We start from the raw sequence: 144,179 nt of genomic DNA, 5'->3' as shown, positions 1-144,179 counted from the left end.
TTTCTGTTGAGTCTCAGGGGGAAACTTTGATTTTGCAGGATGTGGCCTCACAGGAGTCAGGTCAGGCTGAAGGGGCCTCTCAGGTTACTGTTCTCCCATCTATGCCTAAGGTGGTTAGGCCTTCTGCTACTATTTCTAAGGCTTCTTCTAAGGGCAGGTCTGTTTTGCCTTCCTCTGGTGTCACTCCAGGTACTTCAGGGTCTGTGCCTAAAAAGCACATGCTTAAAATGGCAGAAGATTTGATTACTTTAATTAGAGGTTCTATGCCCCCTCCTGATTAGAGGCCCAGGGTGAAGCCAGAGTTGGAAAGTTTGGATCAGGCCTCAGATGACTCAGAGTCTTCTGCTGAAGATATTCAAGATTTTCCCCCTTATTCGGATTCTGATGCAGAGGATTCCACTCCTTCTGCTTCTCCTCCAGAGGATTTTTCTTTTTCAGAAACTCTGCATTCCATGAGGGAGCATTTTAAGTGGAAAGGACAGGATTTCTCTGATTCACGGAAGAGGCTTAGGGAATTCTTGTTTTTACCACAGCATAGACCCTTGGCTATACCTCCTGTTTTGGATGTTGTTCAAGATGTTTTCTCGGAGGCTTCCCTTAATCCAGATTCTTTGCCTCCTCGCCAGTTAAACCGACAGGTATTACAGGGTGCCTGAGGCTCATAAATATCTGTATAAGAGTCCTAGGGCGGACCCGAAACTATTAGTCAGGGGCCTAAGGGTGTTAGAGCCTCTGTTGTTAAGAATCCGGTTCCTCTAGATAAGGAAGCTAGAGCTTTGGATAGATGGGGTAAGAAGGTGTATACCTCTTCTACTTTAGCAATGAGGGCTTTAAATTGCCAGTTTCATATGTTGAAGTATCAGAATTTCCTCCTTTCTCAGCTAAAATCTAAAGTGGATGCTTTGGCAGAGGGCATTGAGTGTAAAGAATTGCAGGATTTAGTACATGTATCTGAACAGGTGGGTAAGCATTCTTTGCAGTGTGGTTTTGATGCTGTACAGGCCTCTTCTAGGGTGGCTGCCACTGGTTCAGTTCTTCGTAGGCACGCCTGGCTTAAGGATCAGAATTTGTCCGAGCATGTTAAAACTAGAATTCTGGATGCCCCTTTACAGTCTGAAGTTTTGTTTGGTCCCCCTGTGGAGTTGGTTTTGAAGAAAATGGAAGACAAGGCTAAGTCTATGCAGACTGTTAAAGATTTTTTACAGGTGCAACCTCCAAAGTTTAGTAGAAATTGGCCTACTAAGGGGTGGACGTACCCTTCTTCTGATTCTCAGTCTAGGGGTAGATCTAGACGTGGCAGGGGCAGAGCTCATAGTACATTCAGGCCTAGAACTTGGAGTTCGCCTGCACAACCTGCAGGGGCCAGTCCTTTCGTAAACAGGCCCAATGACCTGCATTTTCAGCTGCCAGATTCTTCTTGCCTGGCAGCTCCTTTGGGAGGAAAGTTAGCACTTTTCAAGCAAAACTGGCTTTTAGTCACCCAGGACAAATGGGTGTTGGACATTATAAACCGAGGCTACAAGTTCTATTTCCATACATTGCCTCCTTTCAAAGGCATGCCAGACGTTCCTCCTCGGCAAAGGATAGAGGCTCACAAGCAGATTTCTATACTTCTTCAAATAGGAGCTATACAGCCAGTTCCTCTGTCAGAAGTGGGCCTAGGATTTTACTCTCGCCTGTTTCTAGTACCAAAGAAAGGAAACACGTGGAGACCAATTTTGGATTTATCTATCCTCAACACTTATCTGGACATTCCAAAGTTCAAAATGCTGACGTTACAACAGCTTTTACCTCTGCTGGGAAAAGATCACTGAATGGTAACTCTGGATCTCAAAGAGGCTTATCTTCATGTTCCTATCAAGCCCAGTTGCAGGAGGTACCTACGTTTTCGGGCTGGAAATTTACATTATCAGTTCTCTGCATTGCCCTTTGGCTTATCTACTGCACCTAGAGTGTTCACAAAGGTTCTGGCTCCAGTGATAGCCTTTTTCAGGTTAAGAGGAATACAGATTTATCCTTATTTGGACGATTGCCTGATTATTGCACAAGACAAGGACGAACTTCTTCATCATCTACAGTATGTGATGTGGTAGTGTTAAGATGCCTAGGGTATTCTGTGAACGAAACAAAGTCCAGTCTAGTACCCTCTCAGGACATGTGCTTTCTGGGTGTGAGACTGAATACAGCTTCCCAGATGGCTTTTTTGACCCCGGACAAACAAAGAAGCCTTTCTCTTTATTTCCATCAAATGTCTCTACAGTCCAGGCTGACTGCAAGGACAGTCCTTCAAGCCTTGGGGTTCATGGCATCTTGTATTCTGGTGCTTCCCAATGCCAAACTGCATATGAGGAAGCTTCAATGGTATCTCAAAAATGTATGGACACAACACTGCCAGGATCTAGACACTGTCATTCAGATAATACCTTGCATTCAGAAGGAATTTTTGTGGTGGGCTCAGGAATGTCACCTAAACAAGGGACTCTCTGTGACCCGACCAGAGGCGAGTCAGATTCTAACGACAGATGCCTCAGACAAGGCTTGGGGAGCACACCTCAATGGAAAATGGGTGCAAGACACGTGGCCTGTCAGACTTCAACATTTGCATATCAACTTGAAGGAGATGTTAGCAGTCCAATTTGCATTGATGGCTTTCAAGGATTTACTTCTCCCAGGGCAGGTGCTGATTCAAACAGACAACACTACTGTCATGTGGTACATCAACAAGCAAGGGGGAACCCATTCGTACCCTCTTTGCAGGCAAGCGATGATTTTGTGGGAGACTGCTCTCAGTTTACACCTCAATCTTCAGGCAAGGTTTCTACCAGGAGCACAGAACTCCTTAGCAGATGTGTTGAGCAGACAAATAGTGGATCCTCACGAGTGGAAACTGGATCCTCATGTATTTCAAAAGTTGACAGTGTTATGGGGGACTCCAGACATAGATCTGTTCGCTTCTCCACTAAATTACCAGTTGCCAAAGTTTTGCACAAAAATGTTTCATCCCACAGCTTGGAAGGTGGATGCTCTATCATTCAGTTGGAGCAATCTTCATGTCTATGCCTTTCCACCTCTGCCTCTCATTCCCAAGGTACTCTTGAAGGCCAGACAAGACAGGCCATCCATGATTCTGATAGCGCCGGATTGGCCTCGACAGCACTGGTACCCACTACTGAGGAGTTTAGTACAGGAGCCTCCATGGCCTCTGCCTTTGATTCCGCATCTTTTGTCTCAGGAGGACAATCACTTCCTCAATGTCAAGATTCAGTCTCTGCATCTAACAGCCTGGCATATTCTGCTTTAGACCCTGGAGGGTCTCAGCTTCCACAACAAGTTTTGAATGTTATTTTGGAGGCCAGAAGGCCTAGTACAAGGAAAGTTTATGCTGATAAATGGAGGAGATTTTTATTTGGAGCAAAGCGAAGGACTTTGATGTTTCCAAGCCTGATTTAAGTATTTCTCTTCAATATCTTACTGAGCTATTGGACAAGGGTTTGTCTTTCTCCTCGATAAAGGTTCATGCTGCAGCCATTTCTGCTCACTATGACTGTGACCCTCCTTTATTTTCTCATCCTTTGTTTAAGCAGTTTCTTAGAGGGGCAAAGAACATAAGACCCCCACGTGAGCTCCTACTCCTGCTTGGGATCTCAATTTTGTGTTGGAAAAACTTACTCTACAACCTTTTGAGCCTGCAGCTACTGCCGAGTTAAAGTATTTATCATGGAAGACTGCTTTTTTGTTGGCCATTACCTCTGCAAGAAGGGTTTCTGAATTACAGGCCCTTATGGCAGTGGAACCTTTCCTGATTTTTCATAAGGATAGGGTATCTTTGCGTACTAATCCTTCCTTTATGCCTAAAGTGGTTTCTAGTGTGGCCTTGAACCAAACTATTCATTTGCCTACTTTTTATGCAAACCCCCAAAATAAAGGGAGAAGATTTTGCATACTTTGGATATTCACAGGCAGTTGCGTTATTATTTGAGCAGAACCAAAGGGTTCAGGCAGTCTCAGCAGTTGTTTGTTTCTTTTGCTTTGGGTTCTCAGGGAAAACCTGTGTCAAAACAAACTATTTCTAAATGGATTGGTTTTGTATTTCTTTCTGCTATTCCCATCATGGTAAGGAGATTCCGGCTGGAATCAGACCTCATTCCACTAGAGCTACTGCCACTTCTACTGCCTTTCTAAGGGGTAGCTACAAAGATATTTTGGAAGCAGCCACTTGGAGTTCAGTACATACTTTTTCTAAACATTACCACCTTCCTCTTTATTCTAAGTCTAGGGCTGGATTTGCCACTGCAATATTACAGGGCATTTTAACAGCCCCTAATGCTTTATGATTTTGCCATCCTCCCTTTACCTCTGCTTTGGGATTCTACCCATATGTAAGGACTGCAGCAATGTGAGATGAAGAACATAGTACAGTTTTGTACCTACCATAAATGTAGATGTTCGAAGATCCACATTGCTGCAGTCCAATTTACCCTCCCTCCTTCCCCTCTGTAGTTTGGCATGGTTATATGGTTTGGGTGATGGTTGTTATTGGGCATGTTTTTGGGAGGTATCCTGTTTTTGGGCTGTGGCCTTTCTTTTTAGGGCCTTCTGACATCTGGGGCAAGAAAAGACTGAGGATATGACGTCGGTCATGCGCTTTTATACCCTGACGCTCTGATGTCAGATCTGAGCGCCATGACCGACGTCAGCCTAATACTTTGGTATTCGGGCCGACCGAGGACAGCGGACTACCCATATGTAAGGACTGCAGCAATGTGGATCTTCGAACATCTACATTTATGGTAGGTACAAAACTGTACTTTTTCACTGCCACCAGAACCCCTTGACAGCTATTTTAAGGCCCTTAACAAAGGGTGTCCAATCTTACTGCGTAATATTAATACAGATGGTAATCTGACCCAAGAGCAAGGCTGTTAGGAGTGGCATACACAGTGGCACCAAATAAATATACAAGTATTTTCAAAATTTATCACTACCAGAGATCATCCACAATGAAAGGCTTAAATATATTTAATAAAAATGAACAAGACAATTCTAAATATATATTCACAGTAACATCAGAGTTTAAAACCACAGGGAATATTGAAAACAACATTGCAGGACAGTATCAAATAAAGAAAGAAAAATATCTAAACTAAGCTTCACTATATTCTGGACTGAAACTAAGAGAGTTATACTATTCACTAGAAACTAACTTAATATAGAGCAAGGCAGAAGATGTGGTGAATGGTTCTTCTGTTGTTGTCATTTCCAAGACAAGAGTACTGAATGCTCTGTCTCACTAAGAGACTTCTCAAAATAATATTGGAAAAAGACGAGTAATTATTTTCAACTGTTTTCTGCACTTCTGTTTTACTGTATATCTATGTAATCTGTGCAACTGTCTCCTTTTTGTTGTCTGTTAGAGCTGAATATCTGTTACTGTTTGTGACCTTTGGAGCTTGTAGTGAATCAAGTCTTTTGTCTAGAGAGGCCTAGCTATTTTCTTTGTGGCAGAAAGAATTAGTCTGGTTTGATCTAGCTAGAAGCATTCCTGCAGCAATGTTATTTTGATTGGGTAATTGGGCTGGTTTCTGTTTCTCCGCCTTTAATAGCCAATGTTTTAAACACTTGTACTTTGTTCAAGCTGTTCAAAGCTGCAATGAGATAGGCCTTCTGCCATTTGCTCTGCTGCGATATTGGAAAAAGATAAGTGCTTATTTTCAATTGTTTTCTACACTCCTGTTTTACTGTATATCTGTGCAACTGTTTTTTGTCCCACCCACTCACCCAGCTGCTGTGGTGGTCTTAAATCTTGGTGGCTTTCAGTTGCCTGCCTCTAGTATAAAGTTGATATTGGACACTCCCCCGTCACATTACATCAGCTCATTCTACTGTTTATAGTGAGAACTTAGTAAAGGCCCACCACTTTAGCTTCTGAACCTTGAATTTTCTTATTATTTTCTGTCTCTTCATTTTCTACTAAAAAAAAACTGTACCTCCTTCTACTGCATTTATGTTTGCTGTATTTATTACTGCTCATCGGTAGCCTCACTAAATTGATTACAGTATTATACTGAATTGCTACTTTATTTGTGCTGTTACTGTTGATTGTGAGCTACTGTTTCAAAGCAATCCACTGATTAACTATATCTCATTACTATGTACTGCAAATTCATTACTGTTTAACTGCATTTTGTTGCTGTTTAACTGTATTTTTTCATACTGTGAGTTCTATTCTTTATTCTTCATTGTGAGTTTTTTTCTTACTGACTTCTTAACCTTAAAATTGAGTAGCATAGTCTAGATACAGGTCTGTTGCATCCAGAGCTTCAGCTGCACAGTTTGGTTTTCAACCCTTTTTGAGGTATTCCAGCTACAAGTTTTCCCTTAGTAGCACTTATACTATTATCTAGTAGTAGTACTACTCTTAGACCTACATTTTTCCTGCCGGTCTGGTCAATATGGGCATCCTGAGACAGTGTAGCAACTGCCTCATGTATACGGACAACCCTCTGCTACTACCGCCTAGGAACACAATTTGTGAGAGATGCAATTACATCAAGCACCTAGTGTCATTACTCTCTCCCCCACAAGCCAGTATATCTGGCACTGAGAAGGTTAGCAACACAAACACCACACCTCAAGCACCACCCACAGCAACACATCACACCCCACATATGCGGAGGTCCTCAACAAAAGCATACCCAAACAAGAGAAACCTCCGAGGCATAAACGCGTGCAAACTCCACTGCCCACCACACCACAGTCCACACACAGTCTGCACACCTGTGTCTCACTGCCACTAAGGCCTTAACATGAACCCAACATATTAGTCATAGGAGACTCCATTGTGAGAGTCACAGATGTGCCCCTCACCAGACTGAATAAGGAGAAAGTCATGGTTAGTTGTTTGGTGCCAGAATCCACCATATCACCAATGCACTCAAGTCTCTCACCTGGTACTGTTAAGACTGTGTCACAGTCCATGTTGGAGTGAATGCCTTGAGACGTACCTCTCTGGATTATGTGAAGAGAGACATGATCGAGCTCACTGAGTATGTGTCCCAGGCAGGTTTGTTCCTAGCCTTCAGCAGCAATCTACCGTCACCCAGAATGATGCCTCAATGCAAACAGAAAATGATTGACTTTAACAATTGGCTAGTTTCTGGTGTCATTCCAAGGGGATCCAGTACCTGACAGCCTTAGATGACATGATTGACGAGCCTCGATGCTTTGTCAAAGATGGCCTGCATCTGTCTCCCTTGTGCTTCAGGCTCTTGGCAAAATCTTTTGCCTCCCCTATAGTGCCTTTTTTAGGCAATGCCATGAGTTCAAAACTGCCAACATGAAAATTTCATCAAAACGTAAAATCTGAAGTGGTTTACTTCATTTGATCTTCAACCTGTGGGTACCGGATCCGTATCGGATCCGAGCCTGCTACTTCACAACCATCTGCTCCAAGCTCCTCCCCTTACTCATAATACACCACCACTACCTCCCAACCCTCAGATCTCGTTTGCCGCGGCATTTTTTTCTCCATGATTAGTGTTTTTTGTCTGTGTGCTTGATAGTATAGGTTTCCTCTTTTCCTCCCCTTAGCTGGTGCGTCGAGTTTAGGGTTTGTTTCTTAGTTTTTAGGTAGTTTGTGGTAGTTTGTCTTCCCCTCACCACCTCAGCCTTCTGTGTGCTTGTCTGAGTATGTGGTGAGTGGAGTGTGTTTCGTAAAGTTTGTTCTTGTTGTTTAGTGAGATATGTTGAATCTCCCTAAACAAGTTTTCAGGAGATGCACTGAGTGTGGCCACAAATTGTCACCTACTGACGGCCACATTCTTTGCGTGCTTTGTTGGGTGCAGCCCATTTAGCCACCGATTGCTCTATTTGCGCAGGTTTTAACCCATGCGGCCTTAAGGATCAGCGGGCTATATTAGTTATGAAGGGCCTGCTCCCTTCCATGGAGGCGGCCGCCTCCTCTTCTGCTTTTCCTTCTCCTTCCTCCCAGGCTGGGGCTCATCCTCCTGCCTCTAGGTCTGTGGAAGTGGAGCATAGAAAAGGCAGAGAGAAGGAGAGAGAGCACAGACCAGAGAAGAGAAAAAGGTCCTCGGACCTTTTGGCTCCGACTGGACCTCCTACCAAAAGTCAGCCTAGGCACTGTGACTTCCCTTGGCTCCAATCTCCTAGATTTTCTCCGGAGCTGGAGGAGCTCCAACCACCCTCTAGAGCCTCAGTTCCTCGACTTGCGAGGTCGGAGTCCATGGCTTTGTCGTGGTCCACCCGCAGTCTCAATGAAGACATGGATAAAATAATGCGGAGATTTATTTGCACACAAATTCAGATGGGAGTCTTGCCATCCCCCTCTCCCTTTGGAGGGGGGAGCTCACCTTCTTCTTTATACCTATATCTCCTAAGATCCATCCCCCGGTTTCACAGTACATAGATCCGAGAATGCCCCTAGTCAAGGGGGTCAGCGCCGACGGTGCCTGTCTCCTTGATGCCGGCAGCTGCCTGGAGCATGTCGGATCTGACTAGTTCAGATCCGAGTGGCTCTTGGAGCTGGAGCCTGGGTGTCAGATCTGAGGGGATGGACCTTTTTCCATCGGCTCTGACCTTGTTGGGTCACGCCCCCCCCCCCCTCGGAGTGTCATCTACTTCGGGCCCGGCTCCGATTCTTGCTTCGGATCTGGGGAGAGCAGTTCCCTTAATGGTGTCCCAGGAAGTGGAACATAGAAAAGGCAGACAGAAAGAGAGAGAGCACAGACCAGAGAAGAGAAAAAGGTCCCCGGACCTTTTGGCTCCGACTGGACCTCCTACCAAAAGTCAGCCTAGGCACTGTGACTTCCCTTGGCTCCAATCTCCTAGATTTTCTCCGGAGCCAGAGGAGCTCCAACCACCCTCTAGAGCCTCAGTTCCTCAACTTGCGAGGTCGGAGTCCATGGCTTTGTCGTGGTCCACCCACAGTCTCTCTGAAGACATGGATAAAATGATGCGGAGATTTATTTGCACACAAATTCAGATGGGAGTCTTGCCATCCCCCTCTCCCTTTGGAGGGGGGAGCTCACCTTCTTCTTTATACCTATATCTCCTTCTCCGATCCATCCCCCGGTTTCAGAGTACATAGATCCGAGAATGCCCCTAGTCAGGGGGTCAGCGCCAACGGTGCCTGTCTCCTTGATGCTGGCAGCTGCCTGGAGCATGTCGGATCTGACTAGTTCAGATCCGAGTGGCTCTTGGAGCTGGAGCCTGGGTGTCAGATCTGAGGGGATGGACCTTTTTCCATCGGCTCTGACCTTGTTGGGTCACGCCCCGCCCCCCCCCCCTCGGAGCGTCATCTACTTCGGGCCCGGCTCCGATTCTTGCTTTGGATCTGGGGAGAGCAGTTCCCTTAATGGTGTCCCAGGAAGCTCACTCTCCGTCTGTGTTAGACATTGTGGAAAGGGTTCTCTCCAGTGGATCAAGGCCCCTGACTATATCTTCGGACTCCACCCCGACTCCTTCTGCTTTGTGTGTGAATCCCATCATTTTACCACAGGGACAGCCCATGCTCGAGGAGCCCCAGGCAGTTCCCTCTGAGGAACAAGTGGTTTGCGAGTTCCCTCCGGAAAGCCCCACTGGAGAGGTTCCTTGCAAGCATAAGTGCAAGAGGAGGCAGTTGGACTCCTCCCCAGAGTCCATCACTGAGGACACAGATTTGGATGATGGGGAAGGTTCCCCAGATCACCTCCCGAGGATGTCTCCTTCAGAGACATCATGGAAATCTTGTGCCAGCGGGGAGATTGGTCTGCCCCAAAACCTTCCTCAGACAAATTCATGTTCCTGGAGGCTTTCAGAACAGGCCTGTCTACTTCCTGGGTGTCCCCCTCCCATGAATCTTTTACTGAACTTGGTCACTACGTGGGCTTGGAAGGAGCCAGACACTGTTGAACCAATTCCTAAATGCCCGGATAAAATATTGAGCCCCCTACAGAAAGACCGGCTTGGAATAAAAGGTCCCCTGTAGATGCTATAGTGGTAGCAGCCACCACCAAAAAGGAACTAGCCCAGGAGAGTTCCTCGGTCCATCCTCCTAACCATGAGTCTAGGATGATAGACTGCCTAGGGAAACAAGTTTGTGTCAGCAGCCTTTTCTATCAGGGAGCTGAACTATCTAGCCCACGTTACTAGACTACAGGGCAACCTGGTTAAGGAACTGGCTGAGTCTTCCCCATGTCGAAGGAGGACAGGGCTACATTCTTCTCAAAGATAGCTGCGTTGATGGCGGTTTCAAACATGTCTATATGACTCTTCTCACATGCAACTGAAAGAGCGGCTAGGGCGGCTGTGTCCGGCGTGTCCATGAGGCGTAATGCCTGGCTCAGATTATGTCAGTTCATGGAACCCTTCAAGGCGTCTTTGCGAATGCCCTGTATGACTGCTCTTTCCTCTTTGGTAAGACCATCTGAGACACATTGGTCCAGAGTGAGAAAGATGGGAAGACACTGACTGCCATTGGAATCTGCTTCTTGAACCCTCAAAGATCCTTTTCCCGGATTCAGTGAGAGCAAAAGATGATGTGGTTCTGGAAGTCTCAGTATTCCCGGGACACTCAGGGCTCTTCTTTTCTAGAGGCAGAGGAGGACAGGATAGACGCTGGCCCAGAGGCAGAGGGGGTCCGAGGAATTTTGGGTCTCTAGAACCGTTCTTGGACAGGCCCTGCTCTGGAGTCAGTCAGGGGTTGCCTGTTGTTGCACCTGGCAGCATGGGAGTCCATGTCATCAAACCGTTGGGTGCTTCAGATAATTTCCAGATGCTATTCAATCCCGTTTGTGTTTCCTCCTACACCTTACAAATGTCTCCCAGACGTACCACCCACGCAAAGGGAGGCAGCAGCGCTAGATGTTTCCAAGCTGCTAGAGAAACGAGCCATCGAACCCATCCACCCAGATCAGTCCGGATCGGGTATCTACTCCAGGTTCTTTTTGATGCCAAAAAAGACAGGAGACTTGAGGCCCATTCTGGGCCTATTTACTCTGAACCTGCCAGTTGCCAGAGAGAAGTTCCGGATGGTCACTTTACAGTCCATCATGTACCTGCAAGAGAGCGACTGGATGTGCTCATTCAACCTCCAGGACACTTACTATCACATAAAGATGCACAGAAGCTCCAGGAGGTTTCTCTGCTTCTGGCTAGGAGTCAGTCATCAGTTTTGAGCCCTACCCTTTGGGCTCACCACAGCCCCTAGGGTGTTCACCAAAGTGATGGCAGTAGTAGTGGCTCACCTGAGACTTCAGGGGATTCAGGTCTACACTTACCTGAATGATTGGCTCCTTACTGCTCCAACCAAGCGTCTACTTTGTCGGACCAGAGATTATTTCCTAAAGCTTGCACACTATCTAGGGATTACAATCAACACAGCCAAATCTCTTCTGAATTCTGTCCTGGTGTTAGAATACATAGGGGGGGATGGATAGACACGCTACAGACAAATGATTTCCTGACCTCAAAGAGAGCTTGAAACTTAAGGATGCATGTCACCTTTATTTACCGATCTCACCTTCCATCAGCAGAGTCTATCTTAAGGGCCCTAGGTTCTGCGGCAGTGACGATAACACTCCTACCCATGTGCTCGATTACATATGCAAGTACTATAGTGGATTCTAGCGGTGCAATGGTCCTTGTTGGATCTTCCGTTGTTGCACCCAATACACCTCAGCCGAATTGGCAGGTCATCCCTTCTTTGGTGGATGCAGTCTTTGGAAATCTTGGAGGGACGGCCTTTTGTTCCAGCTCCTGCCCAAGCCACAGTGACCACGGACGCCTCACAACTAAGTGGGGGGGGGGGGCATTGTTTGGGAAGGACAGTCCAAGGCATGTGGTCCCCGATCAAGACCAGTTTGCATATAAACATTCTGGAGGTGAGTGCATTCCTTTTATCGTTGTAGGCCCTTCATGTCTTTCTACCTCTGGGAACCATTGCAATCCAATTAGACAACACATCAGTGGTCTGGTATATCAGCAAACAGGGAGGGACCAGATCTTACCCCCCCCCCCCTCATGAGGCCATGAGAGTTTGGGAATGGGTGATCTCCACTGGTCATTTTCTGGTAGCAACGCATATTCTGGGATGGTCCAACATTCTAGCAGACAAACTAAGCCGGACTATTCTGATGCCTTATGAGTGGTCTCTGAAGCCTTCAGTAGCGGAGCAGATCTTTCTAGAGTGAGGTCGCCTTGCTCGACCTCTTCACATCTCCTTCCAATGCGAAGTGCAGCAAGTTCTTCCCTCTGAACCCACCGCTGGGGGAGCCTCCCAGAGACGCTCTAGTCCATGCTTGGCCTCCCAGTCTTCTTTATGCTTATCCTCCTGTGCCCCTTATTCCAAAGTTTATACAGAAAGCTTGTCGACTGGGGAGCAACGTGTTCCTCATTGCCCCGTTTTGGCCTTGCTAGGTATGGTTTCCCTTCCTTTGCTCACATCTTCTAGCTCTGCCTTGGATCTAGGATCCCATTCAGGATCTCATTCCGCACCCCTCGAGGCTCCTTCATTCGAATCTGGACATTCTGAGGCTCACAACTTGGCTGCTCCATTCCCTTAATTGCTAGAACTCCTGGTTTGTCTTCATCGTTCAGATCTAGACTGGTGGCAACTGATAAGTCGCACCAGGAAGATTTATCGCAGAAAATGGAAGCATTTTTCCTTTTGGGCTTCTCAAAGGAGTTTAGATCTGTTCACGGCTCCTGATCGGCTATTCTTGATTTTTTGGCAAATATTTTTCAACAAGGGGCTAACTCGTCTACGGCCAGGGTTCAACTAGCCGCCATTTCTCATTTTCACGTGGGTGAGATTTCTGCTTCTTTAGCCTCTTCCAGATTGTGCAAAGCTTTTATTAAAGGTACCTTTCTCTTACGTCCTCCAGTGAAAGATCCCATTCCCCCATGGGACCTTCCTATGGTACTTCAAGCGTTGGTTGCTCCTCCATTTGAACTGCAGCAATCACAAATCTTAAGTTTTTGGCTTGTAAGACAGCATTTCTGGTGGCAATCACCTCTGCTAGGAGGGTTTCAGAGCTGCAAGCATGGTCTGTCAAGGTTCCATGCATGATTTTGAACAAGGACAGGGTTTCTCTTCGCACCAATCCTTCTTTTCTACCAAAAGTAGCAGTGGTGGTGAATAATCAAATTATCAATGTACCTGTTTTCTTTCCAAATTTTACAAACAAAATGAAGTACAAGTTGCATTTTTTGGATGTTCATAGACAGTTATGGTTCTATTTACACAGGACCAAAACTTTTGGTAAATCTGACCAGTTTTTTGTGTCCTTTTCTAAACCTTTTTTGGGTAAACCTATCTCTAAGGTTACCATTGCTAGGTGGATCTCCCTATGTATCCTTCAGATCTACAAGGATAAAGGTTTGTCTTTTCTGGGTCAGGTTAAAGCTCCCTGGACTAGGTCCATGGCTACTCCTGTGGCCTTTTGGTCAAGAGTATCATTAGACGACATTTGTTCTGCGGCTACTTGGTCCTCATCTCATACCTTTATTTCTCACTATAAATTGGATTTGATTTCTCAAAGGAGAGCATCCTCTGGTTCCACTGTGCTCCGAAATATCCTTCCATGAGGGCCACCCATGTATTTAGTAGTTAGGGACTGTGTCCCACAGGTTTGAAGATCAAAGAAGTAAGCTACTTCAGATAAAGAAGTCATGTACTCACCATAATGTTCCATCGGAGTAGTTCTACTTCATTTGTCTTCAACCATCCCGCCCTCCTTCCCCCCGGCCTTACCAAATGGACAGCTTTTTAGCTGGTTTTAGGTGTGTAAGGTGTTTTTTTTTTTTTTAGGGGGGGGGGGATCGGTTTGTTCAGTGTAAGGTGCAGCAAACTCGATCTGAGGTTTGGAAGATAGTGGTGGTGTATTATAGGTAAGGGGAGATGCTTGGAGCAGATGCTTGTGAAGTTGCCGGCTCAGATCCGATACAGATCCGGTACCCACAGGTTGAAGACAAATGAAGTAGAACTACTCAGATGGAACGTTATGGTGACTACATAACTTCTTAGGTCATGCTGCTAAATGCTAGGAGTCTAAACATGAAACCACAATCATTGCAACCATTCTAAAAGCTGACATTTGTGCAGTCACAGAAATCTGGTTCAAAGTTGCAGAGAGCACCCCAGCCATACCAGGTTACTGATCCTGTCAATCATTCAGACCCCAAACCGTGGGCAGCAAAAACAAAAGGAGGTGGAGTTCCAATATATATGTAAAAGACGTACACACCTGTAGGCTGGACAAACAGTATGATGCACAGGAAATACACCAGATGCAGTTAATTGAAAAGACCCCTATTCAAATCATAGCTAGCTACAGGCCTCCAACTCTGACTCAAGTTGCCCACTCCACCTATCTGAACCTCTTCGAATCTATCAAGATTCCACCCTTTACCCTGATCCTGGGTGACTTTAACTATCCAACCATAGACTGGAAGAAATACTCATGCCAAAACACAAATACACAGAGATTCCTTGATTTTGTCAATGCAAATGCCTTGGACCAGTTGGTTGACACCCCACAAGAGGTGAAAATATCTTGGACTTAGTATTAACCAACATGAGTAACCACTGCAGCATCCCTACAGTGTCATCATCCTTGGTAAGATCCAACCACAAAGCAGTCACTTTTGAAGTCACTATCTACCCCGAACCCCCCACCTCCACACACACACACACACACACCTAGGGTAAAAAAAAATCAACTTCTTCAAAGCTGATTACAGCCTCTTGAGGGAACATATAAACAGCTTCACAGCCCCCTCCCCCTCCACAGGAACTGGCACATATGTCCAAACCTACACCAAAGTACTATATGAGCATTTATATTGCTGAATGGAATCAGGAATACCAAACAGGACAAAATCCTCCTCCTCAAGGAAGAGTGTAAACCTGTTTGGTGGACAATTACAATAAATAAACTCTATAATAAAAGGAAAAAATGTTGTCCAGGACCAAGAATGAGCAGGTGTCTAATTGGAAGCAGTCTCTCCTTAGCCTGAACAAGCAAATAAGAGCACTAGTAGATGTAGCCAGTTTGGACTCTGCTTTGGAGGATTTCACTAAAGACCATCATAAGGCTTTCTTCACATATGTCCGTAGTCTCAAGGGAAGCACCCAGATTAGCTCAGAACTGGTGGTCAAGGCCACCACATGCACAAACCCCGTAGAAAAAGCCAACCTGCGGGCAGACAGGTTCAGTGAAAACTTCACTCTTATGTCTCTCCCATCAGTAAAACAGGACATCCCCCAGTACCTGCCCCCTTCTCCTTATCTCTAGGGAGCAAGTCATCACTGCTCTCTCAAAGTCAAAAAATACAGCCTCCATGGGACCAGATAACATCCCAGGCTGCATCCTACATGAAGTCAGGCAGGAACTTGTAGCGCCATTACACACCCTATTCAACCAAAGCCTGAGTACCGACTTCATCCCAGACGAGCCCGGAAATTATAGACCCATCAGCCTAACTAGCCTGATCTGCAAGACCATGGAGTGGATTATCATGGACCTCATTAACAAGGACATTGGCAACCTCCAGACACTTGATCCCACACAGTTTGGTTTTGTCAAGGGGAGGTCATGCGTGCTAAATTTGGTCGACTTCTTTGAGATAGTTGCTAAGGGCATAGAAGAGGGGAAGATGGTGAACACTGCCTACCTTGACTTGGCCAAGGCCTTCAATACTGTTCACCACTCTGGTATAATAGATAAACTCTCTCAACTAGGCATCAATCTGTATAGCAAACTATCTCAATGATGGAACGCACCTAACCAAAATAGGGTAAGTCACCTCTAGGAGTAGACCCGTAACAAGCGGTGTACCCCAGGGATTAGTCTTGGGGCCTCTGCTGTTTGGGATATACTTCAGAGAGGTGCAGGCCAAATCTAGTGGGCTATGGCTGACCAAGTTTGCAGATGACTGCAAGCTGGGTGCTGTCATCAATTCCCCTAGTGATGTGGACATCCTCCAAGAGGGTATCACCCAAACAAATGACTGGTGCCAGAAACATGGCCTCAAACTGAATGCCACAAAATGCATCATCATCCCTTTTGGGGAGAATGCCATCCCCACTAATTATCACATTGATAATAATGCACTAAGCACGCAATCGGTCGTGAGGGACTTGGGCACCCAAGTTGATAGCAAACTAACTTTTGACCACCATATTGCCTCTGTTGTATGGAAAGCTTTCTACATGGCCCCTTTCGGCATGTACTCACAAAGCACATGCAGCAGCTGGAAAGACCTCAGAGGTTCCTCACTTGGAGAATCCAGGGCCTCGAACATCTACCCTACACAGATGGGCTAAAAGCCCTGTCCCTCTACTCAGTCTCCATCAGACTCCTCAGAGGTGACCTCTGTCTGGCATACAAACCAATCTCATACCCTGCCCTGATGGGACTGCTGCATATCTGCAAGTCAAGCTCCACTCAAGTATCCCACAAGTACAACCTCAACCTCAAGCGCAACAAGGGCCAGGATGGTTACAACCCAAGAAGAGGAGAAGAGAGCTACAATATGGAACAGGGAGCTCGGCCAAAAACGTGGAATTACCACCAGAGGACATACAACTATCAGCCCAAATGGAGGTAAATTTGCCAGTTGATTCATTGCTACAAGTAAGTGTTTATTCTATTAACGAATCCCTTATGGGCTGTGTTAATGACGAACATTTGCCCTCAGATAAAATTGGTGTAAGTGAAGAAGGTGATGGTAAGTGTGGGCGCATGGCTACAGCAATGGACACTGTCAATAATCAAGATATGTGTATATGTGACAACAATGATGGTATTTTGGACAATGAAAATGTGGATGGACAAGTATCTGGACATTTATTCAAGTTTTGCCAACTGAACGACAGATGTATTGTAAGTGATTGTTTCAGTTTTGATAAATTCATGGATGGTTTGCATGAAATAGGTGATTTAAAAATTTTAAGTAATCCTGTGGTTATTCTTGATACCCACGGTCATTATAAAGTGTACAATTATTCTAAAAAAGAGCTAAATATGGAAAATGCTAATTTACTATCTAAAGGGTTTACATTTGTACCAGGAAGGGGAGAGACATTGCCTGAAATGTTGATAGATCTCAAAATGTGTACCCGGAAAATGAACATTAAGATGTGGTTTGCTGAAGCTGATAAAAGGCATGAACGCAATGTGTTAGCCAAGCCTAGTAAATTTAATCCGCCTGCTAACCACCTGATATCCATTTTTGAGAGAGCATGTGAATTAGACATTAAGGAGCATTTTAGAATGAAAATTAATGACAATTTTAATAACATGACTGTGGAAGAGAATAGATTATTATTTGAATTGGCTAATGACAAAGGGATACAAATTATGAAACCCGACAAAGGTAATGGAGCTGTGGTCATGGATAAAAATGACTATACTGATGCCATGTTGAGTATGTTAACAGAGGATGCATATGAAGAAAGCAATATTAATGAAATACACATTGCATATTCAAATTGGACCTGTTAACAGATGACCTATTATTTCAGGGGCAAATAAATGAAGCTGAACACAGTTATTTAAGAAATAATAACCTTATGGTTAGTAACATCTTTGGCATACCAAAATTGCATAAGGGGTTAGACAACATTAAGTTTAGTCCCATAGTGGATGGCAAGCGGAGTAAAACATGTTTTATAAGTAAATATCTTGATTACCATCTGCAAAATGAGCTGGCAATGTTTGCATACATCACCAAGGATTCATGGAATTTCTTGGATAAATTGAATAATATAATTGTTACAGAGGATACTCTCCTGCTTACGGTGGATGTATGCAGTTTATTTTCTGTTATTCCTCATGAGGTAGGGCTAATTTGGTTGCAGTGTCAGCTGATAAAAACTGGCCTATATGACCAAGACCAGATTAATGTGTTTGTGACTTTGATGGAATCAGTATTGCGTAATAATTTTTTGTACTTTGAAGGACATTTTTACAAGCAGGTTACAGGAGTGGCTATGGGGGCTGCATGTGCCCCCATTTATGCCAATTATATTATGTCCTTCTGGGAGCAAGAGTATATGTTCCCCAGCAAATTTAAAAGCTATATAAAACAATACAAGTGCTTCCTGAACGATATTTTTATTGTCTGGGAGGGCAACATGCAACAGCTTGAGGCATTCCTGGACTTTATTAATAATACTGTAGAATTTTTTTAATTTCACTTATGAATATAGTATTGAAAAGTTAAGTTATTTGGATGTAAATTTGGAGATGGGCAAAAAGCGGAAGTGTCTGAAATATGGAATTTATAGAAAGGCTACTTTTTCAAACTCCTATTTAGATTTCAGTAGTTGGCACCCTCACCATCAAAAAAAAAATCCATTGTTAAGGGTCAGATGGTGAGGGCTGCAAAAATGGTAAATGACTATCAGGAGTTTATTAACGAACTGGAATTTATGATGGGGATGTTTATAAGAAGGGGATACCCTGAGGCTTTATGTACAGCTATTAAGGATGAAATCATTCACAAGCAGGAAGTTGGTGTATATAAGGCCATTTTGGCTGGTACATCAGTGAGAGTAGCCAATGGGATTTCAGAAGCCAAAACAAGTTTAAATTGTCAAGATGGAAGGAATGATGGGCTATATTTTGTCATTACTTTTAACCAGGATGCTGAATGGTTTATACATACAATTCAGAAAAATTGGGGTCTGTTAAGATTGGACAAAAATGTAGATGAAAGGATGGGGGCAGCTCCCAGAATTGTTTTCAGGAGAGAGAGATCATTCAAGAACATTCTAGAGAATGCGCCCTATAGTAATACTGTTAACACCAGCCGACAATTGGGAAATTTCAAATGTGGAAGGTGTAGTACATGTAAGCACATAATGGAAACAGGGCATTGTATCAGGGTTCAAGGTTGCCCCATATTTATTTAGGAACATTTTAATGTTTACAGTCGGAATGTGATATATTTAGCCAAGTGTGTTGTATGCCCTGCATTTTATTTAGGGAAAACCTGTAGATGCCTTAGAGAGAGATTGAATGAGCATTTGCTGGACATTAGGCATGTTGGAACTACTAATGCCCTAGCCAGGCATATTGGGTAATGCCCTGGACATGGATTTAGATTTTGTGTCATTTGGCAGATTAATCAAGACATCCAGGGAAGGACATTAGATGTGTATTTAGACATCTATAAATTAAAATGGCAATTAAGGTTAGATGCCTTGAATTTTCCTGGTATAAACGATAGTGTTAGCATTGCTCCCATATTAAAATTAAAGCATATTTTGGGTATAAAATAGCATACAAAATTAGTTAAGTTTTTGATATAATGAAATGTTTTTAATTGTTTTAATATGCAATGTAATTTTTATTTATTTAATTTGGAATTGTTTTTACATAGTATTTTTTTATTAGTGTTTGTTTTATTCATTGATTTTAATCATAATGGAATAATTGAATAATGGGTGGGCGTATATAAGGGAATGTTGAGTAGGTCATCCTTCTGAAGAAGTCTTAAAGGTTGGGATGAAACCTAGGTCAACGCGCGAAATTGTCATTAAAGATTGGAATGCAATTCTGTAGTTGATGTTTTTCATCTTATGTCAACCTCAACCTAATCTGTGACCTCAATAGGACTTGTTGGTGGGACAGATTTGTGTCCCAAAGACTCCCACTTTTGTGGAATAGGCCCTCTCTCTCTCCACGTAAAACAGAGTACCTTATTAAACCTTTTTAAGCACAACCTGGATAACTGGATGGGGAATAGAAAATGTACCCCCTGGGATTCCATTGTGTCCCTGCTTGACAGTGGCATAGGGTGCTGACTTGTTGGAACATGGGTTAAATTCTTGGCTAGGCTTGTAAGGACCTCAGGGTCAATAGACTAGTAACTTCGTATGATATCTAAAATATTACTGCTGGGGTAGCTTGCAGAATGACATAATTTCTGGTCATCTGACTTCTAGTTCCCAGAAAAAAATATATATCTGAAGCAGTCAGTAAAAATACATATACAAGGGCTTTTGCTCAGATCTTGGCAGGTGCTGGAAGTTCTAAAACAATTGCATTCTTCCATGCTTTCAGAGGTGGTAATTAGTTCACCCCAAAGACAATGCAGAAAGCTTACTAGTACAGACTGTGTGTCTCTAATTGCCTTGAAACCTGTCACTTTATGCTTTAATTTCAGAAATTTTCTAAAGTTTGCTGGACTGAAGTTAACCCTCCAGTTTCCTCTGTTAAACATATATATTTAAACAGTTACAATAGTGCATGTACATTTCTGTTCTGTGCAGTAGGCATACTGTGGTTACATTTCAAACACAAGCATTTTACAAATACCTTTTCAACAACACACATCTGTACCAAGCAGTTTGATATATGCATGACATGCAGTTGTAATACATTTGTAACGCCAGCATTTTGTATGAATTAGTTTGATACTCACAAATAACATATAATAATCCATAAAGTTATTTATTGTCACTTGTTACCAGGAAAGTCCACTGGGCCCAACGACCCATTTTCAGTGGAGGCTCGGGGAGAAAAGCTCCATACAATCACAGAAATGTTTACATAACATCAGCTTAGCTTTGAAAGTCAGGAAAGTTTTTACATAATACAAATTAAAGTAGATATACAAGACAAATGCATATTATAGAGGTATACAATACAAGAAAATAAAAACCCAGTGTATTCAATTTTTAGTAATTCTTGTTTGTATATGTTTAATCAATTCCGTTTATTATGCCACAGAAATAAAGAAAGCAAGAGAGTTTGGATACGAAAACGCAGTGTAAATTGCAACTATATTAAGTTAGTAAAAGTATTTGAAGTGTATAGTGGCCAAAAAGATTTAAGGTGGTTTAATCACATGACTACAAGAACAGACAAGGTTATTAAGATAGTGTTCTTTTAGTGCAAATTTAAATGTTTTGAAAGAGTCTAGTTGAGTAATAGAGGGAGCGCATTCCAAACTTTGGGAATGGCATGGGAATAGAGACATTGTCCAGTTCTTTTGTTGGGTTTAGTTATGGTTAAAAGTTGTTTGATAGAGGATCTAAGATGCCGAGTAGGGGTGTGCGTTTGTAATATAGTTTGAAGGGGTGGGCAGTAGTTTGGATTATTTAGTAGTTTGTGGGTGAGAGTAAGTGAGAGTATTGTAGGTAATGAGGGAACTGAAACCAGTTTATAGATTTAATGGCCAGGCAATGATGTGTGCGAGTTGGCATGTTGGAGACAAACTTGGCTTTTATATAGTAGCACAACTGCAGTTTGTTCAGGAGAGATTTGTGTACGTTAGTGAAAATGGGGCAACCATAGAGGAGGGAGGGTAGAAATAGACTATTAGCTTGTTTCAAAATTCCACCTAGCTGTGCTTTCAGTACTTCCTTTTGTGACTGATGCCATGTATATACTGCCTGTAAATAACTTTGTTCTGCTCCTTTGTTACAAAAGTGGCTGCTCTATGTAAGCCCCTGGCTAAATGGAGCAAGATCCTGCCGTACATCCTTGAACTGACTCCTCCATGGTTTCCTCAGTCTAGTACAGGGCCCATAGACCTTATTTTTTATACATCCTTGAACGCTGTCTGTAAGAATATTCCTCTGCCACACTGGGGCTTAAAATCCTCAGCTGTTAGTCACAGCTGTAGTTTGTCACTTTAATGAACTAAGCACTGGAAAAACATTCCTCTCTGTTAGAATATGCTTAATAATATTGTAATGAAGACTGTACTGTGTCCCAACTGGGCTGTGTTCCCTGTGCTAATGTTTTGGCTGAATGCAGACTTGTACATGTGCCTGCACAGAATCTGGTCTGTCTGAGGATGTGAGGAGTTTAGGCAGTCTAGTCTTGATGCTGCTTTTTAGGATAGGTCATCTTTAACAACCTTCACTTGGCCTGATAACTAGCCTTTTTGAAAACGAAGCAGGCTGTCTTTTTTGGAGGTCATCTTTAAACCCACCCACAGCCACACTACTATAACTTCCTTGACTAGCCCACCCCATTTAAAAAAGAAACCTCCTCATAAATTGAAGAATGTGCTAACAGTCACATGACCTTGCCTGACAGGTTCCCATGAGGTTAACTCTGTCAGCCCACAGTGATAGCCCTGACTACTATCTAGACCTGCAGATCTCTTGACTGTCTCCGCTTAGAGAGCCATCTTGACATTAATCGGTTATGTAGCAAAAGTCACACAAGATCACATATTAAGAGGACTCTTCACTTCTCTTTCAGAAAAGCAAGCTGCCATTTCAAAGATCTTGGGAGATGCCCAAATTCTGTTCTTCAAGGGGGCCATAGAGAGTGTACCATCTTTATAATAATGGCAGGGCTTTTCTTCTACCAGCGAGGCTGGTAGCATGGATCCATATTTCTGCTTCAAAAGGAGAGTGTATGGCTTCTGTCCAGCAACTTTGCAGTATCACTGAGCACATCATATGCATAAGATATGTGGCAGTCACCCTCTAGTAGGTTGTGTCGCTGCTGCAGGGTGCCTGAATGATATTGCTGGAAATGGGGTATGCACAAGAGGTCCCTTTTATTTGCTATGAATGGGCATCACTTTCAGCACAGAATGCTTCTCTTTAGGCATTCCTCTACACTCTGTATTTTTTATGTTAGTTTTACTGTGGTGGCTGAAGCCTTTCTAGGACGTGGAGCCTCTTCTGTTGGAATACTTTGCCTACGTCCTCTTACCTTCTGTGCCCCACCCTGGTGTTTTTTCAAGGAGAGGTTCTCATGGCTGAGGTTGCTGGTTATGTCCATGGAATTCCATCTACAAGGATTGCCTTCAATGCTGTGAATCTGGATACTCCATGTTCGTCATTTCTGCTGCAGAGGTCCTGGAAGGTATGCACTTTGAAGTCTAGCTGAGGGTCCAAAACCAGCCCACCATGCAACTTTTGGATTTGACTGTCATGATCTTCATTGTGCTGTTTGCATGAGCACTTTCTGTTTTCAGAGTTATGCTTAACAGAGTGCTGGTGTCTGTCCTCAGTCACTGGGTGTTGGAGTGGTGAGCAGTCATCTACCATTCCTGAAGCTGAGCCCTTTGCAGATCCTAGTGGTGGATGCTTCAATGGAGGGGTGGGGAGCACACCTTGGCTCCTTCATGATTTAAGGGAAGTGGCACCCCCAGGAAAGGGGCTGTATATCAGCTAATTGATGGAATTACTTTTAATCCTGCCTGTGCAGGCCTTCAAGGGTAAGTTTATTATTTTTGCTCAGTTTAGTCTGGCAACCAACTGCTTACACCATCTGTGGAGAGATGATGTGCATCCTGCATTTATTTTAGTAGATGTCCTTCTATTCAGTGTTGCAGTATTCTTTACATACAGCGGGTATAAAGTGTGTACACACCCCTGTTAAAATGCAAGGATTTTGTGATATAAAAAATGAGATCACAATAAGTCATTTCAAAACTTTTCCCACCTCTAATGTGACCTATAACCTGTACAATTCAATTGAAAAACAAACAAAAATCTGGTAGGGGAAAAAATATAAAAAAAAATGTTCAAAAGCCTGGTTGCATAAGTATGCACACCCTTAAACTAATACTTTGTTGAAGCATCTTTTGCTTTAATTACACCATTCAGTCTTCTTGGGTACACACCTGCCTTCAAGTAAAGAGACTGATTAACCCCAAATAAGGTTCAGCTATCCTAGTAGGATTTTCCTGGCATTTACTCAGTTGCCTGCTACAGCAAAAGCCATGGTTCGCAGAGAGCTTTCAAAGCATCAAAGGGATCTCGTTGAAAGGTATCAGGAGAAGGATACAAAAAAATTTCCACAGCATTGGATATACCATGGAACACAGTGAAGACAGTCATCAAAAAGTGGAGACAATATGGGACAACACTAACGTTGCAAAGAACTGGATGTCCCTCCAAAATTGATGAAAAGACAAGACAAAAAACTGGTCAGGGACGCTGCCAAGAGACCTACAGCAACACTGAAGGAGCTGCAGGAATTTCTGAGAAGTACTGGTTGTGTACTACATGTGCCAACAATGTCCCCTATTCTCCATATGTCTGGATGGGTCTACCTGAAAAGAACAAAAGCTGAAAATGCCGACGAGAAGACCAATAACGTAAATGATCGACAGTCCAGAATCCCGATGCTGAAAACACCATGCAAAACGAGTGCCACTGTGTAAGTATGCGATAGTGACGAACTTTAGGGTTAGAGTGCGGGTAACGTAAGTGTGCATTACTGATGGACTTTAGGGTTAGAGTGCTGCGGGTAAGGTAAGTGTGCGATAGTGATGGACTTTAGGGTGCGGGTAAGGTAAGTGTACGATAGTGACAGACCTTAGGGTTTGGGTTAAGGTTAGTGCATAGATAATTGTGTATGTATGGTTTAGCGTAGGTTTGTAAGTGTTTTGGTGTGCTTGTGTTGTGTGTGTTTTTCGGAAACTGATTTGTTTTGTTGACTGTCGGATTGTGGTTTGTCGGGCATGTGAACTTTCGTGTTTTTCAGCTATCGGTGTTGTGGTGTCGGTGCCTTTTGTTTTGTTAATGTCATCCAGGAAGGGCAAGTGTAGGTGTGGATGTCAAATTCCATATAAAGATAGTCTCAAGCTGTGCTTGATTTGTTTAAGGCCTAACCACGACTTATTGCACAGTTGTCTGTCGACCTTGAATCTTTAGTTTAAAGCCAAATACTCAAATGTCTGGCTAGGGACTCTATGGAAGTTTTGCAAGTGCTTCTGAGCCATCTGTAAAGAGGAAGGCCAGCAAAGCTAGGCCCAAATCCTCTTTAGCTGTGCCTACTTCCTCCAAAGTACCCCTTGAGGTTGACTAAAACCTGGTGGTGTGACTGGAGGTAGTGTCCACTCCCTCGGCAGGTACCGAGATGGAAGCAGGCAAGAGCATGGATCCTAGCACGTCTGAGGCTATGCAGACATCTAGTTCAAATGACTTAGGATAAAAACTAAACATAAAAACTATGACTAAAGGATAGGCATGTAAAAAGGAAACAAAAAACTAGGCATGTCCCTGTTCCGTCGGATTGGGATTTTTTCTTTTGCAGGGTCTGATTAAGGCTCTGTTGGCTTTGAGGCCTCCAGCTTCGGCTTCTGCTATATCTGGCCCAGCCTTCCCATCCTCTCCAGTGCTGCTGTTGGGTTTTCAAGGCCTCTCTTCAGGGCAGCCTGGAGAACTCCAAATTCATGACACTGACTCTGAGAAGTCTTCCTGAGATGAAGACTCCTTAGCATACTCCACCCAGATTTCCTTCTCTGCTGGAATATGCTTACCCCATAGGAAGAGTCTAATGGGAGGAACTCTCCCATAGAAAAGCTTTCCTTTGGGAAACTATTAATAAGATGAAGGAATTCTTTTAAGTGGGGTTCTTCTCAAATTTCAGAAGAACAGAAAAGATATATTATGAGCTACTTCAGTTGGAGACCCATGCTCCTTCAGCAGTTCTTCCAGTCCTGACAGTCTTCCTAGATGCTTTTAAAACAGCTTCTAAGGCCCCTGATTCCCAAGCCCCTGCCCCAAGAAGGCTTGATTGCTTCTATAAGGTCTCTGAGGATTGCAACTTTCTTTTTAAATGCCCCCTCTACTAAACTGCTTCCTTCTGATAAGGAAAGTAAAATTTTGGAAAGGTTGGGTAAGAAGATTTATACTACTACCTTGGCTATCTGGGCAGTTAATTATCAAACACACACATCTAGCTCTGGCTTTGCTAAATCAGGCCACCCAAGCTGTTTTCCCATTACCTGACTCAGAGGCTAAGTCACAGGTTCTTTCTCTCTTATCGGCCTCCTACCAGGTAGCTAGACACTCTGTTAAGTGTAGTTATGATGCAGTGTTGGCCTCTTCCACAGCAGCAGCTTCTGTTCTCAGAAGACATTCCTGGTTGTGTCTCCAGGCACTTCCTGATGACATTAAAGCAAAATTGCTTGATGTTCCACTGGATAATGCCTCCCTCTTTGACAGAACAGCCGCCAAATTATTTAAATCACTGCAGGAAAAAGGTAAGGATCTCCGGGATTTGAAACACTTGCTTGTTTCACCAGTTCCAAAATTTCATAGTAACTTTCCTGCTAAGACTGGTCTTGTCAGGAAACCTGCTCGCTCCTCCACTTCTGCTCCTTTTGGATCCAGGCCATGTAAGTCTTCCAGGAGACAACCACAGGCTATGGCTGGTGTTTCTGCTGCTGTTGTTGCCCCTCCTCAGCAGCCCTTTCAACCCAAAGTCCTCCGTGATGTTCTGCATCCTCTTCCAAGTCAATACACCCCCTTGTCCCTTCACCTCTCACTTTCCCTTTCAGCTTGGATGGAAGTCACTCAAGACTCCTGCTTAATTTCATTTATCCAAAATGGATATTTTATATCTTGGAAGACTCTCCCTCCTGTTCAGGGAATTTGCCAACCTCTCTCCACTCAACTACATCTGTTTCCCTTGATACTAGATCACCTTTCCAACCAAGGAACCATTCGGTCTGTCGCTCCAGACCAACAGGGAAGGGGATTCTATTCCAGGATGTTTCTAATTCCAAGGAAAGATGGCCCTTGGAGGCCTATTTTAGATCCTTCCCTATTAAACACTTTACTGGTGGTGCCTTCTTTCAGAATGCTATCCCTGCCTGCTCTCCTTCCTCTGGTCCCTCCTCAAGCTTTCTTAGCTTCTCTGGATCTCAAGGATGCATGCCTGTATATGCCTATTCATCCTCATTTCAGGGAGTTTTTACATTTCTCGGTGAGTTCTTTGCAGTTTCAGTTTACTGCATTGCCCTTTGGTCTTTATACTGCTCCAAAGGTGTTCACAAAGTGCCTGACCCTAGCTATTGCCTGTCTATGGTTGAAAGGACTTACATTTACCCATAGTTAAACAACCTGTTGTCTCTGGCCAGCAGCCCAGAGCAGTTAACCCAACATCTGAACCTAGCAATTCCCTTTCTGCAGGCCCTGGATTTCACAATAAATTTCAAAAAGTCGAGCCTTACACCAAGTCAGGATCTTATATTCCTGGGGTGCAGATTCCACACAGATTTGATGGTCTTTCTTCCTGTGGAGAAAACAACTCATTTCAAGACATTCATGGAGGCCCTTCTTGCCTCTTTCTTCTATCTCAGCTAGGGAGTTTCTGAGATTGCTGGGGTTCATGGCCTTAACTATTCCCATGCTGCCTTTTGCAAAGCTGCATATGAGAAAGTTCCACTGGTTTCTAAAGACAGTTTGGTCCCAGCATGCCCATCCCTTAGATGTCATGATTCCCTTTCTTCCCTGTCTGAAAACAAAGTTAGGTTGGTGGATACAGCAGCTCTGTCAAAACCCTAGCGTACCTCTTCAGGTACCTCAACCAGTTCAGCAGCTCTTCACAGATACCTCAGACTTGGTTTGGGGAGCAACCTTTGCTTCCAGGAAGGTTCAGGGCCTTTAGCCACCTTCTTAAAGGAGGGAACATAACATCAGGGAAATGAGGGCTCTAGTTCTAGTCTTACAGATTTTTCACCCTCTATACTTGCCGGGACCCCTCAGGATCATAACAGACAATACCACTGTCCTTTGGTACATAAACAAGCAGGGGGACACAAAATCTGGCCACCTGGCCATCAAGACTTTGGAATTGGCTACTCTATACAAAATGACTCTGCATGCTGTGTACCTTCCTTTGGCTCAGAACTCTGTGGCAGGCGCCTTAAGCAGATCCATGACACAATCTCACAAGTGAATGCTTCACAGAGATGTGTTCCTGGGTCTAGTTCACCGCTGGGGTACATCAGAACTGGACCTTTTTGCCTCCTCGCTTTTGTACCAGGGTCCCTCACCCTCGAGTGTGGAAGCTAAACGCTCTTTCATTCTCATGGAAGGGGATGTTTCTCTATGCATTCCCCCCTTTCCCTTAATTCAGAAAGTCTTGTTGAAAATTCTACATTAGAAACCAAAAATCTTGCTAGTGACCCCCTTTTGGCCAAGACAGTACTGGTTCCCTCTTCTGCAGTTAGCCAAGGGCCAGCACTACACATTACCTCACCAGATGGACTTGCTCACTCAGGACAAGGGATTATTGATTCACCCCCAATTGTCAACTCTACAGCTGACCTTGTGGGTGATCAACTTTTGATCCCTTTCAGGCACCTATTTTCTAAGGATGTGCTAAGGGTTTTGCAGGAAGCCAGAAAACCCACTACTAAAAAATCTTACATTTCCAAATGGAGAAGATTTTCCATTTGGTGCCAAAAAAGGAGAGAGAATCCCTTTGCTGCAGTCATTCCATTAGTAATTTCTTACCTGAGTGAGTTGCTCAACAGGGGTCTTTCATATTCCTCAAAGTCCACTGTTCAGCCTTGTTTGCCTCTGATTTCCCCTTAGCTTCCAGGTTAGAAGTTAAGTTTTTTCTTAAAGGTGTCCTACATCTAAGACTGTCCAGGAAACCATTTCCTCCTCCCTGGGATCTTAACTATGTGTTGGAAAAACTTAGTCCCCCTTTGAACCAGCAGCTTTTGCCTCCCTAAAATTTTGTACATGGAAAACTGTGCTTCTTGTAGCCTTAACCTCTGCTAGGATGGTTTCTGGAATTGTGCCCCCTTTTCTGGTCTTCCATAGAAACAGAGTATCCTTCTAAACTAACCCACCCTTAATGCCAAAAGTGGTGAATGAGTTGTCTCTTAATCAGTCCATCCAGTTGCCTACCTTATTCCCTTTGCCTCAATCCACCAGTGAGAGTATTTTACATACCTTGGATGTGCATGGTCAACTCAGATTTTACCTTGACAAGACTAAGTCCATCAGGAGGTCTGACCAACTTTTTGTCTCCCTTTATACTATGGCTCTGGGTTTGCCTGTGCACAAACAAACTATTTTCCACATGGATCTCTAAGGCTATTATGTTTTGCTATGAATTCCATGGAAAGTTCTTGTCATCTGTTAAGGCCCACTCTACTAGATCAGTTGCATCCTCAGAGGCCTTCCTTAAAGATCTAGATGCTCACTCCATCTTGGAAGGTGCCACCTGGTCTTCTATTCACACCTTCACAAATCATTACAAATTGGACACTGTTTCTAGATCCAGGGCAGGATTTGCTAGGGCAATTCTGCATGGATTCTTGGAAACTAACTCCTCTTATTTTTTCCCCTACTCTATCCTTCTCCCTGGGTTCCCTTTCAGCTTTTGCACTCTCCCATATGTAAAGAATACTGCAACATTGAATAGAAGGACATAGAATAGTTGTGTAAAGTCTTACCATAACTATAGATGTCCTTCTTATCTGTGTTGCAGTATTCTATCCCTCCTGCCTTCCCTCCCTACAACTTGCTCTTTGCTAGGATGATCTCCTTAGGCTTTTTTTGGATTCCCTTCCTCATGGGGCTTTCTTATTCTGAAGATTGGACTTCCCTTTTATGGCTGACCACATCTGTGCCTTCATGCAATGTCCCACATACAGGCAGTGGCTCTAAGCTTTTGTATACTGGCCAGACGTTGGGTTGTTGGGTGGTGCACAATCCCATATGTAAAGAATACTGCAACATAGAAGAGAAGGACATATATGGGTATGGTAAGATTTTACACAACTATTCTTTCTTGCTCTGGGTGATTAGAATGTGCTTTTTGCATTGGATCAGTGGATTTGTGAGCTTTGTCTAGTATGAATCTTCTAGAAATGGGGCATTCTGGGGAAATAAATTTCTTGTGTGGAAGTTCTGCCTTCTGCAATAGGTCAATGATGAGCTCAGTGTTGATGCCTCCTGAGTTCCATCACCATAAAGTCTATTGTATGTCTTCCCAGGGGGTAGGGGTTGGCATACTAGTCAATTTGTTTACCTCATACACAGAAAGTACAGGGTTTGATTCCTACCTTTGACGGAAATTGGCTAGGCTTAAAATGTCCCAGAAGGACAGACAGCACAGGACTTGCCTATGAACCTATGTAAATGTCCAATCTCCTTACCTTTGAAGCCAGATTTGCTATTGCTGTAAATGTTCTTATCCCAAGACTTGAGTATGCCCTTCCAATCATTGCACGCTGCTTCTGTCAAAACACCAGATTACCTCAATCATCTGAAAATAAAATACTAAGGTTTATTAATTTAGCTGGGTTCAGGCAGCACTTGCTGCATTACCACTGAATTAAGCAACTGGCTCCCCATCTCATCTAGGGTATCCCTTTTCCTGAATGCACTCACTTTAACAATTAATCACAAAAGGCAATGACCTCCCCCCTTTTAATAATTTCAAAATAAAATGTAAATACTCCCTTAGGAATACTGATGGACTTCAGTTTCATAAACGCTCTTTCGCTGCCTCCTTCTATAAAAGAAAATTCTCTAAAATTGCCCCTGATATTTGGAACTACATTCCTGACACCATAAAGAATTTTGAGCAACTGACATCACTCAAGAAGTCTCAAAAATTCTTTCTTCCCTGTTAACAAATGCAGATGCATCTAGGACAATTCTAACCACTTTAATCCTCATAATTACTTTAGCATCATGTCAATCCATTCTATTCAGTTTCTTAGTAACCCTGTTCATGATTTCCAGTTGCTGATCACTTTTTTTCTTTTGGTCCTGCTGTGTTGTATTGTCCTTCCAATAACCAAATCTGAACAGCAACTTAAATGTATGTGCTTACTCTTCCTTTCTGTGAGTGTCATTCAGTCCTATGTCACTCTTCCACAATGTATCCTACATCTCCTTATGTTCACTAGCATTATTTTTTATGCTTTATTCTTATGAATTTTTACTTTTTGTTGAGTTTGTATTCTGTAAATATCTTTATACGTCTTATTTGTTTTTGCTTTGACTCGTATGCATAATTTGGTTGCATACTTTACTATGTATGGTACACCCTCTTTTTCTAATGTCCTTGCCCTCATGTCACAGGGCATGGCTGAAGAGGGTTGATGGACCCATTTCCCTGATTAACAAATATTAAATAAGTAGCAGAGAATGAACTATCTGAAGAGCTTTCCATCCAGACTGGAGTCCATCAAGGGGATGTGGTCTCTCCACTGCTGTTCAACATAGTGGTGGATGCCATCATGAGGAGAGTACTTGAGGGCAGGAGCGGAGTACAGTATGACGAAGCCCATTCTGTGATTGACCTGATGTTCACCGATGACCATGCCATTTTTACCTTCAGTGATGCTGAGGCCACAGATATCCTCTACGACATTGCCCATGCTGCCCAATCATATGACCTGTGGATAAATGTGGACAAGACATAGGTGATGACAACCAATGGGTCACAAGCCACCGTCCTTCTCGGGGAAGTTCGGATTGAACAAATGCAAGAATTCAAATATCTGGGTTCGCTGGTCCAGGAGAAGAAGGTGGCATGAACAGCTGAAGTCCATAGTGGGATTATACAAGCCACTGCAGCATTTGTGTCTCTCAGGTGGTGTCTGTTCAAGGGGGCAAATACATCTATCACCACCAAGATTTGCCTTCTCCAGACACTGATTTGGCCAATTCTCCTTTATGGATCGGAAACGTGGATCCTCCTCAAGCCAGACCTAAACAAGCTTGAGGTTTTTCAAATGCGATGCCTGTGCTAAATATTGGAAATCTTGTTTTGTGCCTGCATTAGAAACAAGAGCATCCAGACCGGATGTGATCAGCAGCCAGCCATGAATGAACAGATGCAGAACAGGAGGATGTTCATCGTGTTACACTGCTGCAGTCATTACACTTGGGTTATCCTGCCATCTGGCGGTCCCGCAGTCGGCCAGAGTTCCAAAGTCTTGGTCCAGCGTCGGTTGCTGTCGCGTCTTCCCTGACGTCAGTGCGCCAGGGGTATATAAGATGCATCCGACGCCATTTTCTGCAATCTTTCTTGCCGCGCGGTGCCTGAAGCAGAAGCAGTAAGCAAGTGCCAGTCGGCCGACTCCTGAGATTTTCGAAGTTGAATTTCAGATCTGAAGTCTTCAATAAAGCTAAGTACCCCATTGGGGAAACTTTTTTCTTGCCTCAGACCAATGTCAGAAAAAGTTAATAATTGTATTTCTTGTGGGAAGCAAATACCTCATAAGGACTTCCACTCTTACTGTATCCCATGCTAGGCCCTGATCACGATGTCGCTAGTTGTCGGTTTTGTGCTAGATTTGACAAACGCACTATAAAATTATACCATGCCGTCGGATCAACCAACGACCTCAATACCAAAAAAACACAAAGACAAGGATAAAGACAGGCATCCGAGGTCCAAAACCGACGATGAAACCTCTTCTAGGCCAGTCGCCGGTTCTCAGTGAGGCGCTTTCACAGCCCCTGATACCCGCTACCTCAGAGCCACAGGCCGCTTCCGACTCCCAAGTGGAGGCAACTAGGCCTCTGAAAACTCAAGGTATTGGGCCTACAGAAACTAATCCCTCAGATGGGTCTGGAGCCGCTGAGCAGGCATCGGCTTCTGCGGGTGTTTTCAGACCTTCACAACTTACCATTAAAACAACAGCCAAGACAAAGATACCATTAAAGACAAAGAAACAAGTACAGCATTCTCCTGAACAGTCCTCCATGCCTAAGAAACAGATGCTTAAAATGGCCGAAGACCTCATTACTCTAATCAGGGGTTCCCATCCCCCTCCTGAGAAAAGGCCTAGGCAGGATACAGACTATGATTCCTCTGATCAGGTTTCCATTTCCTCTGATTCCTCTTCAGACCAGGGATACTCCCCCCCCCCCCCCAATGAGGACTCTGATGCTGAAGAATCTATCCCTTCAGCCTCTCCTCCTGAGGATTATTCTTTTGGGGAAACTTTACATACCATGAGGGAGCATTTCCATTGGGAAAGCCAGGATTACTCAGAATCCAAGAAAAGGCTCCGGGATTTCCTTTTATTGCCTCAGCACAGGCCGCTGGCTATTCTGCCTGTGCTAGACATTGTGGATGATGTGTTCTCTGAATCCAGCTTATCTCCTGATTCTTTGCCCCCTGCTCCAGCCAAACCAGACAGGTACTATAGAGTCCCTGACTCTCACAAGTTTCTTTACAAAAATCCTTCTGCTGATCCAGAAACTATTTCCTAGGGTCCAAAAGGAGTCAAGGCTTCCATTGCAAAAAAATCCAGTACCCCCTGATAGAGATTCCAGTGCTTTGGATAGATGGGGGAAGAAAGTATACACTTCTGCAACCTTAGCGGTAAGAGCTTTAAATTGCCAGTTTCACATGCTTAAGTACCAACAATATTTAATGGCTCAGTTAAAACAGAAAACGCTTGCAAGCTCAGAAGCTCCTGATTGTAAAGAAATGCAGACTTTATTGCATGCAGTTGTACAGGTGGGAAAACATACTCTGCAATGTGGTTTTGATTCTTTAGAGGCCTCTTGTAGAGCCGCAGTTACAGGTTCTGTGATTCAAAGACATGCTTGGTTAAAAGAACAGAGTTTACCTGATCATGTTAAGGCAAAATTATTGGATGCTGCTTTACAGCATGATACCTTGTTTGGTGTTAAGGCAGAAGAGGTGTTGAAGAAAATGGAGGATAAAGCTAAAAATATGCAAACAGTCAAGGATTTCTTACAGGTACAGCCACCTGGGTTTAGCAGAAATTGGCCAACAAAGAATTGGTCCTTTCCAGTGTCAGACAGGCCACAGAGAGGCAGATACAGACGCCCAAGAGGCAGATCTCAACCCCAAGGCTCAAACAGGCAACGACAGTGGGGCACCTCAACCCCAAAAGGAGGTGAGGACAAATCTCAACCTTACAGGAAACAGTCACAATGACTTTCCCCTTCGTACGCCAAGCACGTCCCTTTTGGAAGCCTCCTTAGGGGGGAAACTAGCACTTTTTTCCCAAAACTGGCAAGCAATCACCCAAGACAAATGGGTTCTGAATATTGTGTCTCCAGGTTACAGGTTCCACTTTCATACTTTACCAAGGCTAAAAGGAATGCCAGACCTGCTACAAAATCAATGGGCAGAAGCACACAAACAAATTTCATCCCTCATGAACATGAGAGCTATTCAAAAAGTACCACAACAGGAACAAGGACAAGGATTTTACTCAAGACTCTTCCTGGTCCCCAGAAAGGACAAGGCCTGGAGGCCCATACTAGACCTTTCAATTCTGAATACTTACCTGGATATTCCAAAATTCAAAATGTTGACACTACAGCAGCTTCTACCCATGCTGGGCAAGAAGGCTTGGCTTGTTACGCTGGACCTCAAAGAGGCATACCTGCATGTCCCTATCAGACAAAATTGCAGAAGATACCTCAGATTCAAAGCTGGTAAAATGCACTACCAATTCTCTGCACTGCCCTTTGGCTTATCTACTGCGCCCAGGTTCTTCACAAAGTGCCTGGCACCAGTAATTGCATTTTGCAGACAAAAAGGAATTCAAATATATCCATACCTGGATGACTGACTCATTCAAGCAGAGACAAAGGACATTCTTCTACAGCATCTGGCGTTTGTAAAAAGATTGCTAATTTATCTAGAGTACACAGTAAATGAAAGGAAGTCAAAACTAGTGCCCTCGCAACAGATTATATTCCTGGGTGCCAGCTTAAATACAACGGCCCAGATGGCTTACCTCACGCCAGACAAACAAGTTCAACTAACTCAATATTTTCAATTACTGGCAAAAAAGTCCCATCTCCCTGCAAGAAAAATTTTGCAGGCCCTGGGATTCATGGCATCCTGCATGCTACTAATACCATATGCCAGACTGCATATGAGGAAATTACAATGGTACCTAAAAAGTGTTTGGACTCAACACTCTCACAGTTTAGAAGCAGTAATACCAATGATACCCTGCCTACAACAGGAATTTCGATGGTGGGCACAGGCATGTCACCTAAACAAGGGTCAGCCTTTTACCCAACCAACAGCCAGGCAAACTCTAATAACAGATTCTTCGGATTACGCCTGGGGAGCACACATGGCAGGAAAATGCATTCAGGGCAAGTGGACCACAGACCAGATGCATCTTCACATCAATCAAAAAGAGATGTTGGCTGTTCAAAATGCCCTAACAGCTTTCAATGACCTTCTGCATCCAGGACAATTACTACTAAAGACAGACAACACCACAGTAATGTGGTACATAAACAAGCAAGGGGCACTCATTCTTATCCCCTATGCAGGCAAGCCATGACCTTGTGGAACACAGCTCTAACGTATCAAGTTCATCTGCAAGCACAATTCCTGCCAGGAAAGAAAAATACCCTGGCAGATGATCTAAGCAGAAATATCATGGACCTTCACTAGTGGAAGTTGAATCCACAAATCTTCAGCATGGTAACGCAAAAATGGGGGTGCCCAGACATAGATCTTTTTGCCTCCCCACTGAATTGCCAACTACAAATATTCTGCACAAGGACTTATCACAAACAAGCATGGAAAGTGGATGCTCTCCTGTTCAGCTGGAAAGCCCTAAAAGTTTATGCCTTCCCGCCACTGCCTCTCCTTTCAAAGGTACTCCTAAAAGCCAGACAAGAAAAACCACAGATGATACTGATTGCTCCAGACCGGCCATGCCAGCACTGGTACCCTATCTTAAGGAACTTGGCTCAAGGACCACCATGGATTTTGCCTCAAATTCCAAACCTTCTGACTCAAAACAATCAGATCCTGCACGGACAGCTCAAAACCCTAAACCTAGCTACATGGCAGATAAATTAGCCAAACAGGCAACACCTCTCTCTAAAGCTGTTATGGATGTAATTTTGGAGGCCAGGAGGCCTAGCACCAGGAAAGCTTACTCAGAAAAATGGAAGAGATTCTGCGCCTGGAACCAGGCTCAAAACCTTGACCCTCTTGTTCCAAACATTCCTCAGATTTTACAATACTTAACTGAGATGCTGGACAGAGGCCTATCCTTCTCATCAATTAAGATCCACCCCTCTGCCATTTTGGCACATTACAACACGGATCCTCCTTTATTCTCTCATCCCTTGCTAAAGCAGTACCTCAGAGGAGCAAAAAACATAAGACTACCCCGGAGAGCGCCAACACCGACTTGGGACCTCAATTTCGTTTTCGTAAAACTGACCCTGCCACCTTTTGAGCCAGCCAGTACAGCCAATCTAAAATTTTTATCATGGAAAACAGCTCTGCTCCTGGCAGTAACTTCAGCACGAAGAGTCTCAGAGCTACAGGCTTTAATGGCAGTGGAACCTTTTATCATTTTTCATCAGGACAGGGTTTCTTTAAGGACAAACCCTACCTTTATGCCAAAGGTGATATCTAGTGTGGCTCTCAACCAAACCATCCATTTGCCAACTTTTTATCCAAACCCCCAGAATAAAGGGGAGAAACTTCTGCATTCTTTGGACATACACAGGCAGCTATGCTTCTATTTGGACAAAACAAAAGCTTTCAGGAAAACTGAGCAACTGTTTGTAGCATATGCTGCAGGATCACAGGGCAAGGCTATCTCAAAGCAGACTATATCCAAATGGATAGGACACTGTATTTGTTACTGCTACACACAGCATGGAAAATCAGTCCCAAATACCATTAGGCCACATTCCACCAGGGCAACAGCCACTTCAACAGCCTTTCTCAGAGGGGTACCTACCAAGGAAATTTTGGAGGCTGCAACTTGGAGTTCAGTGCACACCTTTACCAGGCATTACCATCTGCCTCTTTACTCTAAATCCAGAGCAGGATTTGCCACTGCAGTTCTGCAGGGCCTCATAGCCAATCCTAACTCTTTATAGACCAGCCACCCTAACCTTAGCCTTGGGATTCTACCCAAGTGTAATGACTGCAGCAGTGTAACACGATGAACATAGTACAGTTTTGTACCTGCCATAAATGTAGATGTTCGAGTGTTCACACTGCTGCAGTCCAGGTTATCCTCCCTCCATCCCCTCTGAACTAGCTGGACTTATCTATACCTTTCTATCCTATACAACCTTTGTGGTGTATTTGCTTGTAAATGAAGGTATTGTTTTTATTTTTATATGTATATTTTTTATTAGCAATATGTATTGCCTACCTATTGGGGGCACCTGACATCTGGGGCAAGAAAAACTGAAGAAAATGGTGTGGGATGCATCTTGTATACCCCTGGTGCACTGACGTCAGGGAAGAAGCAACAGCAACTGACACCGGACCAAGACTTTGGAACTCTGTCCGACTGTGGGACCGCCTGACGCAGGATAACCCAAGTGTAATGACTGCAGCAGTGTGAACACTCGAACATCTACATAGGTACAAAACTGTACTTTGTGTTGGTTTGGACTCGTGTAGGATACTAGGATGCAGACTCACCCCTTGCCATACAGACTATTATGGAGAGAGTGCCGCATGAGCTGGAGAGTTCACAAATCTTCACCAAAGAAGACGTGGGCTGAACAGGTTGAAGAGGACCAGCGAAGCTAGCAACTCAACCTGCAGGAGGCCAGGAACATTGCTATGAACTGGATAACATGGAAGCGTGTCATAAAGGATGTCCAGAATCCAGCGGCACCCACAGCAGCATACTGACTACTGGGTTGATTACCTCTGCTTGCCCGCCAGCTAGGAACAAAAGAAAAAAAGAAATAGCACAGACATCTTGGAAATGAGTGGGGTATGATGAACTTGAGCTGGCTTGCTCATTCTGTAGAAGAGGGAGGCTGCTAGGCCCTCAACACTGACAATTCCTAGTGGAAGCTGTGTATTGCCTGCTAATTGTTGCACTGGGGAAAGAGTTTCCCACTGAAGAAAAGAATAAGTGATGTGTTAGGAGGATGTACATCAACTCCCTGAGCAGGCAGCTCTGGTAAGTCTAGTGCCAGCTTACTGATAAATTGCTCACTGAGACCAGTCTGTTGACTTGCTCTCTACCACCTGACTTCTGTTGCTTGTGAAACAGATGGCAGGTAAAAATGGACCATAGGGCACTTTCCTAGCCTGAGGATGTTCAATTCTCACCTCAAATAAAAAACAGTCCAGTTGGAAGTCACAGGGTGGAGCCATTGGGCAGGGCCACCTCTAAGGTGAGGTGGAGGTATTAAAGTACCTCTGGAGGCAATACTGACCACCATCATTTAAATACACAATGAAAAAGTCTCCTTCTTCAGTATTAATGACAGAACAGTAACTTGGAATAACTTTAGTACCTTGGTATTAATGCAGGTCCAATATTTGAATCCTAAAAGAGGAGGAGCTCTTTTTCTGTCTTGTGTTAGGATTTGTCCTCTCACTTCATACAGTCTGATCAGGAGGTTTTCACATCACAAGCATTTACATTTCCCTGAGATATAACTTTTAATGTAAAATCAGTAATATGGAAGACTGTTGCTCCAGTGGCGTAGAAGAATAAAGCTTTGACTATTGCCCAGGCAACCCAGGTTTGATTAGCAGCTCAGGTGACTGACGGACTGACAGGGGGGGATGGGTGAATCAGGGTTTTGTTATATTACTATAGAAGGTTAGTATTTTATTTATACTCCGAGTCAAGACAAGAAATCTCTAAAGATGGCAGGGACTTTAGATCCACTTCTACAAGTATGCCGGAAGATGCTGAGGGTGAATATATACCTCACAGGGGTAGGATTGTTAGCTTTGACAGGCCTGTTGGCTGGAAAGGACATTTGCAGGAAACATTCCAGATGCAAGGAATACTGCAACAGTGATCTCTTTAAACATCTTCCATCATGATAAGTTACCTACACAACTGTACTTTTTTTATGCTGCAGAATGTCTGTCAGTTGCTACCCATGCCATGACAGTTAGTGTTTTTGGCTTACTCTTGAATGATGCTGCTGAACTTGTTCACCAATAAAATTTCCAGTTGTTAAATCTGTTTTGTTTTGCATTTTTAAATGTTTGCTTTGTATTGTATTCATTATTTTGCTTCTAGTGTATACATAATACAGCTTTTAAAAAATACACCATGTGTGAACCTAAGAATCCTTAAGACAAGCACTTGTTATATGTTCTCTATTTGGAGAAGAGAAGACACCTTTTTAAAATTTGTGAAACCTTAGAACTGTAAGGGGTAGGATATTTATTGAGCCCCCTGTCAGTAAAAAATAAATAATTAAAACAGGATTCTTCCAGTGCTTCCTCTTACTAGTGTCTGCGAGCTACCTGTAATGAAAAAGAAAAATGGGAAAACTTGAGGCACACCAAAATGTTTAAGTGCTTTTGCTCCTTTAATGATCAGGACTTCATCAGAAAACCACCAATAAGCATAAAACCTGTTTCGATAGTCACCTTATAAATGTGATGTCTTTGAATTGACCAATAAAAAGTAAACCACTTAATTAGAAATACATTATTTAATACCTGTAATTGTTGAAACTTCTTCCCTTAGAATACCCCCAGACAGTGCACTGTCTTCAGTTATATATGCTAATGTCTAGGCCACAGTGTGCTGGATTATTTGTGTATTTCTACAGTCATATGTAACTGGAGGCAAACTGTAAGAAAATGGTGAAGGACTGAAATGTTTCTTGCTTCTTTTTCCTCTGTCACCAGATTGAGTAGAAGAGCTGCCTAGTTTTTAGGGGTTTTGTCCAGCTCCCCTCACCAGCCACTCTTTCTATACTATTCTTGATAAAGCCAGACACTACCCCACAGGCACTGATGTCGACATAATCAGAGACATCTCATCTACCATATGTGGTCTCAGCTTTGAGACCTCAACCACTTGGTTATATGCTGTTTACATTTGCAATTCCATTGATGTAAATGTATTTGGCACCAATGCTTCCAGCATCACTGGCCTCTATAACTCATGGGTCTTGGGGTCAGGATCAGGCTGCTGGCTCACTCTGAGTACGAACTTTTCAGCATTATTGTCAGTCTCATCTGGTTTGACTTTTGAGGTCTTGGCCTCAAGGCTTTTTAATACTGGGCTTGATCTGTGGGCCTATAGACCTGAGATATGGAATTTAGTCACTGAAGTCATGATCAGCATTAGCCTCTATGACCTTTGGACTTGGGAACTCAAGATTGATGTCTTTAGCACTAAGTGCTGCTTATGACATCATTGTAGACTATATTGAAATTGCCACCTTCAGTTACAGTGCCAGTGTTAGTACTGGCCTTGACTGGAGAGACTTTCCTACCTACTACTTCAGCTGCTCAGCCTCAACAGAAGGATGTAGGACTCAAAATGCTCTTCTGGGATCAACCAGAGGTCAGCTAGATACACTTGGTTAGTCCGGTTGCTTGCTTGCTTCTTGGTCTTTTTCTATTAGAGTTAGGTAAGAAGCACAGGTACAAAAGGAAGCACCTAGACTCCACCACCCATGATGCAGACAATGGAGATGAGTTGATTACCAACCATCACCCAAATGATTCCATGTTCAGGGAGATCCTGGAAAGGATGAGATGCGGGGATGGCCCACAGACCTCAGGACAGCTTTGCTGAGAATCCTGACGGAGTCATTCCAAGTCCCACTGTTTTGATTTCTCCAAATACCACCCTGTCAAGAGAACACGGCAAAGAAAAGCAGTGCTGATCTTCATCATCAAAAAAGGCTACACAGGAGGTCCCTCCAGTCTAAAAAGGATCTGGTTATTCTTCCATTTTTCCCCCCGTTTTTAGAATACAAGTGACCTCGGGATAATTTTATATTTACGCAGCCTCAATGAATTCATTCTCAAAGAAACTTTCTGAAAGGTCGTGTTGTTCATCCTTCCTTGTCTGTCTGGAGTTTAGATGTCCTCATCGGACCTACAAAAATACCTTTCTTCACATAAAGGTAGCCAGAGTCCATGAGGTTTCCAAATTTCTGGGTGCAAACAGTCATTTTTATATGTAGGCTTCCATTTGGTTTCACCACAGCCTGCAAGATGTTGCTCAAATGTATGCTCATAGTCACAGTAAAGTAGAGGTTGGAAGGAAAGACTGACGTTTAGCTGCACTGACTTTAGACAGAATAGTTGCAACTTGGAGGTCTCTTCTATATCTCCCAGTATTTTAAGAATAACAGCAGACATTACCTCATCCCAGAATTGTACCCCCACAGACACTGACATTTACCAGATGTACTGTAGATTCTCTGTCCTGCAGAATATGTCTTCCTTTTAACAGGATTCCTCCCCTGCAGTCTGCAATACCTCAATCACTTCATTTGCAACCATTGACAGCATTGGTTTTCCTCAGAGTACTCTCAATGCAGCAGAAAATAAATTGTTATGGTTCCTTATGCCAGATTTAATTTGTGGGTCCCTCACTGGAGTCTGACAGAACAGTGGTCTCCGTTATTAGATCCCAAGTGTCACTGGATAATGATTTCTAATGCATGCCATGTCCATTTCTGTTGATGGCACCACACTTTCAAATCTTTCTCAGGATAGCCCCTTTTAACTACCCATAACTGTACTGGCTGCCACCCTTGAAGCCTGTGCTGGCAGGGTAGAGCAGCTCAAGATGCATTATCACTGCCTCACTTCGTATTACAGTTCGTATTTGTATTATACTAATTTACCTTTAATTTCTCTATAAACTGGTTAAACTTTCTCTAAATATTAAATCATTGTCATATAATTTACATCTGTTCTTATACAATGTTTTCATATTATGTCTAATCTGGTATAATTATTTAAACTGTGTTTTTTTTTTTGTATTATTTTTAAAAACTGTAAAATTATTATTCTTAAAATGTTTTTGAGCTTTTCTCCCTGGGTCTCCAATGAAAATGGGCTTCTACTCAGTCGGACTTTCCTGGTTATCACGTCACTAAATAAATCACATGCAGAAACAGTCTGAACATCTGTGTTCTGGGGCTGAGGACAGTTCTTCCTCAATCTTTGTCCAGGGTGCAATTGTCATCCATGTTGGTAGAATGGCAGCCAGTTACATTAATGACCAGGCTGCTTTTATATTGACATAATCAGCCATTACTTACTGATGTCATACAAGTGGCCTCACAGCCTGTCAGTACTGAAGAACATCTTTCTTCTCTGAGAAAAGCCTTTCTCTGACCTGTTTGCATTACTGACCAGTGACAAATGCAGCAGCCTTCTTCCTTGTTGTTTTTCTGGGGGCACTTCCTAGAGTTGCTTTCTTCCAGAAGGGACCCTGGGACTTATGTACGCTTTGTTACTATTTTTCTTTATTCCAAAGCAAAGTACATACAAAAAGCCAGGCAGAACAAGTCTAGTGTCATTCTCAAGGCCCCATTCTAGCCTCAGTAAGTGTGGTTTCCTTTAGCTTTGACCTCAACTTCTGGGGAATTTCTTTATCTGAGGTCCTTCAGAACCCTGCTGACTCACCTGTCTGACAAGCCTCAGCTAGCCTTCACCCTGCTGACTCAACAGTTTGACGAGCCTCAGCCAGCCTTCACTCTCTTTTTTTATTTAACTGCTTGGTTTCTTCAGTCCAGTGATGGCCAGTGGCCTTTTTTTTATACCCACCTAAGGTGGTACAAATCCTTATTTCTGCCCTGAGACTGAATATTAGGAAAATATACAAATTTACATTTTCATTTGGGCTACTTCCAAAAGATTAGAACCCTTTAGGGCTCCTGTAGCTGCCATTTTACATTACTGTTTTCATATCTTTGTTATGAGAACGTGGTAGATGGTCTTCTGTCGCTTTGCATTTTGCTGCCATATCTAACTTCGCCAAAGCCGCATTAATTCGTATTTAGGAGGTTACTAGGCTAATGATCATTGAGCCCTTACAAGCCTAGCCAAGAGTTTATCCTCAAAAAAGAAACCTTAGTCAGCACCTGCCGCCCCTGTCAATTCGAGACACAGGTGGAACCCTTGGGACAAATTTGAGGTTTCCCATCCACTCATCAAGGTTTCACTTGAAGCGGGTCAAAGTACACCTGCACCCCATTTAGAACCCAGGACCATCGCACCTGTGGACAGTGGATTGACCCATCAATTCTTTCATTGAAGGTTTGCAAGGTACTGAGGTACATTCTACACTGGATTTCCTTTTAATGATCCTGCCCCTTGTCAAGATTTGTACTTCATGCTTGAGAAGTCAGCTTTTGTATCAACTTCTGAAGCTGATTTGAAGTGTTAGACAAATTTCCATGTCATAAAACTTGTGTCAAAACTTCTTTTACAAGATTATAGACAATCTTTAGTTTTTACCTGAGGTAGCCACGGAAACGAGTCATAATACACCAATCTGCCAGCATTTTATTAGCTATTCTAATAGGTAGTGTACTGCATGGATGTCCACAGACAGCTGGGATTTTGTGTAGAACATATCAACAAAAAAATTGGAATCCAAATTTTCTAACATCACTTTGAGTAGGTGACTTTCTGACTGCACTTTGTTTTTCTATGAAATTATATAATAAAATGTTTTCTTTTATTCATACATCATGGGCTAAAGCAGTTGCTACTTCTCAGGCCTTCACTGAGTACTTTTGCAAGACAGTGTAAGTTGGATATAATTTCTAGATCTCAGTCATCCTGCAGAGTTAGTCATCAGAGTTATGTTCCAGTTTTGACCACCCAGCAGTATCAACTTGGGATCCTTTATTACTGTTTGACAACCTTATCCTAGATGAGGTTATTTCTTTACCGTAACAGTAGATCTGTGATATCACAGCTTCCTCATCAGCATACCTGCCCTTCTTTTTCATGCCACATGGCAAACAAGGTTTGGGTCGGTTTGCCTGTTTTTGTAGTGCTTTGCTTAGAGCTGCTCGGGTCACCGTGGTGCAGTGGTTAGCATTGTTGCCTCACAGCAAGAGGTTCTTAGGTTCGCTTCTCGACTGGAGTGCCTTCTGTGTGGAGTCTACATGTTCTCCCTGTGGTAGAGTGAGCTTTAAAGACATGCAGGTAGGTGCATGAGAGTGTGTGTCGTCTGTGAAGGTTGGGCACCCGGCTGGCAACTTGACACCGTAAAAACTCCACTGCCAATCAATAGTGGACCAGTGATCCGCTGTAGCGACCCGTAATCGGGCAAGTCAAAAGACATTGCTTTTTGCTTTAGAGCTACTCACTTGAGGTGTGAAGAAGAAGCTAACTGATGGACCATTATAGGTGATTTTTGACACCGAACCCATAGCCTTTTTTTTTGTTTTGTTTTGTATTTTTGTTCTGGTTGATGAGGATGGACCTGCACATATCTTTCATTTGCACACTTTACATTATGATAGATTTGTTAGAGGCAAGTCCATCCTGACTTAAACAACTTGCAAGATCATCTGCAGAAACAGACACACATGGTGCATGTTGGGAAAGTAAGAGGGTTCTAAGCACCTTGTGTAAGTTTTATGTGCCAACTAGGTCTGTTATGGTGATGGTTTGTAACTAATTGCTTTGTAACAATTTAAAGTGACAAATTTTGTATGCTTGCTGGATGTAGCTCACACACCCTCTGGAACTTGTGCAGTAATGCGTATCAATTGATGCCACAGTTATAGGTGTTCATCTTGTATTTGTGAACTATCACAGTTACCATGAAGAATGTAAATGTATTTAAAACAGAAATACTGTTTTTACTTTCAACAGAGTACATTTATTTTTAAAAGATAAAATGGGTATATCAATGTGTAGGGATGGGCAACATTTTAACATTAATTAGTGCATATGCTACAATAGGGCAGAACTTCCATCCCTTGAAGTATGTTTTTAAGTAATTACAGCCACACAACAGGAAAGTTATGAATGTAAAGCATTGAGGTCCAAGTTATTTGAAGGCTTATTTTCCTATAAAAGTTATTTTTGAGGAGAAAAGACTGGAACAGCTAACTTCCATCACTGAATGGGTACACTGCATTCTGTTTTGAGGTTTTTGAGCATAATCTTTTTAAAGCAGTGTTTTGTTTGCACTGCCTCATTGAGATCTATTTTATTGATCAGTAGTCTGTCCCTTATGAAATACATAGCAATACTTTCTTGGGTAATGTTTGTTAGCAGCTTTCCACCGCCAATGGAAAGTCTATCATTGCTTCAGAATCTAAACAGTTGCTACAATGTACTGTTACAACAGCCCTCCCTGAAGATGGTATAGGCTTGAAAGGCTCTTACTGTAACAGTAAAGCTGTCCTCCCCATTTATTTTGAAATTCTAAGAAATTATTGGTGGTGTAGGGCAACTGCCTTTTTTGGTGTTAGGATTTTATTTTGCATAAAATATTTTTGAGCATGTTGTGACTGGCTGAGTTAGCTGCAATCTAAAGGATAAAGGAACAAATGAATACTGGATATATTTTGTAGCACTAGGTATATGCTCTTGTATATGCAAGGGATAACACATGCACTATAGTGCACTAGCATAGCTGTCTGCCTGATGCAAGCACGCGTCTTTGAAGAATGCAGGTGTGAATAAAGAAAGAGAATGTGGTGTTTAAGGGAGTGTGGTACCACCTACTTTAGTACCTAATCAAGTATGAGACATGAATAGGTTCTTTGCAGGGAATGTGCAACTAGTTGGTAAGAACATAACTTCTTTTCTTCCTCTGTTGTATTACCTCTTGAAAATTGTGATTGGTTTGATACATTTATTGATGATCCAAGAAGTAACTAAGAGCTCACTGCAATCAAAATATTAATAAATAGTATTATGCTGTTTCATTAAAGTTGCTCAATGTATTGAAGCATGGATGATTGGATGAAACTTTTCCTAACTTTTTGCAGACTCACAGTTCTCTGAATCCACAATTTCTCACAATATTGTGAGCAATATGGGCCTGGTGGGTCAGAAAGTTACCTTTGAGTATTATTTCCACTGCTTGAGCCATTGATGACCTCTGAATTAAATGTAGTGACAAATAGGATCAAGAGGGGGCAGATCCCATATGTAAAAAGCATGAAAAGGTAAAGGGCAGTGGTTCAGAGGGATTTGGGTCTGTAGGCTTGGAAAGCTGCATTATGAAGCCTTTGATTTTAGCATCTGAGTATATCCATATTTAACAAAAGTCTTTAGACAACAAAACAAGGACTTGTGTTAGAAGACAAAAGTTGTTCTCAGGAATTTTAATGGTAAGGTGTAAGGGATTTTTTTTGCTTGCTGGGCTTCCACAAGCCAGGACATTGATTAGCTGAGTTACCAGGAATAGGGAGTACTAGTGACTCCTCCAAACGTGCATCTGTCCACTAAAAACTGTGTCTTGCTGCTTGGTCATGCCGCCTGATTTGTAGCATATTCCATTTTCAACACTGAGCATGTGCTCAGTAATTTGCATTTGGAAATGGCAGTTATGCTCTAGGTCTTGTATTAATTACTCTTGCAGATAAGCAGTGTGGATTCCCAGCAGTGACATAATATGTATGACAAAAGTAGCAGCCACATGCAGAAGTGTCCAAACCTGAACAGTTTCATCATCTTTTCAGAGACTTTGTATGGTATTAGTTTTTCTTTCCTCCAAATGGGCAACAGACAACTGAGCAGCCTACAGTCAAACTTCCTAAAATCTCTATTTACATAGTAAGAAAGTCAAAGAATGATAAAAATCTGTATATTTGAATAAGGTAGGTCTGTCAGTGGTGTTTACTCTCACATTATGTTTTAGTAACTATTTTACATTTGTGTCTTTCGGCTTTTCCCGGTTAGGGGTCGCCACAGCGGAACTCTGGTCCGCTAATGATTGGCAGTTGATTTTTATGTACCGGCTCGCCAGGCCTGATGCACAACCTTCAACGAAGGTACACCCATTCACGCACGTCTCCACGCAGAAGACGCTCTAGCTGAGAATCAAACCGGACAGCATCTTACTGTGAGGAGACAACGCTACCGCAGCTAACTATTTTACATACCTGTACATAAACACCCCCAGCATATGACATGTCACGCAATTTTCAGATATAATTCTTTCAGCTGGCAATACGAAACAAAGCTTCCTTGTTTTTTTATTTTATTTTTCCATCTTCTCCTCCCTTCTTACTTTGCAGATTTGCACAGGCTTTCTATGTAGATGAATGACTTGAACTCCTAGGCTTAATTTAAGCAAACTACTTTTGCATTTTGTAACCAGAAGGAGGGGAATTTCCTTAAAGTTGTAGGGCTCTTCCAAAAAAAAGCAGACACACACAAAAGAAGAAATGTAGGCCAGTGGTTTTGAAATGCTGGCCAACATGCCAGATGAGACTCTAGAACAAACAGAATCAACCCAAATACATTTGTAAAATTGCTATTGCAGTCCAGACCACCACACTATAACTGTGTCTTGTCACTTTAAAAGTGAATACCGAACTTTATTACATGAGTATGTATACTTAGTAAATTAAAAAGAAAAGATAAGCAGTAGTTCAGTAATCTCCTCTTGTTCTGCAATCATAATTTGCCTTACTTTGAATTTGCTGGGAGGTTGCATTGTCAAGAAGTGCCTACAAAAACAAAAGCGATTCTTGTAAGATTCCCCCCTTGTTCTGGTATAGGCATTTGTATTTTCTCAGTTCTGCTTGATAAGTATATTATAATGGGCACACATATCTGTGATCTGTTCGGGTTCCTATTAGAAGAATGAACGATTAAAATAGCGAACGCTCTTCTGTTGAACTGAAAATAACAAAGGCTGACAATGTCGAAGGCACGGAACAGTGATCTTTTTTCCAAGGGGAAAAAAAAAATCGCTAAGACGTTCTCGGGACTTTGCTGTGCTGTGATCTCGGAGTTGGTACATTTAAGTTGGGGGGGGGGGTGAAGCCCCCCACTTTATTTCGTTTTTACATTTTATTTTTATTTATTTTTTTTTTTGGATCAGTGAACTTTTTCCCTCCAGCATTGTCAGCTTTCGTGTTTTTCTAGTTCAACAGAAGAGCGTATGCTATTTTAAGCATTCGCTCTTCTGATATAGACCCATCTGTTCCTCATAAAATTTGTGGTGTGGAATCCAGTCACTGAATTATAACACACATGAGTTTGACTGCATTTCCTTTGGAAAAATGCATGTTAAGAAATAAATCAAGAATCTGCCAAACCAAACATTCACTGTCTTGAATGTTAATAGGTATTTACTAGGTTATTGATCTGTGAACGAATAACTAAGTGGTGAGACAAACAAGGATATGCTGGTGCATTTACATGTTTACATCCTACCTAGGATATAGTAGTTGGCCAGTTTCCAAGTGATTACACCACTGACAGCATGAGCAGTAGTGGAAGAAAATTGTATTCTGTGCTCCAAGCCCTACAGAGTTTCCTGTTGCTGAAGAGTGCCCCTTTTGTGTTTTTTTTGGTAAATGATGGTTGTCTAGCATTTGCCATAGCTGGGAAGAAACTTTAACTTTTGAATTTTCATGGCTGAAACACTACTGTTTGAGAAGAACTTTATTTTAGCTAAGTTTTACTGTTTTTGGAACTGTCTGGAGATGTTTGTCAGTTAAAGCAGTGTGTTCTGTTCTACTATTTTGACAGTAAACTTCAGTTTTATTCAGATGTAATGGATTTTTAGGCATAGAAACAGTGTTTTTTGTGCTTGTCACTGTGTTATTTTTGTGCAAAAACTGCTTTTGGATAGTTGCCTGATTTACAGACTGTTGTTAGCATTGCTAGTAATGTTCCAGGCTTCTTTCTCAGCTTAAGTATGGAAGGGCTTACCGGTTCCTCTGATGTCTATCATGCCCACTGCTGCATGGGATAGGCTATATGGGTAGTGTCTTGCCAAGATGCAACAACCAGCCAGCTGCCAGAAGCCCTGGCTCTCCTCCACACTTCCACTCTGACAGCTGATTTACTTTATTGCTGCTTCATGAAAAAGCAGGTTTGAGGCTTCAAAAGCAGCAGCAGTGCTTCAGCTCCTTTCTAGCAGATAAATCCCCTTTCAGGGACCCTTCCATACAGAAATTTTAATTATTATATTTGTAAAGCTATATTAGATAAAAGGTGGTATTGTTGTTTTAGTGGTACTGTCCCTTTAAGAAATCCTGTATATCTTAAATACTGGAGGATCTGATGCTATCCATGTCATTATTCATCATGGATGGGTCTTGGATCCGACATCGGATCCGAGTCAGCAACTGATGGACATATCCAGAGCTCAAGCTCCCCCCCTTCCCATAATCCCCTGCTAACCTGTAACCCTCAGATCTCATTTGCCACTGAAAGCATAGGACGTGATCCAGGCTCGCACTTCCTCGTGTGCTAAATAAGTAGCTTTTTTCCTTCCTGCTTTTCGGAGTGAGTGAAAGTGTTTCTTTTCTCATGTCTTAGTTTCTGCTCTCCTCCCATAGCTAATGTGTTTCTGTAGGGCATCCTTTTCTCTCCCTTTAGCTTCGGGTCTATTCTTCCTTCCCTTTTTCCCCTTTGGTTTAAAAAAATAAATCCTTCTCTCGCTTTTTTTTGTTTGTATGTGTTTTGAGATGTCTGAAAAACCTTCGGGCTTTAAAAGGTGCTCATGTGGTCGGGAAATGCCTCATTCCAATTTCAATGAGGAGTGTGTGTACTGTCTATTTGAGCCACACCTGGAGGTTGAATACTACATTTGTGCCACATTCAACCCTAGGGCTCTCATGGAATGTAGGAAAAAGCTCTTGATGAAGGGGCTGGCCAAAGGTGGTCCACTGGCATTGGACTCTCTTTCTAATGTTGCTAAGGACCCTAGGACAACTTTCAAGGGGTCTCCTTCAGCTTCAAAAAAAGCCAAGGCTCTTGGATTTCAGATTCCTGGATCTGAGCCCAGACTCCTTGGCTTCGGATCTGGGCTCTTCCGCTCTGACAGCCTCAGATCAATCTCTCAGCTCAGAGGTCTTCAAATCCTACTTGGCGCAAACCTTCTCTAGGTCCGATCTGTTTGTCGGGTCTGGTACTCCAGCTGAAGCATCAGATCTTACTAGGGCTTTGGATCCAATTGTTCTGTCAAATCCAGTAGTCATTGAAAGTTCCCCCTCCAGGTCCAAGAGTTTGGATCCGATACATCGGAATCAGTCCCCCTCCCAGGATCATAGAGCTTTGGGAGGTTCTCCAGCAAAGTTAGGGTATTCCATGTCTTCCAGAAATTTGCTACATGGATAGGATGATGAGTTTCCTCAAGGCCCAAATTGAGTTGGGCTTGTTGCCATTCCCAGTGGGACTTCACTCTTCTCTTCTGAAACAATGGGGTTTGGAACACCAGGACTAGAGTATTCCCTGTGAGAGGCCAACGGTATCCAGCATCCCGTCCTTCTTGACACCGTTAGGGTTCCTGGCGGGCTCTGTTCTGCTGCCCTCAGAACATGCTGCACCTCGGCCCTCCGAGGTCGGTGCTGGTTCCCTGGGGGTGGTGTCGGGCCCAGAAATTTCAGACCGTTCCCTTCCCTTGGGAGTTTCGATGCTGGACAGCTCGGGGGTGATATTTTCTGGGGGCTGTGTTGGGGTTCTCCACCCTTTCTGGGTGGCTGCAGCTGTGGGAGAGGAGAAGAGGAGCCTCATCCAGTCTGTTGACCTTCCGGGTGGCAGAGAGGACCTTCTTCAGCTTGTCAGTCACCTCTCCTTTGTCTCTAGGTCCATCCCAGCCCCCTCCCCTCTCGGTTTTGGGCAGTGAGGCTTTATTATCCTTCCAGGGTCAGCCCTTTTGTGAGCACCTTCATATGGGCACTACCCCCCTCTGGGTCCTGGTTTCTTCTGAGTCCTCCCAAGAGCCCACCATGGAGGATCCCCCTTGGAAGAGAACATGCAAGAAGAGGCATGTAGACTCCCCTAGAGAGTCCCTCACCAAGGATATGGATTTCGAGGAGGGAAAAGGGTCCCTCAGGCTTCCATCTAAGGAAGTGTCCTTTGGGGACATCCTCAAAATTCTCAAGCAAAGAGGCAGTTGGTCTTCCCCCACCCCATCTTCAGAGGAATCTGTGTTCCTGAAGGCCTTTGGGATGGGCCCATCTTCTACCTAGGTGTCCCCACCCGCCAACGAGCTTGTGGATCTCATCAGTGGCAGGGCTTGGAAGAAGCCAGACACAGTTGGATCAGTACCCAAAAAGGCAGGCAAATTCTTCAGTCCCCTCAAAGATGAGGATTTTTGGAGTAAGGGTGTGTCCATTGATGCCAATGTGGTGGCTGCTGCTAAGAAGAAGGAGCTAGCAGAGCAGAGCTCCTCAGTCCATCCCCCGAATAGAGAGTCTCTGGCGAATGACCGTTTTGGAAAGTGCATGTTTGCCTCAGCTACATTCGGACTGAGAGAGAAAACTAAGGGTAATGCTGCTCAATGCCAGAAGTCTAAATCTCAAAATGCACGCACTCGAGGCCCTTCTCAGTATGGAGAACATCGATGTCTGTGCTGTGACAGAAACCTGGTTCAAGGCTCCTGAGAGCACCCCAGCGCTATCAGGTTTTACCTCATATCATGCGTTCCGGCCCCAAAATCCGGACAATACCAAGAAAGGAGGGGGGGTATCCATATTCATCAAGGACACCCACACCTCAAGACTGGTGGCAACGCACGATGCATCGGAGACCATCCAGGTGCAATTAACCATAGGCAAGACTGCTCTGCAAATTGTAGCATGTTACAGGCCACCCTCACAAACTCAGGAAACTCACATGGCCTTCCTGAAAACACTAGAGGGATAAATGTATCACCAAACACCATCATACTAGGTGACTTCAATTACCCTAATATAGACTGGGAACACTACTCAAGCCCAAACACCCTAGCCCAAAAGTTCCTGGAATTCATAAACTCAAATGCCATGGAACAACTAGTCACCATCCCCACAAGAGGAGATAACATACTTGATCTCATCATCACGAACATGGGAGCACAATGTTCAACACCGGAAGTATACCCCTCACTGGTGAGATCAGATCACAAACTAATCTCGCTGGAGGTCCTCATCCCACCCCACCTGAAATAAAAAGACCACAGTAAAGAACTTCTCAAAAGCCGACTTCACACTTCTAAAGACTAGTGTGGTCTCCTTTCAGGCCCCGAGCCGGCGGAAAACAATACTCAAGCCGCTGAATCACTTACAAACGCCTTCTACCAGCACCTGCAGGACTGCATGGATAAGGCAATCCCAAGCAAAACAAAGACTCTTTGTACCAAAGGCAAGCGTCCAGTCTGGTGGACCCCAGCCATAAACAAACTCTACAACAAAAGGAGGAAGCTACTACAAGATAGAGCAAAATCCTTAAAAGGTAAGACACCCTTGATCACTATAAGTAAAAACTAAGAGCTCTCATAAAATCATCCAAAGCAAATTTCGAGAGAAAAATAGCTAAAGACTCAAAAGACAATCATAAGGCCTTCTTTAGCTATGTTAGAAACCTAGGAGGAAACTCCCAGATATGCTCAGAACTAGTTCAAAATGATGTGAAGATTACTGATCCTACAGACATTGCCAACATACTGGCTGACAGGTTCAGTGCAAACTTCTCCCCCCCCCAAAAGGAGAGATATCTATACGAAATGAGTGCAGCGCCCCAAACGTCTCCAGCGCCCAAGTGAGAACTGGTCTCTCGAAAGCAAAAAAACACAGCATCCATGGGACCCGATGGTGTCCCCGGCTGTGTGCTCCACGAACTCAATGAGGAATTAAACCCACAGCTAGGACAGCTGTTTAATCAAAGTCTTACCTCTGGATACGTGCCCAGGGAGTGGCGCACTGCAACTGTGGTCCCACTTCACAAAGGCGGTGCCTCCACAGACCCTGGAAATTACCGCCCATTAGCTTGACAAGCCTTATCTGCAAAGCCATGGAGAGGATCATAATGGACCTCATAAATAAAGACATAGGAATTTGCAGACTTTGGATCCAACCCAGTTTGGCTTTGTCAAAGGCAGATCATGCCTTTTAAACTTGGTTGACTTTTTCAAAACAGTCACCAAAGCCATTGATGAGGGAAAGGCAGTCCATACAGCCTACCTCGATCTGGCTAAGGCCTTCGATACAATACCCCACTCGGGTATCATTGAAAAACTCATCAGCTTAAATGTTAACCCATACATCACAAGATGGGTTGCAAACTGGCTGAGTGACAGAACCCACAGGGTCAGAGTTGCTGGCGCCATGTCAGACTCAAAGCCTGTCACAAGTGGTGTCCCACAGGGCTCAGTCCTGGGCCCACTCTTGTTTGGCATCTACTTTTCCAAGTACAAGCAAACACAGGAGGGTTATGGCTGACAAAGTTTGCAGATGACTGCAAACTGGGCCATAGTAGAAAACACATCTGACACAGATATCCTTCAGAAGGGTCTCACAGAAACGGATAACTGGTGCCAGAGCCACGGCCTAAAGTTAAATGCCAAAAATGCATAGTCATACCCTTCGGGAAAAACAAGGTTACCCCTAGCTACCAAATAGGTGGCAATCCACTGAGCACAGAAGAAGTTATCAGGGACCTGGGGACCCAGGTTGATAGTAGTCTGTCATTCGACACCCATGTAGCTAAAGTAGTTAGGAAGTCCTTCTACATTGCCCACCTTATCATGAAGGGATTCTCATCTAGATCAAGGGAGGTCATAGTCTCCCTTTACTCATCACTCATCAGACCAATGATTGAGTACAATGCCCCATTCGGAATGTATCTGACCCGACACTTGCAGCAGCTGGAGAGGCCACAAAGTTCCTCACCAAAAGGATAAAGGGTCTCAAAATCTGTCCTATGCTGCCCGACTGAAAGAACTCCAGCTCTATTCAGTCGCCACCGCTTGCTCAGAGGTGACCTTTGCCTAACATACAAGGCCATGTCAAACCCAGATTTGATGAATATGCTTCACCTCAAAAATCTAGATCCATCAGAGCCACAAGGGCGGAGACTTAAACCTCGACACGGCTATTAATAGGACGTGCTGGAGGGATAGATTCATCACCCAAAGACTCCCTATGCTGTGGAACAAAATCCCGGTACATGTGAGGCAGAGCACCTCGCTGGCCTTGTTCAAGAGAAATCTTGACCAATGGATGGGAGATCGCAGATATACCCCAGGAATTACCTCAGTGTCACTGCTCGACAGAGGCACAGCAAAATAATGGGTATAGTTCCCCATACTAAAGGGGTGGCGTAAGCCACAAAACAATGGGCTAGGCTTATAAATGCCCTCGGGCAGATAGCCTAGTATGAACCTATGAACTACATGGCACATTTTACCCAGCTTCAGAGGGATTTGGTATCAGAACTCACCACTTCCCTTATAGAGTTGCTGCCTCCAGAGTGTCTTAAGCTGGTCTCTCCTAAGTTGTCCTCTCTGACTTCCCTGGCTAATACTTTGATGAGGTTTATCTCCAACACGTCAGAAAACCTCTCGTGTGGCTGGCTCAAGAATTGCCATTAGACAGCATGACTGGCTTTGCCTTTGCAGGTTTGCGGAACCCTTCAAGGCATCCTTTACCTATGCTACCTTTTAAGGTTCGACCAGTTCAGACTCTCCGTCAAAGAAAAATTGACCATGGTGAGCAGGAGGGTAAGACTCTGTCCACATTGGGAATCAGGTATTCTATTCCCCAACTATCTTTTTTAAAGACTCAGAAAGGTAGTAAGAAACTTTGGTTCTGCAGGACCACAGTCCTCCTTCCAGGATGCACCCCAAGAATCCTGTTCCACAAGCTGGGGCAAGGGATTCAATGGTAGATGACCCAGAGGCAGAGGGGGTCTGCAGAATCAGGGTTCCCAAGAACCCTTCTCGGAGAAGCCCTTTTAGCGCTCCTGAAACATTGCCTGACTGTCTTACCCTGGAGGCAGTCAGATGACGATTCTCCCTTCACCCACTAGCCTGGACAAATATCTCTTCAGATGAGTGGGTATTCATATTATTTCCAGGGGTTACTTCATTCCCTTGTTTCAGTCCCCTGGTTTCAAAATCTCTCCTGGGCATTCCTTCTTGCCAAAGGGAGTTGGCCCATCTGGAGGTTCAAGACCTTCTTCTAAAAGGAGCCATCCCAGAGGTCCCAACAGGACAACGAGGGTCCAGAACTTACTCTCACCTCTTTTTGGTGCCAAAAAAGACCGGGAACCTGCATCCAATTTTGGACCTCAGAGAACTGAATCGGTCAGTCCAGAAGTCTAAGTTCCAGATGATCATTGTTCAGTCCATTCTGCCTCTCTTGCACAAGAACGATTGGATGTGCTCAGTGGATCTCAAGGATGCATACTATCATATCAAGAGCGACATACGCTTCAGGAGACACCTGTGCTTTCGATTAGGGGGCAATCACTACCAGTTCAGAGCCCTGCCCTTTGGACTCACAACAGCCCCGTAGGTGTTTGTCAAATGTATGGCAGTGGTGGCAGCTCATCTCAGGCTGCAAGTCTTCCAAGTCTTTCTGTACCTGGATGATTGGCTCCTCACAGCCCCCAAGAGACATCAACTGTCAGTGGCCACCAGTTATACCCTTATCCTCTTTTGGGATCTTGACATCATGGTCAATCTGCCCAGAATGTAGAGTTTATTGGTGTTCAACTGGACACAGTGTCAGAGACTGTAGCACTACCAGCACACAGAGTTCAACTTATCCGGGATTAGGTCTCTTGCCTGCTGGTTCTAGATCGTCCAGCAGCCCACCTAATTCTACAAGCGTTAGGTTCGACGGCAGCCACAATCCAGTTAGTGCCAGTCGCTAGGTATCACATGCAGGTCCTGCATTGGACCTTGGCTGTTCAGTTGTCTGCTCAAGTTCATCCCATGTCCGTGCCCGTCAGGATGACTTGTGCAGAAATCACCTTGATTGGTGGCTTCAAGTCTCAAGATCTAACTCTCGGCAGACCCTTTTGTCTTCCCCAAGGCCATGTTGACCATGGACGCCTCCCTGTTGGGGTGGGGGGGACATTTTCGCGGAAGGACAGTTCAAGGTACTTGGTCCCCCCACAGAGACCAAATTGCACATAAACGTCCTGGAGAGGAGACCTGTCCTAATGTTGCAAGCCATTCAGGAGTGTCTCCCTCTCAGGACTATAGCAATTCAAACGGACAACATGGTGGTTGTCTGGTACATCAACAAGCAAGGGGGAACACTGCCTTATCCTCTGTGCAGAGAGGCCATGAGAGTGTGGCAATGGGTGATGTCCTCCAGGCACTTCTTACAGCTCACATTCCTGGCAGTTCCAACGTGCTGGCTGACAAAATCAGCAGGTCTGTCTTGAGTCCTCGCTAATGGTCCCTGAATCCTTCAGTGGCACATCAGATAGTCGACTGTTGAGGGTCAACCTTGCTGTGATCTCTCTGCCTCCCCTGTCAGCCACAAATGCAGCAACTACTTTGCCCTGATCCTCCCAGAGAGTCACCTAAGGATGCTCTAGTTCATGATTGGCTGTCGGGACCCCTCTGTGCTTAACCCCCTTACTCCCCTAATTCCCAAGTTTATGCAGAAGGCCCACTGCCTGAAGACCCCTCTCATCCTCATTGTCCCCTTTTGGCCCCATCAGGTGTGGTTCTCCCTTCCTTGGTCTCAATTGAAATATCCTCCCTGGATATTGGATCCCATTCCGGATCTTATTTCTCACCCCTGGGGACTTCCCCACCTAACCTCCAGACTCTTCATCTAACTGCTTGATTCCTCCAATTCCAGTGATTTTTGCCACAGTCCAGGCTCCCCTCTCCAGTAAGAAATATTATCTTGGCATCTCAGAAGCCATTTACTAAGAAGGTGTATTACAGTAAATGGAAAAGATTTTTTATTTGGGCCAGACAACGTAATTTGGATCCCTTTTCAGCCGAGATTCCTGATATTTTGCTGTTCTTGGCTTCTCTCTTTCTTTCAGGAAGGTGCTAGTTCCTCCACAATTAAACTCCAGTTGACAGCCATCTCTAATTTCCATTTGAATGAGGGTCCCACCTTTTCTTCTAAACTATGCCAAACCTTTCTCAAAGAGGTCTTTTTTCTTAGACCTGCTAGCAAATATCCTTCCCCACCATGGGATTTAACTCTGGTGTTGCAGTCTTTGACACAAAAACCCTTTGAACCGACTGCATCTTGTGATCTTAAGTTTCTGTCTTGGCAGACGGCCTTCTTGGTGGCTATTGCTTCTGCCAAGAGAGTTTCCGAGTTGCTGGCTCTCGGCATTAAGACCCCTTTTATGGACTTCCACAAGGATAGGGTATCCCTCACGATAAATCGTTCTTTCATTCTGAAGGCGGCTTCAGAAGCTAACCTCAGCCAATCTATCCAGCTACGTTTTCTTCCCTAATTATGCTAATAAGGGGGAATATACCTTAGATTGCTTAGACGTCCATAGGCAGATACATTTTTATCTTAAGAGGACTAAGGAATTTCGGAAGTCGAACCAGCTTTTCATGACCTTTTCTCAGGCCAGAAAAGGCCTGGCAGTTTCTAAGGTAACTATTTCCAAATGGATTTGTAGCTGTATTTCCTACATTTATGATAGCAGGCACTTGGAGCTATCCAGACCAGTTAAGGCCCACTCTACTAGGTCAGTGGCTGTCTTTGGCCTTCTTGGCTAAACTTCCTTTGGATGAGATTTGTGCTGCTGCTACTTGGTCTAGTCCCCACACCTTCATTTCACAATATAAGTTGGATTCAATGTCTAGGAGCAGGGCTTCCTTTGGTTCCTCTGTGCTCCAGCATATCCTTCCATGAAGCCACCCAGGGCTCATAGTAGCTGGGGACTCTGACCCATCCGTGATAAATAATGACATGGATAGCATCAGATAAAGAGTTATGTACTTACCATAACTTGGAATCTGTGTTATCCGGTGTCATTATTCATGACATTCCCGCCCTCCTTCCCCCTTCCTTCTGGGAACCTGGGAGAACTGGAAGTATGTTTCCTTTTGAAGATAGTCTCCTGGTGAGGCGGTGCTGCTTTTTCTTTATCCAGCAAGCTTGATCTGAAGGTTACAGGTCAGTAGGGGATTATGGAAGGGGAGGAGCTTGAGCTCTGAATCTGTCCATCAGTTGCCAGCTTGGATCCGAGATCGGATCCAAGACCCATCCATGATGGATGACACTGTGCAGCACAGATTCCAAGTGATGGTAAGTACATAACTCTTTTTTTTTCTTGTCATGGACTGCTATTTGTTGCCTTGGCGAATTTTACGGGCTTATTATTTTTTGTGCGTGGAAGTGTTTTACATGTGCAAAGAGAACTATAGGTAATGTAGTGCTTTGTGTTTCATGCTGTGATAACTTGTCTGACATTTTTCTCTCAGAATAAATTTACTTTGAAGAGGTTTCTGACAGGAATGTGCTGCTTATGCATTACAGTCTTTTGGAGACTGTGTGTGCAACTGTTACATGTCCTGCTTATACCAGATATTTGGCAGCTAGCCTTCAGAATGACTCGTTTCAGCAATTCTAACAGAATCTGAAATGTCCTCCATGGTCACAGTATGGATATTTATCTGCTCCTGCTGGTCTGATTTTCATAGTTCTTAGAAAGAAAAAATAACTTGCCAAAGAGCCCTTGCAAATTCTGCAAGTTCAATCTTCACCTCAGTCAATGGTGGCTGACTCTAGGGTGCCCAGCAGTCATTCTTCAAACAACACATTTACCAGTCTGGCTTCCTCTGATGTAATCCTTTCAGCCACCATGAACTGGGGGTCAAGCCACATCCTCTTCAGATGTTCCCGTGTCTGAAGTGGACATGGGAGAACCATCTTTGTGTCCAGAGGAAGAGACCTCTTGATGGGATAGAAATTTCTTCTCCAATTTGGTCATCAGGGAAACCTATAAAAAAAATCCAAAAGGTTAAACATAGTTCATCACAAGATGTAGTGTCTATAAGGAAAGATGATTTTCTTAACTTAGCCAAGAAATTGTTAGACAGTCATTCCTGGTACTCAGAATACAGTACCTGTAAATCTGGTCAGAAGGAATATTTCTATGGAAGGTATGTCAAATGATTGACAAGAACAGAGCTTCATCTCCTGCAGATTCTTAAGCTGAAATCTCAGATGCAGAGGAAATGAGGCCCTCACAACATCCTTTAAAGGAAATTTCCTTTTCTCAGATTATAACCGGTTGAATGAGGTGTTTTTATGGGGGGGGGGGGATGTTTCCCCTGAATTGATGGAGGTATTATGAAATGTTAGAAGTGGATATGCCTCATTCTCTGCCTATTTCCCGTATAGTGCCATTCTTGGAGAAAATGTATGTAGTACTGCCTGTAACATTGATTCACAGCCTTCAATCCCACAAAAAGGCAGATAGACTTCAAAGTTTCTCAAACAAGCATCTGTTTTCTCATTGTAAGTCTGACTTTGCAGCCTTTTCCACATTTTTACCAACAGGGAACAGCCTCCTGGTGTCCTCTCACCCTTTCCTGTGGACAAGGAAGGGAAGTTTTTGAACAGATTTGGTAAGAAAATTTTACTTCTATTTTTCAAATAGAATTCTTAACTTTCAGACCCATATGTGGAGGTTTGTACTTTTTTTGTGGAGAGTTTGCGAGACCTAGCTGACACACTTCCCCTGAAGGTAGTACATGTCTTGGTTCAATTGTTTCCAACATTTCTCATGTTATCTACACATGCCTTAAGGAGTGTGTATGATTGTGTAAGAACTGTGCCCACAAACAATTTGATGAGCAAGTAAAATTAATTCAGGGAGTCTCCAAGATTTTTTTTCAGCCCCCCCCCCTTTACAAATCTCCTAAATCCTCTTTTATATATAAGAAACAAACAATCCCTGCATCCCACCAAGGAAATAACAGATGGCAGGAGGGGAACAATAAGAAACAAGGATCCTTTCCTAAAAAGGGATAGTCTACTACTACTACAGAATGACTATACCAGCATTTGTTTCCCCACCCCCTCCCTTCCAGCCCCATCTCTCAAAATCTGCCCCAGCAACTGGCTGTGTGCATTCTCCTTTGGCAACAGATTTTGACAGACTCATGAATGTTGAAGGTTGTTCAGGAAGAATACAGTTATCACTGGACACAAACATCTCCATTCAGGAGAGTTCTTCCCTACCCTCCAAATCAAACCCAATTCACCCTAGGAGTCATTGAACAAGTGCCATTAAATCAAGGGGGCAATGACTTGTATTCCAAAATGATTCTTGTACCAAAGAAAGAATCTTGAAGACTAGTTCTAGATCTTTCCTTCCTAAATCAATATGTGAAAGTTCCAAAATTCAAGATGATGACCTTTCAGAGTCTGTTACTGCTCATTTCCCAGGAAAACGTATAGTAATATTGGACCTAAAAGATGCATACCATCACATTCCCATAGCCAAAGGCTTCAAGAAATTTCTCAACAGTTTCTTTGGGTCACACTGTCATTTCTTTGCATCACCATGGGTTATCTACTGTTACAGTTGTGTTGACAAAGTTTCAGTCATAGATCATTGCAGATTAAGTAGCATTCACATATTTCCTTATTTTGCTGACTTACTCATCTTTGCAGAGTCTTTTCCCAGGTGTCGAGTCATTACTGTGGGTTTCATCTCTTTAGACCAGTCTAGTGCTCTAGATAAATATGCAGGAATCCTCTTTGACCCTGTCACACAGGACTGTCTTTCTAGGATGTCTTATAGGCACCTTGCAGCAAAATACTTTTTTGACACAGAAGAAGTTGAATTTTTATCTGGAAATTTTCCTGAGCTGTTCAACTCAGTCTGAGTATCTCTAGATTCTGGAGATCATGGCCTCTGTGATTCCTCTTGTCAGGTTGCATATGAGAAATATTCAGTGGTTTCTGGAAAAAAAACACATGGACCCAACATTTGCATCCTCTGGAATTTCGGATTCCAATCTTCTTGAGCTTTGTAAAAAGAGAGCTGTACTGGTGGAGACTACAGTTGCAAGCAAATCCAGGTCTCTCCTCTACTCCCAATCCAATTTGTAACATTAGATGCTTCAGATTTCACTTAGGGGCCAATTTAAATGGGGTAGACATGCAGTGCCTGTGGTAGTCCTCGGAGAGACCAAAGCACATAAATGTCAAAGATTTCTGTGTTCCATGCCTTAAAAATATCATCATGCATGGTCCCAGGACTACTTCAGGTGATTAGATAACACCACAGTGATTTACATCAACAAACAAGGGGTACAATGTCAGGTCATACTGGCTATGATCACTTGAGAGTTAGTTCTTCAGCACTTTCTAACCCTCCAAGCATCTTACATTATGTCAGAGCAAAACTTGGCACCAGTCAAGCTAAGCAGGAGCATGGCAGGCCCTCACATATGGAAATTGAAGAGGGGGTCTTCCAGGAGTTGCTCCATGTTTTGGGTACAACTCAAGTAGATCTGTTTTCTTCCTTTCAAAGCAAACAACTCAACAGATTCTGCTCCAGGAACCATTGCAAACAGGCCTGGAAACAGATGCTTTTTCATTCCCATGGATGAGAATGTTCTTTATGCGTTTCCACCCTTTCTACTAATATCCAGGGTAATTCTGAAGATTCAGAAGGACTCTCCAAAAATAATTGTGGTGACCTCCTTTTGGCTGAAGCAACATTCGTTCACCCTGCATATGGAATTGGCCAAGGACATTTACTACAGGCTTCTTCACAATCTGAATCAATCCACACAAGGCATCGGGAAAATCTTGTATGGGCAATTGGAAACTATTTCCTAGTTGTTGCCAAGCCAGTAATCAGGGCCCTATCACTGATTATGTCCTACTGATGAGTAAGTATTTGTGCGCGTTACTAGCCTCTAGCCTTTCATTCTCCTCTATCAAGGTCTTGCAGCCATTTCACCATGTCTGCCCATGGACCCTTCATTTTCTTAATGTTGTGTAAACTTCTTAATGTTTTTGGTAAAGCAGTTTCTGAAAGGAGTATTACACCTGAGACCGCCTTGCAAATAAGTTGCTCCTTCTTAGGATTGTAATTTTGTACTTGAAACATTAACCACATCTCCATTTGAACCTGCACATCAAACAGACTTATGGTTCATTACATGGAAACCTATTATTGACATCTGAAAGAAGAGTATCTGAGTTGCTCAAATGGTGGGCGAGTCCTACCTGGTGTTCCATAGGGATAGGGTGCCATTATGAATAAAGCTTTCATTCATGCCCAAGCTGGTTTCAGAGTTTACAGTGAATCAAGTCTTCAGTCTTCCATTGTTTTATCCAGACTCTCAGAACCAGGGAGAAAGGATTCTGCATACTCAAAATGCATAGACATCTAATGGGCTATATCAACACAACCATGTATTTTCAAAAAGCTAATCAGCTGTGTATTTCTTATCTTGAGAGAAAGAAAGGGCAGTGTGTGTCAAAACAGGCTTTTGCCTTTTGATATGCCCACCATGCTAAACCAGTTCCAGGCAGTAATAATACTATTTCTACCACAGCCTTGTCCTCTTTGCTGGCAAATTGGAAAAGGTGACTGTAGAAGTATTCTGGAAGCAGCAACATTGGGATTTGTACATACCTGTACAAGGCATTACAAAATGGATTATTTTTATAGGTCTGGGACTGGCCTTGCTAGGACTACTCTCCAGGGGCTTCTGGATCCATATCCTTTCTCCCCTCAGGTTGGCTAGGCTTTGATAATCAACCCATATAAACTAAAGACTACTGCAGCAGTGGGAATGATGAACATAGTACAGTTGTACAAGTTGAACTTACCCATAACAGTAAATGTTTGAATTTCTGACTGCTGCAGTAGCCACTCCAACTCTCCTTCCCCTTTTATTGTGCATAGTTATTGTTGGGAAACATATTTGGTATTTTTTCCTTATTTTTGTAGTTTAACATGAGTATTCTACATTCTAACTTTTGGGTAAGAAAGTCCTGAAGATTTTCCATTCTGACCACTAGTTTTTCCTCCTCTGGGATGACCAATCAGTAAAAATGAAAGTGTGAGAGTAAGTCAGAGGTTTTGGAATCTGGCCAGTTGTTGTCTTGGGCAAGATGCAACCCATATAGCCTAAAGGCTTCTAAAGCAGTGAGGAATTTGACCATCTACTGATATGGGGAAGTTATATAACTGTAAATGTGCTTACATTCACTGCTGCAGTATGGCTACAATTTGGCTTTTAGAAAACAACAAAGTCTAATGACTTCTCATCTTCTCTTTGTCAATGATTTAAAACTGTATAGCTCATCAGATGAGGAACTGAAAGCACAGCTGCAGGTTGTCAAAATGTTTTCAGATGATATTGGAATGTCATTTGGTCTTGATAAATGTGCAAAAGCAACCTTTAAAAAAGGAAAACTGCAGCACCAGGAAAACATTAGTTTGGGACAGGAATATGAGCAAGAGAGAGTGTATAAATACTTGGGGAATTGATGAAGGATCAGCAATAAAACATGAACAAATGTGAATAAAGCTCAGTAAGGAATACTTTAGAAGACTTAAATTAATCCTGAAAACAGCATTGACATCTAGGAACAAGATCCAAGCCATAAATCAGTTTGCTCTTCCTGTCCTAACTTGTAGTTTTGGAATGATTGACTGGCCCCAAAAAGTGTTGGATAAATTGGATATTAAAACAAGAAGGATGCTTCCTGCTCACCAAATGATTTATAAAAATCAGTGTATACCAAGATTATATATTTCCCGTTCTGAAGGAGGGATGGGCTTCCTACAAATTGATTACATGTATAGATGTGCAGTCGTGGGACTCCACACATATCTACTGACCTCACAAGATCCAAATGTAGTGAAAGTTTTGAAACATGAGAAAAATAAATATAAGATGACATCTCTGCTTAATTTAGCAGAAGCATATCGACGTCAAGCAGGAATGGAAATCAAATCAGAAGTAGATAAAAACAGGCAGCAATTGAATGTGCTATAAAACAAAAGAAAGAATATAAGGTGAAGGACCAGATGAGAAGGCAAGAAATGTGGAAAAAACTAAAATATAGTTGCAGTTATAGAAAACTTCTGGAAAAGCCTCATGTTGATCAAGAACGAATGCAGGAATGGTTAAGGAGAGGTGAGTTCACATCAAGAAATGAAAGGTTAATATTGACAGCCCACGATAGTGGGCTACGTACATGCTGGTTTCAAAAGTCCATTGAAGATGTGGGAGAAACAGACATATATATAGGTTTTGTAAAACCGAATTGGAAACATTCACACACCTTGTTGCATACTGAAAGGCATAATAATGTGGTGAGACTGTTACACTTGAGATTGTGAAAATATTATGGTATTGAAGTGGCTGAAAAACACTGGAAACATGAGCCATAAACAGTCATAGAATATGATCAATTTTATATCACATGGGATCACCCAATACCAACACTTCAAAAGATAGATGCTATAAAACTGGATATAGTGATCCAAGAAAAGAAGACAAAAGTAGCATTGATCATTGAAATCGTCACACCTAGAGACTACAGTGTCTTGCATACAGAGAGACACAAAGTCATAAAATACCTTAATCTGCAGGCAGAAATGAGAGCCATGTGGAAGAAGGATACCCAGACAGTTCCAATAATAGTAGGAGCAACTGGTCTTATAAAAAAGAATTTACAATCGTATTTAGATATGTTACCAATTCATGTAACATCGTATGAATTGCAGGAGGAGTCATTACTGGGCACATTGCGGGTGCTGCGAAGAGAACTTTTGGCTAACATCAAAGAGTGAAACAGTACTAATTTAATGAACTTTAATCATACTTTGACCTAGGAATGGGGTCCATTCCCATCATGGAATGACATAGAAACCCAAAAGACTTGGAGAAAATAAACAAATGCAGTATTCGTAACAGAAGAATTCCCCGCTGTGGAAGCCCGAATGTCCAGCCAGTCTACCAAAGGCTAATTGTCACCCAAATGCTGTAGGTCATAAAGGTGATGTTCAGGCCTACATTAATTAGAACTTCTTTGCCGTCACTCTGAATGTATCTTTTTACGTTTTTCTATCAGTTGAACGTATTCTCATTCCTCAGTGGCTGGTTACACTTGTTTGCTGACTTCTATTGCAGTTGCAGATAACTGCCCATTGTGGATTTTATTTTTTTCTTACTTTTTTTGCTCCCTGGGTTTAATGTCATCCAGGAAGGGTAAGCGCCACTATGGGAGACAGATTCTCTATAAAGACCACCACGATAAGTGTCTTTTTTGTCTAGGAGATTTTCATGACTGTACGTCTTGCTTTATTTGTCATTCATTCTGAAAACCCTTCACAGTAGACTTTCTTCCCTTTCCTTGTACCTTGAGAACTAGCATCTTAAGCTTCTCATTAAAGATACAGTGGAAGGAATCTCCCAACCTGAGGGTCAGCCATTAAGGAAGAAGGTGAAAAGGTATGACCAGAATCTTCTACTTTCCAGCCTCTGCCAGGTGTTTCTTCTGATGTTGTTACAAACACGGAAGCTTGCCCAGCTGTGTTGTCTGATTTCTGTGCCACGACTGTGTCAGACGCCGGTAAGGGTCAGGCTGGCAACATGTCTGAAGAGAAGTTGCAGGCATCCATTTCAGGCATTCAGGGGGAATCGCGGCTGATTTTTATTGAGGGGCTTAGGGGGAGTTCCTCAGTTTTTGGGTGGGGAAGAATTTCCTGCGATGGTTCTTGACTGCTGTCATGGGTCTGAGCCTTTTCAGCTTTCTGGAGGGGATGTTCTTTAAAGAAGAAACAAAAAAACTAAACATGTTTTGTCTGCTCCTAGAAATCCACAAAGTGAGTAGCAGGTCTTCATTCAGGGGCTAGTTGGTGTTTTAATGTCCTTAAAGCCTTCTCAAAGGGTTTAAGTTTGTGCTTCTCCTTGGTCCTCTACTTCCCTTAAAAGGCTTGGATAACAGGATTCTTCTGAACATGTCAGATTTGGATAATGAATCTCTGACTTGTTCTATGCAAATTCCTTCCCCTTTACACTGTGGAATAGAGGAGGGGGAGAAATCGATTAGTCCAGATATTCCTTTTTAGGAAATTTCCTTTGGGGACATGCTCTCTAGGATGATGGATTTTTTTAAGTGGGATTGTGCTGAGGTCTCTGACATCCCTAAGAGGTACTATGAGTTGCTCCAGTTGGACTCCCTAAACCTGCGGTTATTCCTCCTGTTTTGGCTGCTTTCATGGATGCTTTTTTCCAATGCCTATCATGGACTTGATTCTCAGCTCCCTAGAAGCCTGACTGATTTTATAGGGTGCCTGAGCATTGTTCTTTCCTACACAAGTCCTGCTGCTGATCCCTTTGTCATGTCTGTAGCCTCTGATAAGTGATCTCATTAGCTTCCTTTGCCCAAGTTATTGCCTTCTGACAAGGATAGCAGAACTGTGGAAAGGTTGGATAAGAAGGTTTACACTTCTGCTGCCTTAGGTTTTAGGGCTATTAATTATCAGACCCATATGTCTAGGCGTGTGTTTGGCTCTTCTTTGGCCTATCAACTTATTTCTGATTTTCCAGACTCCAAGGGTAAAGCTTCTGTTCTTTTCTTGCTTGGGACTTTCTCTCAAATCCATTTGTTATTCTATTAAATGTAGTTATGATGCAGCAGATGCCTCTTCTCTGGCTGCTGTTTTTGGTTCAGTGATGAGAAGGCATTCTTGGCTTAGGCTTTAACCTCAACCTGATGATATTAAAGGTAAGTTGATGGATGCTGTTCTGAATTCTAAACTTTTGTATGGGGAACCTGTTGCTAAAGGTAGGAACAGTGGTAAACTGGCTCTTCCTGCTAAGGCTTCTCAGATTTCAGGGACTCTGAAGCTTTCCTTTCTGGACAAACCAAGAGCTGTATGACTGTCTCTTCCCAGCCACATTCCTTTTTCTCTTTGCTTTTCTCTTTCATATCACTTGGGATTCTTGGGTTCTGTTGATTATTCATCAGGGATACTTCATGGTGTGGCAGTCCCATCCACCTTTTATGGGCATTCCTCAGCCCCCTTGGGAACAACTTCCCTTTGTTCTTCAAAATCTCTTGATTCAGGGTACTGTTCAAGAGGTGCCTGCATCCCAAATAGGGAAAGGATTCTAATCCACACTGTTTCTAGTGCCCAGAAAAAAGGGCACTTGGAGACCTATTCTAGGCCTCTCTCATCTAAAGCACTTTTCTAAAAGTGCCTCATTTCAAATGTTGTCCCTTCAGATTCTGTTTTCTGTATTTCTCACTCAGGCCTATATGGGGTGTCTGGATCTCAAGGATGGTTATCTCCATGTTCCAATCCATCCTCTTTTTCAGGAAGTTTTTGCATTTCTGTATTACTTCCTGTCAGTTTGTTCTCTGCTTTTCCCTTTGGCCTTTCTACTGCCCCATGGGTGTTCACCAAATGCCATGCTCCTGTGATTGCTTTTTGCAGGCCTTGAGGGATCCAAATTTTTCCTACCTGTTGATTCAGGCATCTTCTCCAGAGACCCTTTTGTAAAATCTTCATTTTGCCATTTACCTTCTTCATAGCCTGGGGTTCACTCTAAATTTCAAAATGTCTTTTCTGACTCCTTCTCATGATCATGTTTTTCTGGGTTGCAGGATTCAGATGGTGCCAATGCTTGCATCCCTGCTCCCACCAAAGGCCTCAACTCTCATTTCTTTCTTTCTTTCAGACTCTTCTTTCTCTGGCTTCCATTACTGCCAGGAAGTTTCTAAGAGCTCTGGTTTTCATGGCATCCACCATTCCGATGCTCCATCTGGCCAAACTTCACATGAGAAAGTTTGTGGTTTCTAAAGTCAGTGTGGCTCCAACATGTACATCCTCTAGACTTTGTAGTTCCTCCTCTTCCTTGTCTTAGACAGGAACTTCACTGGTGGATTCAGCAGTTGTCTCTGAATCCAGGGATCCCTTTTCATCCCTGTCTTCCCTGTCAGGAATTGTTCACAGACCTTTCAGATAGGGAATGGAGAAGCGACATTTGGCTCCCTAAATGTACAGGGGGTGTGTGGTGGTCTTTTCAGCAGAAGGAGCAGATCAATGTCAGAGATGAGAGGACTTCTGCTGGCTCCTCGGGCCTTTTATCCTTTTTTTTTTTTTTTGTCCAGGGCCTCTCAAGGCGTTCACAGACAGTAACACACTGATGTGATATATGAACAAATAGAGAGGCATGAGATCTTATCTTTGCCGATTGGTATTTCTGGTATGGGATCTTGCTGTCAAGTATCAAGTGACTCTTCAGGCAGTTTATATCTCTTCTGGTCAGGACATTGTGGTAGACACTCTGAGGTCCTTAATTCAGTCCCACGAATGGATGCTTCACAGGGATGTTTCTGGGTATTAGCCACCAGTGCGGTACTTCTCAATTGGATCTTTTTGCCTCCCCTCTGAACAGACAACTTCCTCTGCTTTGTGCCAGAGTCCCAGGTCCTCTGGTGTGGAAGGTGGACGCCCTCTCATTTTCTTGGAAGGGGATGTTTCTTTATACACTACCTCCCCTTCCTATCATTCTGAAAGTCCTGTTCAAGATTCAACAGGATGCTCCTAAAATCTTGGTGACTTCCGTTTAGCAGTGACAGCACTGCTTCCCCCTACTTCTGCAGCTAGCCAGGGGCAATCATCACAAGTTACCTCACAGGGTGGATCTAATCACACAAGACAAAGGGATCTTTCATCCATCCCCACGTTTCAACTGACACTGTGGGTGACAGGATTTTGATTCCTCACAGACAGCTTTTTTTCTGAGGACGTGCTGCAAGTCCTGCAGGAGGCCAGGAAATCTACTACTAGGAAATCCTAGAAGAGGTTTTCTATTTGGTGTCTATCTTGTAACCTGGACCCATTTACTGCCGATGTTCCTTTGGGTTCTGTCTTATTTGTGTGCATTGCTCAATGCTGGTAGGCCTATTCTTCTATCAAGGCCTACTTATCAGCTATCTCTGCTTGTCTACCTTTTTCTCCTCCTTCAGCTTCTAGATTTGAGGTTAAACAATTTCTTAAAGGAACCCTTAATATTAGACCATTCAGGAAGCCTGTTCCTCCTCCCTGAGATCTTAATTTTGTTTTGAAGAAGTTGACCCAGGCTCCTTTTGAGCCTGCTGCTTCAGTTTCCTTGTTACATTGTTCTGGAAGACTGTTCTTTTGTTAGCTCTTACCTCTGCCAGATGGGTGTCTCAGTTGCAAGCCCTTATGACTTGTCCTCCTTTTTTGGTCTTTCATGAGGACAGGGTGTCCTTGCGCCCTAGCCCTTCTTTTTTATGCCTAAGGTGGTTAATGAGCTATCACTTAATCAGTGTATTAATCTGCCTACTTTTTTCCCCTGTCTGCAGTCTGACAGTGAGGGTGCTGCATACTTTGGACATGCATAGGCAACTCAGGATTTATTTGGATAAGACTAAGGCTATTAGAAAATCTAATCTTTTTTTTCTTTTCATTCTAGATCTTTGGTATGTGCTGTGTCCAAGCAAACTACTAGTACTTGGATTTCTAAGGCAATTTCCTTTTTTTTACACTTTGCATGGTAACAGCCTTCCTTCTTCAGTTAAGGCTCATTCTACTAGAGCTGTGGCTTCTTTGAGTGCTTTTTACAAGGGCTTAGATACTAATTCTGTTCTTGAGGCAGCTACCTGGACTTCTGTGCATACCTTTACCAAGCACTATAAGTTGGATGGTATTTCTAGAGCTAGGGTAGGTTTTACTAGTGCTGTTCATCATGGCTTTTTAGGGGGCTCTTCTGTGCCTTCCCCCTCCCAAGCTTCCTCTTGAGCTTTGGCACTCTCCCATCTGTTAAGAATACTGCAGCAGTGAATGTGAGGACATAGTACAGTTGTGTAAAATCTTACCATATAGTTTGATGTCCTTCCCTTTACTGCTGCAGTATTCGCTCCCTCCCTCCATCCCCCTAGTGTTTTTCTTTCCTGGATGTACAGGTTACCTCTTGGGTTTCTTAGACTGTGTACCTACTGGGGCAATCAGTTCTGTTTGATAGGCCTGAACGTCACCTTTATGCCCTATGCTACTCAGAGCATTTGGGTGACATTCAGCATACCTTTTAAAAGCAATACGGTAGTCTTTGGTAGACTGGCCAGATGTTCAATCTTTCACAGTAAGGAATCCATCTGTTAAGAATATGGTAGCAGTAAAGGCAAGGACATCTACCACTATGGTAAGATTTTGCACAACTGTACTTTTCCTTCTTCCTCCAGACAAAAGATAAAGAAAATCATTTAACAGCCTTTGCCTCAGTTTCAGATGGTGGAATCTCCAGTGGCCATTCTGGTTCCTCAGACCACTCATCCTGATGTTCTTCGTGTTTCACTGTTGTAGTTATCAGCTGTGGGTTACCCCTGCTGTGGTAGCCCTTGGCCGGCCCCGGATACCAAAGTCAGTGTTTTTCTGTGTCGACTGCTGTTGCTTGCTGTCTGACGTCAGGTCGTCAGTGCTATAAAGGAAGGCAGCCGACCCCATTATATCAGTCTTTCTTGCCATGGAGCCCATAGCAGAAACAGTTTGCAAGTGTGCCATTCGATCACTACCAGAGTTTGAATTACAGCTGAAAATGTCTAAAGCTAAGTACCCCGTTGGGGGTCCTTTTTTCTTGCACCAACTGATGTCCAAAAAAGTTAACAATTGTCTCGCCTGTGGAAAGCAAATACCACACCGAGACTTCCATTCATACTTTCTCACTTGTTTAGACCCAGACCACGACGTCCCCATTGCTGGTTCTTTGCCCTCTTTAATGCAAGAACCATTCATCGTAGAGCTCTTATTGTAGCTGAAATGGCGTCCGGCATTAAACAATCCAGAGACATTCCGAAAAATCTAAGCTAAGCCTTCCAATGACTCTACCACTAATCAGGTCGTCAGTTCTCTGGAATTCAGTGAGGCACCCTCACAGTCCCTGTTGTCCGATTCGATATTTTTGCAGGCCTCTACTGAGACCCTTTTGGAGTCTGGTATGCTGCAGAAATCTTCGTCTTCCGAGCCTTTGGTTGTCTCTGCCTGGGTTGGGTCCGGAGCCACAATGCAGGCACCGGTTTCCAAGGAGGTCTTTCGCACTACTGAATCTAGACAAAAAATGACGTCTTCTCCTCTGACTACCGTTTCTCTCAGACCGATGGATACTCTTGGGCCTAGAGGTAATGCCACTCCTAGGAAAACTACCTCTAGCCACCATTTTACTCCTGCTCCACAACCCCAAGCTCAAATGCTTAAAATGGTGGAGGATCTTATCACCTTTATCAGAGGTAGTCAGGCCACAACTTCTAAAAGGAAAAGAGACCTTTCTTCTGAAATACTGACAGAATAGGATTCTGAGGAGTCTGATTATTCACATTTTGAAGAGGATCAACTACCTCTGATTGCTTATGAGGATTCAGATGCAGAAGAATCCATTCATTCTGCCTCTCCACCAGAAGATCCTTCCTTTGGGGAAGCCATTCACACCCTCAGGGAACATTTCCTCTGGGAATCCCAGGACTTCCCTCAGTCTAAGAAAAGACTAAGAGTTTCTAGAGCTGTCCTAGCACAGACCCTTGGTCATCCCTCCAATCTTAGAGGTGGTTGATGATGTCTTCCATGAATCCAGCTTAACTCCTGATGCCCTCCCACCTGCTCCCAGAAAAACCTGATGGATATTGCAGAGTACTGGATTCTCACAAATACCTGTACAGAACTCATGCTGCAGACCTGGAGGTCATTACTCAGGGACCTAAAGAAGCTAAGGCTAGTTCTACAAAAATCCCTATTCCTTCTGACAAGGACTCCAGAGCTCTAGACAGATGGGGTAAAAAAGTATACTCCTCTGGAACCTTAGCTATCAGAACACTCAGCTGTCAGTTCGACATGTTAAAATATCAACAACACACTTTGGAACTATTAAAACAAAAGATTTCTATCTTTCCTGACTGTGCCAGTTTGAAAGAGTTGGCAGATTTACTGCACTCTACTTGTCAAGTGGCCAAACACTCTCTACACTGTGAATATGATGCCCTAGAAGCCTCATGCAGGACAGCAGTGTCAGGATCTGTCATTAGGAGACATGCATGGTTGAATGAACAACCTATCTCTGATCATCTCAAATCTAAATTACTTGATGCACCTTTGGATAAGGACTGCTTGTTTAGAGTAAAAGCAGAAGATATGCTTAAAAAGATGGAAGGCAAAGCAAAATCTATGCAGACAGTAAAAGATTTCCTTCAGGTACAACCTCCTAGGTTCAGCAGGAATTTTCCCTCAAAACACTGGTCTTTCCTGCACCTAGCAGACAGGGGCAAGCTAAGCCCCACAGGGACAGACCACCCAGACTTCTATCCCAGGGACATCAGAGAACCAAACAGTGGACCACTTCCACCCCAAAGGCAGGGAGTTCCAAGCCATCCCTCTAGGGTAAAAAAACCTCAATGACTCCCTCTCCCCCTACCCTCTTTTCACTCACCAAATACTAGGAGGAAGGCTCTTCCTATGCTTGAAAAATTGGCTTTCTGTAACTAAGGACCATTTGGTCTTAAAGATAATTTGTCAGGGATACAAATTCTCCTATTAACTCCCAATTCCAAGAGGGTACCCTTACCTCAAAATCACTGGGCAGAGGCATTGAAACAAGTCCAAGGTCTCTTATCCCTAGGGTCAGTAGAACCTGTCCCCTCAGGTCAAACAGGCAAAGGCTTTTATTCCAGACTATTCCTTGTTCCTGGAATAGAGGGCACTTGGCGGCCCACCCTGGATCTACCTATTCTGAACACTTTCCTGGTGGTTACCAAATTCAAAATGCTAACTTTGCAGCAGCGGCTGTCTGTGCTGACAAAAAATGCATGGTTAGTTACCCTGTATCTAGAAGATGCCTTAGCCCCAGCCATAGCCTTTGGCGGACAGAAAAATATACAAATTTACCTTCTTCTGGACGACTGCCTCATTCAGGCATATGGCAGAGAATAGCTGCTCAAGAACCTCCTCTTTGTCAAAACCCTCCTAACCCCCTCAGAGTACACCATCAACTAGAAGTAATCAAGGCAAACACCCTCTAGGAAGATCATTTTCTTGGGAGCACTGCTGGACACAGCATCCAAAAATGGCCTTCCTATCCTGAGAAAAGCAGAGCTTCCTGCATCTCTATTTCACCCAGCTGCCTTCCAGATGTCACCTCATTGCAAGGAAGTTCCTGAAAGCCTTGGGGTACATGGCATTTTGCATCCTTCTAATTCCTCTGGCCAGGTTTCACATGAGAAAACTTCAGTGGTACCTAAAGAACCTTTGGTGTCAGCACCTTCAACCTCCAGAGACCTCTCTACCTCTGATTGCCTGTATAATGGCCATGTTTCTCTGATGGGCAGGGGCACATGCCCAGAACAAGAGTCTTTTCTTCAACCTCCACCCAACCAGGTAGACCATTACCACCAATGCCTCAGACATAGCTTGGGGCGCTCACCTAGAAGGCAGGTGCACCCAAGGTCTTTGGGATGCCCAGCACCTTCCCTTACACATCAACCAGAAGGAAATGATGGCAGTACAAAAGATTCTGACATCCTTCAAACCCCATCTCAAGCCAGGGGTTCTCCTTATCAAAATAGACACCACCACAGTAATGTGGTACATCAACAAACAGGGAGGGGACCCAGTCTTACCCTCTGTGCAGGCTAGCCATGAACCTCTGGCTGGCAGACTCTTCCATGGGACTACACCTGATAGCCCAATACCTACCAGGGATCAACAGCACCCTAACAGACCACTTAAGCAGAAACTTACTGGAACCCCATGAATGGCAGCTCCATAGAAAAATCTTTTTACAAATCTCTCAGGCATTGGGGACTCCAGAGGTGGATCTCTTTGCTTCGCATCCCAACCATCAGCTGAAAAAATTCTGTACCAGGGAGTATCACCACCTAGCGTGGAAGGTGGATGCCTTGACCTTCCCTTGGAACACCCTCTTTGTGTATGCATTCCTTCCTCTGCCTCTTATCCCCAAGGTACTGATCAAAATAGAGGAGAGACCAAAGGCCATCCTCATTGCTGTAGACTGGCCCAGACAACATTAGTACACCTTACTGCACAGCCTTACCTTATAGCCTCCCAGCCAGCTTCCCCTGATCTCAGACCTTCTTAACTCGGGGGGGGGGGTGCTGCACCCAGACTTGCAGACTCTCCAATTAGCAGCATGGCTAATACTCTAAAGGCAAACAAGGGGCCCCTGTTAAGCAAACAGGTCCTAGACATTATCACAGAGGCCAGAAGGCCCAGCACCAGAAAATCTTATGCAGGAAAATGAAAATGATTCTGCTCCTGGGGCCAGTCCAGAGGGGCAATATCTCACAACCTTCCATCCCTCTTATCCTGGACTACCTAGCAGAGCTACTTAATACTGGCCTCTCCTTTTCCTCTATTAGATGTCAAAGGAATTACTCCTCCAAGCCCATTTCCTTTGTCAGTAGACAGCAAAAAAAAAAAAAAAAGCAGAAGGGCTGAAACAACTCAAGAAAATATTTCAAGAGAGATTTACCCAGGGATCAAGACCTGGAGAGAAGTACTTTTTCCAGATAAACTAGCATCTGTCTGTCTTCTGTCTTCTGCCTCCTCTGTCCACAACCCCTCCCCCCTTATCCAAAAGATACTCTCTCCCAGGTTGGAAATTCATCACTGCAGGTAACTGTGTTTTGTCCATCATCCAGCACTGGTGCAAAATACCCTGGAGGGAGCTCCCATCTTTGAGGGAAATCCCTCTTGTCCACACTAGGCTGTTCTCATTCCACCCCTCTTCCTGGGCCTCTTCTCCTAAGGGTCTAAAGAACCAGTCCCACTTCTAGGCCTAGGAAACAGTTTCTATTAAAGACTGTTCCTGATTCCCAAGGAGAAGAGTACTTGGAGCCCCATACTGGACTTGTCCTACCTCAGTGCATTTCTGGAAGTTCTGTCTTTCAAGATGTTGTATTTGCAGACTGTACTTCATTTCATCCTTCCACATAGTTTTATATTGTCCCTAAACTTTAAAGCCTGCATACCTACACACCCCCTCCTGTAGGAAATGCCTCCAGTTTTTTGTTTTTTCATTGCATTTTCAGTTCTGTGCTTTACCCTTTGGTCTGTCTACTTTTTCCTTGAGTCTTCACAAAGTGCCTTGCACCAGCCATTGCTTGTTGCAGAACCTAGCGATACATTTTGTTTCTCTATGTGGATGCTCTTTTTCAGGCCTCTTCCCAGGATACACTTCTGCTACTTCTCAGATTCACTGTGTCACTTCTTGAGGTTGATAGTGAAACCTATTCTTTTGTGGCTCTGTCTCAGGAGCTAGTCATCTTAGATGGCAGACTGGATAGCCTCTGGAATGCAGTCTTCCTCCTACAGAAGAATGTGCTGTCCAGCTACTTTCACTTGTTGTTTCCCCTGGTTTTGACCTCAATAAGTGAAATCCTAAGAGCACTAGACTACATGGTAGTCAAAGTATCCATGGTGCCATTTGCCAGACTGCATATGAGAGACCCAGTGGTACTGTAACTCCCTTTGGCCTCAGCATTGTCACCCAGTGAACTTCCAAATTCCTCTTGTCCAATTTTTAAAAGGAAGGGTTGCAATAGTGAATATCTCAGATTTTAACTCTATGCAGGAGTCCATTTCTGTCCACTCACACCCATTGAGGACTTTCATGCACATGTATCAGAACTGGCTTTGAGGTGCATGGGTGGGCCTTATAAGAGTTAAAGGCCAGTGATCCTCCAAATTGATAAGGGAGCACGTCAGTGTGAAGAAAATGAACACCCTTATTTAAGCTGTTCAGGAGTTCTCTGACCCTGGAACTTGGGTCCCCTGAAGATTTTTCACAGACAATACCTTGGTCATGTGGTACATCACCAAGCACAGGCACAAAGTCCTACCAGTTGTGCATACCTGCTCTGCTAGCATGGGACTAAGCCATGAACATGAAATTATCCCTGCAGACTGTCTACATTCCTTCAGAATACAGTTTTCTTGAAGACTCACCAAGCAGGTTCATGGAAGACCCTTGGGAATGGATGTTTTAACAGAGAGGTCTGCTTGGCCATAGATCCACAGATGAGGTACTCAAGTAGAAATGTCTTAACTGATTTTTGAGAGGAATATACGGAGTCCCTCTCCTAACCAATCTGTCCTCCTCTATCACCTCTAAACTAGAAAACTTCTGCAACAAAATCTCTAAATTTGCCTCTAAATCTAAAAATACCACCCATCACTGCCTAACCCTACAATCCCTGAATTGGCTTGAACTCCCAAACTACCCAGACTATCTCCAACTCACTACTGCACATAGACTCATATTTCACCCAACAAAATGTCCCACTCTAACTAACATCCTTCCCCCTTATACACCCAACAGAGCTTTCAGATCTGAAAATCAGAACTTAATTACTATCCATAAACCTAAACGTCCTGCTGGCCAACTTCTCCTATTTTTCTCACTAGGCAAAAAAGGGAATTCCCTTCCCTCCATACTAAGAACCATACCAAACTCAGAAAACTTCAAAACCCAACTATTCAAACACCTGTCCACTAAATGGAAATGTACCTGCCTTCACCCAACCTAATCCAAGGGGGTTCTTGCTCTGGTTCCCAAACTCTACAACTCTCATAGTTATCTTCCTATGAGCCTATCTAAGCTCTCAACAATTTCTATAGCTTCTCTCTAAGCTCTCACCTCCTACAGCTACCCTCACACAGCCCAACCTTGTAAATATTGTAAATAGCATTCTACTGTTGATGTGTACATGTAAAGCATATTTACATTTTCTTAAAAGGTTTGTATGTAAACTGTTTCCACACTTAACCCATATCTGTTTTCCTCAAATGAAACTGTGTGATCCCTACCTTCAAGCTTTTTGAATTTGTTAACTATGCATGATACTGAATGCATTTATGAGTAACTATTTTACATAAGATCTTTAATATTAACTATCATTTGTATCTAAATTGTATAATGCATCTTGGAGCTTTTCTCCCTGGGCCTCCACTGAAAATGGGTCAATTCGGCCCAGTGGACTTCCCCGGTAGTCAAATTGCAAATAAATAAATAAAAATAAATAAAATCTACGCCTCAGCCATTTCAGCTCATTTTGATACAGAACGGCCCCTGTTCTTCCACTCTTTGATTAAACAATTCCTCAGAGGGGCTTCTAATATCAGACCTCCCAGAAGGCCACCCACTCCAGCCTGGGATCTGAATTATGTTTTGGGAAAAACTAACTTTACCACCCTTTGAACCTGTTGCTTCAGCAAAACTAAAATACCTCTCCTAGAAGGCTACTTTTCTCCTAGCTATAACCTCAGCTAGAAGAGTTTCGCAACTTCAGGCACTAATGGCCATTGAGCCCTTCATCATCTTCCATGCAGACAGGGTCTCCCTGTGGACTAATCCGTCCTTTATGCCCAAGGTTGTAGCTAATGTAACTCTCTACCAAGCCATACATCTACCCATCTTCTTTCCTAACTCTCAAAACAAGGGGGAAAGAATTCTGCACTCACTAGACGTGCACAGACAGCTCAGATACTATCTGGACTGTACTAAACCCTTCAGGAAAACAGACCAACTACTTGTCAGCTTTGCCCCAGGGGCAGAGGGGAAGCCCATTTCCAAACAAACCATTTCCAAATGGATATCACACTGTATCTATTTCTGATACATTTTGCATGGGACCCCACCACCACCACCACCAAGTCTATTCAAACCCATTCTACTAGGGAAGCCTCCACTTCCACAGCATTCCTCAGAGGAGTTCCCACCAGGTGCATCCTGGAAGCTGCCACCTGGACTTCTGTCCATACCTTTACCAAGCATTTCCACCCAATTTTGTCATTGGATTATCTACTCTTATGGTAAGTTTCCTTACACAACTGCGCAATGTTCATCATGTAATCACTACTGCAGTAGCCTAAGCTATATGGGTAGACTACCATAGCTATAAGGTTTGAGATGAGGAAGGATGAGGGTCTAGGAGCTCCTAGATAATGGTTGTCCTAGCAAAGCCTGCTTTGGAACTGGAAAAAGGAGTCTAGTTTGTACTGCTTTGTAACTGTACAGATGACCAAAATGCTGCCTTAAAGTACTTCTAGAATCTACCCCTTTCCAGAAACGTACTGAAGAAGGCAAGGGTCTAGTAGAGTGTGCCTTGACCCAATCTGGAATTGACTTATGTTAGGAAAAACAAAAGGAAATAGCATGGGACAACCGTTAGGAAACTTTCTGTTATGACACTAGTTCTTATTTCTTACCTTCGTTAGAAATGAATAATTGGCTAACATTTCTGAAGGTTTTAGTTTTGTCTAGGTATTATAGGAGTTCTGCATTCATATCAAGAGCAAGGAGGATAATTTCTCCCTCATTTTAGGTTCTGGAAAGAAGACAGGGGGCTGGGGTACTTTGACTCAAAGTAAACTTGGATACCACTGTCAGGGTGGGGACATTGATTTTTACTTGCCTGTCATTTACTTGTTTTCGGTGCTCTAGCCTCACACTTTCAATTGGCATGAAAGCTCTGAAAAACTTGGCAACCATGCCACTGATTTTCTCTAGCCTGGCTTTAAGCTGTTAATGGTTTGGGCATGTGGAAGTGCTCTAAGGCTTTGGAAGCTAGACGGCTATTGTGTCCTAGGCAAGATATATACCCCATACAGCTTAGGCTACTGTAACAGTGATCATTTATAGATTCCCAGGTGCATGCCATATGTTCCCTGAGGGTTTTTAGCCCTTATATTTTATGCATGATTAATCAGGAGAAGAGCCCAATCTATGAGGGACAAGGCTGCTAAACTAGGGGTGAATTTGCCATTATCCATACATTCATCCATATTACATTTGAATAGTGTTAAGTACTTTGCTTACTGAGAAGAGGAAGGTTGTAAGATTAGAGCCCACATTAATATAGTTTTGTCAGAATAAATCATACATAAATACAGTATTCCCTTTTCATAGGCCTAAAAATGTAGCCATATTAAAGCAGGCCTATGTTTTCACTTTGTATTTCACAGTTTGCACTTAGTGAAACTGCATGTAGTTTCAGTAAAAAGGGATGTTTTAATGAAGGATACAAGTGAGGTCAGTGAAGTAAACGTCAGGCCAAAGCACTGATAATTTTGAGATGTTAACAGAACGTGGGGAAAATCTGGTACAACAGACCTTGTTTAGATGGTATGAGGCTTGGGAACCAAGGCTAAAGAGGAGTGTAGAACTTGTAGGAAATTTGCAAGACTTGAGTATTATGAGAGATGCTTTCTAGTGAGAAGTCGTTTCAAATGTCCAGTTCAGTCACTTAGAAGTCAGTTTACAAGTACAGAAAACAGGGCAGTGTCTTAATTCTGCCATTACAGTGGAAAGGATCGGTTATGATCAGAGTTACAAAGGAAAGTGTAATTCATTCTTCAGAGCTACAGAAGCAGGAGTTTTCAGTCTGGTTCAGTTCATCAGCACTATTAGAGACCATTTCAGTAATATAAGACTTGTTCCTACTGTATCTACTTCCACTGTATGCTGCTACTATGCAATAAACCACCTTTATCAAACCTTCAGCAAGTAATGACTTCTGTTCTGAAAGATACAAGAAGATTTGGCTCATAAAGGAAATGCTGAAATACTTGACACTTGTTCAGTATAGCTATGGGTAATAAAAAGATAAACTCGTGCCAGTTCCAACAAAGACTGTTCTAAGGAAGTGGTATTCGAAGTGCCTTACAGAAACAGATGCTTGGCGCCAGAGCCATGGGCTCAAGCTCAATGCCAAGAAGTGTATAGTTATCCCTTTTGCGAAAAAACATGTACCCATGAATTATCACATAGGTGGCAGTACACTAAACACCGAAAGTGTGATGAGACTTAGGAACATAGATGCACAGTGGTCTCACCTTCAATAACTACATCGTCACAACAGTCAAGAAATCCTTCTATGTGGCACACCTCATCACTAAGGGCTTTTCATCCAGAAAAAAGGAGGCCATTGTCCCACTGTACTCATCCCTCATTAGACCCATCATAGACTACAATGCCCCGTTTGGTATGTACCTCACAAGATATCTGCAACAACTGGAAAGGCTGCAGAAACACCTCACTAAAAGAAACACAGGCCTAAAGCAGATGCCCTGTGCTGACTAAAAAACTCCAGCTATACTCTATCGCATATCGTCTACTCAGAGGCAATCTCTGCTTAGCATACAAGGTCATGTCAAACCCAGAGCTGTTGAACTAGCTACACTTAAAGAAATCCCAGTCCATCAGAGCCACACATTCCAGGGACCTAAATCTTGTCATCACAATGAACAAAACTTGCTGGAGGGATAGGTTCCTGACCAAGAGACTCCCCATACTGTGGAATAGACTGCCCGTACATGTCAAGCAGAGTGCCTCCTTGGCCCTCTTCAAAAGGAACCTTGATGACTGGATGGGAGATAGGAAACTCACCCTGGGGATCACGTCAGTCACCCTGCTAGACAGGGGTCCAGGGAAGAAATAGCCAGGGAATTGTTATGGCTAGGCTTGTATAGGCCCTAGGGCTGATAGCCTAGTATCAACCTATGAACTTGTTCTGTTTATGTTGGAAAAGAGGTTTAGATTTCTTGAGTGGTGCTTATGCTTCCATTGGATTTGTGAACATGCAGTATGTCTGACAGGATAGAGTATGTTGAACTATATACGAGGTAGAGATCAACCCTCAGTAGCCTGTATAACGCAGAGAAGAGGGACAAGGCTTTGAGACAGTCTGTATATTGTTTATGATTTAGGCCCTTGAATTTCTTAGTAAGAAAGCATTGTGGACATTCAAGTTATGGCATATGTTTGAACAGGTACATACAGAAGGGGGCATTATATTCAATAATCAGCCTGATGAGTGTGGGGACTGGGTTGCTATACCCTTGGTAATGAGCTGTGCAATGAAAAAGCAGTTTCTTACAATAGTGGGTAATGGATTATTTGAACTTCTATTGTTATGGTAAGTTTACTTACAGTTTTTAATTAGGGAACATACGTTCTCCAATCCTTGACTATGGAATCAACTGTGTTAGTGTGATAGTTGTAAGGAAGCCGTGCTAGGCAAAAGATCCATCCATCCTCTACCCCTATTTCCCATGGGGTCAGGGTGTCACTACAACGGTGAAAATTATTTCGTGCCAAGATTTACACAGCTGGGTGGCTAGCCCTGCCACAGTAGTTCATCTGTACGACTCCCTCACATCTACAGCCACTGCAGTGTCCAGTCCACCTACTGCATGTCTTTGGAATGTGGGATGAAACCAGAGCACCCAGAGGAAACCTACGCGACCATAGGGAGGACATGTAGGCTCCGCACAGAAGGCATACCAGCCAAGAACTGAACCAACGAACCTCTTGCTGTGATGTGACAATGCTAACCTCTGCACCACAGAAGCCACCCATGCTTGACAAAGGATATGATTATATATTTCTTGTCATTTAGTTTTAGTTGGTGGTTTTGGCTATTTGTTTGGTGTCCTCCAAGGAGTTTATGCTGTCACCAAGTTTATAGTTCTGTGAAAACTTGGTCAGCCATAAAACCTTAAAAACCTCCAAGAAGTAAATGCCACTGAGGAGTTGCACAAGATATGAACCTTGGGATACACTGCCAGTGACATGTTTCTTGGAGGAGTTAGAGCCATCCACCCTGTTTTTCTGAGTTCTATTTGTGAGCCAACTTACTATCTAATGAGTTACATAATCATTTGCATTCATCCGGAAGAGTTTATCTATGATACCAGAGTTTACTACAACCTCCTAAGGGTGGGTATCTGTAGCTTCACCACTGCCCCTCTCAGAGGATGCAGACAACTATGCTCAACAGTACGCCAATGCAGTATACAAGCACCTGTACAACTGCATGGACTCAGCCATACCCAACAGAACTAAAACTTGCTCCTCAAGGGAGCACAAACCTGTTTGGTGGACATCCTCTATCAACAGTCTTTACAACAAAAGGAAGAAACTGTTGTCCAAGGGTAAAAAGGGACAAATTTCAAATGGGAAAAACTCCCTCCTCAGCCTCAACAAGCAAATTCGATCACTAGTGAATACCTCCAAAGCCAATTATCAATTAAAACTAGCCTTCGAAACAAAGGGAAACCACAAAGCCTTCTTCAGTTATGTTAGGAACTTCCATAGCAAAGCCCAGGTTTCTTCCGACTTATTACTTAACAGTATCATTTACAGTGAACCTGTTGACTTAGCCAACCTGCTAGGAGATAGGTTCAGTGCAAACTTCACCCCCCTGTCCCCCCAAAGGCCCTTTTGACATCCCAGATACTTGTCTTGCACCTCACATCTCCATTGATCAAGTGCTAAAGGCTCTATCCATGGCAAAGAACACAGCTTCCTTGGGATATAATAGTATCCCAGGTTGTATTCTGCACCATCTCCAGCAAGAACTGGCTTCGCCATTGAGCACCCAGTTCAACCACAGCCTAAGTACAGGCTTCATTCTGGCAGAGTGGAGAACTGCCACTGTCAATCCCTTGAACAAAGGTGGTGCCACTACTGACCCTGGAAACTATCGCCCCATTAGCTTGACAAGTCTGATCTGTAAAGCCATGGCGCATATTAATATGGATCTCACAAACAAGGACACAGGCAATCTCCAAGCACTTGACCCCACCCAGTTCAGATTTGTTAAGGGCAGATCTTGCCTGTTGAACCTGGTTGACTTCTTTGAGACTGTCACCAAGGCCTTGGATGAGGGAAAGTCAGTACATACAGCTTACCTTGACTTTGCCAAGGCCTTTGGCACAATCCGCCACTTGGGCATCATCGAAAAGTTAACATAACGTGGCGTAAATCTCTATATCATCAGGTGGGTGGCAAACTGGCTCACCGACAGGACTCTCAAGGTCAAAACAGGCATCACCAATAGCAGACCTGTCACTAGTGGAGTTTCCAGGGATCTGTCCTGTCACCCCTGCTGTTTGGCATCTAGTTCTCAGAGGTCCAGGCAAAGACAGAAGGACTGTGGCTGACCAGGTTTGCAGATGACTGTAAGTTGGGTGCTGTCATTGACTCCCCAAATGATGTTAACATACTGCAAGAGGGTCTCACAACAACTAATCACTGGTGCCAAATTCATGGCCTCAAGCTAAATGCAAAAAGAAAATGCATCATACCATTCAGCAAAAAACACGGACTCTGTTGATTACCACATCAACGGCAACCCCCTAAACTTACAACCTGTGGTGAGAGACCTAGGTACTCAGGTTGATAACAATCTCACATTCAACCATCATGTAGCAGCAGTGGTTAGAAACACCTTTTACTTGGTTCATCTCATAAGTAAAGGGATTGCATCCCGAAAAAAGGTTATTACTTCTCTGTACTCCTCCCTTATTAGACCAATAATTGAGTATAATGCCCTGTTTAGTATGTACCTCTCCAAACAGCTGCACCAACTGGAAGGGCCACAGAAATACCTCATAAAGAGAATCCATGGCCTGTAACACCTGTCCTATGCAGACAGGCTCAAATCACTATCACTCTACTCGGTATCATACAGATTGCTCAAAAGTGATCTGTGTCTCACCTACAAGGCAGTCTCGGACCCTGCCCTACTAGAGATCTTCCATATCCATAAGTCTTAACTCCTTGCGCATTACCCGCTCAAAAGGCCTGAATCTAATATGTGACATCAACAAAACCTGATGGAGAGACAGGTTTGTCTCCCAGAGACTGCCCTGTCTCTGGAATAGACTTCTCATACATGTCAGAGTACCACGCTGACCCACTTCAAGAGCAAATTCGAGTGGATGGGAAACCACAAATTTGTACCAAGGGCGACAGGTGCTGACTGAGGTTTCTTTTTGGGGATAAAACTCGGCTAGGCTTGTAAGGGCCCCAGGACCATTAGCCTAGAAACCTCCTATGATCCTAAGAGTATTATTGGCATCTTGAGAACTGATTTTATTAGTGCATACATTGAATTTTTTTGTTTTGTTTTATTATAGAGCCTGTTTATATTAGGGTTCCAGCAGAGCGGTTTATCTTTAAATCTGGTGTTGTATTTACTTCTGGGGGGGGGGCAGATATGTCTGTTTAACTATTTATATGTGTATAGAATTTTGTGATAAAGGATTCTTCTTAAGCAATAAAGTCATCAAGGTGGAAGGGGCTTTTGAATTTAGACAGGTCATGCAGTTTTAGTAGATTAGCCTTGGCATAATCTCCGAATACCGCGGTATTAGAAGATGCTTCTGACTTCAGTATTCAGGTTAATGTGACTGATTTGTGGTTGATTTGGCCAGGGAGAAAGCTATATCTGGTGGGTAGGAAAACTAATCCATATTTGTAAAGATCAAATCCAGGATTTTATCGCCCATGCTTGGCTGCAGACTAACTGGTCCAGAGAGTTTATATTGAAATCCTGACATTTCTGGGAATATGTATTTGAGGATGTGTAAGTCTTTCAGTTAATGGAGTGGTAATTGAAGTCTCTTAATAGAATGATGTTTGGCTTAATGCACAGGTACTCATACTGGTTACGTAAGAATATGGGATGAGTGGGGATATAGAGAGGGACTTGTAGTTAGTTTATGGTATGATAAGAGGTATTGTTAATAGTAAGCTGGATGTGGAGTAGTTTCAGGTTGTTCCTATCTGATGAGTCTGGATGTGAATTTTTTTGGAGACCCTTTATCTAATGCAGTGGGCCTGAACATGCGGTAGGCACTGAAACCCTGAATTGATGGGAGTCCTGTAACAAGTCTTAAACCAGGTTTGTGATGATGCATATATCAGTGTTTTCCAGGGTAAGGAGTACGTGTAGGGAGTGGAGGACTTTGTGTGTGTGTGTAGACTCCTAGTGTTGAGCAGCAAGATGTTTTCTGGATTCTTTTTGTTGTAATTGAAGATTTAGAAGACTGACATTGCCTAAAAATGCACTATGGGAGTGGACAAGGATTTAGGCATTATATGAAAGTTTGGGGGGGAAATAGGTGCAGACTTTCAACTGTCTACCAATTTCTCCCAAGCTGATATATATATATATATATATATATATATATATATATATATATATATATATATATTCTACCCCCACTCCTACCTTTTGAATTTGCACCAGAAGCTAAGCCAGCTGATCTAGGCAATAATATATATATTTTTTTCCATATTCTTGCAGCACTCTTGGTGATGGTGCAGTGTTGCATTAGAGAAAGGTGCTGTGGTTCCCAGGGTGATACGAGTCACATGTCCACCCCACCCCACCTGTATTGAGGGTGTTAGGCCATAAAAACAAATGCTCTCGTTGCTAGGATTCCAGGGATGATACAAGCAGCCCTCATGGCTGACTGCTGGATGGTTCTGAAAAGCAAAAAATCTTGAGTCTAGTTGAAGGCACTTGATGGTCAGCAGACATAGGGGCAAGAGCAGAAAGAAAAAAATTTAGAAAATCTACTCATACCTCTCATCATCTTAGAGCAAAAAATCTGGACAGAACCATAAATAATGGGGAACAAAGGCTCAAAAATAGGGACAATTTTTAAATACTGCTCTTACAAACTTAGAAAGCCAATAGAATAACAGGTTTTGCATTAGCATAAATTTTCTGAAAGGTAGAAAGTCTGAATCTCAAAAGCATAGCTCTCAACCTTCCATCTCCAAAATGAGGAACACTAGCCTTTATAATGTGGAATAAATGGGCAAAATGTGGAACACATACTAATGGCTTACTAACAACTTCAACTAGGAAGGTCATAGGATGTTTTAAATATGCTGGTTCTACTTGTAAAGAAGATCTTTTAATGAATTAATATGATTATTTTCTATTTACCATGGATTTCACTTAAATTCCTAACACTGAATGTGTGACAGACTCTTTCAATGTGGAACTTTGAGGAACATGAACTTTTTAAGACCCCAAATGAGGTACGTTCCTCTTAATGAGGTACACTTGATAGGTGTGCTCAAAAGTCTATCATTATTTGACAACGTCACTTCTCAAAACTTTGTCAGTGATTTTCCAGAAAACCATAATTTTATGAGAAACAGGCCAAAAATAAGAGACAAAAATTGGACATTCTGCAAAATCTGTACAGTTGAGAGGTATGTATCTGCTCAGTCCTTAACCTTTGTCTCTTCTTTTTGTAGCTGAGAGATCTGAAGAGCTTTTCACATTTTAAGCTTTGTGTCTTAAGGAACTAGCAGCATCTCAGAAAGAGTGCCACTTCTAAGGCCTGCACTACAAAGGTATCATGAAATAGGATATATGGTAAGTTCATTGGACAAGACAGTAACATCAAGTAAAAAGCTTACTTCCACACAGACAATAAAAGCAGGAAAGATTATGTCTATCTTAAAGACCTGACATTGAAAATCCTCATTGAAGGATATGTCACTGAATTTTGTCTCCACCAGTTCATGTTCAGCTAAAAGTCTTTCAGATTTGGGGGTGTATTTGTACCTGTGCCTACACTCTCTAACAATCTGGCCATGTAAGTGTATGTATAATTTGATCCTGACTCTCTTTACAGTTGGGATTATGGTCTTAACTGTTGTCTGAGCACTGCAACTACATGCCTAAACATTAGCACACTATTTGGTTATCAAATTTCCAGGCAACACCCAAATGAGCATTTCTTTTATTGACTTAATAAGGAGCATGATATTTAAGTGCTGCAGGTTTTGCTCAGAGTTTGTCTTTATCCTAAAATATGGTGGCTGTTGAAAGTCCTTCACAAAGGGAGTGATGGGAGGGCCCTCCAAACAACTTTTGGCAAAAATCATAACATCATCAGAAGGACAAACACTTTGGGAACAGGTTTTATGTTCAGCTGTCTCCCCACTCTCTGTTGTTGATTTCATTCTCATGAGAGCGAGAGCCATAGCCATATTTGTCTTCTGCCTTTAGCAGAAGTGTTTAAAACTACAACACTCAACTTTCCTCACTTGTCTAGAGGAAAACAGTTTGTAGTACTTAATAAATAAGCACCTATCCAGGCATGTCTAAGGGTCAGCTCCCAGTGTTTTTTCCTGTCTACCTGATGAATCTGAGCATCTTGGGACAATTGCCTCATGTACACAGACAACCCTTTCCTCCTACCACCCAACAGTACAACCTGTGAGAGATGCACTTATATAGCCAAACAGGAAGCAAAGCTCTCTTCATCCAAGACTGGACTAGACAGTCAAGAGGAGAAGGTATACACTTGAACCACACCACACTCATCACATAGTCCCTCAAAACCTACACCACTAAAACACACATATAGCAACACAAAACACACACCTACATTTGCAGAGGCTGTCAATAAAAATCTGCTCAAGCAACAGAGACTTCCAAAGCAGAAACCCAAGCAACCTCCACCCCCACAACACAGCCCAAATGACGCATTGCCCACAAACTCAGTGTGCCACTCAACCACAACCCATAAGGCATAACAACGTACCTAACACTCTAGTCATAGGTGACTCTATAGTCAGGCACACTGATGTTCCAATCACCAGGCTAAACAAGGAGAAAGTTACTGTCAGCTGCCTCTTGGGTGCCAGGATCCGCCACATAATGCACGCGCTCAGGTCACTCCACAACAAGTACAGATATGACTCTGTCATTGTCCATGTTGGTGTAAATGACCTGAGATGTACCTCCCTGGACTACATGAAAAGAGTCATGGAGGAGCTCTCTGATCTTGTAGCCCAGGCAGGTATGACGCTAGCCCTGAGTAGCATCCTGCCATCACCCAGAATGATACCACAGTACAAGGACAAAATGATTGACTTCAACAATTGGGTAAGCTTCTGGTGTCATTCTAAGGGGATCCAGTATCTGTCTGCCTGGGATGACATGATCGACTGACCATGATGCTTTGCCAGAGTTGGCCTGCACCTGTCGCCCTTGGGATTCTGGATACTGGCAAAGGCTCTTGCCCCCCTATAGTGCCTTTTTTAGGCAAGGTTCAAATGACAAATTCACCATTGTAACAGGTACAACAAGCGAAATCTGAGGGTAATGCTACTCGATGCTAGAAGTCTAAACCTCAAAATGCATTCACTCGAGGCACTCCTTAAAATGGAGAACATCGACATCTGTGCAGTGACAGAGACCTGGTTCAAGGCTCCAGAGAGCACCCCATGCATTACCAAGCTATAATTCATACCTCACCTTTTGTCCACCTAACCTGGACCGAAACACTAAAGGTGGAGGCATGTCGATATTCATTAAGGATATCCATACCGCCAGGCTAGTTGCTCAGCATAATGCATCCGAGATTATCCAAGTGCAATTAACTCTGGGCAAGACCACAATCCAAATTGAAACTTGCTACAGATCCTCCAATCCACCCAGGATTCCCACTCCTCATTTCTTGATACACTGGAAAATATTAGGGTACAACCCAACACCCGAATAATGGCCGATTTTAACTACCCCACCATTAACTGGGAAAACTACTCGTGTACCAACTCTTTTGCTCAATGTTTTCTGGAATTCATAAATTCCAACACCTTGGATCAACTTATCCACACCCCCACCAGGGGAAGCAATATCCTAGACCTGGTCATTATCAACATGGGCGACTGGTGTTCCACACCAGAGGTCAATTCCTCATTGGTCAGATCCGACCACAAGATAATCACCCTAGACATCCACATCCCACCCCCACCCCCCATTAGGGAAACCACCATAAAAAAAATTCCCCAAAGCCAACTTTACACTTCTTAAGACAGAAGTGGCAAACTTCGCAATACCCATGCAGATGGACAATAGAGGTACGACTGCTGAATCCTACACAAATGCACTTTATAAGCACTTACACGAGTGGATGGATCGTGCTATCCCTAACAGAACCAAGATACCATCCTCCAAAAATAGGAAGCCAATCTGGTGGTCCCCTGCCATAAACTCTACAACAGTAGAAAGAAACTGTTGCAAAAAGAGTAAAATCCCATGATTGGAGGAACTCCCTGATCAGCCTCAGTAAGAAGCTGAGATCCCTCATAAAATCATCCAAAGCTAGTTATGAAAACAAAGTCGCCACTGATTCTAAAGACAACCACAAAGCGGTTCTATAGCTATGTCGAGAATCTCAATGGCAACACTCAGATCTGCTCTGAATTACTGCACAATGGCACTAAATATACAGAACCAACTGATATTGCCAACATCCTGGCAGATAGGTTCAGTGCTAACCTTACCCCCCTCACCCCCCTAAAGGGCCCATCTCTATACTGGAAGAATGCAAAGTTCCTGTAATCACAGCTGCACAGGTAAACACCACACTCTCCAAAGCCAAGAACACAGCATCCATGGGACCTGACAACATCCCAGGCTGTGTTCTACACGAACTACAGAATGAACTGGCACCCCACCTAAGCACCATGTTCAGTCATAGCCTCACCTCAGGCTTTGTGCCCACTGAATTGCACACAGTAATGGTTATCCCACTCCACAAAGGGGGAGCCACCATGGACCCTGGGAACTACCTCCCCATTAGCCTAATGAGCCTGGTCTGCAAGGCCATGGAACATATCACCATGGAACTTATAAACGACACTGGTAATCTCCAAACTCTGGACCCCACCTAGTTCAGGTTTGTAAAAGGCAGATCATGTCTTCTAAACCTGATAGACTTCTTTGAAGCAGTCACCAAAGCCGTAGATGAGGGTAAGATGGTTCACACAGCCTATCTAGATCTCGCCAAGGCTGACACCATCCCCCACTCTGGAAGTATAGATAAACTCACTAAACTAGGTGTATATCCCTGTGTTACAAGACAGGTTGCCAACTGGCTCACTGACAGAACCCACACTGTGAAAGTAGCAGACTCCAAATCCGACTTCAGACCAGTGACAAGTGGAGTACCACAGAGTTCAGACCTGTGTCCTCTCCTGTTTGCTATCTACGTTTCTGAAGTACAGGCTAACACAGAAGGTCTTTGGCTAATGAAGTTTGCAGATGACTTCAAACTAGTAACAATAATCAAAACTCCTAACAATGTGGACATTCTACAAAAGAGCCTCACTGAGACAGATGCCTGGTGTCAAAACCATGGCCTCATGCTCAGTGCCAAAAACTGCATTGTCATCCCCTTTGGTAAAAACTGTATGACTTACCCATGAGCTACCACATAAGTGCTAGCCTACTTACCACCGAAAGTGTGAGAAGAGACCTTGGGACACAGGTGGACAGTAGTCTCTCCTTTGATAATCACATCACCACAGTAGTCAGGAAATATTCTATGTGGCACACCTCATCACAAAAGGTTTCTCATCCAGGAAAAAAAAGAGGTCATTGTTCTCCCCTACTCATCACTCATTAGACCCATTATAGAGTACAATGCCCCTTTTGGTATGTAGCTCACAAGACATCTACAACAACTGCAAAGGCCGCAGAAATATCTCACAAAGAGGATTACTGGCCTCAAACAAATGCCCTACGGAGACTGTCTCCAAAAACTCCAGCTTTACTCAGTTGCATATCGCCTACTTAGAGGCGATCTCTGCCTAACATACAAACTATGCCAAACCCAGAGCTAATGGACATGCTCCACTTAAAGAAATCCCAATCCCTCTGCGCTACATGCTCTAGGGACCTAAACCTTGTCACCACGATAAACAGAACATGCTGGAGAGATAGATTCCTGTCCCAGAGACTTCCCATACTGTGGAACAAACTACCTATCTATATCAAACAAAGCTCCTCATTAGCACTCTTCAAGAAAAATCTTGATGATTGGATGGGAAATGGGAAATTCATCCCAGGGATCACCTCTGTGGCTCTGCTTGACAGGGGCACAGGAAAATAATTTTCTTGGGTGGCGAAAGCCAGCGTACCTTTTTGGCTAGGCTTATATAGGCCCTAGGGCCAATAGCCTAGTACCTACCTATGAATCTATAAATAATTCCTTAAAACTTCCCCATTGAGCTAAAAAGTAATTTTATAACATTCAGTTGTTGGAAGGCTGTACTGAGTTGTAACAAACAAATTACAAAGATTTAAAAGGCAACCATTTCAGCATAATTTGTTTAGACTTGAATCAGGGTGCAACTGAAATGAGAATATATTTTTTGTGTCAGACAAATGTGGAAATTTGGTCAAATTTTCCAAAGTACAGTATGTAAAATGTACTTGGTGTGAGTAAACAAACAGTGAGTGTAAGGTACTGTCAGGGATTCTACTCATCTTTCTTTATCTGTCATACAGACATGTCAGCTATGCTTTTTTTCTACTTGAAGAGCAAGTAACAAGAAATACTACACAGTAAGTAATACCAGCATGCAGTGTCCTATACTTTACCAAAAATTCATAGAAATTGCACTTCAGCACCTGTTTGACTGAATTTCTACCATGTTACTATTCATTTGGTTACAGTTTGGCTACATTTCTTGACTTTTAAACATCTTTATTGTATCGTCACATTTTGAAGTGTCATTTGTTCAGAGAGGTGTAGCCAGCCAGCTATGCTGTCACCCCCCCCCCCCCAGTGACCAGAAACTGAATACCAGCATTCATTTCTGAATTCTTATAATGCACTGAAGATTGATTAGCATCTGCTGATCACATCCGCTAACATTTTCACCTGAGATGGCTGCCCGCCTTCGCCTCAACCTAGCTACACATCTGTGTTCATATGCATAAAAAAGACCAGACATAATTTTCCATTATTATTACTGTCATGTAGTATACACGTTTTGTAATAATTTTCATTCACTAACATTGCATTATTTTTTTCAGTTCATGACTTCCCTTAAACATCACTCCTCCTCCTGAACTTTTTCTGTATGTATTGTTCCTATTGATTCCATTTGTTTATATGAAATATGTTCATTCCCTTCTCTAAAGACACCAACTTTAGTTTTTAATCTCCTCTACAATATCCATTCATAACTTTTAATGTGAAGTTGTTGTATCTCGCCGTTCATTATTACAGATGGGTTCGGAGCCGATCCTCTGCTCCGAGTCGGCCAAATACAAAGCTCGAAGTCTTCAGACAGCTCGAGGCCAAGTCCCTATCCCATGATGCACCTTGAGTTATCCCAGATCTAGTTTGCCGCTGCAACAGATCGGAGGTTTCCTCACAGCTTGGGCCAGCATTGAAAAATTTATCTTTATTGATATTTTTTCTTGCAATTTATAAACTTAAATATTTGTATTAGTGTGTAGTTTAACTTTGTAAACTTTGTATAGTGTTTTATTCAGCCTTGTTGGCCTTTATTAGGCCTTTTTATTCCCTTCCTTTGGTGTGCCTTAGAGAGTGTTAGTAGTTTAGAAGTATGTTTTAACACACATTTATAACCTTTTAGAGTGTGTTTCTTCAGCTTTAGCAGTTAAACTCTAGTTAGTATTATAGAGCCCATTTGTTTTTATTTAGGGGCTGTACTAATAATAGTGTTTAGTGGATTAAAGTGTGTTTACTAGGTAGTTAGTAGTTTATAGCCTATAAGAGTGTGTTCTAGCTATTAATAATTAGATTCTAGTCTGTGTGACTTTATATCTTGTTTTTGGTGTACGTTTAGAAGCAAACTGATTATTATGGCTGATCAGGAAAAAAACACACAAGTCTGCTTTTAAAAAACGTCCAAAGTGTAGACAAAAGATGTCCGTGACTGATAGCCACGTTAATTGTGTCTGCTGTTTGGGTGCCCTGCACTTACAAGAGAATTGTTCCATCTGCCATTCTTTTAGTAGCAAGGTTCTGCATGAGGAAAAAAGGAAACTGACTGATAAGACGGCTAGTAAAATCATATTTTCAGGAAGCTTTGGGTGACCGTGATAAAGCTGGCAAATCACCGAAATCTGCTAAGTCCTCAAAGTCTTCTTCATCGGAACCGACAACATCTAAAAAGACATTGACATCGACTCCACAGCCTTCTGAGCTGAGCGTCTTAGCTTTTCAGAGCCGGTCCCCAGTCCTGGAACCGGTCTCCGAAGTACTTAGTTCACCTATCTTACAATCAGTGGCACCCCCCGATCCACTAACCTCGGTCCTCGATAAACCTATCTGATTTGGATGTGGATCGTGTGGTGCAGAAGTTGTTACAGGCACCGGCATATGCAAAATTTTTATCGGCTCTGACCCAAGTGGTTTCGGAACCGAAAACTGTTCCTCCATCTTCTTTTTCCTCTCCTCCGAGCCATATTGGTCCTTCGGACCCAGAGGAGTTGGAGCTGATTATTGTGGAGCCTTCGGAACTGACACCTGCTCCAGTGCCATCGGTTCCGATTACTCGGACCTCCTCGGAGCCCATTGAGGAGTCTAGTAGCTGTCACTTGCCGGTCAGGTCCGGGGAGGATAGTCACACTGATCTTTCGGTTTGACTTTACCTCTCGAGGCCTCGGCTTGGATGAATTCGGCTCCTACCTCTGGATCGGAGCCTGCTGTCCCGGTGCCGAGGGAATCTTATGTTTCTTCGGATCCAGGGATTCCTTCCCACTGGAGCAGAGGTGCCTTTGAAGCCATGAGGAGAGTAATATCCCCCAGGACATCCACAACTTCAGGGCCAACTACTTCCTCCCCAAAAGCGTCTGTGCCTACTTCTGCCTCACAGATCCCTTTGAAGCGTAGAGACTCTGAGCCTCAGGAAGCCCCATTGGGTGGTCCCTGCTCTTCCGAGACCTCACCAGAAGCTCCCACTGATGAGGTTCCCAGGAGGAGAATTTGCAAGAGGAAGCATCTAGACTCCCCGCAGGAGTCTATCACATCTGACACCGACTTGGAGGAATCAGAAGGGTTACCACGGTCCCCCTCTGAAGATATCTCCTTTGCAGATATCTTGGAAATTTTAAAGTAAAGGGGTGGCTCAAAGCCCACCAACCCTACTGAGGATGTCGGTCCTCCTGCAAGTTTTTGCATCTCAGCCCCTCCACCTCTTGGGTGTCTCCGCCCTTTGATGAGCTTATGGAGCTGGTCTCATGAAGGGAATGGGAGTCTCTGGACACCATGGAGCCTGTCCCTAGGAGGCCCAATAAATTTATTTTTGCCCATCACGATAAGTCTTTTCTTACAAAGAGAATGCCTGTTGATGCCATGGTGGTGGCAGCAGCCACCAAAAAAGAGATGTCGGAAACTTCTTCCTCTGTACATACTCCTAGCAGAGACTCTAGGATCATGGATAGATATGGGAAGTGCATGTTTATTTCAGTGACTTTTGGAGACACTCCTGGATGCGCTTATGTTCCTTTGTGGAGCTCTTTACGTCATCCTTTGTCATCGCCACTTTTGATGGCTCATCTCTTTTTGGGCCCAAAGTTAAGGAAACTCTCACCAAATGTGAGCAGGAAGGAAAGACTGTCTGCCGTCGGAGTCCGTTTTTCCAAACCTACTAGACCCTACCCCAAGGTCAAAAGGGAGGAAAGATGTGGTTCCGAAATGCCCAAGGAGCCTTTCTGGACACACATGGTGAACCCCCCCCCTCTAAGGGCAGAGGAGGGGATTGGAAGAGGCAATAAGGGCAATGGAAGATGGCACCCTTGTAGCAGAGGGGGTCCCCAAAATCAGGGCAGCAGAGATCAGTTCTTTGGGAAGCCCTACCCAGTGCTCCTGAAAGGAGGCCTGACTGTCCTACTCTGGAGGCAGTTGGGGGTCACTTATCTTTGTATCCAGACACCTGGCTCAAAATAAACGAAAACTGGGTACAAAGCATAATTTCCAGAGGATATTTTATTCCCTGTGCCAATCCTCCCCCATTGATAACAAAAATCCCAGATGTTCCACCCAGTTCCAGGGAACAAGCAACAGTAGAGGTCCAAAGGTTGCTAGAAAAAAGAGTCATCCATCCAGTCCCAGCAGACCAGATAGGATCCGGAACTTACTCAAGATTCTTTTTAGTTCCAAAAAAGACAGGGGACTGGAGACCTATTTTGGACTTCAGCAGACTGAACAGATCTGTCAAGAAAGAGAAGTTCCAGATGGTCACGCTACAGTCGATACTTCCTTTCTTAGGGAAAGACAATTGGATGTGCTCGATAGCTTTAGTGCCACGTAAAAATGGCCAGACTATCCAAGAATCATATGCACTTCCGACTGGGAGCCAATCATTACCAGTTTCAAGCCCTGCCCTTTGGTCTCACTACAGCCCCCAGAGTGTTCACCAAATGCATGACAGTGGTCACGGCTCACCTGAGGCATTTGGGATTCCAGGTGTTTCCGTACCTAGACGATTGACTCCTCTCCTCCACCACCAGGCATCAGCTTATACAAGCCAGGGACACCATACTTACTCTTTGCAATCAACTCAGGATTACCAAAAACTCAGAAAAATCTGCCTTGTCGCCATCACAACATATCATTTTTATCGGAGCGGACTTGGACATCACCACCACCACCACTTTAAAACTTCCCTTAGAAAGGATATCAATACTTTGTCAGCAAATTTTTAATGTCATTTCCAGAGACAAGGTGCCAGCCTCAGAAGTGCTAAAATTGTTGGGTATGATGGCAGCTGCAATAATAGCAATTCCATTGGGTCATATGCACATGCAAATTCTTCAGTGGCTTCTGTTCACACAATGGTCTTATCAGGAACTCCCAATGTCACATCTCATTATTCTAACAAGCACATGCAAAAAGGATCTTCGGTGGTTGACCTCTCTCCAAGTCACGATAAGTTGTCCTTTTATCCTGCCCTCATCATGGGCCACAGTGACCACTGATGCTTCTCTGATCGGGTGGGGGGGTCATTTTCAGGGAAGAACAGCCCAAGGCACATGGAGTGAACAAGAGACACATCTGCATATCAATGTCCTGGAGATGAGAGCGGTACTTTTGGCACTGCAGTACTTTCAGGACTATCTCCCTCTTGGGACAGTTGTTATTCAGATGGACATGTTGGTGGTCTGGTACTTAAAAAAGAAGGAACCAGGTCCTATCCCCTTTGTCAAGAGGCCCTAAGAGTGCGACAGTGGGCTACATCTACCCAGCGCTTTCTGATAGCAACGCACATCCCGGGGAAATCCAACATGATTGCAGACAAACTGAGCAGGGCAATTTTGTTACCTCATGAGTGGTCCCTCAAAAAAGAAATAGCGGAAAGAATATTCTGCAAATGGGGCCAGCCTTGCTGCAATCTTTTTGCATCCCCCATGAACACAAAATGCAAAAGCTACTTTGCCCGGATTCCCCCTCCAGGAGATTCCCCAAGGGACGCATTCATACACGATTGGCCTCCAGGTCTCTTTTAAGCATTTCCACCAATTCCCCTGATACCCAAAGTATTACAGAAAGCCAAAGCCCTGGGAAGGACTATCATTCTAATAGCTCCTCATTGGCCTTGTTAGATTTGGTTCCCCTTCCTTCAACCTCATCTGTTGGATGAGTTTGCACTGAAGCTGACTTCAACCAAATTATAGATTTACCAGTTTTCTTCCCTAAACACACCAACAATTTGAAGTATGTGCTGCACAAACTTGATGTTCACAGCTCAGATTTTACCTAGATAGAACCAAAGAATTCAAAAGATTCAAGCAACTTTTTGTTTCGTTTTCAGATTCCAGAAAAGGTATGCCCGTGGCAAAAACAACCCTATAAAAATGGTTATCTGACTGCATCACTTTCACTTACTCGGCTGCCAATTTACCTCTACAACAACAAATTAAGGCTCATTCAACCAGAGTTGTGTCCACATCTTTTACTTTTTCATCTAGGCAACCATTAGACAATATTTGTGCAGCAGCCAAGTGGTCAAAGCCTCATACCTTTATCACTCATTACAAAGTCGATAGGGCCTCCAGGGACAGGGCCTCCTTTAGTTCTGCTGTCCTGAGAAACATACTCATGTGAGCCACCCAAGGAAACTGGTGCTTGGGATGCAACCCATCTGTAAGAATAAACGGCGAGATAGAACAACTTCACATAAAGAAGTTATGTACTCTCCATAACATACTATGTGAGTTGTTCATCTCACCTTCATTCTTACTTCCCACCCACCAACCCCCTCCAGGCTTTTTCGAGGACCGAGATTCATGTTTTATCATGGTTGCTTTGTCTTTACTATGGTATTTATCTTATAAAGTGACAGAATGGCATTTGGTATTACTTGAGGCAGCAAACAAGATCTGAGGTAACAAGGTGCATCATGGGATAGGGACTTGGCCTCAAGCTGTCTGAAGACCTCAAGCTTTGTAATTGGCCAACTTGGAGCAGAGGATCGGCTCCGAACCCATCTGTAAGAATGAAGGTGGGATGAACTTCTCGCATGGAACGTTACGGTGAGTACATAACTTTTTTATGTTTGATATAGATTTTGATTGCCATGTTCTAGATAATTTTTTTTCTGGCAGGCATAGTCTATGCAATTCAGATTCTTTATCGTAGATCAGAAGAATTACATCCTTAGTTACAGTCATTTGTCCCTCCACCAACATTTCTGTCCTATACCTTTCCTGGCAACATGCTACCAATTACCTCTGGTTTCCCAGTCACATCAACAGCATTTGCTATCTACCTGAGGAAAAATTGTCTGATGTTTGTATAGGTTCTAAAATACATCAGCAAATCTTTCCCTTTAAAATCCTAATGTTCTGGATGTTGCTGCATACTTGGCTGTCTTGCATATTTCTCCCCATTTTTCCTTAGTAAATTGCCATTGCATTCTTTTTTCCCCATTTTTCTATTAGCCTGTTTCTTTTAGTAATAGTGCAGTAATTCATATGCTCTGCTACTTATCCCTTTTTACAACAGCTTCTGTTTTGGACTCGGCTAAAAACTCTAACAAAGCTGGTCTTTCACTTAGCACTCATTTCATCTCTTTGTCTATACTCTTATCAGTCCCTTATAGGGAAGGCAAACATAGTAGTACTGCTGAAACTGAATTCATCCTCAGGTCTTGGTGAGTACCTTCATGAAGTGGAACCTGTTTACAAAATCTCATCAAGATGACACTGATATAGACTGTATTTTATATAGCATACATCATGGACAGAACTAGGATAAAAATAAAAAAAAGATAGCTGGGTGCACAAGACCCAGGATAAAAAAGTGCCCAATCCTGGTAGGTGCACTGGTGCCAGGACTGGAAAAAAATGACAGTGTGGAATCCTCAGGACACGGAACTAGACCAGGCCCAGGGGAGGATGGCCCCCTGTTGCAGAAGGAAGCAGCAGTCCACAGAAAACACAAAAACTGATAGGCCAAGAAAGAGCCATAAAGATGACAGTGGGCTACTGAGGATAAGAAAGAAATGATGTATTGTTACTGTTATGCAAGAAGCCCAGAATTTCCAGACAGAAGATACACAAAAAGATTGAAGAAATTAGAGGAAAGAAAAATACTTCCCCAAGAAAAACTGTCAGAAGCTTGAAATACAAATTTATGTTCATTAATACAACAGATTTATGAAAAACATTTGGGTTTATATCATTTGAGCAAATGCTTAATTGAGCAAATCACTATATGTTAAACTGAATTAAATGAAAGCTCAATTAAGTGAACGCTCGGTTAAGTGAAATTTTTCCCAGGGAAAGGACTTGGTTGGCCATCATCAGGTGTTTGCCCTTTTCCCCACTGTTGTGCTATCTCGGAGTTGGTGTATTTAGTTGGGGGGTGGGGGGGCACAGTTGCCCACTTTGCAGAGTTTTAAATTTAGTTTTGTTTGTTCCGATTGGTAGATGGGCAGCTGCTTTTTTTTCATGGGAAACTTTTCACTTAACTGAGCATTGCTTAATTGAGCTTTTGCTTAATTCAGTTTGACAAATAGCAATTCACTCAATTACGTATTCGCTCAAATGATATAGAACCAAAAACATTGTATAGACCAAGATACCTTGGTCTGTTTGGAAAAAGAAACAACTGAGGAAGAGTGAAAATATAAAGAACAAAATCTAGAGTCTTTTCAAAGGTATAAAAAAATATTGACATGGGAAAGAAAGAGATTTGATATGTTGCAATATTTATGCAAAAGAGAGTGCCAAATTAATCAACAGAAAAAAGCTAGCCCCAAAGATATTTAAAGAGAAATGCAAAGAAACTACTGCTGCAGTCAGTTCCTAGGACTTCGAGTTTTACAAGTAGTTCTCGTTCAGTAATCAATTTAGAATATAAACTTAAATCATAAAAACTATTATTTATTCAAAAAAAAAACACAATGATTAAGCCCTTTCATATCTTCAAACACAAGGACTTCATCAGAATCATGAAAACCTCCTGGGAACACAGGTCTTAAATAGGAAAAAGCATGTCAATCAAATAATTGATCAGTTAAGGCACAATTATTTAAAAAGCAGTACTATAAAAATATTAAAATATATAAATAACAAAACACTTAAAATAAAATGTGGTACTTTAAAGTACCTGTTTTTATGATTTAAGTTTATATTCTGAAGTGATTACTGAACGGGAACTACTTGTAAAACTCAAAGTAATTAACTGCAGCGATAACTTCTTTGTTATTTAGTTGATCTAGATATCGCTTCAAAGAGAAAAACAGGCAATGGCATCCAGATATGGAAATTTTTACCATAAAAAAAAGATCACAATGGAACGTAGAACAGAAGATTAGTAAAGTGTAAGTTAAAAAAAATAGAAGCTGAAGTTATGGAATACTTGCAAAGTGAAGGATTTAGTGTAGAACGTCTAACACATGTTACATTGCAGCATGATGGAGCAACGAGTCCTCAAAGTAGGAGAAACAGGAGGATCAGGAGGCATCTGAAGAAGAAACGTGGACATGGGAAAGAAAAGGAGATTGAATATGGTGTAATATTTATGCAAAGGAGAAAGCAAAACTAATCCGTACAAAAATAGCAGTACCAAAGTTATTTGAAGATAAATATAGGCAAAGGCATCCGGACATGGAAATTTTACAATACAAAAAATAAGAAAACAGAGGAAAAGTAGAAAAGATGATTAATAATGGAGAATAATGGAGAAGTTAAAGAAACAGAAACTGAAGTTATGGATTACTTGCGAAGTGAAAGATTTAGTATAGAAATCCAACTCAGAAAACACAGCATGATAGAGCAATGGATCCCCAAATTAAGGCAAAACCACTGGAGTGGGAAACATCTTATTTGCTAGATGAAGGTACTTTAGCGCCTTCCATAGGAAACCAATACAAACTTTCAGGGGAGGAACAGGAAACTGTGGCAACTCTGATGCAGCTAATGTTGTCTGGTGAGTCACCAGTGAGTCCCCATATGAAAGAGTAATGGATGACAGGATGAAACTGAAGAGAATTTGATAGAGGAAGATGCTGTGGAACTATCAATATAGAATGCTCACAGGAAATGGGAAACAAAGAATATGCCCTCAATGTAGAAGAAAATGATCTAAAAGAAGTGTTGCTTGACTTAATTGAGATGGGCAGACATATTAAGATCAATGAAAGAAATAGACTATAGAAAGTCAGTAAAACCCAAAAAGTTAGAAGTTTGATAAACTGAATCAACATAGTAATTGACTGTCCATAGAGATTCTTGCGGTATAACAGATGTAAATAGGATATATTATTGTGCAACTAAATTACTAACTGATAGTCTTACCACAAAAACACATGGTAGTAAGAGAAAGGATGGGGAAAAATTGAATGCCATCATGGAAGTATCGAATAGAGAAAACTATACAGCAGTTAAGACAAGAAATGTCACTGTAAGAGGAGACAGATCAAGGAAAAATACTCAAAGATAAACATGATAAAAGCAATGCACAGTATCAGGACAGATCAGGAGTTATTGTGCACTATCACAAATCATCATCATCAGCCCCCTTTTTCTCTACACGGGGTCGGGGTATCATGTTAACTGTCACCAACTCTCTCGATTCAGCTCCACACTCCTGCCTTGTTCAACACTCATGCCTGACAGTCGCAGATATTCTTTCACACAATCCATCCACCTCTTTGCTGGATGTCCTCGCTTCCTTTTACCTTCTTCCTGTCTGCCCAAATCTTCCTCACCAGATAGTCTTCTGCTTTTCTACACATATTTCTACACGTGCCCAAACCACCGTAATCTGTTCTCTTTGATCTTTTCTGCAGTTAGAGCTGCTTTGGCTTCTGTTCTTAAGTCCTCATTGTTTCGTCTGTTCCACAGTGTGCATTCTACCACCTTTCTCAGGCACTTCCATTTCCATCACCTCTAGCTTCTTCAACTGTTCTGCCTTTACTGCCCAGGTTTCTGTACCACACAGTAGTACTGGTCACACTACTATCTTGCACACCTTACTTTTCAGCTTCTTTGGCATTCTTCTGTCATAGACTACACCTGAGATACTCTATGCCAGTTGGCTGCAGCCCCTCTGATTCTAGCTTTGACCTCTTAATTCAGATTACCCTTCTCCTCAACCACCCCTCTGAGATACTTGAAGTTGTTTACCTGTTCCGCTATCTTCCCTTCTATCTCTATTCTCAGCTTCTTCTGATTTCCCCAATTTGCACCCATTACCACCATCTTATCTGTGCTTAGTTTCATCCCATGTGCCTTCAGATTTGCATTCCATTCTCCATTCCTTTGCTGAAGTTCTAGCTCAAGAGTCTGCCTGTACTGCCACATCGTCTGCATACAGCAGCTTTGTTGATCTGTCCCCACCAACCTGTTTGCTAATGTAGTCCATTACCAGTATGAACAGCAGTGGGCTCAGAGCTGAACTCTTGTGTACACCCACTCCCACTGGGAACCCCTCCGTGAAGCCAAATGCTGTTTGCACTTGAGTCATTGGGTCCTTGTACATAGCCTGCACTAATTCTACCAATGTTTCTGGGACTTCAAACCCCTGCAGTGCTGCCCAGATCAGCTTTCTTGGGACCTTGTCATATGCTTTCTCCAAGTCTAGGAATGGCCCAGTTGGACTCTCTCATCATCTCTAGCTTCTTCTCAAGTATCTGTCTCAATGCAAACATCAGGTCAGATTTGCTGCATTCTGATCTGAATCTGGACTGCTCTTCTCCCATCTTACATTCTGCTACTCTGCATATCCGTTTATCACTCACCCTCTCCAGAACTTTCATGCAATGTGGTAGGAGTTTGCCTCTGTACTGCCCAAAGTTGTGGATGTCCCCTTTGTTCTTGTACACTGGCACAAGTATGTTTATTCTCCAGTTATCTGAGATACGCCTTTCTCTCCACACTGCTATTAGTACCCTCAGGAGCCATTTCTCCCATATCTCACCCAGCATCTTTATCATATCTGCTGTGACGTCATCTGAGCCTGCTGCTTTCTCTGACTTCATCTTCCTTAATGCTGTTCTTACTTCTTCTAAGGTGGACTCCTCTTCTCTCATTGTAGCCTGTTTCTGAGGCAGTAGAGCTTTTGTGGTGTTTTCTTCATTCAGAAGCTGCTGGAAATCCCCCTTCCATCTGCCTTTGATATCCTCTGGACTGGTGAGCAGGTTGTTGCTGGCATCCCTTATGAAGGGTGTCTGACTATCTGCTTATCATTCTGTCTTTGCCTTGCAACCTGATATAGTTTCTTTGTGCCCCTTACTGAGTCACTTTCCAGAAGTTGGTAGAGTGCCTTCGATGCCTTATTCTTTGCTATTGCAACTTCTTTCTTAGCTTCTTTGTTAGCCAGCCAGTAGTCCTTCCTAGCCTGGTCAGTCTTCTCTATCTCCCGCTTATTCCTGCACTCCTTTATTTTGATGACTTCCTGGACTTCTGCATTCCACCACCAGCTTTCCTTATATACCTTATTCCCATACCTGGCTCAGCCACATATCTTTTCTGTAGTCCTAATATATGCTGTTTTAGGCGCTGCCACTCTTCTTCAACTCCACCTATTTCCTCCTTTTCTTTGGGAGCTAGAGCCCTGAGTAAATCTTTGAACTGTTGTACCTTCTCTCCAGTCAACTTCCAGGTCTTCAGACTGGTCTTTCTTGACCTTAGAGCTTTCTCTGTCCACTGCTTGGAGCTGATTGTGTCAATTAGTGGTTTATGCTGTGGGCCGACTGTTTCACTGGGGATGACTTTGCAATCATGGATTGTATCCCAGTGCCATTTCCTTACTAGGAGGAAGTCTACCTGAGTTGCATTTTGGCTACTCTTGTATGTGATCTTGTGTCTGTCTTTCTGAACCATGTGTTGGCTACTATCAAGCCATTTTCCCAACAGAAGTCTAGAATGGCTTCTCCTCCTTTATTCCTGTTCCCCCACCCATGTGGACCAAGGCAGTCCTCATATCCTGCTCTGTCTGTTCCTATATGTGCATTCAAGTCTTTCATTATCAACACCAATTCATGTTGTCCTGCTTTATCTAGTAGGTCCTGCAACTGCTGTCTGAATGCACTCTTCCTCATTATCACAACTCTGCTGTGGGGCATAGGCTGAGATTATGAATACTGCCCTATCATTACACTGGAGTCTGATTGTTGCGAGTCTGTCATTAATTCTGATGAAATCCCTCACTGCCTTCTGAAGCTTCTCACAGCACAGTTCCTACACCATTTCTAGCCTGTCCCCCACCTGAGTACTAGAGTCTGGATCCCAAGCCAAGTGCCCTTCCATCTCATCTCTTGGATACATAGGATGTTCAGCCACCTCCGTATCATCATGTCATCCAATTCCAAGCTGTGTCCTGTCAGTGAACCTACATTAAGTGTAGCAATTCTCAGTTCATGTTTGGCAGGTTGGTTGGTTTTACATCAAGCTTTCATTCAGAGCTATCCCAGGTAACCCAGGCTGGGCAACTAGACACCGGCCAGCCAGTAGCTTATTGACCCAGGGCTGCTGGGCATTATTGCGGGCACATACTGGCCAATAGGGCACATATACCCCTCCCACCGTACCAAGGGTACCTGGCGTGGGTCAGAGTAGGCAGGGTTCTCAACCCACTTATCACTGGTAACTACCCATGGCCATTTTTGGCGATATTAGTCAACATGACCGAATCACCTAGAGACATATTTTACACCGTCGAGTGGCTAGCCTTGCCACGGTGCACAGTCTGTGATCCATGATCTCCGATCTTTAGGATACTGCACACCACAGTAGTTTCCCAAAGCGGTTGGTCTGTACAACTCTTCCCCCGATAGGGCACCAAATAGAGTGTGTGCTGCTGCCCACAGCTCAATTCATTGGTGAGTTTGAGATGGAAACACTCAGCATGTTTTTCGCAAGTAATAAACTAAAAATATCAGCACAGGCAGAAAAACTTAGAAGATGCACCCTGAGTAGACATGAACAGAAATGTATTAATTTTAAGCAATTTTCTTTTTTTGTGATAGGGTGAAGTACAATGATCAGGGAGGTGATCAGAATAACAAGCATGACTTAAAAGATTTCAATTGGCAGGTTCGGTTAAACACATTTAATGAACAAAGCAACTTTGATATGATTTGGTTTCTTGCAAATAAGTGAAAAAAAAGTTTTTAATATTATGGAGAGTTTTTTTGAGACCAGTTCTGGATAAGTCTACCATTATCCTTGATTCTAGGCAGTTTTTGCAAGATTTATTCTCTGTTACAAGTGAACACATTTTGACTCCTGAATGCTTGATGGTTATGCTAGACATTGCCTCACTTTTCAGTTATTCCCAACTCAGATGGGTTGAATTCAATTAAGCATTACTTACAGAACAGTAGTTCATATGAAATAAAGTTTATAGAGTTGATCTTATTTATTGAGTTAATATTGGAGAATAACATTATATTTATATAGCTTTATATTCTATGAGACATACTTCTTCAAAAAAGCTGGCGTAGCTATGGGTACTTCTTGTGCCAACAGCTACGCCAACATGGTTATCGCTCACTGGGAAAATACCAATCAGAAGTAGTTTACTTCATTTGTTCTTCAGCCTGTGGGTCCTTGGATCCACATCTGATCTGACACGGGTGCATTTTCCAGCTACGGCTCCATGCTCCTCCCCTTACCCATAATGCACATGTCTCCCTTCAGATCTTGTTTGCCGCCTGAGAGGAAGCAGCATGGTCGGAGCTCCATTGAGATAGTGGTGTTCTTTGAAAAGTAATTTTTTCACTTTTTTGACTTTTCTACCTATATATTACACTTCTAACCTATCTATACCTTCCTGAGGTTCTTCGTAGTTATTTCCTTGTAGGCTTTTCTATCTTTCCTCCCCTATTTTCTTTCCTTGCGGTGCTTGTGTGTGTGTTTCTTTTGGGCAGTCTGAGGCATGTGGACGCCCCAAAGCCAGGTTTCAAAAGGTGCACAGTGTGTGGCCATAAGCTTTCCCTGGCGGATGGCCACACTCTGTGCATGGTTTGTTTGGGGGTGGCTCACCTCCTGTCCTATTTGCGCTGGGTTTAACCCCAGTGCACTTAAGGACAGGAGGGACAAAATTATTGTTAAGGCCCTGTTGCCCTCCACTGCTGGGACTGGGGTCCCACCTTCCCCCGCTAAGAAAGCAGTGGCTGCTGCTTCATCTTCCCCTTCCTCAGCCTCTGGGACTCACCCTCCTGCCAAGAGGTGCGGGGAAGGGTATAAAGTCAAGAAGGACCGGCCTTGCAAGAGCTCCCCTGACCCCCCCCCCCGCCGAAGGTTAAGCCTATTTCCAGGCTTGTTACACCTCGACTCAAGTCCCCAAGGTTCTCCCCTGAACCCGAGGTTCAAGTTAGCTGGTCGCCCCCAGGACTCTCCCCACCAGCTTTTTCAACCCTCTTCTGCGGTGTCCTCTCATTCTACTCACAGCCTATCTGAAGCAGAGATGGACAAGATGATGCAGAGGTTTATCCTCACTCAAATCCAGATGGGCGTCTTGCCAGGGCCTTCTCCCACCAGAGCGGGCACCTTCCAGCCAGTATTTACACCTATCACTTTTCTGATCCGACCTGCGGTTTCAGAGTTGTTGGACCCAAGGACGGTTGGAGTCAAGAGTTTAGCGCAGATGGTACCCTGTACTTTGCTGGCCAGTGCCTTGAGTATGTGTCTGATCCCGACTAGTTTGAATCTGAGCTCTTAGAGCCATAGCCTCAGGGTCGGATCCAAGGGAGTGCTCTCTGCTCCGAACTTGGAGAGAATCATTCCTCTCGGCATCGCAGCTCCAACTCCCCGGTCAGATCAGGGGAGAGTGACTTATGCTAGTTCAGCCTAGGAGGTCCATTCCCCTTAGCATTCAATGTGGTGGAGAGGGTTCTCACAGGGTTGAGGCCTCTAACTATTTCATCTTCTGATTCCATTGAGACCCCCTTGGCGTTGAATGCAGGTCTGACCATCTTGCCCTCTCATGGACAGCCCATAGCTGTAGTGCCCCAGCCCACTTTTGTGACCTCCCCAGATAGTCTCCCTGAGGAGCCCCCCCCCTGCAAGCATACGTGTAAAAGGAGGCACTTGGCCTCTCCCCCAGAGTCCCTCACCGAAGACACAGACCTGGATGAAGCTGAGAGTTCCCCAAGATCACCCCCCAAGGATGTCTCCTTTGGAGACATCATGGAGATCTTCTGCCAAAGAGGTGGGGTGGTCCACCCCAAAACCATCCTCTAACGATTCCATGTTTCTGGGGACATTCGGCTCAGGCCCGTCTACCTCTTGGGTATCCGCTCCTGGTGATCCACATGTGGATTTGATAACATTAGAGTGTGGAAGGAGCCAGACACCATAGAGCCAATACCCAAGTGCCTGGACAAGGCTTTAAGCCCCCCATTGGACAAATTACACCGGCACAAGGGGTCCCCTGTAGATGCTGTGCTAATGGTGGCAGCCACCAAGAAGGAACTCACCCAGGAGAGTTCCACAGTCCATCCTCCTGACTGAGAGTCGAGACTGTTAGATCGTTTTGGGAAGCGAGTTTATGCTTCAGCGACCTTCTGTGTGAGGGAGCTGAACTACATGGTGCACATTATTCGACTCTAGAGAGATCTGGTCAAGGAAGTCATGGGGTCAACCCCGGGGTCTATGTCGGCAGAGGACAGGAAGACGTTCGGTGCACGAATGCCCACTCTAAAATCTGTAGCCAGCACGTCTATGCGTTTGCTCTCCCATGCCATGGAGGGAGCTGCACGGGCGGCGGGGTCAGGCATCGCCATCTGGCACCATGCCTGGCTTCACTTATGTCAGTTCTTGGAGCCCTTCAAGGCATCTTTTACCAATGCTCCTTATGATGGTTCTTCCCTTTTTGGGAAAACGGTCAGAGAGACTTTGGTCCTAAGCAAGAAGGACTGGAAGACGCTGTCTGCCATCGGGGTCCGCTTCTCACCACATCAAAGGTCCTTTTCCAGGAACCAGCGAGGCCAGAAGAAGATGTTGTTCCACAAGTCTTAGGTGTTTTCCTGGGATGCTCAGGACTCGCCTTCCCACAGAGGCAGAGGGGGATATGATAGATGCCGCCTTAGTGGCAGAGGGGGTCCTAGGAATTTCGGGTCACGAACCTTTCTCGGATAAACTCAGACAGCAACCCTGAGGGGTTGCCCGGCTGTCCATCTCTGGAGGCAATCGGGGGTTGCCTGTCACTTCACCCACTATCATGGGGAGTCCATCACTACAGATCAGTGGATGCTGTGAGTCATGTCCAGAGGATATTTTGTTCCCTTCAAGGATCTTCCCCCATTCAACAAAGCCTTCCCGGATGTCCCACCCATGCAGCGGGAGGAAGCAGCAGTACAGGTAGACTCACTGCTAAGAAAACGAGTCATCCAGCTGGTCCCTCCCCAGACCAGTCTGGATCTGGGGTTTATTCCAGGTTTTTTTTTTTTGTGCCAAAAAAAAAGGGGGAATCTGTCCAAATTGAACCTGTCAGTAACCAAGACAAAATTCCAGATGGTCACGATTCAATCTACCCTGCCTTATTTGCAGGACAGAGACTGGATGTGCTCGATTGACCTCGAGGATGCGTACTATCACATCAAGATGGAAAGGCACTCCCGGAGGTTCCTTCACTTCCAGCTGGGAGCCAATCATTACCAATTTTAAACCCTCTCCTTTGGTCTCACCACAGCCCCCTGGGTGTTTACCAAGCTTATGGCAGTAGTAGTGGCTCACCTGAGGCTTCAGGGCATTCAGGTCTTTCCGTACCTGGATGACTGGCTCTTTACTGCCCCTTCAGAGCATATACTGTGTCAGGTCAGGGACTCCTTGCTTCAGCTAGCCAACAAGTTAGGCATTACGATCAATATGAACAAGTCTGCTCTTCACCCGGCTCAGATTCTAGACTTCATTGTGGCACAGCTGGACACAATACAATCAAAGGTTTTCCTCACCTCAGGATACACATTTTACACATTCTTCAGACCCATTTACCAACAGCCGAAGCAGTGTTAAGAGCTCTAGGTTTTATGGTGGCCACGATAAATCTTCTCCCCGTGGCACGCCTTCACATGAGGGTACTGCAGTGGACACTGGCAGTTCAGTGGTCACTGTTAGACCTTCCTTTGTGTTTTCCAGTGAGAATTTCAAAAGCGTGCAGAGACTCCCTTTGGTGGTGGATTCAGTCCCTGGATCTCCTCAAGGGACGTCCTTTTCAACCTCCTTTACCCCAAACCATAGTGACCACAGACACCTCCCTACAAGGGTGGGGGGCAGTTCTCAAGGACAGTCCGAGGCACGTGGTCCCCTTCAGAGACCTATCTGCCCATCAGTGTTCTAGAGATGAGAGCGGTTCTTCTTGTATTGCAGGCCCTCCATGCTCATCTTCCTCTGGGAATGATTGCAATTCAGAAGGACAATATGTCAGTCGTCTGGTATATCAACAAACAAGGGGGAACCAGATCTTATCCTTTATGTCGAGAGGCCATGACAGTGTGGGAATGGGCGATTTCCACCGGCCGTTTTCTGGTGGCAACGCACATCCCAGGGCAGTCCAACATTTTAGCGGACAGGCTCAACAGATCTATTTTGATGCCTTCAGTACCAGAACAGATCTTTTTAGAGTGGGTCGCCCTTGTTGCGATCTCTTTGCATTTCCTAACAATACGAAATGCGGCGAGTTTTTTGCTCTCCACTCCTGCCAGAGGAAGCCCCCAGAGATGCTGTGATTCATGCTTCCCCTCCCAGGCTTCTTTATACATATCCTCCTCTTCCCTTCATGTCAAAGTTTCTACAGAAAGCTTGAAGGCTGGGGAGCACTGTGATCCTCATCGCCCCATTCTGGCCTCATCAGGTTTGGTTTCCCTTACTCAGGTCTCATCTAGTTGGTCCACCATGTACCTTGGATCCGATTCCAGATCTGCTTTCACATCCCTTGGGAATTCCTCATCCAGATCTGGACAGTCTGAAGCTCACAGCTTGGCTGCTCCAGTTCCCGTGATTCTTAGGACTCCTGGTCTGTCATCTTCTGTCAAGTCCATTCTGGTGGCGGCTCATAAATCGTCCACCAGAAAAGTTTATTGCAGTAAATGGAAACATTTTTCTATATGGGCCATTCAAAGGACTCTTTCACTGCACTGCTTTCGGAGGTTTTAGATTTTCTAGCTAGCATTTTTCATCAGAGCGCTAGTTCCTCAACGATGAAAGTCTAACTAGCTGCCATTTCTAATTTTCCTGTTGGGGTAAACATGTCTTCGTTGGCAACTTTTTTCAAAGGTGCTTTTATTCTCAGACCCCCGGTTAAGGACCCGAATCCTGTGTGGGACCTCACTTTGTTGTTGCAGGCATTGGTTTCTCCTCCCTCTGAGCCTGCAGCATCTGTGGAGCTCCAATTTTTGACCTGGAAAAACTGCCTTTTTGGTTGCCATTACATCTGCTAGAAGGGTGTCGGAGCTTCAAGCTGTTCTTATCAAAGTTTCTTACATGATCTTTTACAAGGATAGAGTGTCGCTACACACTAACCCGTCCTTCCTTCCCAAGGTAGCTTCGGAGGCCAATATTAATCAGATTATTAATTTACCAGTATTTTTTACGAACTACCAGAACAAAGGGGAATACAAATTACATTTACTGGATGTAGATAGGCAGTTGAGGTTTTAACTGCACAGGACTAAACCTTTCCACAACTCTGATCATCTTTTTGTGTTTTGTGTCCTATGCCAAGCCCTTCTTAGGTAAACCTGTTTCAAAAGTGACTATTGCTCACTGGATTTCACAATGCATTGGCCGGGCTTACTCAGAGTTTTGTCTCTTCAGGAAAAGTGAAGGCTCATTCAACCCAATCTATGGCTACGTCCGCTTTTGATCTAGGGTCCGTTTGGATGATATTTGTTCAGCTGCTACTTGGGCCTAATCTCACACCTTTATTTCTTATTATAAACTGGATTTGGTCTCTAGGAGTAGAGCATCCTTTGGCTCTGCGGTGCTCTGGAATATCCTTCAATGAGGACCTCCCAAGAGTTAGGTAGCTGGGGACTCTGTCCCACAGGTTGAAGAACAAATGAAGTAAACTACTTCAGATAAAGAAGTTATGTACTCACCATAACATTCCATCCGAGTAGTTCTACTTCATTTGTCTTCAACCGCCCCCCCCTTCCCCCTAACCTTATCCTTTGCGATATGACATATATTGGGTTATTTGGTTCTGTCAGGGCTAAAGTTCTTTTGTAACGTTTGTGTTGGAGGATAAGATGTCATTGGGTCAGAAATACCTTGCTTCATAGACATAGCATGCATCTGAACCATATTTTTAGAAATATTGTTAAAAGCCAGGACGTGCATATGTCTAGGCGTAATTTGAGCGATTCAGGGTTTCAAATGGACCTTGGTACCCTTGAATGTGATTTGGAACTTGGGAGTTATTGAATGGGTGAAATTCAGCAGGGTATCTCCCAGGTACCTAGCTTAAGAAATAGTAGAGCTACCAAACAAAATTTCACAGAACCCAGACTCTCCACAAGTTGCTTAAATCACGACTCGTGGAAACATATAAAAACGTAAAAAAATCTAAAACTTTTAATTTTAAGTGCGTTAAAATAGCGATACACTTTTCGTCAAGACCAATGTCTTAACTTCTTCAGAAACTTTGACAAAACCGAAGGACTGTTATTTAAAGCATCATGCTAACAAGCACATAATAATCCAATAAGTTCTTAAAGTTGTATACTAAAATTTGACATAAACAAGTGTTTTTACGCCACTACTATTATATATATGTTTTCATATGCCCCACTTTAGTGCTTTACCTATTTTCCTGTGAGGGATTGTCAGTATACCCAGAGTAGCAAAAGGATGCAGTACAATATTCCCATTTTTTATACAACTGATGTGAATATGGTAATGGATGTTTTTAAAAAACATTGGCACATTCTACTTACTGATGACAGAGTAAGGGAGGTTGTTGGGGAGAAACCTCATTTCTTATTTAAGAACAAGAAGTCTCTTAAGACACTATTGTGTTATCCAAAGAAGACCACTGAATTGGTCAGTGCTCATTGTGGCACCTTCCCTTGTGGTAGCTGTAGCTATTATGAATATATTGACAGCAGCAACATGTTTATACATTCTGCTTCTGAACTTAGTTTGAGTTTAGAATTAGAGCAGATTGTAATACCTGCAATCCTGTATATTTATCATGATGCAACTCCTGTTCATCATTTTATATTGGTAAACCCAATAGAACTTTGAAGGAAAGTGTAAGAGAACATTTATACAGTATACGTTTTGCCAGTAATCTTAATGCACTAGCAAAACATGTTCTAAATGAAGGTAGTCAATATAGTGTTAGGTTTTTAGTTATAGATAGGATCTTTGAGACTTTCCAGCTAGGTAACTTCAGCAATGATACCAAGAAGTTAGAAATGAGATGGATAATTAAAATAGAGGCTGATCGCAAACCAGGATTGAATGGTATGTTATCAATTAAACCAGTTCTTAAATCTCGCTGTTTGGTTATTCAGTTATCTGACCTTGTTTTTATGTATGTTTCTTTATCTTTAAGAAATCATTCTGCTGACACTGTGTTCCTGATAGATGTATCTTTCTACGGCAATGGATTGATTGGTTTTTGAAGTGTGCAATTTCATTGGTTCTTAGTTACTATATGTGCTGTTCTTTTAATGTTTTTATTGGTTTGAAGAAGCAACTTTATGGTTGTGAAACCGCCAACCTATATTTTTCATTAACCGCTCAAGTGGATTTTATTTTGCCATGTGTCGGTGGTCCCTTGCTTTATTTTATCTGTTGATTTTATGAGAAAAGGGACAAGTCATTTATCTGTTGTGGGTTCCTGTTCATCCACTATATTATGGACTTTCCATCTTCATATATATATATGTATGTATATATATATATATATACATATATATATATATATATATATATATATTATATATATATATATATATAGATATATATATATATATATTTATATATATATATATATAGATATATATAGATATATATATATGTATATATATATATATATATATATGTATATATAGATATGTATTTTTTGGTTGGTTAGGTAAAAAATGTTAGAAACCATTCAAGTTATTTAAAGTATTGTAGTTATAGGCATTCTTGTACAACAAAGTATTAATGGCGGAGTATATAATTTTGTACTATTTTTTTTTTTCATTTCTTTCGTCTTAGTACACCTTTAGGGATCATTCATTCATTAATTAATTAGCTGTTGACTGGATCTGAGATCTGATCGATAAGCTTCTGTTTTAAAAGCTTGGTTATTTCAGCAGTTTTATTTTACTCTGAAGTTTATGTGAGACGAAAGCTCTTTGTAGTAGTGAAATAAAGTAGTACACCGCTCCTTTGTGTTTTTTCACTGCTTTTTACTAGTTCGACATATATGAGTTTTGGTTAAGTTCCATATTTAGAGAGGTGCTCATCTGTGTTTTCATGATGTACTTTACTGTGATTAATGTGTTTGTCTGAAAGAAAAGTGAATTATATGCCATGCCTGTCATTATTTTTTTTTATACAGTAATCAAGCATGGGAGATGTATATAGTCAGAGAAATGGTTGCAATTCATGGCTACATAACCTGTCTGCGGCTAATAAGACCCTTTACCCTTTTGTCTGCTTGCTGGGACTCGAGGGGGCTCTGTGTGTTAGGGTCATCTTAAGTGCCTCTCTTTTCATTTGCACATACTACTATCACAAATCTGGCTTAGCAGAAAGAGTGTTCTTTTTTGTTTAGACGGAATGCTTTACTGTGATTAATGTGTTTGTCTGAAACAAATATGAAGTGTATGACTGTCACTGTTATTTTTTTAACCACAAGAGGTGGTCATAATTTATGGGTGTTTAACCTGTCTGTGGATGAACTTGACTTATTCTTTCACTGCCTGCTGGCTTGACAGGCCTGGGGGCTCTTTGTGGGTGGGTGAATTTGCTCATTTTAGAAGGTCATAAATCAAGCGTATGCAGAATTAGTGCGTATCTGTGTTTAGATTATGTACTTTATGGTGAAGTGTCTTTGAAAGAAATGTGAAATGTCTGATGAGTCACTCTTTTTTATGGCAGTCAGACACTCCATGTGTATATAATCAGAAGTTGTTTGCAGATAAGCATGAATTACTGTTTTTCGCTCCACTTGGAGGTTGAGAGCTTTCTGTGGATGAATGTATGTGAACTTCTTATTGCAGTAATCTGTCTCTAGTTTTTGATGCAAGATGTAATACTATAGTGAGTCAGTAATGCCAAACGCTAGTGTCAGATTTTTCTTGTTGTTCAGAACAGCACAGTCGGGCATTTGAGGTGTATATAGTCAGAAAAGTGATTTAACTGATGTTTACGTAGGCTGTCACTAATCTTGCATGGCATAAGTAGTGTCGCACAATGTTCTGCATTTGCTGAGATCACTGTAAAATATTTTGGGGGTTGTGTTTTAGTCAGTCTCAAGCAAACAGAATCCAATGGGTATCAAATGTCTTTAGTGCTTTTGTCCTTTATTGTTGATGCTTTTTGAATCTAGGTCAATCCACTGCTAGATAAGTACTCCGCACTACTGTTTTGCACTTTAATGTGAAATATGCAAATAGTGCTGTTATATTTGTGCATTATTTGCACAGGTTTTGCACTTTTGACTACTTTTTTTATTGCTGTTGTTTTTGGTATTGTGATTGATTGTTGAGCTGAATCCCAATTCAGCCACAGGAAAATGATTATTCCACATTTCTGTATTGCACTTTATCTTGAAATATACTAGTGCTACTTTTATATTTGTGCATTATTTGGAGAGTTTTTACACTCTTATCTACTTTTAAACTGCTTTTGTTTTTTTTGACATTGCAATCAACTGTTGAGTTTCTGCATTTCTGCCTGTTGGCTTTTTGGTTTACTGCACTTTTAGCTTCATTTTAGCGCTTAAAAGTTAGAAAAGTTAGGTCTGTCTAGTGAGAGTAGGATGTAGTCTTGACTCTTCTATGCTAAGAATCACTGAGTAAATGTTATAGTATGCTTTTTATGATTGGCTACTAGGTATTTTGTTTGCTTGCTGTTTTTGTCTGCCTGTATAAAGTTGGCATGTTTGAGTGATGCTGCTCATCACACAGCATAGGGTAGTAGTGACCTGTGTAGATGCTGGTGTTTAAAATCTGAATTTTCCTATAAAATGACCTCTAAGAGTTCATGAGCACATATTTGCTCGATGAGCAGCAAGTTTCTGGGAGGAGGGACACTACTCCATGGGATTAGGTTAAGATTGTACTTCTTACCCAACTAGCATCCTAGCAAATCTGTTCTCCCTCACATTGGTTACATAAAGAGGAGCAAAAAAATAATTTTATACCCCCCATAACCAAATTTTATATTTGGTTACAAGGGGAAAAGGAGAAGTATCAAGGGATCTACCCTTTCCTATTGCATCTCCAGCCAGTTTGGTAGAAATGGGCATCCTAAGAGAATATGGAAATTGTCTCATGCTTTCTGACAGCTGCCTAATTTTCAAACAGTCTGACACATTATTTGAGAGATGTGCTTGTACACTATCTCTGGTGGCAAGGCTCTTACAAACAGCCACTAGAAATACCAAACAGTTATCACAAACACACAGCAGTCAATGGCTGCCAAACACACTACAGGACAAACAAATAGATCTACATATGCTGAGGCTTTTAAAAGCAATCTACCCAAATGGCATGCTGAGGCTCTTAAAAGTAATCTATCCAAGCAAAAACCTTAAAGGCCTCCCAGATGCAATAATCATCCTGGAAAACATGATGTTAAACCAGCACCCACCATGAAACATTCTCCACCAGCTCACAGGGTCTCTATATCTAAGCCCATAAGACTGCCATTTTAGTCATAGGAGACTCCATTGTGATGCAGACTGATATCCCACTCCCCAGGCTGAGCAACAAAAGGGTTATGGTCAGTTGCCTATCTGCCAGATCAGACATGCACTCAGGACACTGAGCCAGGAGTATCAGTATGATTCTGTCATAGCCCATGTGGAAGTAAATTGATCTGAGATGTACCTCACTGGACTATGTGAAGAGAGACATGATAGAGCTTTTAGGCTGTGTCCCAGGCCAGTATAAGCCTAACACTGAGCAGCAGTCTACCTTCGCCAAGATACAATACAAACAAAAAGTAATTGATTTTAATAAGTGGCTAAGTTTTTGGTGCCATTCAAAGAGGGTACAATATTTGGGAGCCTGGGAAGATATGGTTGACAGACCACAATGCTTTGCCAAGGATGGTCTGCACCTGTCATGTCTAGGCCTTCAAATATTGTCTAAAAGCTTGTTCATCCCATAGTTCCTTTTTTAGGTTTTTGCCAACTTGATAATCCATCAGCATGGCTAAACAAATCCAGAATAACCTAAAGGTGATACTGTTCAGTGCCAGGAGTCTAAACAAAATCTCCCCTTCTTGCAAGCTCTCCTCACCCTAAAGCATGTAGACATCTTTGTAGTTACATGGTTTAAAGCCAGGGAGAGCACCCTGGCAGTGCAGGACTATAGCTCATGCCACACATTTAGACCAGCTACTGTGCAGAAAGGCACAAAGGTAAAGGTGCCTCAATTTATATCAAAAACAAACATACCTCATGGCTGGTCAAAGCACTATGATGCACCTGAGTTTCTCCATGTACAACTCACTATAAGCAAAGTCCCATGCCATATCTTTTTCAGCTATAGGTCTCTCACTATGACCCTAGAAACCTATACCACTTATTTAAATGAACTTGTACCACTCTCTATTCAACCCAATTGTGTAACTTCAACTACTCCACTAAACAGTGGGAATCCTACACAACCCCAAACTTGCAAGCACAAAGAATAATGGACTTTATCAGTACAAATGCCCTGGATCAGCTAGTCCACACTCCCACTAGGGGTACCAACTTCTTGACCTAGTCCTCAGCAATCTAGTGGAACATTGCATCCTCTGAGTATAACAGCCTCACCTGTCAGGTCGGACCATAAGGCTATCTCCTTTGAAACTAAACTAAAATGTGGTATGTGGAGTCATTCACAATAAATCTTTACAATCATGTATATAGCTGCATGGAGACAGTGGTACCTACTTGATATAAGCACAGGACAAACTTAAAAAAAAGAAGCCACCCTGGTGGAATCTCAACATCAGTAGGTTATATAACCAAAGGAAGAAAACTGAAGTATAACGCCCAGCAAGGTAAGAACTCCCTCATCAAACTAAATCGGCAACTCATGGGACTAATTAAGTCTACCTAAGCCAAATATGAGGTAAAAGTAACCTCTTAAGCTAAGGACCCACCACAAGGCATTCTTCAGCTATGTATGAAACTTCAAAGGCAATAGACAGCAATATGTCAAACTAATTGTAAATGGAGCCACCTATATTGAGCTGGAGGCTATAGCAAATCTATTAGCCGATAAATTCTTCTCCAGTTTTACCCCACTTTCTCCCTCATACACTTCTCAAGAAATAACCCAACCATAGCTCCCCCAGCTATTACTAGGGAACAGGTCCTCAATGCACTTTCCAAGGCCAAACATATTGCATCAGTGGGACCTGATAATATCCAAGGATGCCTTCTTAACAGCATGAAACATGACTAGTGAGCCCACTAGAAGCACTATCCTGTTGTAGCCTCCAGGCAGGCTTTATGCAAGGTGAAAAGAAAGCTGCAACTGCTGTCCTTCTGCAAAAAGGTGGGCCATCCACAGAGCCAGGAAAGTACTGACCCATAAGCCTGACTAGTCTCATATAAATCCATGGAAAGAATAATCATGAACATAAGTGACATAGAAAACCTTCAGACATTGGATCCAACCAGTTTAGTTTCATCAAGGGCAGGTCATGCCTATTCAGCCTGGTACACTTCTTCAAGAAGGTTGTCAAAGCAATGTATGAAGGCAAAATTGTGTATACTTCATACCTAGACCCTGCTAAAGCATTCAACACAATAACCCACTCGGGCATAGTAGACAAGCTCACAAAATTAGGTATAATTCCCTATGTCACCCACTGTATAAGTAGCTAGCTCAAAAATAGGATGCAAGAAGTCAGAATAGGTGAGTCTACCTCCACAAAAAGGCCAGTGACTAGTGGACCCCCCAGGGCTCAGTGGTGGGGGCTACTCCTTTTTTGGCATCTACAAGTCAAGGTCAACATCCAAAGCATCTGGCTGATCAAGTTCACAGATGACTACAAACTAGGCTCAATCACAGAATTCCCCAAAGACACAAACATCCTCCAAGAAGGCCTGACACAGACTAATCACAGGTGCCAGAGTCAAAGTCTAAAACACGGTGCCAGAAAAAAATGCATAAAAGTGTCTTTCAGAAAGATGACCACCACTGGAAATTGCTGCACTGATACACGCTTAAAGAGTTGATTCTGTAGCCAGGGATTTGGGAATGCATGTAGACATTGATTTGGCCTTTGACAATCATGCACCTACTGTAGTAAGGAAATTGCACAACTTATAACAGGGGCATGTTATCCAGGTCCAAAGATGTTATTACGCTATATTTGGCTCTTATTAGACCAATTATTGAGTACACGTTCCCCTCTGTATGTAGCTGACCAGGCAAATGCATCAACTGGAACATTCACACAGGTTCCAAACAAAAAGAATACAGGGCAAAAGTAGCAGGTAGTATGCAGACTGCCTCAAAACCTTGTCCTTGTAATCTGTTTCCTATTGAGTGCTGAGAGGCGATGTATGCCTGGAATTCAGGGCATTCTCTTATCCAGCCCTTGTGGATCTTTTGCACATCTGCAAAACAAAGAATATCAGAAACGTCAGATCTAGAGACTTAAACTTCATAGTCAACATGAGTAAGACATGCTGGAGGGACAGGGAATGTCCCTTCTGTGAAACAGGCTTCCCATCCATGTGAAGCATAGTTCTTCCCTGCACTTATTCAAGCACAACTTGTATCAGTGGATGGGGAATTGTAAATTTACCCTGGTCTAACACCTGTGTCCCTGTTTGAAAGAGGAAGCTTGGAAAAGCTTGACTACTCATACCTCTCATTTTATAGGCAGTATATTTTGGGCATCAGAACCTGTCAATTACATTTGGGAAGGATGGCTTGGTTTAAGAAGGCCCTTTAGGGTCATTAGCCTAGTAATCTTATATTAACCTATGAACATTGTAAATAGCTATTTTAGTTTATTTTGGTTGCATTATCCATAGGATCCAGTTTTAGTTTGTCTTGGGTTCCTATCAGATAGTTGAACTTCTGTAAGTTCAAACCTCATATCGTCGGGACCATAATTTCGAATTTGCAGAAGTTCGAGTGTTTCAACAGAAATCTCCGTAAGGGGAGGTTTCAGTTTTGTTCAATGTGGTGTGATCTCGGAGTTGGTATATTTAAGTAACGGGGAGTGTGGGGGTGCAGGGGAGCTTGCCCCCTGCTTACAACAGTTTATTTTGTTTTCTTTTGTTTTGTTTTTTTTTTGTTTTTTGTTTTTGTTTTTTGTTTGTTTTTGTTTTTTATCCATAGTTAAAGTTTTTTAACTTCGAACAGGATGGTTTGAACGTTCCGTATTCAAAGTTATTAAACTTCGACTATGTGATGTAGACCCTTTGTCTTTTAGCCACTTTGTTATCCACCTTACTACAAAGCAAGGCTCCGCCTTTGACAAAGCCGAACTGTTCTGGGTCTAGCCTAATCAGATGTTTTAAGATGGTTATGATACATTCCCTAGCTTTGCAGATCATGCTCATAAGGCTGATGAGTATATCCTAAATGTGGTCTGAGACGAGGTCACAGTACTTGTTCAGTGGACAGACTGACAGACATGCACATTCCACTTAGAAAAGTTGTTGTAATTTATGGATATGTAACTTATCTGTGGATAAACTTGACTTAGCTATTCTACTACTTCCTGGGTTGAAGGGCTGTCAGTGGGCATGTTAATGTATGTGACCCAGTGATTAATGCTTATTGGTGTGAAACAAAAGTGAAGTATATGACTGGCACTGTTATTATTTTTTTACCAGAATCTGACATTTGTAGGTTACATAGTCTGAAAAGTGGTTGTCGTTCATGGTTATATAATCTGTGTGTGTGTGTGTCTGTATATACATATAATATACACATATATATATATATATATATATATATATATATATATATATATACATATATATATATATATACATATATACATATATATATATACATATATATATATATATCTATATAGATGCATATGTGTGTGTGTGTGTGTATGTAAAAATATCTAGGACTCAGATATCTAAACCCATAATGATGAAAAATGAAACCTATTTTATGCAGGGGAGCAAGTACCCCTGCACCCTCATAACCTCCTTCACCTTGTATATAACAGCTCTGGGATGCACAACAGTGAAGAAAGGACAAATTCAAAGTTTTCAGTATTCTGAATATTAGATATTTTGTGCCAGATACTTTAGTTGCAGATCAAATGAAGTAACCCATACCCATACCAATGTTCACCCAACTTATAACCACACTGACAAGATATCACCAAATAAAATGTCATCCCGTGGAACTCTGTTGGGCAACCTAAGTGATCACATAGCAATCTACACTGTAAGATACCAAAGCAGCAGCAGCAGCAGAATGCATTATTACAGGCTAGTAAGAACACTTACTGATTTTCATGAAGACACTTTATTAATACATTACATCTCCATCTCCTTGGAGTCACTAAAGACTCTCCCCATAGATAATGCTTCTGTAAGTTCAATAAAATCTTTCTAGGTGCTGTAAGCAAACTAGCCACCTCCGAATAAAAAGGGTCAAAGCCATCCGTGCTCTGTGGCTGTCCATAGCAACTAAACAAGTCATGAAACAGAGACAAACCACAGATGGTCTAAGCAAAAACCAATATCAGCTCCTAATTTACTAGCATATCCACAACAAACTAGCTTAGCAACACAAATTATCACCAACAATAAGAAAACCTGCTACTCATCCAGTCAAAACATACACACCAATAATCCCACACTGTTCTAGGTCTCAATCAATTAACTGCTAAATCCCAGGACAAGCTGCACTGCTAACACCAAACACACAGAGACAAAATGATACCATAGTAGCCAACCAGTTTATTACCCACTTCATACAGACAGCACAGTCAATGTACTAGGTGACTGACTTAAGCTCATGAGGTCCCTACTCAGTAAATTACCTCCTTCCTTCAACATTTCTACTTCCAACCAGTTGCTACAGATGCCTTCAAAAATACCACAAAAAAATTAAAGCCTACTACAAATGCTCCAGACAATCTTCCTAGCAAGTATGTTAGAATAGCAGCTGAGACTATTTTCATATCCAGTTTCAATTCCATTAGATCAATCACTGTCTAAGACTAAAGTCCCATCACTATGGAAAAATATCATTCATTATTCCACTGCACAACTGTGGAATTAATACAGATCTCTTAAACTATAGGCTGATTTACAAATGTATTCATATGCAACTTCCCATCTACTTAATAGATGACCAGCTTCTCTTTTCAACCCAACAAAAGCTTCCCTCCTCATCACAGCAGAACTACTGCTTTGCTGAATTTTATTAATACCATCAACAGCCACAGAAATGCTGGAAGCCTAGTCTTAATCACCTATGACTTATCAAAAGTTTTTGATACTGTCTCTCACCAGAAAGTCTTACAAAAGCTCTCATCCTTTGGGCTCACCTACTCTTCACTGCAGTGATTCCATAGCTACCTCTCAAACAAAGAAGCAGTGAAATGGAAAAATTATTTTTCCATCTTCTTGCTAATAAGTATTAGTATTCTACAAGGATCTTTATAAGACCCCATACTTTTCAATGTAATCATTAATGACATCTATACTTTTACAAAAAAAGCCGCCCTAGTTTAATACGCTGATGGTTCAATACTAATCTTCTCTGCAAAATCTCTCTTTAAACTCCAAGACCTTATACAGCAATCATTCTTAACAATTGAAACTTGGCTAAATAATTCATAACTACTACAAAACACTGAAAAAAAAACATTATTACTACTTTTTTGCCCCAAAATGCATCTCTACCAAAACAATACTATTCACTATCATCTCTTACCAACAACACTGTGCTAGAACAAACGAACCATACAAAATTACTGTGTAATCATAGATGACAAGTTGAAATGTGACCTGTGTGTATCACACATGGTTAAAAAACACTCGTCAGAAATTAGCGTCTATATCATAACATCGACAGCTTAGGTTGTCGAATCCTAAAACATCGACACCTAAGTGTCAAAAGCTAACAATAGCGAATGGCCACATCATTGAATTCTTTCCTCAGGAAAGAATTCAGGTGGCCGTCCGTAAACAAAATAAACACACCCAAACATAGTGGGGGCTACACCCCCCACACACACCCCTAACTAAATATACCAACTCCAAGATCGCTCTACATTGGGGAAAGGGCAAATCCCCGATAACGGCCACACAAATTATTTCCCGAGGAAAGAATTTGATGATGTGGCTGTTCGCTATTGTAAGCGTTCACTTAGGTGTCGATGATTAAGCATTTGACAACTTAAGCTGTTGACATTTCAGTAGGAACCCGATAACTAAGTATCTTATAGAGAGTAAAAACTTACCTTACTGACATAGCTAGAAGACATTTAGCCTCGACTTTCTTACTGCCATCTCTCCTCAAAGCTGCCCCAATTTTCAGTAACCTTTATATCTCAGAACTGTCCAAACACAAGTAATGTTATAATAAACGAGCAAAATTTGCAGTGAACTGTTAGAACAGAACACACCACTGTTTAGCCCTCAGAGAATTAAACTGGTTGAAACTACCAGATCACCTAGATATGTCTCGGCGAACTACAATATACAGACATCTCTATAAGCCGGAAAATTGCTCAGCCCTTACCAACTTAATACAACACTACTCCCCCAATATAATTTTACACTCTAGTGAAAAATCACTAAAATCATACCATCTGATTCTTCAAGTGACTCTCTATATTCAAATAGCATAGCTGCATTATGGAACCACATTGCACTATTACTGAAATCCATTCAGAATGTGAACTAATTTAAAACGCAACTAAAATTTCAACTATCAAATCAGTGGATCCGCTCTTGTACATGTCAAAGATAAATGTCACTAATACTTCAGCTTGATCATGACTCCATTTCTCTTCATTCAGAATCCTTTGCTCCAAAACTGTAATTCATCAATGCAGTTTTACTATAATTTCCCAGCCATACGTACAGTTTTATGACACTGCTCACCCACACCTCTATACTTAGCTTTTCATATAATTGTCTCTGAACATGCTTTATACCCAACCTCTTAACTACAATATTTCACATTTCCTTCCATCACCTCCATTTCTTGGAATTTCCTAATTAATAATCACATGATCTATTATATATTTGATAAACCCACTAATACACCTCTTCAGTTGCTCAGTGTTCCAAATCAGATAATGTACAAATATTTTTTGTACTACAATCATTTTCTTTATTTCATATGAATGTAATCTATTTAGCAAATGCATGTGTAATTGTTAGTATATCCGTGTTCATGCATATTACTGAATTTCTAAAAATGTTTGTAATATGTTGGAGCTTTTCTCTCCAGGCTTTCTCTGATAGTGACTAAACCCAGTAACACACACACACACATATATATATATATATATATATATATATATATATATAAGAGAGAGGGAGAGCCACCCATACACACAATATAACATGATGTAGTTTGAAGTGGCTGTGAGTGAGGGTGTGTAGCTGGTGTGGCTGCATGTAAGTGACTGGTGTTGCATAAGTAGTGTCACACACTGTTTTGTACTGACTGAAATCAGTGTGAAACTAGCATTGAAATGGCTTCTGCTTTTAAACTCTGCCTTTATCAAACTTTTTTTTTTTTTTGTATCAAGTAACTTGACAGTTTTATTTCCTGTGTATTCATTTTGTGAAACCATGTTGAAAATGTCACCAAATGTACCCGAGTTTGCCTAGTAATTTTGGTCTGTGCATCATAATATGTGATTGTTTTCAATCTCGCCTTTATTCTAACTGATGGGTCGGATCCGATGTGTCAGATCTGTCTCGGCCTTTCCAATAGCTCAGAGTCTTCATCAAAGCTCGTGGGCCTCCTTCCCTACCCATAATACAGTTCCCCATCTACCTCAGATCTCATTTGCCACGCTCCCCAAATGTTCTTCAAGCAAGCGTCGTTCCCCTTTCCCTTCTGTTGGGATTTATTAGAATTGTATTGAGTTTTTCTTTATTGGGTTCCATTCATTTTAGTTAGAGAACGATCAACCAACTGTTCAAAGTCCATTTAATTTAGAGAACTTTTTCATTGGCGTCAAGTCCATTTAAGTTAGAGGACTTTCCCTCCCTTTCCGAAGTCCATTTAAGTTAGAGGACCCCCCCCCCCCTTGCCCTCCTTGCTGTTGAAGTCCGTTTAAATTAGAGGACTCCCTTCTTTCTAACTTTATTGTTTTTTAGTTTGAATAGCTGAAATAGTAGGACTTTTTGATATTGGATATTTGATCTTTGTAATTTAGTGCTTTTCTGTAGGCTGCTTTCTATCCTGTCACAAAAGGAAGGTAAGCCTTTGGGCTTTAAAAAATGTGAAAAATGCAGCAAGAAGATGCCCCTCAGTGATTTGCACACACTGTGCGTTTACTGTTTGGAGCCTCTTCATTTGCAAGAGTATTGTCCTATTTGTCACATCTTTAATTCAAGGGTGTTGTTAGAACATAAAAATAAGTTGATACTGAAGGTTTTGATTAAAACCCCCTTTTCTGAGTCTATCACATCTAATCCCTCCTCCTAAAGCTGACAAATTGGAGAGGTCAGGTAAACGGTCATCTCCTGCTCTGAAAACCTCATTGGAGCTGAAAGCTAAACAACCAAAGTTGTCTGCTCCAACAGCTCCTGTGAAGCAGACAACCACTACAGAGCCAGGGACCTCCTTGGATCGCTCCAAACCTTCAGATCCGAAATCAGCCATGGAGTCATCCCAGAAGTTCCCATTGACTTCTGAGTTTCGTTATCGGAGTCCATCTCCATCCTTTGATCTGATTACAACTCTGCTTCCATCGCCGTTTCTTGCTAGATCCAGATCCCTAACGCTGTCCACAAGGTCTACCAGAAGCCTCTTGGATGAAGATGTGGACAGAATGGTGCAGAGGCTTCTCAAGACACCTGCGTTGGCCAAGTTTCTTTTGGATCCAAACCCAAAGGAGTCAGATCAGACTTGCGTTACCTCACTGGCACCTACTCCTCTTCTGAGCTGTCCCTCTGCCTCAGAGCCAGAAGACTCTGATATCCAGTTAGTGACTGTATTGGATCCAAGACCACATATTGATTCTTTGGACCTGATGTCCAACCTGAGTGTTTCTGTCCAGTTAGAGCTGGAAAACTCTGGGAGCCAAGCTCACCGTCTGGGTCCATGGAGCAGATTTGGTCTTTTGGAGCATCAGCTCGTAGGGTTCAGCTCCTACCTCTTCCTCGGAGGTTCAGCCACTGGCTCCAAGAGCTCTGTCGTGCCCTACATCTTTGTTGTTGGGTCCAGGGAGTTCCTTGGAGAAGGTGCAGTCTGCTTTTGAGGTTATGTGGAGGGTAATGACTGTCCCTCAGTTTCCGACAGTCTCCAATGGAGCTTCCTCACTCTTCAGCACAGGTGTCTTTTCCTCTCCACCCTCATTCACAGGATTGCAGGGATATAAGGCCTGAAGATGTTCCCCAGGGGACTCCCCCCTCTTCCAAAACTTCTCCAGAATATCCCACTGAAGAAGTCCCTCGGAAGAAGACATGCAAGAGGAAGCATCTTGACTCACCGCAGGAGTCTGTCACTTTGGATACTAACCTCGATGAAGCAGAATGGTCCCCATGATTGCCTCCTGAAGACGTCTCCTTTGGAGACATAAATCCTGAAACAGAGAGGTGATTGAAAGTCCTCATCCCCTTCTACTGAGGAGTCGGTATACCTGAAGGCCTTTGGATCCTACCTTTCAATGTTCTGAGTGATTCTGCCATTCAAGCCTGTACAGTTAATATCTCAAAAGGCTTGGGAGACTCCAGACTCCATAGAGTCCACTCCCAGGAGGCCAAATAAGTACATTTACAGCCCCCAGGGATCAAGCTTTCTTCACAAAACATGTAGCAGTGGATGCCATGGTCGTGGCTGTGGCCACGAAGAAGGAATTTTCCAAAACTAGTTCAGCTATCCATCCTTCTAATAAGGATTCTAGGACTATGGATAGATATGGGAAGCACATCTTTTCTTCAGCGGCTTTCACACTGAGATCACTGAATTATCTTACTCACTTCACCAGATTAGAGACACCTGCTGAAAGAGTTATTAGACTCTCTCCAAGGAGCTGTAGCTGATGTGATAGCAGATAAGATCATTGGTCAGCTGGCTACCCTCAATTCAGTTGTTAACTCCTCCATGAGACTCCTTTCTTATGCAGTAGACGGAGCGAGTAGTGCAGCAGGATCAGGCATCTCTATAAGGAGGCAGGCTTGGATGAGTCTTTACGACTTTGCGAGTCCTTTAATACTTCCTTTGTTAATGCTCCCTTCGATGGATCATCTCTTTTCGGGCCAAAAGTCAAATAAACATTAACTCGGTGTGAACAAGACCCTATCTGCTGTTAAAGTATGTTCTTCCACACCCACTAGACCATATCCAAAAAGTCATAGGGTTAGTGGGGAAAATGTGGTTCAGGAAATCTCAGCAGTCTTACCAGGACACACAAGGTGGAAGTTCCCCCAGAGGCAGAGGGGGGAACAATAACAGAATACTCCATCCCTGTGGCAGAGGGGGTCTGCAGAATCAGGGCTGTAGGGAATCTTTCTCTTGTAGACCCTTTCAGCACTTCTGAAGGAGTATCCTGACTGTTCACCTCTGGAGGCAGTCAGGGGTCAGTTGTCTTTGCACCTCAAAACATGGCAAATCATCACTGACAAATGGGTGCAAGACATAATATCCAGAGGTTATATAATTCCCTTTTCCTTCCTACGTCTGCAGACAAGTCAGTTCCAGATTTTACCACCCAGTCAACAGGTGCAAGTAATGTTAGAAGTTCAAAAGTTGTTAAGAAAAAGAGTAATTCAAGAAGCCCCATGCAGACCAGAGAGGATTCTGAACTTACTCAAGATTCTTTTTAGTTTCAAAGAAAACTGGGGACTGGAGACCAATATTGGATTTCGGCGAACTGAACAAATCAGTGAAGACCACAAGTTCCGGATGGTAACACTGCAGTCTATAATCCCATTCTTGGGAAAAGACAACTGGATGTGCTCTATAGCCCTTCAGGATGTATACAATTATATCAAGATGGAAGATGATCCAGAAGGTATCTGCATTTTCGGCTGGGAGCCAGAGCTCTGCCATTTGGTCTCACTACAGCCCCAAGAGTGCTCACCAAATGCATGGAAGTAGTGGTGGTGGTTTGTGCATCATCATGTGTGTTCTCTTCAGTGGAATTATTATTGATGACTGTACTCCGTAAAGTGGGGGGGGGGGGGTACTCCTACCAAGTGAGCGTTGTTATAGACGTTACTTTTGATACAGATCTCGTACACATCTTGGCTATTGTTTTAAAAAGGTTTTGACAAATATGACATATGTAGAAATTATGGTTGTGCTGTTAGAGATGCATAGTTGTACTTCTGCTGTTATTCATATTTATAAATGATTATGAAATGTATGCCATATGTAGAAATCATAGCTACGTTGTTACTGATATATCATTGTACTTCCATTGTTCACACTTCAGAATGATAATTGTGATTTTATTACTGCAAAGTTTGTGTGTGCAGCTGTTGGCAGGTGTCTGCAGTAGGTAAAGGGGATGGCTGAGTATGTTTTCCTTGTACTGCAGCCATCAAAGAAAAGAGTGCTATTGCTGAGACATCAAACCAAAGTCGTTCCATCTTAAGAGATTACCTTGGATGATGGATAGCAAGAAATTGGCTGATATTGAGATAATGTACTACAGCTGTGATGGTGACATGGTTCAGAGTCTGATGTGGAATGCCCAATACTGGAAGAGAGTGAACAAGGGAAATCTGACTCAAAGAATGAACGTACACTTATTGACACTGCACATCAGAAAAAAAAAAAGACAGCAGTACATGACTATGCTGTGGAGAGCAATAGTGAGGAAGACAAGAACATCTAACACAGTTACACTGTAAGCAAGCTTCCTGTGATACTAATGAAGGGAGTGTTCAATCAGTATGTCCTGTCAGGAAAGACTGCAGCAGTAAATCACAGGGATTTAGCATACAATAGTCTGTGCCACCAGCAATAGATGTCCCTGACCAATTGACTTCTGTCTAGGGGAATAAAATGCTATCTGGACTAGAACGTCTTGATTTAGCCAAGGCCTTTGACACAATCCCCCATTCAGGTATCATAGAGAAAATCTCCCAGCTGAGGATTAACCCATAGATTACTACATGGGTAGCAAACTGTCTCACCGACAGATCACACACTGTCAAAGTTGGGAAGTCCACCTCCACCAGTATACCAGTTAACAGTGGGCTACCAAAGGATCTGTGCTAGGCCATCTACTGTTTGGAATTTGTTTCTCTGAAGTCCATTCGAAGGTAGATTGCCTGTGGCTTACTAAATTTGCAGATGACTGTAAACTGGGCACAATCATAGAGTCCCTAATGATGGTAACATATTACAGTAAGGGCTGACACAAACAAATGATTGGTGCCAAACTCACAGGCTAAATGTTAGTGCAAAAAATGCCTCATTAACCCCTTTGGCAAAGAAGTAGCCCCTGCTAATTATGATATAGAGAGCACCCCCTCTAAGCTCAAACTCAGTGGTGTGAGACTGGGAACACAGGTTGATAGCAATCTAAACTTCGATCACCATCTGTCCATAGTGGTAAGAAAAGCATTCTACACTGTGCATCTCATAAATAAGGGCATCTTATTCAAGACAAGGGAGGTTATAGCTCCACTCTACTCGACCATTATCAGACCACTAATTGAGTATAGTGCTCCCTTCTGTATGTACCTCACCAGGCACCTGCAGCAACTGGAGAGACCACAGAGGTTTCTAACCAAGAGGATCCAGGGCCTCCAAAACATGACCAGCATGGAAAGACTGAAAGCCCTGTCACTGTACTCTGAATCATACAGGCTACTGAGAGGTGACCTGTGCCTGGCAACCATAGCAGTCGCAGACTTTGCCGTAATGGAAATGCTGCACATCCGCAAATCAAATAGGACAAGAATAACTCGCTCCAGGGATCTCAACCTAGCCTGTGACATTAACAGTGCATGATGGAGAGACAGACATAGTTCTCAACTATCCAGTTTTTCCCAGAATGTCCAGATTTTTGCCTCATAATTTTGGCCTGTTCCTCATAAAATTTGTGATTTTCTGTGCTTTTCTAGCAAATCAGAAAGGGCATAATTCACTATATAATGGCAGGCATTTGAGTTTCAAACTTCGTGTCCTACAGAAAATGCATAGTAACACTTGACCTTTTATTGTAGCAACATTCTAAGTTTATAAGAGCAATATTTAAAATTTGTCCCTATTTTTGGAGCTTCCCCATGCCTCCTATTTTTGGCTTTGTCCAGATTTTTTATGTAGAGATGTTGAGAACTATGGAGCCAGATGTATCTCCCAGTGATTGTCGCTCCTCTGCAATAAGCTTCCACTCCATGTGAAGCAGAGCTCCTCAATGACCCTATTCAAGAGCAACCTTGACAACTGGATGAGTGACCATAAATTCACCCGAGGGGTTGCACCCATGCCCCACTGGAGTCCAGAAACAGTAGAGGATATCCGAGCATATACGGGAATGTATGTATGTAGCAGTTCAGAAAATGCATAGTCTCATAGGAAATCGGACCCTTTCACTGCTCCCATGCCAGCAGTACTCGATTTTCTATTGCATATTTTTTAGCAAGGGTCCAATTCTTCTATTGTAAAGGTTCAAATGGCTGCCATCTCGCATTTTCACATAATCTGCAACTGTACTGGGATACAGAAACAGATGAAACACTGGGAGCCCCAATGAAGGAACGTGTCCGAAAATATAGAAAAACGTATCCAAAGTTTTAATGAAAAAAACAAGCATAAGCATTAACGCTTTCAATGAATCAACTGCGTTTTCATAATAACTTCATCAGATAAAACAAAACAGCGAGAAACCAGCTTAAATAGATCGTTTGAACAAAATATCTGGTTGCTCATTGGTTCATTCATTAATTAGTTGATTAATTGACAATTAATTCAAAAAACATTTTAAAAAACATTGTAAAAAACTACTCGTAATATTTTTTAAAATGTTTTTTGAATTAATTGTCAATTAATCAACTAATTAATGAATGAACCAATGAGCAACCAGATATTTTGTTCAAATGATCTATTTAAGCTGGTTTCTCGCTGTTTTGTTTTATCTGATGAAGTTATTACGAAAACGAAGTTGATTCATTGAAAGCGTTAATGCTTATGCTTGTTTTTTTCATTAAAACTTTGGATACGTTTTAAAACTTTGGATACGTTTTTCTATATTTTCGGACACATTCCTTCATTGGGGCTCCCAGTGTTTCATCTGTTTTTGGTTCTATTTCACTGGCATCTTCATTTATTTGGTACTGGGATACAGAATATCAAAGGTAATGCAATATGATTAGTTTCTAAAGATTTCTTCGCGTCTCCTTCCAATGCAAGGTGCAGCGAGTTTTTCGCTCTAATTCCCCCTCCGAGAGAGAGCCCCAGAGATGATCTAGTTCATGCTTGGCCACCCGGTCTTCTGTATGCTTATCCTCCTCTACCACTGATAACAAAATTCTTACAGAAAGCTCATCGGTTGGGAAACAAGATTATCCTCATAGCCCCATTCTGGCCTCATCAAACCTGGTTTCCGTGCCAGCGATCTCATCTTATAGCTCCTCTCTGGATCTTGCATCCTTCAGGATTGAAGCCCCCGCACCTGGTCGATCTCAAGCTCTTAGCATGGTTGATCCAGTTTCATTAGTTGCTAGAACTCCCGGTATCTCGTCTGCAGTTAGATCTATCCTGGTAGTGGCGCATAAGCAGTCTATCAGGAAGGTTTACAATAGTAAATGGAAGCGGTTTTCTATTTGGGAGTCTCATAGGAAATCGGACCCTTTCACTGCTCCCATACCAGCAGTACTCGATTTTCTATCGCTTATTTTTTAGCAAGGGTCCAATTCTTCTATTGTAAAGGTTCAAATGGCTGCCATCTCGCATTTTCACATTGGAGATAATCTCAGTCCCCTCACTTCCACCAAGATTTGTAAGGCCTTTCTGAAAGGGACATTTCTCTTGAGGCCCCATGTTAGGAACCCCATCCCTCCTTGGGATCTAACCTTGGTCCTTCAAGCTCTAACTGGACCTCCCTTTGAACCTGCAGCCTCCATTGATTTGATATTCTTGTTCTGGAAAACTGCCTTTTTGGTAGCGATTACCTCAGCTAAAAGAGTGTCGGAGCTTCAAGCTCTCTGTATTAAAGCCCTGTATCTGGCTTTCCATAAGGACAGGTCTTTCTCAGGACTAACCCGTCTTTCCTACCTAAAGTGGCCTCCGAGACGAACATCAATCAGTCCATTAATATTCCAGTTTTCTTCCCTATCAGAACAAAGGGGAGTACAAACTTCATTTGTTAGATGTTCATAGATGGTTACGGTTTTATTTACACAGCGGCCTTCCGCAAATCTGATCAGCTATTTGTCTCTTTTGCTAAACTCTTCTTGGGTAAGCCTGTATCGAAGGTGACTTTGGCCAGATAGTTTATATATGAACAAAATACAATTTGATATCTATCTGGCCTGCCAGAACCTACTGGGGTTCACGTTCACTCTACCCGTTCTATGGCTACATCAGCTGCATTCTGGTCAAGAATTCCCTTGGATGACATTTGTTCTGCGGCTACTTGGGCATCCTTTCATACCTTTATCTCTCACAATAAATTGGATTTAGTGCCTAGAGGAAGGGCGACTTTTGGCTCTGCAGTGCTCCGGAATATCCTTCCTTGAGGACCTCCCAAGTTTTTGGTAGCTGGGGACTCTGTCCCACAGGTTGATGACCAAATGAAGTTAACTACTTCAGATAAAGAAGTTATGTACTCACCATAACATTCCATCTAAGTAGATAACTTCATCTGTCAGCAACCAACCCTCCCTCCTTCCCCCTAACCTGGTTCTTTGATTTTCTGATCACTAGGATGGTTTATCCAGGTCATTTGTTAATCCTTGGGTTAGGATTCTCCAGGTTGTTGATTTGTCATGGTGTGATTATGTAGATGGGCAAATGCGATCTGAGGATTGGAAGGAGGTGGCAGGGCATTATGGGTAAGGGGAGGAGCTTGGAGCTTGGATCTCTAGCTTGGAAAGCTGCCGACTCAGATCCAGGTTGGATCCAATACCCACAGGTTGCTGACAAATTAAGTTATCTACTCAGATGAAACGTTATGGTGAGTACATAACTTCTTTTTTTCATTTGGAGCTTTGCATTTACTGAGTTACTTTGGATAACAAATTCAAGCAGGAAGGTTGGCTGTGTGGCACAGGACAGGGAGACAGAATCCTTTGGCTCAGTGGACAGACTTGTGCAGTAAGTGCAAGCACAAGTGTGGGTACAGCTATAACCTGGCACCATCCTGTAAAGACTGGTGGGTAATACAATGGCAACATGTACATGCTGCTTTGTTACACCAATGGGTGTTGTGCAGAATAACGTCAGAGGTACAATTATGGGAAGGGGCATTGATGTGCATGAACCATTATATGTTCATCTAACACAGATGAGTCATCCTTTCATAAATGAAAAATAAATGCCTACCACTGACACAATATAAGATTCTTCTACTTTGTTCTCACCTACTGTGAAGGTAAAAAGGAAAACCTGGGTCAGTTGAGGAAGAAGCCAGTTTTGTATAATCAGCAATGCAGGCATGGACCAAAACATTACAGCACATTAGTGCAAGAAAAGATCATGACTCCAGTAGTTTCTGTTCAAGGCATTTATTCACATCAATTGTTTTATATATGAATTGGTAGCAACACTCCATTAATAAAACTGTACTCTGAAATCCTGTCTTGCACCCTATTCCCTATAATTTGATCTGGAAAATTAAAAGAAACCTTATCTTTTTACGAATTGTGTTACTGAAAGTGTCTTGTCACTTTCCCATTTTAATAGACTTACTAATAAATTCAATCAAAAATAAAAAGACTTGCTATGGTTATAAGGATGCAGTATTAGAATGGAGACCGATCTGCAGAATTCCTCAAAATTTCACCATCCTGTTTTTTTGAAAACTGAAATTTATTTAACATTTTCCCAAGCCATTAATTAGTCTGGTTTATTTTCTATGTTTCATGTTTAAAAATAGCTCAGTATCATCCCTCACTTTTCCCATTTACCTTTCTTGATACTGGGTCAAATGATTAGATTTGAGCCAGTTCTTTAAAGAACAAAAATATTACTTTATCACAGAGCCATCAGGAGACTTAGTTGTAACAACCCCTATCTTTGTCACCCATAATTGTTCATTCAAATTCTAACTTCAGTCAGAGACTCTCACTGGTTGCAGTTAGATTGAATAGAGCAGGTCCCAGTACAGGTTGTTAGTACCAGAAGTGCTCAGTCTGATTTGCCACCTCGAACGATTTCTCTTGTTTCTGAGACATAAAGAGTTAATTTAAAGTGATTAGTTACTTGATATGACTTAGCTATGTTTTAATATGTTGGCCGCCTTTACCAGATCTGTATAGACCACCGGAACTCATCATCATCATCTTTCGGCTTTTCCCGTTAGGGGTCACCACAGCGGATCATCTCTTTCCAATTCTTCCTATCCTCTGCATCTTGCTCTGTCACACCAACCACCTGCATGTCCTCTCTCACCACGGCCATAAACCTTATCTTAGGCCTTCCTCTTTTCCGGCAGATCCATCCTTAGCATCTTTTTCCCAATATACCCATCATCCCTCCTCAGCACATGTCCAAACCAACGCAATCTCGTCTCTCTTGCTTTGTCTCCAAACTGTCCAACATGAGCTGACCCTCTAATATACTGATTCCTAATCCTATCCATCCTAGTCACACAGAGTGCAAATCTTAACATCTTTAACTCTACCACATCCAGCTCTGACTCCTGCCTTTTTGTCAATGCCACTGTCTCCAACCCATATAACATAGCTGGTCTCACTACCCTCTTGTAGACCTTCCCTTTCACTCTTACTGGTACCCGTCTGTCACAAATCATTCCTGACACTCTTCTCCACCCATTCCACCCTGCCTGTACTCTCTTCTTCACCTCTCTTCCACATTCACCATTACTCTGAACTGTTGATCCCAAGTACTTAAACTCGTCCACCTTTACCAACTCTACTCCCTGCATCCTCACCATTCCTCTACCCTCCCTCTCATTTACACACATATATTCTGTCTTAGCCCTGCTGACCTTCATTCCTCTGCTCTCTAGAGCATATCTCCACCTCTCCAGAATCTCCTCAACCTGATTCCTACTCTCACTACAGATCACAATGTCATCTGCAAATATCATAGTCCATGGGGCCTCCTGTCTGATCTCATCTGTCAACCTGTCCATCACCACTGCAAATAAGAAAGGACTCAGAGCTGATCCTTGATGTAATCCCACCTCCACCTTAAATGGATCTGTCACTCCCACTGCAGTCCTCACCACTGTCACACTACCCTCGTACTTATCCTGTACCACTCTTACATACTTCTCTGCCACTCCCGACTTCCTCATACAATACCACAACTCTTCTTTAGGCACCCTGTCGTATGCTTTCTCCAAGTCTACAAAGACACAATGCAACTCCTTCTGACCTTCTCTGTATTTCTCCAATAACACTCTCAGAGCAAACAATGCATCTGTAGTCCTTTCCTGGCAAGAAACCATACTGCTGATCATTAATCATCACCTCCCTTCTTAACCTAGCTTCTACTACTCTTTCCCATAACTTCAAGCTGTGACTGATCAATTTTATCCCTCTGTAGTTACTGCAGCTCTGCACATCACCCTTATTCTTAAAGATAGGTACCAAAACACCTTTTCTCCACTCCTCAGGCATCCTCTGACTTTCCAAAATTTCATTAAACAATCTAGTTAAAAATTCCACTGCCATTTCTCCTAAGCACCTCCATGCTTCCATTGAGATGTCATCTGAACCAACAGCCTTTCCATTCTTCATCCTTTTCATATCTGTCCTAACTTCCTCCTTGCTAATCTGTTTCACTTCTTGATTCACTATCCCCACATCATTCAACCTTCTCTCTCTCTCATTCTCTTCATTCATCAGCCTCTCAAAATACTCTTTCCATCTACTCAACACACTCTCCTCTCTTGTGAGTACCTTTCCCTCACTATCCTTTACCACCCTTACTTGCTGCACATCTTTCCCAGCTCTGTCGTTCTGTCTAGACAATCAGTACAGGTCATTTTCTCCCTCTTTAGTGTCCAATCTCTCATACAACTCTCCATACGCCTTATCCTTGGCTTTCGCCACCTCTCTCTTTGCCATGCGCCTCATCTCCTTATACTCATGTCTACTTTCTTCATCTCTTTGACAATCCCACTTCTTCTTCACCAGCCTCTTCCTCTGTATACTCTCTTGTACTTCCTCATTCCACCACCAGGTCTCCTTGTCCTCCTTCCTCTGTCCAGATGTCACACCAAGCGCCTTTCTAGCAGTCTCCCTTACTAGTTCTGCTGTACTTACCCAGCTATTCGGTAACTCTCCACTGCCTCCCAGTGCCTGTCTTAACTCTTCCCTAAACTCCACTTCACAATCACCCTTTTTTAACTTCCACCATTTAATCCTTGGCACTGCTTTCACACTCCTCCTCCTCTTCTTGATCACCAACGTCATCCTACAGACCACCATTCTATGCTGCTTAACTACACTTTCCCCTGCCACCACTTTACAGTCTCCAATCTCCTTCAGACTGGCCCTCCTACATAGGATATAATCCACCTGTATGCATCTTCCTCCACTCTTGTACGTCACCCTATGCTCCTCCCTCTTCTTAAAATACGTATTCACCACAGCCATGTCCATCCTTTTCGCAAACTCCACAATCATCTGACCTTCTGCATTCCTCTCAACACCATACCTACCCATCACTTCCTCATACCCTCTGTTCACTTCACCAACATGCCCATTAAAGTCCGCTCCAATCACTAGTCTCTCACCCTTGGGTGCACTCACCACAACTTCATCCAACTCGTACCAAAATTTCTCTTTCTCATCCATCGCACATCCAACTTGTGGAGTATATGCACTAACAACATTCATCATTACACCATCAATTTCGAGCTTCATAAATATCATTCTGTCAGACACTCTCTTCAAATCTGAAACACTCTTGGCATATTGTTCCTTTAGTATAACCCCTACCCCATTTCTCCTGCCATCCACACCATGATGGAACAATTTGAACCCATTTCCTAAACACCTGGCCTTACTTCCCTTCCATCTGGTCTCTTGCACACACAATGTATCAACCTTCCTTCTCTCCATCATATCAGCTAGCTCTCTCCCTATACCAGTCATACTGCCAACATTCAAAGTTCCTGCCCTCAGTACTACACTCCTAACCTTCCTCCTCTCTTCCTGCCTTCGGCCTCCTCTTCTCCTTCGGCCAACAGTAGCCTAATTTCTGCCAGCACCCTGTTGGCTAACAGTACTGGTGGCGGTCATTGTTAACCCGGGCCTCGACCGATCCGGTATGGAAATATGAAATTTTTGCGCCATAAGTGATGTGGCAGAATTTGTACGCCGGATGCCCTTCCTGACGCAACCCTCCCCATTTATCCGGGCTTGGGACCGGCACAAAGAAATGCACTGGCTTGTGCATCCCCAGTGGCTGGGTTATAGGCCACCAGAACTCATAAACCGAAATTTAATGCCAAACTGATAGGGTCTTAAAAGCAGATTTGTCAGTCTAGATCAGCTTTACATAAATCCAGGCTGATACCGGTCCATTAGTGACAATACTTTTTATTGTATTTCAGAAGATTAATTAGACAGTGTTCAAGGCATTTACTTACTTGGAGTTAAGTTTTATGGCCAATTTATTCTCAATATGGTCCTTTCTGCCTTCCTTATAAATGGGTACTGTTATGTGAATCAAGCTGTTGCTTACATGCTGTGCCTTCCACAGGTAAAACATTAAATGTTAGTATATGTGGAAGAGGTTATTCTAACAAGAGATCTTCTGAATTACCCAGAAATATTATCAGTCCCCATACTTCCAACTTTATTTAAAGCATCGGTGACGCTCTCAACTGGAAATGGTCAGATTGTAACTATTTGGAGTAAATTCAGTAGTATTAATGCCAATTTTCGTTAGAGCTGTAGTCAGAATGCTGTTACTTGTTTAATGAATTGCATACAAATTCGTTCATTTACAAATTCTCTTATGTAATAAATTTACCACCTTTGGTCAAAAGGTACAAAATTCTGTTTTGCTTTAACTTTTATCTGTTTTAAGGCTCTTGTAACTTTTTCAGTTTTGTTTTATTTACTGCACTTCTTTACTTTTGTAGTTAAAATGCACTTTACTTTAAGCATTTGTGAACTTTTTCAAGGTATTATTCAACCAAGGGGGCTTTGTTGTTTCCCCTGTTTTCTGAAGTCCTGTTTTCTTTGTCCATACATTCTGAGGATATATAAAGTAAACGCATCTGGCTGTTGTTCCTAATTTATTACACTGTGTATATCAATTAGTATTGCTTACAAGTTTTCAGTAATTTATATATTTATATAGTACTTTTTTTTAGGAAGAGTCCAGTTAATGGACATTCCAGTGTACCGATTCATCAAACACAAATTTGAACAACATTAAAATGTCTCTTCTCAGCACCAGAAGTCTCAACAACAAATTGTCTGATCTTGAGACTCTTCTGCATCTGGAAACTATTCTTGTTTGTGTAATTACTGAGGTTTGTATTAAATGTAAATAATGCACTCCATCTATACCTACGTTTTGCCCCCTAACATGCCTTTAGACCCAAAGGTAACACTGGTTACACTGCTTATATTTTCAAAGATTATATCACCTCCAGAGGGGTTCACTGAAACCTACAAACAAAGCTTACAGAACTCCAGATCACAATAAATAAGATAAACTACCAATGTATGGCCTGCTGCTCCATATCACCACATGATCCTGCTAGAGTCCTAGAAAAATAGATTTGCCTGCTAATAAAACACTTTTACTGTCCTGCAGTTAACTGGACTACACGTACCTCCGATGTAGAGCATGCCCAGATGTTCTTGGACTTAAATTTTATGGATCAGATTATTAATAAACCTACAAAAGGAGAAGATCTTCTAGAAATGCTCCTCATGAATATAGCCTGTACATGTACAGTTCTTCTGGTCATTCCTTCCCTAGTTAAGTTAGACAATACACTTGTGACATCTGCCTTAAGAATATAGAAAGTCCCTGAAACCAAGATCTTTAAATTTTTCAACTTAGAATTTGCAAACTTCATAAAATTATATGACAAAATCTTAAAATTCACTTATGATAGCACCAGCAATAGCTCTGATGCTGACACAGCATTCAGATTCACAAAAGATTTTTTTACTTATCCTTAGACAAATGCATAGTATTAGCAGTCCCAACCAGAGCAAAACACAATGAGAAATTCCAAAACAAATCACCCTGGCGATCCAACAAAGTTAATAAGCTTTACAGCAAAAGAAAAAAACTCAGAATAAGGATGGTATAAAAAATATTAACATGGAACTGAAAAATACTATTAGGACAACTAAAGCAACCCATGAATTTAGGCTACCTTTTGAACTACAAGTCCTCCTTTTACTACGTTGAACAATACTCAACAATGCACAGAACTCATCGTAAATAGGATATGCACTCCATCTCAATAGACATGAGCAGTGCACTAGTAAATCAGTTTTATGTAAACTTCACCCTGAAACATCTGAACTCCACATATCACAGAATCCCTTACCCACCCTGTTATCATCAAGGAATATGTTATGGACCAAATCCTTTTCTCTGTGGGACCTGACAACATAACATGATGTAAAATAGTGCCAAGCATACATTTGCTAAATCTCTCTTCAAGTTATTTAACCTAAATTTTAGGCTCAAGATTTATTCCCAGATTATGGCACACCACAGTAGTGATGCCCCCTCCACAATGTTTTTTCACCATAGATCAGGTCATTATAGACCCAGCAACCTTGCAAGGCTGTTCTGAAAGTCTATGGAGTGTGTCATAACTTATTCGCATCAATTATTATCTCAAAAAAATGCATTATGCTAGACCCAAACAGTTTGCCTTTGTCAAAGGAAGATGCTGCCTATTAAATTTATTAACATCTTCAAAAGGGTTACTGAGTTTGCTGACAACTGTCATGTTGTTAGTACAGTATGTCTTGGCCTAGCCAAAGCATTTGACACCTTACCCCAAGTGGGCATTTTAAGCAACCAAAATATAGATCCTTATGTAGTAATATGGATAGCAAACTGGCTAAAAGACAGAACCTACATAATTCATGTGTCTCCTATGAAAGCATGAAGATTACCATTGGAATTCTCAAGGCTCTGTACTGGGACTTCTCTTTTTAGGCATTTACTTGACTGATTTTTAAACTGACAACTAGAACCACTGGTTAGCTAAGTTTGCAGATAACTGCAAACTAGGTGTTATTGTCATGCCCACCATCTGACACCTGTACCCTTCTGAAAGAACTTACCATTATTAATACCTAGTGTACTTAAAATGGGCACAAATTAAGTATGTCAAAATAGAGTTTTGTTTAATTTGGCAAGCAGCACCTACCCTCAATATATATATATATATATATATATATATGGACAATACTGCACTACTAAATGAAAATTTAGTCAGGAAACTGGGTAATTGGGTTCACAGTTCCCTCTCATTCAATCATATGGCAATTGTAGTCAGAAAATTCTTCTACTTACCACAATTAACAGCCAAAGCTCTCTCTTGCCTTCTCATCTATCCCTGTTAAGAGAAAGAGTATCCCTGCTTCCGCAGAAGAGGACACTCTCTTTTCAGAGTTTCCCAATTAAAAATATTGTTTGGGGATAAAATATAAAAAAAAAAAAGAATATTTCAAATGAGAAGGTAAGGAGGTGTTAGAATCTCAAATAATGTATTTCGAGTTACTGAGCATGGCTTCCCCAAAACCAATGGTCATACCTCCAGTGTCATGAGCTTTAAAGGATATGCCTTTGCTGTCCTAGTCTATGTAGGTACCGGACACACAAATTCCTTGATAAAAATCCTATTATTCTTTGGCTGCGGAAAGAAGCTCCAAGAACATTTGATTTACTAAACCAAATGATAAACACAGATTTCACGTAATCCTTGACTGTGGGCTCGGTTCTGAGCCTTGGAACTGACGCAGCCTTTTATTTCAACTCTTGCCTTCCAAACTCTCGAGCTAGGCTTTTACCCATAATGCTTCTCTCAAAATGACCTCATATCTCATTTGCTGCTTCATGTGTCAGATGTGTATGACTGCTCTTGAGCTTTGGCTAGTTAAAAAAAGTAACTTTTTTTTCTTTTAAATATACTTTAATATATCCCCTTTTTGTCTTCACATTCTATTCTTAGTCTATATTTTTCTCTTTAGTGTGTGTGCCTCACTTTCTCTACTACCATTCGTAGTCTTTTTATTGGTACCATTGTTGGTATCTCTTTTTACCTTTAAGGCAGTTATTTATACCATTGTTGGTATTCCCCCCCGCCAAAAAAAAAAGATACGTTTCCTCTTTCCTTCCAGTGTGTGTGTGTGTGTGTGTGTGTGTGTGTGTGTGTGTGTGTGTGTGTGTGCAGTTATAACCTGCTAATAGTTATGGCTGAGAAGTCGGATTCTCCAGCCAAGGCTTCAAAGGGCACTTTGGGTTCAAAAGGTGTCTAAAATGTCAGGGTAAGATGTCCAATTCTGATGGGCATACCATTTTTGTTTATTGTTTAGGCAAAGTCCACCTCCAAGAAAGTTGTTCCATTTGCCATGGATTTTGTACTGGGACACTAACAGAATGGAAGAATAAGTTGTTTCTAAAAGGACTCTTAAAGTCTGATTTTGAAGAGGCTATTTCTGTGTCCAGAACAGAATTGAGCAAATTGTCTTCATCTTCCATCTTCCCCCTCTATGAAAAGGCCTTCTACTGATCAAGACAGTTTCAAAATTGCCGTAAGTAATGAAGAGTTCCACGGCACCAAATGGAACACCTGATTCAGCACCTACAAAAATTTCAGAACAGACTGCTACTACTTCAGCACCCAAGGACATTTTGGTACAGGAGCTGTCTCAGCTTATTTCTATTCCAAAATTCAAATACTCTCCATCAATAGATCCTTTCAAGGACACACCGCCAAGCTTCTTCCTTGATGTGAGACCACCTAGATCTCTGACTGCCTCTGTTTGTTCCACTAAGAGTCATTCCAAAGCCGACATCATGAGACTAGTGGATCAGCTCCTGACAGTGAGGGGATTGTCTTTGGCTCCTACCCAAGCTGGCACTGGAACCAGTCCAACTACAACACAAACCGTTCCTCCTACCTACTCATTTTGAGACATTGGAGCCCTCGGTTCTGACATTCTCAGCATTGACTGTCTCATTTCCAGTAATAACTTTGTCTCTGGTACCAAGAGCTGCCTTGATTTCCTCTGGCCTTTTGGCACCAGAGGCCTCCCAGAGTCAAGACTCCCTGGTCGGATCCAAGGCACATGGATCGACTTCTTTGACTTCAGAGCCATCTATGACCCTCGGTACCTTGGCCATTATTGGATCGACCCAGGTTTCTGTTTTAGGGGTCGCCTCCTAAGTGTGGGGTGGGACCTTGGTTATGAAGGAGTCTATTTTGGTTCTGGGTACCTATCTCTCTATGGGGGGGAGGCCAGCCTTCTGAATCATGGAGAAGACCTTGTCCATTAGGGACACACAGTTTCTGCCATCCCTGTCGGGACATATTTCCACATCTTCTCATCCTGAGCTTCCATCGGTCTTATCCCCAGGACAGACAGACAGCAGAAAAGCCCCAGGAAAGACGCACCTTGGTGGTCTCCTCTTTGGACACATCCCCAGAACATCCCTCTGAAGAAGTACCTGCAAAGAAGAAGTGCAAGAGGAAGGACTTAGACTCCCGGAGGAATCTTTCACCAAAGATACCGACTTTGAAGGGGAAGGTTCCCCCCAAGTCACCCCGTGATGATGTTTCTTTTGGGGACATCCTGGAAATCCTAAAACAGAGGGGTGCCTGGTCTTTCCAACCTTCGGAGGAGTCGGTATACCTGGAGACTCTTCATGCCCAACCCTCTACTTCTTGGATTTCTCCACCCACCGATGATCTCATTAAACTGATAGCTTAGCAGGCATGGAAGATAAAGGACTCTCTGCCGTAGGTGTACATTTCTCCATTCCTCAGAGGCCTTACACTAGGAACCAGAGAAGTGGGAGTCTATGGTTTTGAAAAATCCCAAGGGCCTTTCCAGAATTCACGTAACAAAGATTTACCCCGGGACAGAGGGGGAAGTAATGGAAGATGCCACCCCAGAGGCAAAAGTGGCCCACAGAACCAGGGGTCCAGAGATTCTTTCTCTGGTATTTCCTATCAGCACCCTGAAGGGAAACCCAATTGCCCTCCTTTGGAGGCAGTCGGGGGTGACTGTCCCTGCACAAGCCTGCCTGGCAGCTGATAACTTCAGACAAATGGTTCAGGGAATAATATCCAGAGGTTACAAAATCCCACTATCTATGCATCCAAACCCCCAAAAAAGACTCACGGATGTTCAACCCAGTCACAGGGAAGCAGCAGTCATAGAAATTCAAAAACTGCTTGACAAAAGAGTCATCCAGAAAGTCCCACCAGACCAAATAGGATTCAGGTTTTACTCAATATTCTCTTTTTAGTGCCCAGAAAGACAAGGGACTGGAAACCCATCTTGGATCTCAGCCAGTTCAACAAGGAAGTTCAGCAAAACAAATTCTGGATGGTCTCGGTACAGTCGATACTTCCATTCTTGGAAAAAAAATTATTGGATATGGTCTGTAGACCTCCAGGACATGTATTACCACATAAAAATGGACAAATGCTCCAGGAGGTTCCTACGCTTCCGGCTGAGAGACAGTCATTTCCATTTCAGAGCATTGCCCTTTGGACTCACCACAGCCCACAGGGTGTTCACCAAATGCATGGCAGTGGTTACGGCTCATGTCAGACTGGAGGGATTTCGAGTTTTTCCATACCTCGACAACTGACTCCTCACCACTACCAACAGGCGTCAGTTAGAATGGGCAAGAGATTGCACTCTACACCTCTGTGCATCTCTAGGCATCACAATAAATTATGAAAAGTTAAATTTGCAGCCTTCTCAGCAATTAGAATTTATCAGAGCCTGGTTAGACACCATTACAAGAATTGCTTCACTTCCACTAGAAAGCCTACATAGGATTAGATCTCATGTCGACCAAATTGTCCAGATCAAAAGGGTTCCAGCCAGATTAGTCCTACAAGCATTAGGCTCGATGGCAGCCTTAGTCACTCTTGTCCCCTAAGCAAGATATCACATGCGAATCTTACAGTAGCTACTTGCCTCTCAGTGGTCTCTAATACATCCACCTATGTCTTGCCTAATTGTGATTACCAATCACTGTAAGTAGGATTTTTCATGGTGGCTCCATTCCAATGAGATTCTCTCGGGATGACCATTCATTCTTCTGCAACCCCAAGCCACAGTAACCACGGATGCTTCCCAGATAGGGTGGGGGCATTATCTGGGAAGGACTGTCCAAGGCACATGGTCCCAACTGGAGGCCAACTTGCACATCAATGTTCTGGAGATGAGGGCAGTGCTGTTAGCATTGCAAGCATTCCAGGATACCCTTCCTCTGGGAACAGTAGCAATTTAAAAGGACAACATGTCAGTAGTTTGATATATCAACAAGCAAGGGGTAACCAAATCTTACCCATTGTGTCAAGAAGCCTTCAGAGTTTGGCAATGGGCAGTTTCTTCCGATTGTTTTTTCACAGCAATGCAGATTCCGGGGAGCTCCAATGTGAGAGCAGACAAGCTGAGCAGAACCATGCCTCACGACTGGTCTCTCAACCCTATGGTGGCAAAATGGATATTTTGTCACTGGGGCCAACCTTGCTGCGATCTTTTTGCATCCCCTCTGAAAAATAAGTGCAGCAGTTACTTTGCCCTAATTCCCCCTCTGGGGAAGTCACCCAGCGATGCTCTTCTCCATGATTGGACACCCGGTCTTTTGTACGCCTTTCCCCTAATTCCTTTAATATCCCACTTCCTAAAGATAGCCAGGAGGTCGGAGACCTCAGTAATACTTATTGCCCCCTTCTGGCCTTGACAAGTTTGGTTTCACTTCCTTTGGCTTCATCTTCTTCATGAATTATGGTTACTGGTCCCAGTTCCAGATCTGATGTCCCATTCAAAGGGCTTGGTTCATCCGAACCTTCATCATCTCAAGCTCACAGCATGGCTTCTCCAATTCCCATGATTGCCAGGAATCCTTCCCTTTCCTCCAGTGTCCATCAGATCATTGTAGCCCATCACAAACCAGCTAGGAAACTATATCAAAGCAAATGGGAACATTTTGAAAATTGGGCCCTTATGAACAAACTTGATCTTTATACGACCCCCTATCCATAAGGTTTTGGAATTTTTAGCTGACCTTTATCAATCTGGCTCCTCTACCTCAACAATTAAAGTTCAGCTAGCAGCTATCTCGAAGTTTCTTATAGGGTTTGATGAGTCTTCTCTTTTGTCACACAAACTTTGTAAAGCCTTTTTAAAGGGAGCCTTAATGTTAAGACCTCCAATTAAAGAACCCATTCCTCCTTGGGATCTAACTCTAGTCCTTCGGTCCCTTACTTTGCCTCCCTTTGAGCCATTAACAACTTGTGACAAAGTTTTTGGCTTGGAAAGCATTATTTTTAGTGGCTATTACATCAGCGAGAAGAGCCTCTGAACTTCAGGCCTTGTCTTGCAAACCACCCTACATAGTATTTCACAAAGATATGGTTTCTCTTAGGACTAATTCATCCTTTCTACCAAAGGTAGTTTCTGAATCTAATATCAGTCAGACTCTTCAGCTACTGGTCTTTTTCCCTAATTTCTCCAATAAAGGGGAGTGCTCCTTTGATTTATTAGACATCCACAAATAACTACATTTTTATATTCAGAGAACAAAAGATTTCAGAAAATCTGAACACTTGTTTGTTGCCTTTTCCTCTCTTTCTTTAGGTAATCCAGTTTCAAAGGTTACCTTGGCGAAATAGTTTAGTATTACATTTATTTGTCAATTGAAAGGGCTCCACCTTTCACTCCCAGTAAAGACCCATTCAACTAGAGTGGTGGCAACTTCTGCAGTTTTTCAGGCCAGAGCCTCTTTAGATGACATTTGTGCAGCAGCCGCTTGGGCTTCTGTCTCATACCTTTATCACTAATTATAAATGGGATCATGTCTCTAGGGGACGGGCATCTTTCGGTTCAATGGTGCTTAGGAATATTCTTCCATGAGACCTCCCAAGATTTAGGTAGCTGGGGACTCTGTCCCACAGTCAAGGATTATGTGAAGATTGACAATGTCAGATAAAGAAGTTATGTTTTACCATAATGTTCCATCTGTGTTGTCGATCTTCA

Source organism: Protopterus annectens, chromosome 7.part0 (genome assembly GCF_019279795.1).
Source record: "Protopterus annectens isolate FY-2018-M chromosome 7.part0, PAN1.0, whole genome shotgun sequence".
Classification (NCBI taxonomy): Eukaryota; Metazoa; Chordata; order Ceratodontiformes; family Protopteridae; genus Protopterus; species Protopterus annectens.
Note: the sequence above shows the minus strand (reverse complement) of the source record.